We start from the raw sequence: 144179 nt of genomic DNA, 5'->3' as shown, positions 1-144179 counted from the left end.
AAGAAATATTGATCAATAATATTGTAACTCCTCTGGAGAAAAAATAAGTTAAAAGAAAGGTAGCCATCTGCATGATGCCTAAAAAGGGGGAGACAGAGAAGAATTTTGTCTTCTGCAGCATTGTGCAGGAGAGAAAGTCATGTTCACTTTGCGTATAGATTTTGTCCATTTGAGATGTGTGTACTTTTAAACAATATACTACCCTTGTTTGATATTGCTTGCCACTGAAAATATTCAAAATATTTTTCCATGGATGAATTTCCTGATCACTGATGGTTTGTGTGATGGAGAAAATATCTTAGCTTCAATATTTATTTGGAGACAATGTAACCAAGTGTTTCAGAGCACAAGTTTTAGAATCAGACAAAGCAAGTTCAAATTGTTGTCCTGACACTTGCCCAAGTTACTCAATCTAAAACTTTTCCTCGTCTTTGTGGAGATACAAATGTAACACATAGGTTTGCTTCTGAGGATTAACTGAGACAATGAATATAAGTGCTGATGAGCCCAATTTCTGGCACATGGTAGATATACCACAAATGGCAGATAGTGATACCGATGACCAATTATTTCATTGAAGTTTTATTAGTTTTGATTTGTTTTTTATTTGTTTGTTTGAGATGGAGTCTCACTATGTCAGCCAGACGGAGTGCAGTGGCATGATCTGGGCTCACTGCAATCTCTGCCTCCTGGGTTCAAGTGATTCTCCTGCCTCAGCCTCCTGAGTAGCTGGGACTACAGGCATGCACCACCACACCCAGCTAATTTTTGTACTTTTAGTAGAGAGAAGTTTTCACCATATTGTCCAGGCTGGTCTCGAACTCCTGACCTCGTTCATAATCCACCCACCTCAGCCTCCCAAAGTGCTGAGATTACAGGCGTGAGCCACTGCACCCAGAATTTAATGGATATTTTTAATTGATTTCATTGGGTGTTTCAGACAATACCACCATGTACTAATAAAAATCACTTCACTCTGCTTTTATTAGTTAGTAATGTTTCAGTTCTTTTCCTTGTCTTACTGTATTGGCTAGAACTTCTAGAACAAACAAGGAGAAATAATAGTGATCAGAGAAGTCTTTGTCTTAGCTTTACTTTAATGAATGTGCTGCATTGAAACAAATAGTACAACAGGAAAGACATCACAAATGACCCAAAGTCTCACTTCTCACCTATCCCATCCCCCTGCATCACATCAAAAGAAAACACTATCCTGAATTTGGTGTTTATATCTTACTTTTTAAAAATTTATTTTTATGAGGGTTTTTTAGCACTGCTTCAAAAGAGCTTGTGCATATATGTTCAGTTTTGCTTGTCTTTGAGCTAGTATCATACTCCATGTAGTTTTTCCCAGTTACTCAGGACTCTCCATATTAAATTGTTAAAATTAATCCATGTCATGGCTTCCAGCATTTGCTTATTAATTTTTACTGCTATATTATATTGCTTTGTACAAACACACTGCAAAGTATTCATTCTGTTTTCAAGAGACTTTTGGATTGCTTATACATTTTACCATTAACAATGTGGCTATGAACATTTTTGTATCTTGTCTCCTGGTGCAAGAGTTATTCTAATGATTTCTAGCAACATGAAATTGAGCATGTTTCCCTACTTTTTCTTTATATGTTTGTCATATTATTGTGTTTCCCCTGTGTAACGCCTCTTTTTCCCATTTTTCTACTGGGTTTTCTGCCTTTTTCTTATTTATTTATGAAAGTTTTTCATAAAAACTGGGCACTACACCAACCCTTTGGCATTTATGTAAGTTACAAATACATTCTTCCAGCTTGTGTCTTGTCTTTTCACTTTATCTAAGGCAAAGTTGTTTTTTTTTTTTCATGGATTGAGGATACTAATGTTGTATAATGTAACTGCTTTATGATTGATGCTTTTTGTATCTTATATAAGAAATATTTCCCAATCATGAGAACATATTTTTTCATATTTTCTTTAAAAAGTTTTAGATTGTCTGGGCACTGTGGCTCACGCCTGTAATCCTGACACTTTGGGAGGCCAAGATGGGTGGATCACTTGAGTTCAGGAGTTCGAGACTAGCCTGACCAACATGGAGAAACCCTGTCTGTCTCTACGAAAAATACAAAATTAGCTGGATGTGGTGGAGCATGCCTGTAATCCCAGCTACTTGGGAGGTTAAGGCAGGAGAATCACTTGAACCTGGGAGGTGGAGGTTGCAGTGAACGAAGATCACACCATTGCACTCCAGCCTGGGCATCAAGAGCGAAACTCTATCTCAAAAAAAAAAAAAAAGTTTTAATTTTTTTCCCTTCTTAAGTCTTTAATTCACCTGAAATTAATTTTTCTATATGGTGTGAAGTAAGTGTCCTATTTTACTTTCTGTATAGTTAACCAATTTTTCTAGTACTGTTTATGGAATAATCTATCCTTTTCCCACTGGAATCACAGTATAACCTCTAACGTACATCAAGTTTCCATATATAAGTGAGTCTGATTTTTGGCTCTCGATTCTGTTTTGCTGTCAGTTTATTTAATCCTACACCAGTGGCTCACCCTGCAGTCATATAGCTTTTAATGAATTCTGCTCATTAAAAGGGCAAGTCTCACCCTTTCTTCCCAACCTTGATCTTCAGGAGTGTTTATCAAGTTCCTATAAAAATCTTGTTGGGATCTACACTGCAATTTGTACTGAATGTATAGATCAATTTGAGAAGAAATTATTTTTTTAAAAATATTGAATTTTCCTTTAATGTAACATCATTATTTTATTACATGTATTCCTTAGCACTTTGTTTTGTGGATTCTGTCAATATCATATATTTTTGTATTATATTCTCTCAACCATTTGTTACTAGTTGACGCGGACGTAGTTAACTGACCCTCAGTTTTTATTACCACCCTTTTCTAGAGTCACCACTGCCATTCCCAGAAGAGGATGAACAGCTGAAATCTACATTTTGCACATTCTCCTGAAGTTAGTTTTATCGTTATGAATTAGTCTCCACTGATTCTATGCATTTATGGGAGATTCGTAAGGCAAAAGTAAGGAGAAATCAGCTGGGCATGGTGGCTTACCCTGTAATCCCGCACTTTGGGAGGCAGAGGTGGGCAGATCACTTGAGGCCAGGAGATCAGCCTGCCCAACATAGTGAACCCCTAGCTCTACTAAAAATAGAAAAAAATTAGCTGGGCATAATGGTGCATACCTGTAGTCCCAACTATTCTGGAGGCTGAGGCATGAGAATTGCTTGAACCCAGGAGGTGGAGGTTGCAGTGAGCTGAGATTGCTACTGCACTCCAGCCTGGGTGACAGAGTGAGACTCTGTTTTAAAAAAGAAAAAAGTAAGGCAGAAATCACTTTTCTGTTGCTTCAGTGGTTTTCAGCAAATAGTCAAGGTCACTGAGGTATGAAATTTGCCTGAAGCCCTGTTCTAGGATCCAGTCATATTTCACAGGTGCTGAGTTTGAGAGGCAACCGAAGAAGTGGTTTTCTGACTACACAGTTCTGAACTGCAGCTTTAGTGATTGCTAGGGTCTCTATGTTTGTGTCCTCCCTACATTAGTAAGTTGAAACCTAATCAGCAATGTGGTGGTGTTAGGAGATGAGGTCTTTAGGAGATGATTAGTTCATGAGAGTGGAGCCCTCACAAATTGGATTAAGGTCATTATAAAGGAGCCTCCAGAGCACTTCCCTGCCTTCTCCACCATGTGAGGATGCAGGGCCCTCCCCAGGCACCAGATCTGCTGGAGCCTTGATCTTGGACTTCCCAGCCTGTGAGACAGACATTTCTGTTGTTATATGCAGTTTGTCATATTTTTTATGGCAACCTGAACAGACTAAGACAGTGCTATATTCCTAAACGACAGTATCAGTTACCTGATTCTCTAAGTTACATATTGTAGTCTTTTTGGAGGGTCATTTCTGTTTTTCTGAGATTCACACTGAAAAGCCCAGATCTCCTAGTGATTTCATAAGCATCTGATCTCATCTATTAAATCTCTATTTAAATAACTTAGAGTGGTTTCTATTTTATATTTCCTGGTTATTAACTAATATATAGGAATACAACTAATTTGTGTGTGTGTGTGTGTGTATTTTTTTTTTCTTTTGAGACAAGGTCTTACTGTGTCACCTAGGCTGAAGTCCAGTGGCATGATCATGACTCACTGCAGCCTCGACTTCCCTTGGCTCAGGTGATCATCCCACATCAGGTTTCTGAGTAGCTGCCATTACAGGCTCTCACCATTACACCCGGCTAGTTTTTTTGTTTGTTTGTTTGTTTGTTTTGTTTTTTTTTTGGTAGAGATGGGTTTTTGCTATATTGTCCAGGCTGGTCTCCATCCCCTAGGCTCATGTGATCTGCCTGCCTTGGCTTCCCAAAGTGCTAGGATTACAGGCATGAGTCACTGCATCCAGTCTTTTTTTTAAAATTTTACTTGTTTATCTATAAATTCTTTTGACTTTTCTATGTACATGACCACAGCATTTGCTACCATTGACTATTCTACTTTTTAAAAATCTTTGTATTTTTTTTTTCTTTATTTTTTTCTTTTTCAGTTAGAAGAGTTGGGTTCACGAGTAGAAAAAATCTTTGTATCTTTAATCTATTTTTCTTGCTATTCTGAACTGGCTAGTACTCCAGTAAAGAGCTGGTTGAAATAAAATAAAAGTTTATTTGCAAGTGTCTGTTTTAATCCCATTCTTAAAAGGAAAGCTTTTGGTATTTCACCATTAAGTGTGATATTTGCAGTAAAGTTATTATTTGTGAATAATCTTTATCAGTTTATGAAAGTTTGGTTTTATTTCTGACTCTATAAGAGTTATGTTTTAAATTATAGACGCATATTAAAATTCATTAAATGCTTTCTGTGTATTTATTGAAATATTCGTCTGATTTTCTTCCTTATTCATTTAATAGATTACAATTATTTACTTTCTCATGTGAAAGCAACCTTACATTCCTGGGATAAACTCACTTGGTCATGGTGTTATTAACCTGTTTATATATTGGCTAATATGTTAGAAGCTTTTCTGAGGTAAAATTAACATAATAAATTGCACATTTATCATTTAAATGTGCAATTCAATAAATTTTCATGGGTGTATACACTCATGAAACCATCAACCCAAACAAGATAATGAACATATTCATCACTCCAAAAAGTTTCTTTATGCCCCTTTACAATCTCTTTCTCCCACCCTTCTCTTTTATCCCTAGGGAAGCACTAATCTGCTTTCTGTCACTATATATGGGTTTGAATTTCCTGGAGTTTCATATAAATGAAATGATAAAATATGTGCTCAGTTTTGCCTGACTTCTTTCACTCAGCATAATGATAATTATTTCCAGATTCATCTATGTTTTTATTGCCTGTATCAATAGTACATTCCTTCTTATTTTTTAGTAGTATTCCATTTTACGGTGATACCATCGTTTGTTTGACCATTGGCCTGTTGATGGATATTTGGATTGTCTCTTCATTTTGGCTGTTACAAATAAAGCTTCTTGAACATTTGTATACAAGTCTTGTTTTTTCTGTTTCATGGAATACCCAGATAAACATATGTATTCATTTCTAGAAGTAGAATGACTGACTCATATGGTAGGTTTAGATTTAACTATTTAACATACAGTCAAACTGATTCCTAAAGTGAATTTCCTATTACATATTCCCACCATCATTGTATAAGAGATCCAGTTCTTTCTCATATTTGCCAACACTTGATATGATCAGTTTTAAAAATATATATATCTATTTGAATAGCTATGTCGTAGTATCTCATTGTGGTTGTATTTGCATTTCTCTAATGACTAATGACTGAATATCTTTTCAAGTGCTTATTGGCTTTCTGTATTTGGCAAAATGTCTATTAAAATATTTTGCTCATTGTTTTATTGAGTTTTTTCTTACCTTTGAGTTTTTAGAATTCTTTGTAAGACATATGATTTACAAGTATTTTATCACAGTCTATGACTTATCTTTTCATTTTCTTCACAATGTCTTCTGAAGAGTAGAAAATTTTAACTTTGAGTAAGCTCTATCTAATACTAATAAGTGTATTAGTCTATTCTTTAATGGATAGTCTTTTTTTTTTGAGGCAGAGTTTCGCTGTTGTTACCCAAGCTGGAGTGCAATGGCGTGATCTTGGCTCACCGCAACCTCCGCCTCCTGGGTTCAGGCAATTCTCCTGCCTCAGCCTCCTGAGTAGCTGGGATTACAGGCACGCACCACCGTGTCCAGCAGATTTTTTGTATTTTTAGTAGAGACGGGGTTTCACCTTGTTGACTAGGATGGTCTCGATCTCTTGGCCTCATGATCCACCTGCCTCGGCCTCCCAAAGTGCTGGGATTACAGGCGTGAGCCACCGCGCCCGGCCTGGATATTCTTTTGATGTCATAAGTAAGAAACAGTTGTCTAACCAGAGGCCATGAAGGTTTTTCCCTATGCTTTATTCTAGAAATTTCGTAGTTTTAGAATTAATTTTATCTACGGTATAAGGTATGGATTGGATTGAAGTTGTGTTTGTTTTTTTTTAATGTGGCTACCAAATGCTTCCAGTGCTATTGTTGAGAAGATTATCATTTTTCCACTGTTTTATTCAAGAATTTTGCATTATGATTAAAACTGGTTGGCAACTTTTATATCTCACACTCCCTTTGTCATGTTTTAGTGGCAAGTTGTTCTAGTTTCATAAAATGAATATGGGAATATTTCCTATTTTTCTATTCTTTAGAACACTTTATGTAAGATTGGAACTACTTTTCTTCCTTGAATGTTTGATAGAGCTATCCACAAAAGCCATCTGCAGCCGGTTTTCTTTGTGGGAAAATTTTTTCACTATTGATTTGAGTTCTTAATTGTGGAAAAATAGGTTTTCCTAGAAATTTGTCCTTGTCTGCTATACTTTCAAATCCATTGGTATGCAGGATGTTTATAATATCCCTTTTTTTGTTTGTTTGTTTTTTGTTTTTGTTTTTGTTTTGAGACAGATTTCAATCTTATCGCCCAGGCTGGAGTGCAGTGGCGCAATCTCAGCTCACTGCAACCTCTGCCTCCCAGGTTCAAGTGATTCTCATGCCTTGGCCTCCTGAGTAGCTGTGATTACAGGCATGCACCACCATGCCTGGCCAATTTTTGTATTTTTAGTAGAGATGGGGTTTCACCATGTTGGCCAGGCTGGTCTCAAACCTCTGACTTCAGGTGGTCCACTGTCTCGGCCTCCAAAAGTCCCTTATTGTTTATTTTTATGACTATAGCATCTATAACGATATTTCTTTTTGTATTTCTGTAGTAATTATTTTTACCTGCTCTATCTTTTTCTCAGTTAAACAGATACTTATGATTTGTATTAGTTATTTCAGAAAACTAACTTTTGGCCCTATTAGTTATCCCTATTTATAATCATTTATATTTTATTGACTTATGCTCCAATAGTTAATATTCTTTCTCTTCAAATTATATGAGCTTATTTTAACTTCTTGTTGATGATTAATTAATTTCAGGCTTACTTCTTTACTAATATATATGCATGTAAGACTAAATTTTCTTTTAAGTACTACTGCTTGAGCTGGATCACAAAAGTTTACCAATAACATACTTAATGACATTCAGTTTAAAATATTTTCAAACTTCTGTTATAATTCCCTTATTGCTCTATGAATTATTTCAAGGGAAATTTTTAATTTTCCAACTATATAAAAATTTTCATATTTATGTTACTGGGTTACAACTTAATTGGATTGTGTTCAGGGAACATGTTTGTATGGTTTCAATACGTTCATATTTCTTGAGATTGGCTTCATGGCCCAATGTTTTTGTGTATGTTCTATATGTGTTCCAAAAATATTAAATGGCTTACTTCCAAATATGTGTGAGTGTGTTTGTGTGTGTGTGTGTGTGTGGTTGAAATTTTATTTGCACTATGTGAATCTTTCATTTATTGATTTGTTTTAAATGCTTGTTTAATCAAGCTCCAAGAGAGGTTAGTAAACATCCCCATTAGTATTATGGGTTGTAACTTTCTCACTTTTGCTTTATACTTTTTGAGGCTATATTGATAGGTACATACAAATCTAAAATTGTTAAATGTTTTTGGTGAACTGATCATTTACCATTATGAAGTGATCTTCATTATTTTCGGTAATGTTTTTGCTTTTAAAAACTATCTTGTCTAGGTACATTAACTTCTCTTTTGGTTAGTATTTGCATGTCATATTGTTTACTTTTGCTTCAATCATTTTATGTCTTTATATTTTAGATGTGCCTCTTTTTTATATTTTTACTTTTTTTTCCATAAGTCATTAGGGTACAGGCGGCATTTGGTTACATGAGTAAGTTCTTTAGTGGTGATTTGTGAGATTTTGGTGCACCCATCACCCAAGCAGTATACACTCACCATATTTGTAGTCTTTTATCCCTCATTCCCCTCTCACTCTTCCCCTCAAGTCCCCAAAGTCCCTTGTATCATTCTTTTGCCTTTGCATCCTCATAACTTAGCTCCCACATATCAATGAGAGCATATGATGTTTGGTTTTCCATTCCTGAGTTACTTCACCTAGAATAATAGTCTCCAGTTTCAGCCAAGTCACTGCAAATACTGTTAATTCATTCTTTTTTATGGCTAAGTAGTATTCCATCATATATATATCTCACAGTTTCTGATGGGCATTTGGGTTGGTTTCACAATTTTGCAATTGTGAATTGTGCTGCTATAAACATGCTTGGGCAAGTATCTATTTTGAATAATGACTTCTTTTCCTCTGGGTATATACCCAGTATATATACCTCCTCTGGGTATATACCTAGATCACATGGAAGTTCTACTTTTAGTTATTTAAGAATCTCCACATTGTTTTCCATAGCAGCTGTACTAGTTTACATTCTCATCAGCAGTGTAGAAGTGTTCCCTGATTACTGTATCCACCCCAACATCTACCGTTTTTTGATTTTTGGATTATAGCCATTCTTGCAGGAGTAAAGTGGTATTACATTACGGTTTTGATTTGCACTTCCCTGATTAGTGATGTTGAGCATTTTTTCATATGTTTGTTGACTATTTGTATATCTTCTTTTGAGAATTGTCTATTCATGTCCTTAGCCCACTTTTTGATGAAATTGTTTTTTTCTTGTTGATTTGTTTGAGTTTGTTGTAGTCGCTAGATATTAGTCCTTTGTCAGATATATATACTGTGAAGACTTTCTCCCATTCTATGGGTTGTCTGTTTACTCTGCTGACTGTCCCTTTTGCTGTACTAAAGCTCTTTAGTTTAATTAGTTCCCAGCTATTTATCTTTGTTTTTATTGCATTTGCTTTTGGGTTCTTGTTCATGAAATCTTTGCCTAAGCCAATATCCAAAAGAGATTTTCCAATTTTATCTTCTAGAATTTTTATAGTTTCACGTCTTAGGTTTAAGTCCTTAATCCATCTTGAGTTGATTTTTGTATAAGGTGAGAGATGAGGATCCAGTTTCATTCTCCTACATGTGACTTGCCAATTATCCCAGCACCATTTGTTAAAAAGAGTGTCTTTTCCCCACTTTATGTTTTTGTTTGCTTTGTTGAAGATCATTTGGCTGTAAGTATTTGGGTTTATTTCTGTGTTCTCTATTCCGTTCCATTGGTCTATGTGCTATTTTCATACCAGTCCCATGCTGTTTTGGTGACTATTGCCTTATACTATAGTTTAAAATCAGGTAGTGTGATGCCTCCAGATTTGTTCTTTTTGCTTAGTCTTGCTTTGACTATGCAGGCTCTTTTTTGGCTCCATATGAATTTTAGAATTGTTTTTTTCTAACTTTGTGAAGAATGATGGTGGTATTTTGATGGGGATTGCGTTGAATTGGTAGATTGCTTTTGGCAGTATGGTCACGTTCACAACATTGATTTTACTCATTCATGAGCATGAGATGTGATTCCATTTGTTTGTGTCATCTGTGATTTCTTTCAGCAGTGTTTTGTAGTTTTCCTTGTAGAGGTCTTTCGACTCCTTTGTTAGGTATATTCCTAAGTGTTTTTTTGTTTGTTTTTTTGTGTGTCTTTTTTTTTTTTTGCAGCTATTGTAAAAGGGGTTGAGTTCTTGATTTGATTCTCTGCTTAGTCGCTATCAGTGTATAAAAGAGCAACTGGTTTGTGTACATTAATCTTGTATCTGGAAACTTTGCTGATTCTTTTATCAGTTCTAGGAGCTTTCTGGAGGAGTCTTTAGGGTTTTCAAGGAGAACAATCATATCATCAGCAAACAGGAACAGTTTGACTTCCTCTTGACCGATTTGGATACCCTTTGTTTCTTTCTCTCTTTTTTTTTTTTTTTTTTTTGAGACGGAGTTTCGCTCTTGTTACCCAGGCTGGAGTGCAATGGCACGATCTCGGCTCACCGCAACCTCCGCCTCCTGGGTTCAAGCAATTCTCCCGCCTCAGCCTCCCGAGTAGCTGGGACTACAGGCGTGCACCACCATGCCCAGCTAATTTTTGTATTTTTAGTAGAGACGGGGTTTCACCATGTTGACCAGGATGGTCTCAATCTCTTGACCTCATGATCCACCCGCCTGAGCCTCCCAAAGTGCTGGGATTATAGGCATGAGCCACCGCGCCTGGCCTATTTCTTTCTCTTGCCTAATTGCTCTGGCTAGGACTTCCAGTACTATGTTGAAGAGGAGTGGTGAGAGTGAGCATCCTTGTCTTGTTCCTTTTCTGAGAGGGAATGCTTTCAACTTTTGCCCATTCAGTATTATGTTGGCTGTGGGTTTGTCATAGATGGCTTTTATTTCATTAAGGTATGTCTCTTGTATGCCAATTTTGCTGAGGTTTTAATCATAAAGGAATACTAAATTTTGTCAAATGTTTTTTCTGCATCTATTGAAATAATCATGTGATTTTTTAATTTTAATTCTATTTACGTGGTACATCACATCTATTGACTTGCGTATGTTAAACCATCCCTGCATCCTTGGTATGAAACCCACTTGGTCATGGTGGATTATCTTTTTGATATGTTGTTGGATTCTGTTAGCTAGTATTTTGCTAAGGATTTTAGCATCTATATTCATAAAGGATGTTGGTCTGTAGTTTTCTTTCCTGGCTTTGGTATTAGGGTGATGCTGGCTTTGGTATTAGGGTGATGCTGGCTTCATAGAATGAATTAAGGAGGGTTCCTTCTTTCTCTATCTTGTGGAATAGTGTCAAAAGGATTGATATGAATTCTTCTTTGAATGTCTGGCAGGATTCTGCTGTAAATCCATCTGGTTCTGGACTTTTTTTGTTGGTAATTTTTAAATTACCATTTCAATCTTGCTGCTTGTTATTGGTCTGTTCAGGGTATCGAATCCTTCCTGAGTTATCCTAGGAGGGTTGTATTTTTCCAGGAATTTATTCATCTCTTCTAGGTTTTCTAGTTTATGTGTGTAAAGGTGTTCAAGGTAGCCTTGAATAATATTTTGTATTTCAGTGGGTGTCAGTTATATCTCCTGTTTCATTTCTTAGTGAGGTTATTTGGATTTTCTCTCCTTTTCTTCGTTAATCTTGCTAATGGTCTATCAATTTTATTTATATTTTCAAAGAATCAGCTTTTTGTTTCATTTATCTTCTGTATTATTATTATTTTTTTTTGGTTGTTGTTGTTGTTTCAATTTCATTTATTTCTGCTCTGATCTTGGTGATTTCTTCTGCTGGGTTTGGATTTGGTTTGTTCTTATTTCTCTAGTTCCTTGAGGTGTGACCTTAGATTGCCTGTTTGTGTTCTTTCAGACTTTTGATTTAGGGATTTAGGGCTAAGAACTTTCCTCTTAGCAATGCCTTAGCTGTATCCTAGAGCTTTTCATATGTTGTGTCATTATTGTCATTCAGGTCCAAGAATTTTTTAAATTGCCATCTTGATTTCATTTTTGACCCAATGCTCATTCAGGAGCACATTATTTAGTTTCCATGTATTTGCATGGTTTTGAAGGTTCCTTTTGGAGTTGATTCACAGTTTTATTCCACTGGTCTGAGAGAGCGCTTGATATAATTTAAATTTTCTTAAATTTATTGAGGCTTGTTTTATGGCCTATCACATGGTCTATCTTGGAGAAAGTTCCATACACCTTTGAATACAATCTATATTCTGTGATTGTTGGATGAAATGTTCTGTATATATCTGTTAAGTCCATTTGTTGCAAGCTATAGTTTAAATCCATTGTTTCTTTCTTTTTTGTTTGTTTTTGAGATGGAGTCTTGCTCTGTCAGCAGGCTGGAGTGCAGTGGCGTGATCTTGGCTCACTGCAACCTCTGCCTCCTGAGTTAAAGTGATTCTCCTGCCCCAGCCTCCTGAGTAGCTGGCACTACAGGCATGTGCCACCATGCCCAGCTAATTTTTTGTTTTTCTAGTAAAGATGGGGTTTCACTGTGTTAGCCAGGATGGTCTCGATCTCCTGACCTCATGATTTGCCCACCTCGGCTTCCCAAAGTTCTGGGTTTACAGGCATGAGCCACTGCACCCAGCCTAAACCCATTGTTTCTTTGTTGACTTTCTGTCTTGACGGCCTGTCCAGTGCTGTCAGTGGAGTATTAAAGTCCCCCACTATTATTGTGTTGCTATCTCATTTCTTAGGTCTATTAGTAATTGTTTTATAAATTTGGGAGCTCCAGTGTTAGGTGCATATATGTTTAGGATTGTGACATTTTCCTGCTGGCCAAGGCCTTTTACTATTATATAATGTCCCTCTTTGTCTCTTTTAACTGCTGTTGCTTTAAAGTTTGTTTTGTCTGATATAAGAATAGCTATCCCTGCTCACTTTTGGTGTCCATTTGCATGAAATTCTCTTTTCCACTCCTTTACTTTAAGTTTTTTTGAGTCCTTATCAGTTAGGTGAGTCTCCTGAAAGCAGCAGATAGTTAGTTGGTAAGCTCTTACCCATTCTGTGGTTCCACATCTTTTAAGTAGAGCATTTAGGCCATTTACAGTCAATGTTGGTATTGAAATGTGAGGTACTGTTGCATTCATCATTCTCTTTGTTGTCTGTGTACTTTGGGTTTTTTGTGTGTTTTGCTTTTTTTTTTTTTTTTTAGACAGAGTCTTGCTCTGTAGCCCAGGCTGGAGTGCAATCTCTGTTCACTGTAACCTCTGCCTCCCAGATTCAAGTGATTTTCCTACCTCATCCTTCCAAATAGCTGGGACTACAGGCACTTAGCACCACGCCCGGCCAATTTTTTGTATTTTTAGTAGAGATGGGGTTTCACTGTGTTAGCCAGGATGGTCTCAATTTCCTGGCCTTGTAATCCGCCCCCCTCAGCCTCCCAAAATACTGGAATTACAGGCATGAGCCACCGTGCCCAGCCTGTTTTTGCTTTTTTTTTTTTTTTTTTTTTTTAGAAATTCTATAGCTGTATATTTCGGTTTTTTTGTTTTTTTTTTTTTAATTGCATTTTAGGTTTTGGGGTACATGTGAATAACATGCAAGGTTGTTGCATAGGTGCATACGTGGCAGTATGATTTGCTGCCTCCCTCCCCTTCACCTATATCTGGCATTTCTCCCCATGCTATCCCTCCCCAACTCCCCACCCCCCCCACTATCCCCCCTCCCCCCAACAGACCCCCGTGTATAGTGCTCCCCTCCCTGTGTCCATGTGTTCTCCTTGTTCAACACCCGCCTATGAGTGAGAACATGTGGTGTTTGATTTTGTGTCCTTGTGTCAGTTTGCTGAGAATGATGGTTTCCAGGTTCATCCATGTCCCTACAAAGGATGTGAACTCCTCCTTTTTAATGGCTGCATAATATTCCATGGTGTATATGTGCCACATTTTTCCTGTCCAGTCTATCATCGATGGGCATTTGGGCTGGTTCCAGGTCTTTGCTATTGTAAACTGTGCTGCAATGAACATTCGTGTGCATGTGTCCTTATAGTAGAACGATTTATAATCCTTTGGATATATGCCCAGTAATGGGATTGCTGGGTCAAATGGAATTTCTATTTCTAGGTCCTTGAGGAATCGCCACACTGTTTTCCACAGTGGTTGAACTAATTTACACTCCCACAAACAGTGTAAAAGTGTTCCTATTTCTCCACATCCTCTCCAGCATCTGTTGTCTCCAGATTTTTTAATGATTGCCATTCTAACTGGTGTGAGATGGTATCTCAATGTAGTTTTGATTTGCATTTCTCTAATGACCAGTGATGATGAGCATTTTTTCATATGTTTGTTGGCCTCATGTATGTCTTCTTTTGTAAAGCATCTGTTCATATCCTTTGCCCATTTTTGAATGGGCTTGTTTGCTTTTTTCTTGTAAATCTGTTTTAGTTCGTTGTAAATTCTGGATATCAGCCCTTTGTCAGATGGGTAGGCTGCAAAAATTTTTTCCCATTCTGTTGGTTGCCGATTCACTCTATTGACTGTTTCTTTTGCCGTGCAAAAGCTGTGGAGTTTGATTAGGTCCCATTTGTCTATTTTGGCTTTTGTTGCCAATGCTTTTGGTGTTTTGGTCATAAAGTCCTTGCCTACGCCTATGTCCTGAATGGTTTTGCCTAGGTTTCCTTCTAGTGTTTTTATGGTGTTACGTCTTATGTTTAAGTCTTTAATCCATCTGGAGTCAATTTTAGTGTAAGGTGTCAGGAAGGGGTCCAGTTTCTGCTTTCTGCATATGGCTAGCCAGTTTTCCCAACACCACTTATTGAACAGGGAATCCTTTCCCCATTGATTGTTTTTTTCAGGTTTGTCAAAGATCAGGTGGTTGTAGATATGTTGTGTCGCCTCCGACGCCTCTGTTCTGTTCCATTGGTCTATATCTCTGTTTTGGTACCAGTACCATGCTGTTTTGATTACTGTAGCCTTGTAGTAGAGTTTGATGTCCGGTAGTGTGATGCCTCCCGCTTTGTTGTTTTTGCTTAGAATTGACTTGGCTATGCGGACTCTCTTTTGGTTCCATATGAAGTTTAAGGTGGTTTTTTCCAGTTCTGTGAGGAAGGTCATTGGTAGCTTGATGGGGGTAGCGTTGAATCTGTAAATTACTTTGGGCAGTATGGCCATTTTCACGATATTAATTCTTCCTAACCATGAACATGGAATGTTTCTCCATCTGTTTGTGTCCTCTCTTATTTCGTTGAGCAGTGATTTGTAGTTCTCCTTGAAGAGGTCCTTTACGTTCCTTGTTAGTTGTATTCCTAGGTATTTTATTCTCTTTGTAGCAATTGTGAATGGCAGTTCGTTCTTGATTTGGCTCTCTTTAAGTCTGTTATTGGTGTATAGGAATGCTTGTGATTTTTGCACATTGATTTTGTATCCTGAGACTTTGCTGAAGTTGCTTATCAGTTTCAGGAGATTTTGGGCTGAGGTGATAGGGTCTTCTAGATATACAATCATGTCGTCTGCAAATAGAGACAATTTGACTTCCTCCTTTCCTAATCGAATACCTTTTATTTCTTTTTCTTGCCTGATTGCTCTGGCTAGAACTTCCAGTACTATATTGAATAGGAGTGGTGAGAGAGGGCATCCTTGTCTAGTGCCAGATTTCAAAGGGAATGCTTCCAGTTTTTGCCCATTCAGTATGATATTGGCTGTCGGTTTGTCATAAATAGCTTTTATTATTTTGAGATACGTTCCGTCGATACCTAGTTTATTGAGAGTTTTTAGCATAAAGGGCTGTTGAATTTTGTCGAAGGCCTTCTCTGCATCAATTGAGATAATCATGTGGTTTTTGTCTTTGGTTCTGTTTATGTGGTGAATTACATTTATAGACTTGCGTATATTGAACCAGCCTTGCATCCCCGGGATGAATCCTACTTGATCATGGTGGATAAGCTTTTTGATGTGCTGTTGTAGTCGGCTTGCCAGTATTTTATTGAAGATTTTTGCATCTATGTTCATCATGGATATTGGCCTGTAGTTTTCTTTTCTTGTTGAGTCTCTGCCGGGTTTTGATATTAGGATGATGTTGGTCTCATAAAATGATTTGGGAAGGATTCCCTCTTTTTGGATTATTTGGAATAGTTTCAGTAGGAATGGTACCAGTTCCTCTTTGTATGTCTGGTAGAATTCGGCTGTGAAACCATCTGGGCCTGGGCTTTTTTTGGGTGGTAGGCGCTTAATTGCTGCCTCGACTTCAGACCTTGTTATTGGTCTATTCAGGGTTTCGACTTCTTCCTGGTTTAGGCATGGGAGGAGGCTACTGTCCAGGAATTTATCCATTTCTTCCAGGTTTTCTAATTTATGTGCATAGAGTTGTTTGTAATAATCTCTGATGATGGTTTGAATTTCTGTGGCATCTGTGGTGATATCCCCTTTGTCATTTTTTATTGCATCTATTTGGTTATTCTCTCTTTTCTTTTTTATTAGTTTGGCTAGTGGTCTGTCTATTTTGTTGATCTTTTCAAAAAACCAGCTCCTGGATTTATTGATTTTTTGTAGGGTTTTTCGTGTCTCTATCTCCTTCATTTCTGCTTTGATCTTAGTTATTTCTTGTCTTCTGCTAGGTTTTGAGTTTTTTTGATCTTGCTCCTCTAGCTCTTTCAATTTTGATGATAGGGTGTCAATTTTAGTTCTCTCCTTTCTTCTCATGTGGGCACTTATTGCTATATATTTTCCTCTAGAGACTGCTTTAAATGTGTCCCAGAGATTCTGGTATGTGGTGTCTTCGTTCTCGTTGGTTTCGAAGAACATCTTTATTTCTGCCTTCATTTCAGTGTTTATCCAGTCAACATTCAGGAGAAAGTTGTTCAATTTCCATGAGGATGTGCGGTTCTGGGTTGGCTTCTGAATTCTGAGTTCTAACTTGATTGCACTGTGGTCTGAGAGACTGTTTGTTATGGTTTCCATTCTTTTGCATTTGTTGAGGAGTGATTTACTTCCAATTATATGGTCAATTTTAGAGTAGGTGTGATGTGGTGCTGAGAAGAATGTATATTCTGTGGATTTGGGCTGGAGAGTTCTGTAAATGTCTATTAGGTTTGCTTGTTCCAGGTCTGAGTTCAAGTCCTGGATATCCTTATTAATTTTCTGTCTCGTTGATCTAATATTGACAATGGTGTGTTGAAGTCTCCCACTATTAATGTGTGGGAGTCTATGTCTCTTTGTAAGTCTTTAAGAACTTGCCTTATGTATCTGGGTGCTCCTGTATTAGGTGCATATATATTTAGGATCACTAGCTCTTCTTGTTGTATTGATCCTTTTACCATTATGTAATGTCCTTCTTTGTCTCTTTTGATCTTTGTTGCTTTAAAGTCTATTTTATCAGAGATGAGAATTGCAACTCCTGCTTTTTTTTGCTCTCCATTTGCTTGGTAAATCTTCCTCCATCCCTTTATTTTGAGCCTTTGTGTATCCTTGCATGTGAGGTGGGTTTCCTGGATACAGCACACTGATGGGTTTTGGCTTTTTATCCAATTTGCCAGTCTGTGTCTTTTGATTGGGGCATTTAGTCCATTTACATTTAGGGTTAATATTGTTATGTGTGAGTTTGGTCCTGTCATTTTGATGCTAGCTGGCTGTTCTGCCCATTGGTTGATGCAGATTCTTCATTGTGTTGCTGCTCTTTACCATTTCGTGCGTTTTTGGAGTGGCTGGTGCTGGTTGTTTTTTTCTATGTGTAGTGTCTCCTTCAGTAGCTCTTGTAAAGCTGGTCTGGTGGTGATGAAATCTGTGAGTACTTGCTTGTTCACAGAGGATTTTATTTTTCCTTCACTTATGAAGCCTAGTTTGGCTGGATATGAAATTCTGGGTTGAAAGTTCTTTTCTTTAAGGATGTTGAATATCAGCCCCCACTCTCTTCTGGCCTGTAGGGTTTCTGCTGAGAGATCTGCTGTGAGTCTGATGGGTTTCCCTTTGTGGGTAACCCGACCTTTCTCTCTGGCTGCCCTTAGTATTTTCTCCTTCATTTCAACCCTGGTGAATCTGACGATTATGTGCCTTGGGGTTGCTCTTCTAGAGGAATATCTTTGTGGTGTTCTCTGTATTTCCTGGACTTGAATATTGGCCTGCCTTGCTAGGTTGGGGAAGTTTTCCTGGATAATATCCTGAAGAGTATTTTCCAACTTGGATGCATTCTCTTCGTCACATTCAGGTACACCTATCAAACGTAGATTAGGTCTTTTCACATAGTCCCATATTTCTTGTTGACTCTGTTCATTCCTTTTCACCTTGTTTTCTCTAATCTTCCCTTCTCGTTTTATTTCATTGAGTTGATCTTCGACTTCTGATATCCTTTCTTCTGCTTGGTCAATTCTGCTGTTGAAACTTGTACATGCTTCGCGAAGTTCTCATGTTGTGTTTTTCAGCTCCATCAATTCACTCATATTCCTCTCTAAGTTGTCCATTCTCGTTAGCATTTCATCAAGTCTTTTTTCAAGGTTCTTAGTTTCTTTGCATTGGGTTAGAACATGTTCTTTTAGCTCACAGAAGTTTCTTATTATCCATTTTCTGAAAGCTGATTCTGTCATTTCATCACACTCATTCTCTGTCCAGTCTTGTTCCCGTGCTGGTGAGGAGTTATGCTGCCTTGTAGGGGGAGAGGTGTTCTGGTTTTGGGTGTTTTCATCCTTTTTGCACTGGTTTCTTCCCATCTTTGTGGATTTATCCGCCTATTGACTTTGTAGTTGCTGTCTTTCTGATTTTGGTAATTTTAAGTCTGCAGCAGCTGAACTCATAAACCCCCTTTTCTTCTCCCCAGGTGTTCTGGCCCAGGGGGTTAGCGCTTTATGCTTTTTGGCTGTGTTGCTACCGTTTTCCCTGCCCACAAGGTGGCAGTCTAGTCACACTCAGCCTGCAGAGGCTTCGCTGAGCTGCTGTGGGCTCCGCCCAGCTTCCGTGTGAGCTTCCCTGCAGTCCTGTGGGTGTAGTTAGAACTGCTTCCGCTATGCTGGCCCGCCCCTGTAGTGATGGAGTCTCTGTAGTGGTGGGTTGTCTTGGTTACGGAAAATTGCCCTGGGAACTGCAGGGTGTTTCCCGATGGAGGACGCCCCTCCCCCACAGAGCTGGACCATCCCGGGTTCAGCCGTGTTTCCAGAGGGGCCCTCTTTGTCCGGTAATCTCTTGGCTTGCCTCCTTGCCACAGCTCCCCTTGCTGGCCCAGAGGGGACACAGTCTCGTTCACTTTGTTCAAGGAGCCGCTGCTCCCCGCCCCCGGTGCAGGCTGAGCGGCTGCTCCAGTCCAACCAGCGGCGCTGGGAACCCGTGGAGCTTCTCCACCTGTGAATCTCCTGGTCTGTGGGCAGTTAAAATCCGCTGCCCTGTGTGCCGCTGCATCAGCCGAAGCAGCGGCTCTGAGATTCGTGGAGCTCCCTTGCCCGGGGGTCTCCTGGCTTGGCTCACTGCTTCAGCTCCCCTTTCTGGCTCAGAGGGAACTCTGTCTCTCTCGCTCTGCATAAGAAGCCACTGCCCCCCGTCCCAGGGCGTAGGCTGAGCGGCCACTCCGCTCAAACCAGTGGTGCTGGCGACCCGTGGGGCTTTTCCTCCTGTGTATCTCCTGGTCTGTGGGCAGTAAAAGTCCATCTGGAAATGCGGCGTCCACTCACCCTCTGCGCCTTCTCTCGGAGCTGCAATCCCGACTTCCTCCTAAGCGGCCATCTTGGATCACCCTCTGTTTTTGCTTTTTAAATTGTATTTTTGTTTTATAGAACCTATGTGATTTATGCTTTAAAGAGGTTCTGTTTTGATGTGTTTCCAGGATTTGTTTCAAGATTTAGAGCTCCTTTTAGCAGTTCTTGTAGTGGTGGCTTGGTAATGGCGGATTCTCTCAGTATCTGTTTGTCAAAAACAACTGTATCTTTCCTTTATATATGATGCTTAGTTTCACTGGATACAAAATTCTTGGCTGATAATTGTTTCATGTGAGGAGGCTGAAGATAGGGCCCCAATCCATTCTAGCTTGTAGGGAATCTTCTGAGAAATCTGCTGTTAAACTGATAGGTTTTCCTTTATAGGTTACCTGGTGCTTCTGTCTCATAGCTCTTAAGATTCTTTTCTTCTTAACTTTGGATAACCTGATGACAATGTGCCTAGGCAATGATCTTTTTGTGATGAATTTTCCAGGTGTTCTTTGTACTTCTTGTATTTGCATGTCGAGGTCTCTAGCAAGGCTGGGGGATTTTTCCTCAATTATTCCCCCAAATATATTTTCCAAGCTTTTAGAATTGTCTTCTTCCTCAGGAACATGGATTATTCTTAGGTTCAATCATTTAACATAATCCCAGACTTCTTGGAGGCTTTGTTCATATTTTCTTATTCTTTTTTCTTTGCCTTTGTTGGATTGGGTTAATTCAAAGACCTTGTATTTGAGCTCTGAATTTCTTTCTTCTACTTGTTCAATTCTATTGCTGAGACTTTCCAGAGCATTTCACATTTCTAAAAGTGTGTCCAAAGTTTGCCAAATTTTTGATGGTTTTTCTTTTAGCTATCTATTTCTTTGAATATATCCCCCTTTTTTTTGTATCATATTGTAGATTTCCTTGCATTAGGTTTTGCCTTTCTCTGGTCCCTCTCTGATTAGCTTAATAACTAACTTGCTGAATTCTTTTTCAGGTAAATCAGGCATTTCTTCTTGGTTTGGATCCACTGCTGTGAACTAGTGTGATTTTTGGGTGCTGCTGACAAGCCTGGTTTTGTCATATTACCAGGGTTGGTTTTCTGGTTCCTTCTCATTTGGGTAGGCTCTGTCAGAGGGGAAAGTCTAGGGCTGAAGGTTGTTGTTTAGATTTTTTGTCCCACAGAGTGTTCCGTTAATGTAGTACTCTCCCCCTATTCCTGTGGATGTGGCTTTCTGTGAGCCGAAGTGCAGTGATTGCTGTCTCTCATCTGGGTCTAACTACCCAATGAGTCTACCCGGTTCCAGGTTGGTACTGGGGGTTGTCTGCACAGAGTCCTGTGATGTGAGCCATCTATGGGTCTCTCAGTCATGGATACCAGTGCCTGTTCCAGTGGAGGTAGTGGAAGGTACAATGGACTCTGTGAGGGTTCTTAGCTTTGGTGATTTAATGCTCTATTTTTGTGCTGGTTGGCCTCTTCCCAGGAGGTGGCACTTTCCAGAGAGCATCAGTTGTAGTAATGTGGAGAGGAACCGGTGGTGGATGGGGCCCTAGAACTCCCAAGATTATATGCCCTTTGTCTTCCATTACCAGGCTGGGTAGGGAAGGACCATCAGGAAGGGGTGGGACTAGGCATGTCTGAGCTCAGACTCTCCTTGGGCAGGTCTTGCTGTGGCTGCTGTGGGGGTTGAGGGTGAGATTCCCATGTCAATGGAGTTGTGTACCTAGGAGGATTATGGCTGCCTCTGCTGAGTCATGCAGGTTGTCAGGGAAGTGGAAGAAAGCTGGCAGTCACAGGCCTTATCCAGCTCCCAAGCAAATCAAAGGGCTGGTCTCACTCCCACTGTGCCCCCTGCAAAAAAGCCTGCAAAAAAGACTGTTTTCAGGTGGAGGGCAAGATGGGCTTGAAAACTTGCCCAAGGCTTTCTGCCTCCCAGCTGCAAAAGAAAAGTGCTTTAATTCTTCCCCCACCTGTGAAGTCTGAAAGCTGGATTCGTGCCCTCCCCTGGGCTCTGACCAGGAGGCTTCTCACCCTGTATTGTTACAAAAGTTCAGCTAGAGAATTCCTTTTCCCTCTGGAGTTTTACCCCCTGCTCCTCTGCCACCCTCCTGATGGATCCCTGTGGTGCCAGGCAGAAATGGGCTGCTTGGTGACCCAGCGAGCTCCGAGTGCCTTTCTGCTGCTTCCTCTACCACTGTATTTCACTTGGCTCAGCTCTATAACTTGACTCAGCTCCAGGTAAAGTTGGAAACTTCTCCTGAAAACAGACCTTCAGCTTCTTCAGTGGGTGTGTGTGTTCAGGAGAAGAGGGTCTCCTTTTCTCACTTCTGCAGTTGAAGCACTCACAGTATTTGGGGTGTCTCCTGAGTCCTGTAAGAGCAGTCTTCTTCCTTCAGAGGGTCTGTGGGTCCACTCAGGATTGCTAGTTTGTTCTTGCAGTTGATCCGGAGCTAAAATTCATAATTCAAGCCTCTGCATGCTGCTCTGACCAGAGCTGCAATCTAGTCCTGCCTCCCATCCACCGTGATCCCAAAATGCCCTGGATGTGTCTCTCTTGCAAGCTGCGTATAGATTTTGTTTTTCTTTTTTGAAATGGAATCTCACTCTGTCACCCAAGCTGGAGTGCTGTGGCATGATCTGGGCTCACTGCAACCTCTACCTCCCAGGTTCAACTCCTGCCTCAGCCTCCCAAGTAGCTGGGATTACAAACATGTGCCATCATGCCATCTAATTTTTGTATTTCTAGTAGATATGGGGTTTCACCATGTTGGCCAAGCTGGTCTTCAACTCCTGACCTCAAGTGATCCACCTACGTCAGCCTCCCAAAGTGCTGGGATTACAGGCATGAACCACTGCACCTAGGCTGTTTTGTTTTTCTTAATTAGATTTGATAAGCTTGACTTTAAACTGGAGTGTTTAGTCCACATATATTTAATGCAATTGTCTACATATTTGGGTTTCAATTTACCATCCTATGGTGTGCTATCTGTTCTACCTATTCAGTATGTACTTTTCTCTCTTTTCCCGCTTCTTTCAACAAATTGTTCCTTATCAATTTTTTTCCCTTTACTGCTGGAACATTGTGTAACTTGTTTCCATTCTTTTAGCAATTCTTTTAGAAATTACAACATGCGTATTTAACTTTTACCCTTCATACAAGCTGTTTAGGATATCTGATTCTATTTGACCCTCTTCAACATATATGACCCTTTTAAATACATTTTTTTCTATTTTTAGATGCTATATTACTGTTTGCTCTTTTGCTCTTTCAGTGTATATTAAACTTACTTACTTATTCACCACTTTCTTTGCTTTTTATTCCTTTTTATATCTTACTTTTTTATAATCTGCCTAAAGCACTTTTTTTTATAACTTTCTTTAGTATGATTCTGCTTAGGAAAAACTCCTCAGTCTTCACTTTTGAAATATTTTTCACTAGACATAGGACTAGATAATAATTTTCTCTCAGTAAGTGGAAGATCTCCTTCCATTGTCTTCTGATGTCCCTTGCTGCTGCTGAGCAACATGTGTCAGTTTCACATTTACTCCTTTGAAAGCAATCCGTCACTTTTCTCTGATTGCTTTCACTATTTTCTTTTCTTTTTCTTTTTAGCTTTGTTCTTCCACTATTTTGTTTTGGCAATTTGAGATATAGGTTTCTTCTTATTTTGCTCAAGATTCATTGGGTTGTCTTAGTCTGTACATTAGTGTCTTTCATCACCTCTGGAAAATTTTCAGTTGTTATCTCTTCAGATATTACCTCTGCCCCATTTCTCTCTCCTCTCCTTCCTAGATTCTGATGAAATGTGTATTAATCCATTCTCCTCTGTTGTTTATTTCTCTTCTTATTCTGTATTTTCTTTTTGTCTCTCTGTTTCACTTGAAAATTATTGTCTTTCTGACCTAACTCCTAGTTCACCAATTCTCTTTTCAGCTGTATTTAATCTGTTATTAAAGTCATCAACTGGCTTTCAAGGTGACCTAAAAATGCAAATTTACCTCCTTGCCCTTCCAAAATGCAATTAAATTGAAGAAATGTAAAAATAAAAATTATGTAAAAATATAAACATAAAAATTAATTCAGGCCAGTCAAGGTGGCTTACACCTATAATCCCCAGCACTCTGGGAAGCTGAGATGGGTAGATAACCTGAGGTCAGGAATTCAAGGTCAGCCTGGCCAATATGGTGAAACCCCGTCTCTACTAAAAGTACCAAAAAAAAAAAAAAAAAAAAATTTAGCCAGGTGTGGTAATCCCAGCTACTCAGAAAGCTGAGGCAGGAGAATCACTTGAACCCAGGAGGCAGAGGTTGCAGTGAGCTGAGACTGTGCCATTGCACTCCAGCCTGGGTGACACAGTAAGGCTCCATCTCAAAGAAAAGAAAATTAATTCAAAGCAGCACTAAAAACCAGTATGGAGTGCCACCAGGAGACTAAAACAGTGAAGAATTTCTGAACCATATAAACTTATTTTATTCTTTGGGATTTTTAAAAATACCTGCAATATAATTTTTTGTGAAGATATTTCAAATTTGTCTTATTTCATTAAACAATAACCATAGTTATTTTATAACCTGCTAAATCCAAATATTAAGTATTTGTGGTTCTATGACCTTTGTTATTTCTGTTTGTTCTTGCTTATGTTGTCTTCTTTCCTCGTGTGCCTGTTTAAACTTGACTACACATGTTCCGATAATAGTACTTTAAGATGTATTTGTGAGAATGATCCTAGCCTAACAGGAATCTACCTTCCTATAGAGAGATCTCTCTGTTTCTGCTAGGCACCTAAGGATACCATCAGTCTAAGATCACCTTAGTCTAAGTTCAAAGCTTTAAAGTGCTTGGACCACCACCATGATGGAAATAACCACAAGAGGATTTGTTTATTTCAGCTATATTCTTGCCCTCAGGACACAGCTCTTTCATTTCTCACCTCACTGTCAGGAGGACCTTCTTCCTGTTCAACTTCCCACTTTGTGCAATCCCTGGGAAACTGCCATACCTTTCACTAAGTGGGGACATCAAAATGAAAGTTCAAGTTGTCATAACCCCCACAAAGCATAAACACCTTCTACTGCTCATTTAGCTCTCTTGATTCTTCTTTGTTCTTAATTTTGGTCTTGTATTCCTTATTCTCTGTTCAGTAGTTGCTTTTTAAAAAGGCTTTTAGATTCTTTCCCCCAAGCATTTTCAATAGTTTTCTTCAGGATGTTTGGTCAGTTACCAAAATCCAGATGTTTATTTCTTTCTTCCTGAGTTACTTTTGCTAAGCTTTTTTTTCCTAAAGAAGTTATCCATTTCTTTAAAATGTTCAAATTTACTGGCACAAAGTTGTTCACAGTGTTCTCCCTTTTATCATTTTAGGCTTCACTATATCTGAAGTTAGGACTCCCTTTTTCATTCTTAATTGTTTTTATTTGGGATTTATCTCATTTTTCTTGGTCAGACTCACCCAATGGTTATTTTATGTTTTTTTTTTTTCTTAAATCAATAGACTCCTCTCTGTTTTCTGTCTTTCTATGTCATGAGTTTCTGTCTTTATCTTCATCAATACTTTTTTCTACTTTCTTACAGTTTCTTCTGCTTTTTACAGGCATGAACCACTGCACCCAGCTGGAATGCATTTTCTTTCCTTTTCGAGACAGAATTTCGCCTTTGTTGCCCAGGCTGGAGTACAGTGGCATGATCTTGGCTCACTACAAACTCCACCTCCAGGATTCAAGTGATTCTCCTGCCTCAGCCTCCCAAATAGTTGGGATTACAGGCGCATGCCACCACACCCAGCTAATTTTTTGTATTTTTAGAATAGACAGGACTATTTTAGTTTTATATGAGCTGTAAAATGAGTAATTTTTGAAATGACCAGCTGATCTTTTGTTTCAACGTTACTTACATGAGAAATGATAGTTTTGCTAAGTGTCCTGATTTAATTACTATACATTATGTGTATCAAAAAATCACCAAGTACTCCATGAGATGTACATTTATTATTTGCCAATTTAAAAAGTACATATTTATCTCCATATTCTTTCAAAACTCCATATTTACTTTCAAAACTAAAAACATATTTATTTCCATACTCTTTCAAAACTTAATTAAATTAACAGAAGAAATAGAAACATAAAAATTAATTCATAGCAGCACTAAAAACCAGAAGACCGGCACAATGGATAATTTCTGAATTACTTAAAGTAGATGTCATATCAAGTGTTAATTCTGAGGAGGAGAGTGGAATGGCAGGAGTAAGATTAAAGGAGACTGTGTGTGTGTGTGTGTGTGTGTGTGTGTGTGTGTGTACTGAATTTCTATAAAAAATGTATTTGTGTATAATCATTTATAAATAAACTATATGGATACTGGATCCAGATTTGACAATAAAACCTAACAGAACTGAGGATCTTTGAAACTTATACATTTGACAAATCTCATTAGAAACACCTCCAAAAGAGGCCTAAGAGCAGAGACAGTGGGAAACCATGTGGAATTTATTTTTATTATGAAATAAAGATCTGATCATATATTTTTTAAAAACAGCCAATTGACATAATAACATTTACTAATAGTTTATCCTTTTCCAACAGAGCTGAAATGCCACCTTTATTATTTACTAGATTCTTTAAATACATGGATCGATATTTTCTATTTTCCACCACATTTTTGTCCATCCCTGTCCCAATACTATACTATATTAATTATTACTGCTTTTCAGTGTTTTTGTATCTAGCAGGTTTTTTCTTTACTTTTTTTTTTTTTTTTTTTGAGACAAGGTTTCATGCAGGCTGGAGTGCAGTGGCACCATCATGGCTCACTGTAGCCTCAACCTCCCGGGTTCAATCGCTCTTCCCACCTCAGCTTCCCCAGTAGCTAGGATTACAGATGCATACCACCACGCCCAGCTAATTTTTGTAGTTTTTGTAGAGATGGGGTTTTTCCATGTTTCCCAGGATGGTCTCAAACTTCTGGGCTCAAGTAATCAGTCCACTTCAACCTCCCAAAGTGCTGGGATTATAGGGATGAACCACCACACCTGGCTAGCAAGTTTAAAAAAAAAATTTTTTTTTTTGAGACAAGGTCTTACTCTGTCACCCAGGCTGCAGTGCAGTGGCATAAACAGAGTTAACTACTGCCTTGAATTCCTGGGCTCAAGGAATCTTCCATCCTCAGTCTCCCAAGTAGCTAGGACTACTCATATTTTATAGAGATGAGGTCTTGCTATGTTGCCCAGGCTGGTCTCAAACACCTGGCCTCAAGTGATTCTACCATCCTGACCTCCCAAACTGCTGGGATTAGAAGCATGAGCCACTGTGCCTGGTCCCTGGCAGTCTTAATGTATTTTTTTTTTTGCAAAATTTTCTGTTGTGCTCTTGCATTTTCTTTTCCAGATGAAATTTAGAATCTGATTAATTTTATAAAAATTATCATTGGCTATGGATTGGGATAACACTAGATTTGTAGCTACATTTGAGGAGAATTGGTATCTTTATACTACTGAGCTTTTCATGTAAGTCAGGAGGTGTTCAATCTTTTGGCTTCCCTGGGCCACATTGGAAGAACTGTTTCGGTAATCCACTGGCTGGTAATACACTACCACTAATGATAGCTGATGAGCTTTAAAAAAAAAAATCACAAAAAAGTCTCACAGTGTTTTAAGAAAGTTTACAAATTATGGTTGGGCCACATTCAAAGCTGTCCTGGGCCACATCTGAACTACAGGCCTAGAGCTGGACAAGCTTGGTGCAAGTAATATTACACTTATTTTTCTTTTCTCTCCACCTTTTGTCTCTGCTCCTCTCTGCATGTCAGCTTTGTTATCTGCTAGTGCATATCATCCTCATATTCACAGAAGATATCTCAGCCTGTTACTTTCAGTTCACATCCTGCCAGTTTTACTACCAGAAAAGGAAGTTGCTTTTTTTCCTGGCTGCACTTCAACAAATCCTAGTAGGATACTCTTTGGTCTGGCTTGGTCATATACCTTCTTCCCACCAATCACAGTGGCCAGGAAGGTGGGACAATGAGTCCAGTCAGGGGAGATAAACCATACAGTAATTTGAATAGAGACAATAATATAAAGAATTTAAACTATAGCAAGGGATTGGAGTATTGAGCAAATATCTAGGAAGAAGGCAAGAAAATTCTAAATGTATAAATAGTATGTATAAGGTGCAGGCACTACTCCTAGGGCTGAGATGGGGCACCATCGCTGGGAAGAAGAGCTTCCCTTTGTGTCATCCCCACCCTGCCACCCCCATGCCTGAGCTCTAGCCCTTATTGGAGAGGGCATGGCCAGGGCTCACTGAATGAATGCCTTGGAATCTATGATGCTTCACAAACTAGAAATCCATCTTCTAGGTGGATTTCTAGGGAAAGCAGTTCACTGGAGGCACCTGACAGGGCAGAGGTGGGGGTATTGCTGCGGGAGTTGAGCATTGGAGGAGCTGCATGTGTTGCAAGAGTCAGACACCAGAGAAGCTGCTCACATTGCAGCATGCACTTTAGAAACCCGCCCGACTATTCAGCTTCCACATGCACCTTTCTGCAATAAACAATGCTATCTTTCTATATAATAAGGTACAGCTATCTTCTTACAAGCGAAGTTTATGCTTTCCCCAAAATGAGAAGAGAGAGTCCTGCGAGTAATTGTATCCATCACTGGCTATATGAATTAATCCTCATACTCAGTTCCACCAAATATTGTTACCTAAAGACAAACTGTGAAGTTAACTTCTGTAGAAAGTTGCATTGTGGCCTCAAAAAGATCCAAGTCCTAAACCCCAATACCTGTGACTACAACTTTATTTGGAAACAGTCTTGGCAGATGCTATTAAATCTTGAGATCAGCTAGGTACAGTGGCTCATGCCTGTAATCCCAGAACTTTGGGAGGCTGAGGCGGCAGGTGGATCACTTGACCTCACTAGTTCGAGACCAGCCTGGGCAATATAGTGAGACTTCCATTTCTACAAAGAATACAAAAATTAGCCAGGCATGGTGGTATGCACCTGTGGTCCCGGCTACTCTGGAGGCTGAGGTGGGAAGGTAGCTTGAGCACTGGAGGCAGAGGTTGCAGTGAGATGAGACTGCACCACTGCACTCCAGCCTGAGTGATAGAGCCAGACTTTGTCTAAAAAAAAAAAAAAAACTCTTAAGATCATCCTGGATTTAGGGTGGGTTCTGAATCCGAAGACTGGGGTCTTTATTAAATAAAGAAGAGAGGACTATGAAACACAGAGACATTCAAGTGAAAACGGAGGCAGAGATCAGAGTAATGCATGATAATGTCAAGAAGGATACCAAAGGTTGCCAGGCAGCCACCAGGAACTAGGAAAAAGGCCCTCAGAGCTTCCAAAAGAAACGAACCCTGCTAACATCTTGATCTCAGATGTCTAGCCTCTAGAACTGTAAGAAAATATATTTCTGTTTTAAGCTACCAAGTTTGTGGTAACCCTATTGTAGCAGCCCTAGGAAAACAGCACAAGTGCCAAGAGTTTGAATAAAAAATTCAAATGGGGAAGGAGTGAAAAGAAAATGGTGAGTAAATACAAATCAACACACACATATGACAAGCCAAAAAAATATGCAAAGTTACTGCAGTCCTCATTTCTATAATTGTTTGCAAGCTATAATTGATATCTATAGCTTTCCCCCCACCTCTACCCATTCTGTATTTCCTCTGCCCTCAGCCAGAAACTCAGCTGGTCAGGATTCTTGGTGGAGTGATCCAAACCTTCATTTCCAAAAGGTCTAAGTCCTCCAACACCCTACCTTTTATTTTCAGTTGCTGTTGTTTTTCATTTACCTTAACATTGAAGTACTGAGAGGATCCTTAGAGGATCCCCTGGATTCTAGAGCATACTCCTTGCCCCCATTGTCTAGAAACAAACCAATATCCTCTCAGTCATCAGGATCCATCACTCCAGCCAGTGGATTACCTCGTGTTTTTGCCTTTTGCCTCAGTGGTGTAAGGAAATGGCCAAGTGGTAATCCCATCGCGTAACATGGCAAAACCATTTTGTTGCATCTCCTGATGGAAGCACCTCTCCTTGGAGGCTGAGGTCTCTAAACCAGCAGAAGATGGAGTTTCAAAATAAGGAAGGAAAAATTCTGAGAGTAGAGGGTATTATGAGAAGAGCTACTCTCACTGCCACAACTAGATTCAAACGTATCTTGGCTATGGGAAAAACAGCAAAATATAATGGTCTCTGACTCAAAACATGTAAGACAGAATCCCATTTTCCAGGGTATTGTCTTCCAGCTGAGATCATAATTGAGTCTTCAGTGAGCCATTTCATCATTCAGTTATGCCAGCTGCTTCCAAGTGATGGTATATGTGGTAACCCTCGTTAATACTATTGGCATGGTCCATTGCTGCACCTCCTTTGCTATGAAATGAGTTCCCTGATCAAATGCAATGTTGAGTAGAATGCACTGATGGTAGACAGGGCATTTTGTGAGTTCACAGATAGTGGCGCTGGCAGAAGAATTATAAGCAGTAAAGGCAAATCCATTTCCAAAATAGGTAATTATTCCAATTAAGATGAATCTTTGCTCCATGATGGAACAAGTCCAATGTAATCAACCTGCCACCAGATGGCTGGTTCATTACCCCTGGGAATGGTGCCATTATCAGGTACTCAGTGTTGTTCTCTCCTCTTGAAATATTAACTAGTTGGCAGTAGCGCTGGCAGGGTAAACTTTGGAAAGGGGAATTCCAGGTTGTTGAGCACATGCATAGTGTCCATCCCTGCCACTATGGCCACTTTGCTTATAAGACTGCTGAGCAAGCACTGGCTTGCCGGCAAAGATGCTGACTGATAACCACAGAGTGTGCCATTTTGTCCACCTGATTATTAGGAGTCTCCTTAGCAATGGATATATTTAATGTAGCCGATACACTTCATAGTTTGTATACATTCAGATAAGTCCTTCCATATATCTCTTTCCCACACTTCCTTGTCGCCTATTTTTCAATCTCATTCTTTCCAAGTCACTAACTATCTATATACAAGTCAATAGCAACTGCCCATTCTGGTCATCTCTCTCTCCAAACATGCTGGGTAAACAAATGTACTGTTTGAATGATGCCCACCTGGAGGAGTTTCCTTCCCCATTGCCCTTCTGGCCTCTGAGTAGAGCTAGGATAGCCACCTGTGCTGCAGAAGATGGATTCTAGAGAGGCCTTCCATGCTGCAGGAGCCTGTCAGGGAAACACACCAGAACCAGAAAGTAAACGCTTTTCTATTTCAGTGCCTCTCTAGCATTCTCTATGGACAGAACTTACCACTGTGGTAGGTACACACGCAGTGATAAGTTCCGTCCATAGAGAATGCTGAGAGAAGTAGTAGAAGACTATTTTAAGGGGTCAGATCCATCTATACAGAGAAAGCATGAAAAGTGAATTTGAAAGTGAGAGGTAATAAATCAATTACAGCACAGGTACTGTATAGCTGGCTAGCTTAGGCCAAAAACTACCTCTGTCAATCACCGTGGCTATTGCAGCTCCCATTTGGTCTCTCATTAGACTAGGGATAGGCAGAGAGGAAAAGTAGTTCTCCCAAAATAAAAGCCTATGGCCTTTGGTTAGAGGAATGGGTCTATGGGATAATGTGACAGACCTATTATTATTATTTTGTATAAATTTACAAGTACAAGTGCAGTTTTGATGCACGGATATATTGCATAGTGGTTGAAATCCGGGCTTTTAGTGTTAACCATCACCAGAATAGTATAATAGGTCTATAATTAATAGAGAATAGTGCTTGCAGCAAAACCAAATCCAATTCCAGAATGAGGAACTATTGTAGGGAAGTAAACTATTGGCTGATCCATGACTAAAGGGAGTCTAAAGTAATTGACATTCCTGCTTCTATGTATTTGGCTGGTCCCCTTGAAGGAGAATACCTAAGGACCTTAGAACTGGTCGCCATTGCTGTAACGTTGACTTTTCAGCAGTGGCAGTAGCCACTGGAATAGAGAGTTTCCCCTGCCATTTCCTTGGTAAATCATGTTACTTTCCAGCTTAAAACTCCAATTTCCCTACCACTTGGAAGAAAGTCCAAACTCCTTCTATGGTCTGCAAGGCACTGAGAGTTCAAGACCTTAATTACCCTCCAGTTTCAACGGCTGTCGTTCTTCCTTTGCTCTGTTTCCTGATGCGCTAGCCACACTAATACCCCAGCACAGCAAGCACTCAGCATATCTGGTTCCCTCTGCCTGGAACACTCTACATACATCCTTCCCACTCCCCCATTTTAGAAATCGGCTGAGATGTTTCCTCCTAAAAGTCCTCTCCCCACCACCACACAGACATTACTTTCTAACCCAGCTTCTTGTTCATTTTCTTCATTAAACCTGACCCAACATACAATTACTATCCCTTGAAAAATAAATTAGTACAGAAATGAAAACAAACTCCATCATTCTACAGAGCTTTCAAATGCTGATATGTTTCTGAACACTCAGAGGGAAAAGCAAAAAATCAAAAAGCATCCTTGGATATCTCGTAAATAATAAAAAACCCAAATGGTTGCCTACTGCCAAAACCCCAAGAATTCAGCCCACGTCTTCTCTTTTAAAAAGGCAGTGATATTTTCATTTTTCATCGGATTCCCACCAATCAGAGACCAGGTACCCATGAACCCGGCTCGACGTGGTCTTTTAATAATTAAATCAAGGTTGCCATTGACCTCAACTAGCGCCAGAGGCTTCTGACTGCAGCCAAGCTCTGGAGGAGAGGCTGAAGCCGGCCTGGGAGTGGGAAGCGTGGGGCCAGCGGCCGGGAGCTTCCGCGCGGCGTGGCGTGGCAGGGCGCTCCCAGGGCCGTTAGGCAATTCTCGCTTCCGAGGGCAGCGCCTCTCAGGCCATCCCCGAGGGGTCCCGAGAACACACTCGGGCCCCAGCGCGGCGGTTCAAACGGGTGACTGTGCACCCCCGAGGTCCCCCAGGCCCCTGCAGGGCTACCTGGGCGCAGAGCTGCGGAGGGGTCTCTGTCCCCAGGCGCCCTCCTACTCCGGGCTGCCTGAGTCCTCGCCAGCAGCCGCCCTCTCCCACGTCCCATCCTTCCTGCATCTGCCTCTCCGTTCCCGAGGGACTGTCCCGACCGCAAACCCACATCGAGTAAGAAATGTGGAAGGGACAGGTGACAGAGGTGGCCTACACTCCTGCGTTATCCCTCCGTCTCTCCACACCTTGTGTCTCCATCTCTCCCCCTTCCTTCCCTCTGTCCGTCATCTGTCATGCCCTGTCGCTCTAAGACCAGGATTCCAATTCCCCTAGTGAGGAATCTCACTAGGGGAACTTATCGCGACATCATAAATTAACGCGTTCATTTTGACTGAAAAAGCGAAGGACTTTTTTCAGGCAGAAAATAAATCTCGTCTGGTCGGTAAGGGCTAGCTTTACCAATTATATAATGGGGGGTGGAGAGGACCTTTTGTATAAATTTAATGAGCTAAAGAGAAAATTCTAAGGTTTTGACCAAAAAACAAGTCCACTTAAATATGCGGCTGTATGCCAGGAATTACTACACGTTTAGATATCAACTAAAAATATACAAGGGATACACGGTGTTTTCAGAACCCTTTCAAGCGGTTCGTTAAAAAGTCTAGCCCGATGCCCACTAGCACCGCCCCCACTCCACCACTCACCGTCCGCCAACCCACCTCCCCTGCCCCCACCGCTCCCAGAGAGAGAGCAGGAGGGACCTGACTTGGGGACCAGGAAAGAGGAAGGAAGCGTGGGGGAGGGGTGGGTAGGGAAAGTGACGGGAGCAGTGAGAGCCGGAAATGAGTGGCTAGCGAAGCACCCAGGAGCGCCTTGTCCGGCGACGCTCTAGCCTCCGCGCGCTGTCTCTATACTCCTCCGCGTCTGGTCTATTTATTGTCGCAGGGAGGCAGCGGCCGCCTCGCACCCGGAACAACAAAGCCGGGAAGACGGAGTCCGAGCCTCGGGGGCTCCTAGCAACGGGCCGGGGCGGGAGTTCCATGGAGACTGGGGAGCGCGCCCGTCTCATCCTCATTCTTGTCCTCCAGCTTCTTCTTCGTATCCGACGCAACCGGCAGCAGCGCTGCCGCCGCGTCCTCTGCCGCCGGTCCCTCTTCCCACGGTAACCCCCTAGGCGACCCTGGGCGCAGGGAGCGCGGGAGGCTGAGCGGCCGGAACGTCGGGTGCAGGGCATCTGGGCGCGGGGTGGGCATGTGCGGAGCCCGGGTCAGACTTGGGGTGGGGTGTGCGGGGGCGGGCGACCTGGAGGGCAGCCTCTGAGGTGGGGGAAACCGATCTGGTGGCCGAGGGAGGGCTCAGTTCTGAAGAGGACTGAGCGGTATTTGGGGATCTCGTTAGGGATAACGGGTTGGGGGTGGGGCGTCCGTACCTGGAAGCGTTATCGAGCTTGGTGTAGGGTAAGAAAAGGGATTATTTTTCCTTTTAGCCACCGCTAGGAAAGACAGGGAAAAAAGATTCCTCATCTGTCTCTGGAGCCATCTCCCAGGGGAGGAGGTACCGTGCAAAGATGCTAGGGGTCCGTTGCTTCTCAGAAAACTTACAGCGGCCTCTCTAGTAGCTCCCAAAAAGCGGCTTCATCGATTTCTGGTTCTGGTAATGCCGGCAGCCCCGCTTTATCTTATTATTATTATTTTTGACCAAATTTAGGATTGATAGAGAAGGATCTAGAACTGAAGAAGAGAAAATGAATTGTGGGTAGGGCTAAGCAGGGATGAGAGCCAGAATAAGTCATAAAAATAGCCCATAAAAGCCCTAAAAGTAAATCTAACAGGATATAAGGACTTAAAAAAAAAAAAAATCTCTTCTACTACCGAGATGTGCATCTGCAGGCTCTGTCAATGTGCTCATTTCAATAAGACTCAAACTGCAGTCAGTCCACATCTGTGAGCTCTCTGACTGCATCTGTCACCTGCAGTTCCAAAGCGACCCTTGCAGTAAGTAGCATGAGCTTCTGTATTTAGGGTTCAGAACAGTGCCTTAAAACTGTGACTCAAGAAAAGGGAGCATACTTGGTAGGGTGTGTGTGTGTGTTTGAGCAATGTGGAGTATGGGAAAATTTAAAAAGAGATACATAAGAAGGTTCAGCCATCCTGGCATAATATCGTAGTCTCTTTGAGAAAATGGCAGTTCATTCCAATTGAGAAGTGACTTTTAGCACTATCTGGTTGAAAAAATTATTCAGTTTGGTATGCCCAGTGAAGTACCAGTTTATGCTATCTTGTTAGCCTTACATCACAAGCTGCTTAATGGTTTTATACTTTCCAAAATCATTTTAGGTGAGTAATTGAGGTTTTCCTGTAGCACAATGAAAAGGCCACATATACAAACAAAGTTCTTTATGTAAAGTTGAAGATTAAAGATGAAAATAAAATTGACAAATCATAGGGGCAATTAGGTCAACCACAGCTTCTGTTTGTCCCCCACTCCTTTTGTTAAACCTGGCTTCTCTTAAGCAAAAAAAGGTGTCATCCTTTCCCCAGGCTCCTCTTTACATACCCTCTGCCTTCAAAGTCAGTATTGGAAACTGTAGTGACCTACTGCTGTGTGCCCTTGATTGGCTGGCTTATTCCTGAATGAGGGCCAACCAGAATATAGTTTTAGCATCTTAAGCTTTTAATATGGAATTGAGGTCCAATGTCTGTTAAAGGAATTTCATTCATGTGCAAAGAAGTGGACAAAATGTAAAGTGTGAACATTGGGAAACCTAAGTTGCATTTTAAGACTCTTAAGAAGGAAAAAGACAGTATTAACGTCTTTAGATTAATGCATCAAAGACTGTTGCTTAATCTTTGTAGCAGTTCTGTGAAGGGTTTGCTGGGATAGCCACAGTTGAGGCTGTGGATGTTGAATCCTGGGATTATGTTTGTGCATATGAGACTTGACGAAGTGTCCCTCAACCTCAGGGCTGCTATCAGACTCACTTGACCTAGACCTTATTTGCTGTTGTCTCTCTCTCTGTCTCTTCATTGTTTGAGTGAGGGTCAAGCCGTAGCTTCCACCTTTGTTAACAATCCAGTGTCTGCTTTCCCTGCTCTCCTCTGCCCCAATACTCCCAACTTTGGTGGTGGTTTAATTCCTCTCTTTTCTTAATCATGTCCCAACCAAAAATGATTTTTTTAAATGCTGTATCATGTCTGTTTCTTGTGGCATTTTCAATATGTGTCCTTGGCCTGCATATGCGTTTCATTAATGTGATTTTTGTCCATTGCATTTTCCTTTTGTACCCCTCCTCTTTATTTGGAAAATTAGAGTGGTTATGTTAGATGTTCTGTATTCATTCTGAATAATTGCTTGTTGTGAATACAGCAGGTTAAGAACCTTCTGCTGAGAATCAAGAGCTTATATTAAAATAAAGTATGTTAAAATTTTTGAACTTAGCAGAATGGAAGACGTTAGGAGTCCAAATGGTAATACTGCAATTGTAGACAGTCACTTTTTTTTGAAGACTATTGTAGAGCTTGTTTTGTTTTTTAAATTGAACCTTAGATTTTCATGATTCTTATTCTAAAAAAATTATTCTTAAAATCAATCTTGACTGAAATTACATTCTGCCAAATTTGAGGGAACTACTTATAGTGATTTCCCCAAGTTATTCTTAACATAGAAAATTGTCACGTTAACATTTTTGTGGATGAACACTTACAGAATGCAGAATTTGCTGTAAAGTAGAACAAATACTTAAGAAACATATAGCTGAATGTTTTTGGAGAAAGTTATTTCTTCTCATGGTCGTGGCACATTATTTAAAAATCAGCAAATATTGTATAATCTAGTTGAGTGAAGATAAGGACTGTTTTTAGATGGAGACCAATAATAACCTAGGTATTGATTTCCTTCTGTTTCATCATAGACCATGTGATGAAATTATTGCTATAAGATACAAGCGTTTAAGTTGATTTTAAAAGAATTTATAGTAGAATGTTTCCTCATTGTCTCTGAGTCAAAATCTCTGTTTTCAAATGTTAACTGTATTGTGACATTTGAACTAATAAAGATTCCCTGAAACTTACGTCCATTTTGTTGCACCTTCTGTATGCCTGGTGCCGTGTCAGGTGTGTAAAGCTGGATGAAAGAGGTGTTTCCCTTCAGGTTCTTTTCGTGTACTTGTAGATGCAGAGAAATGACATATGCGGGTAACAAAACATGACAGACACAATTTGAATTTTAAATTCTTTATTACATACTGCCTGGTACTGTCATTATTGGTGAATGGACTTCATCACCTCTACTAAATTAGAAGTTTCTTGAGGATTAGGAGTATGAGTTGCTATCATATTGGATGTTCCTGCCCTGTGTGTGTATTTTGAAGATTACCTTGTTAATAGAAGAAGATACATGTTTATTTTATTTCACTTCAAGGGCTTAGCTAGTGAATGAAAAGAACCTTTTTGAAATCTAATTCTTGATGCCTAAAATTTCAACTTTGTATTCCGACTGTGGGCCTGCAAGTTATAAGCAGTGACTCATGAGTAGGGCTTTCTTCTGACCGATTCAAACAATAAGGATAATGATGGACTACCTTCACTTGCGTAGATACGGTATTTGCTCTTGTCACATGACTACCACTTTGGGAAATTTCAAAAGGATGAGAAACTATACATACCTGAGGATTTTCCAGGCTACATAGACAGATTTGATTTTTGTATTATTAACCAGTCTTTTCTTTAAAAGGCAGATGGGGTTTGTATGTTTGTATAGTTGTGAAAAAGCAGAATTCCAGAAGTATGTCCTTAGTGGAAAGGAATCAGGTCATGTCAGAAATTCTACTCATCTGTGACAAAAGGGTGATGAAGTTGAGAATTGTGTTTAAAAGGCTGGTTTTGTGGGTGGAAGCATGCTGCTATGGATCCCATTAAATGTTAAAAAAAGTAAGAGGATGATTTCTGGCAGTTCAGATGTGCCTTCATTTGGGAGGCAATAATGAAACTGTTTTAAATTTCACCAAAAAATACAGCACAGAAGTTTGTCTGTTGGTTACTTTCACCATCCATTAATGAAAAATACTGAAAACCAGATGGTGTGTTAAGGACAGAGTTTTCTTAGGACATATGTGGATGACTTTAGCATTGAATTGTGCTAAGCACAAGATAGACATCTGTCTGTAGACATTGGCCCATGGTATGTTTTTGTTTTTTAACTCACTAGGTGAGGACTTAAGTTTTACTTAAAAGAAGCAAAAAAAAAAAAAAAAAAAAAAAGTATTTCCATTAATAAAGTGGGTCCAAAGAGTCAGGTGTTAATTTTCCCACTCCTGATAAATTACAAGTATTTCCGTTGTGAGACAGAAGAGTTTTCATCAGAATCAGTTACGTTTTCTTGATATTAGGGTTGGTACAACACTTAAAGGAGTATGAACTCTGGATACAGGCTGCCTGTGTTCAGCATCATGGCTGTGCTTTTAATTAATGGAATGACCTTAAGTATTAAATAGCTTTCTCTCTGCCCTGAGCCCCAGTTTTCTCATCTGTACTACAGGGTTAATATTACTACTACCTTTCAGGGTTGCTGTGAGAATTAAGTATAAAGCACTTAGAACTTTATTTAAAGCTGAAAAAAGTATTAGCAGGTGCTAGTAGCAGTAGCACTGGATAGTATATTAAAGGTGAACTGTTAGACCCCTTGGATGCTTTGTTTCTTTTGTTGAGAGGCTTTCTACTAGAGCATTGAAATTCTTTCTTTCTTTCTGGTCACTGACTATTGGACTCATCTCTGCTGTTAGGTTTTAGAAGGGGGAAGCACTTTTTTTAAGTTTTGAATTGTCACACAGGCATCTGGTTATCACTGATGGCAGATGGACTAAGTAAAGAGAGACATCTCTGTTTCTTGGAAAAGGAAGGCCAACAAAGCCTGGGCTGGCACCGCGCTGCAGCTATTGAAATGCTGTTTCCCTGTGGACTTGACTTGTTTAGCTGTATGATACTTCTGAATAAAAGGAATAGACCCTAATGGTTTCATTTAACAGAATTAAGCTTTCTTTAGAAGGCACTATTTTTTGCTTGTATAATCTTAGTTGATGGTAAACTTGAAAGTTGTTGGTATCAGTGTGAAGCCATTTATTGTGAGTTTTGTGTGCCACTATAAATGTTCTAATAGTCGCTTTTTTTGTAATTTTAGAAGTAGCTAAAATTGCTGCTCTGCTCCAGTAATTCAAGTGGCTCAAGAATGACTTCATAGGATTGCAGAATTATTTGTTTATGGTAAGACTAAAAACAAATACTGAAGCTACCTAATCAGGAAAATAAATTGATAATTATATTTTTGTTTAGGCTGCTGTTGAAATAGCTAACTTTAAAAAGTTAAGTCCAAATGTTATAGTTTAGTTGCGTGGACATTGGAAATTGCTGACTAAAAATAACTGTTTCTGCCTAAACAAAGTGAATTGCAAACTACTATTCTTTCCTATTTTGGCTAATCTCCAGGTCTTGCTTTTTAGTTGAAATCCATTTTTATAATATAGGTACTATAAAGGTTTATATAAAATATACTATTAAAAGCTTATTTTGCTTTAAATATTCAGGGTAAAATGTAATAATTCCTTCTTGTTGTGCTGGTTTTGTTTATTTGTTTTAGCTGGTTTTTATAAGCTTCCATATACTAAGGAGGTTGGCAAATATGCGTGTATGTAGAGGTGTGACTTTTGTTTTCCTGTTTAAGAGAGGAAATGATGACAGTTGCACCAAATAGATAGAGATATATATTTCCTTTAGTTTTAGATAGTCTGAGGACTGTGCAGGGAATTTTTTTTTTTTTTTTTTTTTTTGAGACAGAGTCTTGCTCTGTGGCCCAGACTGGAGTGCAGTGGTGCCATCTTGTCTCATTGCAACTTTTGCCTCCCAGGTTCAAGTGATTCTTGTGCCTCAGCCAGCCAAGTAGCTGGGATTACAGGCGTGCACCACCACGCTTGACTAATTTTTATATTTTTAGTAGAGGTGGGTTTCCCTATGTTGGCCACGCTGGTCTCCACCTCCTGGCCTCAAGTGATCTGCCCATCTCAGCTTCCCAAAGTGCTGGGATTATGGGAATGAGCCATCATGGATGGCCTGTGTTAGGAAATTTTTAAGAAAACAAGTCATCAAGGTATCAGTACTATTGTCCACAATAAAATTTGCCTGTTTTGAAAAAAAGTTCTGTCTAACACATTGTTAATGTTTCCCTAGTGTTCTTGTTTTTGTTTGGTTGGTTGGTTGGTTTTTGGAGACAGGGTCTAGTTCTGTCACCCAGGCTGGAGTGCAGTGGCGGGATCTTGGCTCACTGCAGCCTCCATTTTCCGGGTTCAAGCAATTCTCCTGCCTCAGCCTCCTGAGAAGCTAGGATTACAGGCGCCTGCCGCCATGCCTATTTTTTTTTTTTTTTTTGTATTTTTAGTAAAGACAAGGTTTTATCACATTGACCAGACTGATCTTGAACTTCTGACTTCTTGACTTCTGACCCTCCGCCTCAGTGCTGAGATTACAGGCATGAGCCACCACGCCTAACCCCCTAGTGTTGTTTCTACCACACTCTTTTTCAGGGACAGATGTTGCTGTCTTTCAGATATGAACATAATAAAGTCAATGTGTAACCCAAAAGTGCAAATATGAAGATGGGAATTTGATTTATGACTGTGGTCAGCATTTATAGAGTGCATTACTGTTTGAAACTCAGTTAATGAACTTGAAGCTTTTGTGGAACAAGAACCACTCCATCCTTTTTAATTTGTCAGAGACTTCTGGTGAGCCGCAAGCATTTTTTTCTCTTACCTATGTATGGCTGCAGTGTGTTCCTTGGGCATTTCCAGTGACTTGTGTGCATGTACAACCTAGGAAAATTGTAATGAGCATCCCTTAATTGCTTGTGGGTTGACCACATTCCAGGATCTTTGCTAGTTACAGATTAGGGTGGTTGCAGGAATCACAGACAACCACATTGAAGGCACCATGACTAATTCATTAGACCTTCCTCAACAGAAATAAGTGTGCTAATCCTAAAGGTACTCTGTTCTTTATGCTTCTTTTGTAGGGAGATGGGGGGAGCCTTCAGTAAGGGATGCTGAGTGGCTCAACAGATTAAAAAGCTATATTAATAATGGAAATCTCTAGGTCTCAGTATACCAGAGAAAGCCTTTGGCTGACCAGCCGTCTCTTTTTTTTTTTTTAATTTTTAGAAATTTCAACACTACTCCTTGTCTGTAGCCAGTAATCTTGAAACTTCCATTTCAGTGCGCAGTACAAAACAACTTGGGTATTTAATTTATCTGTACATTTAGAATGTGTGCCTCTTGATTTACTCTTTCTAGGCTTTTGGTTTTGGCCTGTTCGAATTAGAAGAGTTTCAATGCCTGAAACCCATATTCTGAATTTGTCTTGGTTATATAGTTTTGTTCTCTCTTTTTAAATAAAGGAAAAATGGCTTTATCATCAAACCTTGTTTGGTTGATATCCTGGAAGTAAATAACAGGGTTGCCCTTCTCTGATGACCAGCTATCATGGAATTAGCTGTAGGCTGTAGAACATGGGTGAAGTAGAACCCTTGGGGATGAAGTAAAGGAGAGTAACTTTCAGAGGATGAGAAAAGGTAATATAAAAAGTGCTGAAGGTCAGTAGGTATGTTTTAATTAAAATAATTCTTTTCTTACATCAGAAACTTATTTTTGCATCTGTAAAAGCTCCTGGAACACAGTTGTCCTTCAGGATTTGGGAGTCTGACCTAAAACCATTAGTAACCTGTTAGGTGTAGCAGCACTTAATATAACATACCAGAAAGTGAAATAAGGGAATAATAGGATACTGTCAGAGAACTTGAGTGGGTTGAGGCTACTCAGATTCTTATTTCCCTAGTGAAAGATGTCTATGCTTTACACTTACCTGCCCCCAACCCCACAAACCATTTTCTCAGTTGTTCTTAAGGTATTCATTTAATTCATCAACTTTTTATTGTGTTTAGGACCAAATGCCAGCAACTGAGAGCCAAGTTCTAAAGACGCACATTTAAATTAAACAGTTATCTTCAAAGGAGCTTGATGCCTGCAGTTCAGTAGACACTTACAACACAAGCAGTACCGTTCATTTGCTGTGCCCTCTGCCAGGTTGCTCTTCTCTCTGTATTTCATATGACTGGCTACTTCTTATCCTTTAAGATCTCGTTTTAAGAATTATTTCTTATCCCTTAAGAAAGTTGAAAGGCCTTCTGAAGTTTCTCCTTTGTTATCTCATTTCCTTTATAACATAGATCATATTCTCTTGATTATTTTGCCAGCCTATTTGTTGTCTTTTTCTTCCACCGAAATACAACTGCCATGAGGGTTCCTTGCCTGACCATTTTGTTCTGAACTGTATTCCCAGTGTCTACCCGCAGGGCTTGGTTCACATCAGTTGCATACTAAATATGCAATTATGCGTAAAAGTTTCCAAGTTGAATGAGTGGGGAAAGGACAATTTAGACAGCTATAAAACCAGGAAACAGTCTTTTATTGGAAGAGGAGTGGTATAAAACTGAAAATGTTAGGTGTGTTGGAAGTGGAAGGTTAGGTGATATAAGGAAGATGGGAGGTGGGAAGTCCACTGCATTCCAAGGCAAGCAGATGAGATTGTGTTTTTCATTCTAAGAGAGCCAAGAGATGTTTCTTCAGATAGTAATGTAGCACAATTAGGAAGATAATCCTGGTAGCTGTTTGGTAGATGGATTAGATCATGGAGACTGCAAGCAGAGAGTTCCATTAGAACGCCTGTAGCTATAATGACATGTGAGTGGGCCTGAAATAAAACATGGATGCTTTGAATGCAGAAAAGAAGTTATTAAAAGTTAGCAGAGGAGAAAAATGAGAGATGAAGGATAATTCTGAAATTTCTGGTTCAGATGAGTGAATGTTAATTGTGACTCACTCCATTCACAAAATTACAAAGAGATAGAGCAAGATTTTTTGAGGGGCCTAATGAGTTTTGTTTGGATGTGTTGATTTTAACAGATATGCCTAATAGATGATTGGGAATACGCATTCAGATCTCTGATAGATCAGGATTGATGTAAGAGCCAGCCATAAGCTCATAGATAGCAACTGAGGCCTGGAAAATGAAGAGGAAAAGGATTTAAGACAGTGGTTTATAACCTTTAAGGGATCTTAAACCCATTGATAATATGAAGAAAACAATGGCCTTCTCAAGTACACATACAGGTTAGTGTGTATACAATCTCAGGGGGTTCCTAACCTCTGAAACCTGTTGTTGAGCTTTTCAGGGTCTGGCATGGATTTCAGTTAAGAACTTCTGATTTAAGGAACAGACAGAGAAGTATTTGAGATGGGGAAAGAACTCAAGAAAGGTGCCTCAGAAGCCAGGGATAGGGCATGGCAAGGGAGCAGTTGGAGAATCAGAGGTTCCCAGTGCTTTATGCTCTAGAGTAGGAGGGAGTTTCAAGTGTGCCATTGGATTCAGCAGTGAGCCATTCATTTGTAACATTTTGTACTATGTAGAGGCAGAAGGCAGATTATGCTAGTTTGGAGAGTGAAGTGGGAGTTTGGGAAACAAGGCAAGATAAACAGAGTAGAGTCTTGATGTTCTCTGATAAACAGTACTGATAGAAGAATAGAGCCCTTTTTAAGGACTTACTGAAAGGGAAATTCCATTATTTTGATTACCTATGATGATATTTCAACCCAGTGGTTCTCAGCTGACTACCCATTAGAAACATCTTGGAAATGTTTTCAAAATTAGGGCCTTACCAAAGTAAACTAAATCTGTATCTTTGGGGTTTGAGCATCTTCATAGTTGTTATCTTGTTTCTGTTGTTTTGTCTTTCTCTTTGTCTTTTTATTTATTTATTTAAGGCACAGTCTCACTCTGTAACCCAGACTGCAGTGCAGTGGTATGATCATAACTCACTGCAGCCTCAACTTCCCAGGCTCAATCCTCTTGTCTCAGCCTCCTGAGTAGCTGGGCCTATAGGCACACACCCCCACACCTGGCTAATTTTTGTATTTTTCGTAGAGACAGAGTCTCACCATGTTGCCTACTAGGCTGGTCTCTAACTCCTTGGCTCAAGCAGCCTGCCCACCTTGGCCTCCCAAAGTGCTGGGATTATAGGCATGAGTCTACCATGCCTGGCCTTGTCTTTTTCTTAATAGCTAAGAACCAATGTTACGATCAGAAAACTTCCTTATCACTTTTGTGTGTTCTGTGTAAGAACCCTTTCTTTTACTTGTATATTATCATTAAATTACTCACCCTACTATTGTGCTAGTGTTCTTGACTTTCTCATAGACTGTAATTTCAGGTTTTAAAAATGTGTAGCTTTCTTCTGATCTCTAGCCAAGTTTTCCATATTTATCCTTTTTGAGTGATGCAGCCTTCAATCAGTTACTCAGATCTGACAAGTTCTGAGTAAAATAAGAAATTCTTAGTGGTACTTATATGTGGGAAGAGTATTCATTATGTAATCGTGTTTGTTTTGTTTAAGTATATTTTTTACTGTTTTTTAAAGCAGAAATGTTTGTGCTGTGTTTTATTTTCCCAAGTAGCTAATTTCATAATCTGACCTTCCTTTTCTTAAAATGGCACTTGTGCATGACATAGACCCTAAACAGGTTGCCTGTGCTAGAGCATTTTATGTAAACTGTAAAAGCAGTTTAAAGGAAGCTATCAAAATCGGAAATTTCACCTATTGTATTTTCCCCATGCAATACTTTCTCTTGATTAAATTCTTGATGAGTTATCAGTGCTTCAAGTTTGAGCGCTGCATTCACACCCTTGAAATAAATCAGAATATAGAGAAGCTTGATCTTGATGCATGCCAATTTTGACACCAGCTTATGAGAGGATTTATTCAGTCTTTTAGCTACCTAGTGAATTAACATTTCCACTTGTAAATGAAAATAATAATCTTTCAAAAATTATGCCGTTCTGTTAGCATTAGTTTAGTGGCTAAATTGGTCTTACAAATTATAGTCACTTATGGGTAGCTTAGGACAAATATCAAAGTTCTCTGTAAAGAAATAAAACTTTCCAGCTTTTAAAATTATAGTCTGTAGTATGGGAAGTAGGGACACATATAAAACTTGCTCAAGAAAACAGATACCTTACATTTCAATGAAATGACCATCATAAACTTACATTACAATTTAATATCCAAACCTGTTATGCTTCTAATTTTCCTGCTTTTTGCAGGTACCTAATGAAGTAAAATTTAGCATAATACCTATTTTGTAATATGTAGTAGATTTGGTCAGTCTTTTCTTGTTTCCTTCGCCACCTTCCCTGTCCCCACTCCCCTCACCACCACCAAAAAAGAACCCTATGATCAACAACTGTTTGCTTTGATTTGGAATGGTTTTGTTATTGTTGGAGTTCTGTGAGTTTTTTTTTTAATTCGTTGTTAAATTTAGTGCTTTTTTCAGTACTCATTCCACTTAACAGATACATCAAAGTTGTATTCTTTATTTTGGCTCCTTGCTTTTAACCTTGAAGGAATATGGTTTGTTTTTGTGTTCCAAAGCTTGAGGACTGCAGTTAATAACTAGAAATCCTTTCCATTTTTGAACATTTCTCCATCCATAGAAGTTGAAGAAAGGAGATACAATGATAGTAATAATGATCATAGCTAAATCTGAATGCTTATCATGTGCAAGTACTGTGCCAAGCGCTTCATATGAAATTTAACCTTCACAACACTGTGGAGGGTTCTGTTTATCGGCCTTATTTCACAGAGGAGGATATTGAGGCATAAAGGTGTTAACTTATCCCCAGTCTTACGGCTAACAAGTGCTGGAGTCTAGATTTAACCCAAGCATTCTGCTGAGCTCTTCAACTTGAGAGAGAGAGTGTATGTATGTATAAGTAACATTGCTTTTTAATAACCTCAAGCTAACAGTTAAGCTCTGCAGACATTTTATTGAATGTGTATGGTGCATTGGGAACTATGCCAAGGCTGGAGTACAGAAATAAAGATTTGATTATGCTTCTGAGGAACTTATGGTCTACCGAGGAGACATATAAATAGGAAGGATTCTACCATAATTTGACTATAGTTTGGAAAACTGTGGTAGACGTATGCTTAGTAACGTGGTAATGGGACTCAGAATAGGGACACTCTGGCTTAGTATTGAGGATCAGATTTCTGAGTTCCTTTGATTTTTAAATTTCACCCATAATGATTTTAATTACCTTCTGTACTAGGATTTCCAAATTTTCATTTCCAGTCTCGACCTAGACCTGTCCTGAGTGATGGACTTTTAGCTGATTAACTGCTCCATGTCTCCTCTTGGATGTCTTACAAGTTCCTTCAGCTCAAAATGTCCAAAACCGATTGTTAACCCCCTCCTACTTTTCTTACCTGTCCTGGAAACCTGCCCTCTCTCCAGTGTTTCCTATCTTAGTAAATAGTATCTTAGGCCACAAACTGGCAGTCATTCTCCATCTCCCTTGTTTCTATCCCCATATCAATCACAAAGTTCTGTTCACTCTGTCTCCTAAAACTGTTGCTTTTCTGTCTACTACTTTCCATTTTCAAACAGCACTACCACTGTGATCCGTGCTGTCATCTTGCCTGGACTGCTGTGCTAGACCCCCCTTACCCGTTCTTCTCCTTCAGTCCATTCTCCCATTGCAGAGTGGTGGTGATACATTTTTATAATGCAAATACCTGATGTCAGGTCTTGCGTTTCTTTTAACTAACCGTTACTTTTGAGATAAATATGAAAATTCTTAACGTGGCATAGAAGGCATGATTTGACCCCTCCCTGCATCTCTAGCCTCGTCTTATGCCACTTTCCCTTTCGCTTTTCCCACTGTAGCCATGCTGCTGATTCTTCCTTCAGGTCTAAGCAGTTCCTACTCTTAACTCAGCTGAGAACATCTGCCATTTCCTGAACCAAGTCTGTTCACTGCCAGGTCCCTATCCCCTAGTATAGGGCTTAATGCTTAGATTTCCAGTTCATTATTACAGAAGTGATTGAATGAAGGTGATGCTGAGCTTTAGAACAAGTGGGAGTGGATCACATGTAGACGTGGAGATAAATCATTTTCAGCAGAATGAATTAGATTAAGCGGACGAAAGGTTAATATTCTTTACATATTAGAGCTTCCATAAATCAATAAGAAATCTTAGAAGGAAAATGAACAGAAGACAGGAGACAGCTAACTTTAAAGAAATACAAATGGTTAGGAATAGAGTCAGGCATTGCTTAATGACAAGGATGTGTTCTGTGAAGTGAGTTTATGGTTGTATGAACATCATAGAGTATGCTTACATAAGCCCAGATGGTAGAATCTACTACACACCTAGGCTGTATGGTATAGCCTATTGCTTGTAGGCTGTAACCCTGTACAGCATGTTTCTTTACTGAGTACTGTAGGCAGTTGTAACATAGTGATAAGTATTTGGGTATTAAATATAGAAAAGGTATAGTAGAAATACAGTATTTTATGGGGTCTGTTATCGACCGAAACATTGTTAGGCAGCACATGACTGTATTTGACAAGTTCACCCTTATTAGTATTCAGGGAAAATCATTTAATTCATTATTGTCGCTTTTCATATCTCAGGTTGTTAAAGATTTTTATAAAATCCTTTGGTGACTAGGTAAGACAGCATGTGCGTATGATCCCAATCTTGTTTCATATGCACAGATAAATATACAGATTTAGAGCCTAGAACCATGTGCTTATATAAGCATAGAAAAAACCAGTTATCACTGGTAGGGTTATAGGTGACTGTTTGATTCAAGTATTATGTAATCAGAAAATGATGTGCTATCTTCTTTAAATCTTGTATATTTAGACAATTTATCTGAAATATTAAGAAATCTATCCAAAATAAAAGTTGCTTTTATATAATAAGGAATCGTATGCCAAATGGCTCATCTTTGAGTTTGAATTTCAAAATTTAAAGTTGTAGTCAGTAAAATACACTTTTTTCCTTTATCCACAATAGTATATTAGTTAAAATTATTGTTAGCATTGACTAATACATTACTTTAAATGAGCATATCATAATTTGTGAGGTTTTTATTCTTCAAAACAATCATGGGAAGTAAGTGATACTGTGTTTTACAAGTGAGAACAGGAGCAGTACAGAACTAGTGCACTGTCATGTAACCCATTACCATTCATGTCTACTCTCTTAGCATCCACATTTTTTTTTTTTTTTTTTTTTTGAGATGAAGTCTCGCTATGTCACCCAGGCTGGAGTGCAGTGGCACAATCTCTGCTCACTGCAACCTCTGCCTCCCAGGTTCAAGTTATTCTCTTGCCTCACTAGCCTCCCAAGTAGCTGGGACTACAGGTGCCCACCACCACACCTGGCTAATTTTTGTATTTTTAGTAGAGGCAGGGTTTCACCATATTGGCCAGGCTGGTCTCAAACTCCTGACTTCAAATGATCCACCCACCTTGGGCTCCCAAAGTGTTGAGATTACAGGCATGAGCCAGCTGCGCCTAGCCAGCATCCAAGTATTCTTACTTTACAGATATATTTTAATATTCGTTGAAACAGTGAAAATCTTAAATAGACTATTGTTTCAACATTATTAACGAGACAGGTTTTCAATTATATCTTCCTAATATTCCAAAATATTTCATTTTTTCAACTGGAACTTTTGCATGAGAGTGTAAACCATTGAACTTATCTTTTCTTAAACAGTCATTCAGAAAATCAGTATCATTTAAATCTTTCCCCATCACCTTTTAGACACTATTACAAATAATGTCATTGACTGGAGCATAAAGTACACTCCTTTATATTTTTAATAAATAGATGCTGGCAACCTCAGAGTTGTTGACTAATTTCCATTAAAAACAGTACCTTGTAGCTTTCTTAATATAGATTTTTGTAATCATAATTCACTTTGATACATAATTATTCACATGAATGCTACCTGCTTATCAGTCTTCAGACTGAATATCCAGATTGAGTCTCATAGCTAGTAGGTGGAGACATATGTAATGAAGGTAGTTTAACTTCTGTTTAACTTAATGTAATGATGTTTTTTGTACATCAAATACTTTTGCTTTCACTTAAGCATTTGTTAAATGTTTTATGGGTGGTATAGTATACAATCTTTTTCTTTGAAAGATACAAGGTTTTTTATGGCCAGGCAAACTGTTGGTAAAATTTTCTTCATGTGGCTAGACTACAAAAATGTCCTCATGATAGAATGTCACCCTGCCAAGCAAGTTCAAGGTTTTCAACTATTACACCTTAGTGCATCTAACTTGTCTCCCATTACTGCCCCTTTGAACACAAATGCATGCTGAAGGGAAAGTGGGGAGTTCAGAATTGATGATAATTTATCTAAACTAACAGAATAATTGTAGAATTAAAATGGAAATTTATGGTATAATTTCTACATTTGTCTAGAATATATCTTCATCTAATATGTTAGACTCCTGGGATTTTAGAATTAGATGGGAATCTTACAAACCATCAGTCTAGTCGCATCTTTCATCTAATAGAAGACTTGCTTTATGCCACTCTTAACTGTTAATTATCTAGCCCTACCTTCTTTTTTTGGACACATATCTTCTGGGGAGCCCACTACTTTGCAGTATAAGCATGTGGGTGGTTTTTTTTTGTGGTTTCATGAGATCTTTCATGTGACTTCAATTGACTCTCAGTTTTCTTTTTTATTCAGTTATTTGAGAACAACTACTCTTTTTCCATTCTTATATTAAACGTCCTAAGATTTTCTTCACACAGCTCACTGTTTTTATATCTCACACCATTGTACTTTCCTTTGGCTATTTGGAAATAATAATATCTTTAAATAATAATTTATTTGACAAATTCAGGATATTCTAGATGTTTCAATAACAAACGGTATCACTTTCTTTGATCTGGACACTCCTATGTAACCTAGGTTTGTGTGTGTATGTGTTTGTTTAAGTAATACAGTACAGTATATTTTGAACCCCATGTTGTCTTAATATAACCTATTATTAAATAAAGTCTTAATCTTAAACAGCTTTTAGATATTATTTTGGAAACTTTTAGGGAGAAATGTGGGGAGAGTAGTATAATGAACACTCATATATCTGTCACCAAGGGTTTTTTTTTTCCCTTAATGTTTTGCTTTATTTTTTTGAGACAGAGTCTCATTCTGTCAACCAGGCTGGAGTGCAGTGGTGCCATCATGGCTCATTGCAACCTCAGCCTCCCAGGTTCAGTCCACCTCAGCCTCTCAAGTAGATGGCACCACCGGGGTGCACCACCATACCTGGCTTATTTTAAAATTTGTTGTAGAAATGCAGTATCTCTGTGTTGCCCAGGCTGTTTTTTTTATTTTTTAATTGGCACATTATTGTACATATTTATGAGGTATAAATAGGTTGTATAATCATCAAACCAGGGTAGTGTGTCTATCATCTCATGCATTTATCATTTCTTTGTGGCAAGAGTAGTCAAAAGCCTCTCATCTAGCTATTTTATGATACATGATACTTTACTGTTCACCATTGTCACCTACTGTACTTATTTCTCCTATCTAATTGTAATTTTATATCCATTGACCAACCTCCCTTCATCCTCATCATCTTCACCCTAGTTTCTGGTTGGTGTTTTTTTTTTTTTTAAGACGGAGTCTCACTCTGTTGCAGAGTGAGTCTCTGTTGAGACTCACTCGGCAGGCTGGCCTGCCGTCTCAGCTCACTGCAACCTCTGCCTCCTGGGTTCAAGCGATTCTCCTGCCTCAGCCTCCTGAGTAGCTGGGATTACAGGTGCCCGCCACCACACCCGGCCTATTTTTTGTATTTTTAATAGAGATGGGGTTTCACCATGTTGGCCAGGCTGATCTTGAACTCCTGACCTCGTGATTCACATGCCTCAGCCTCCCAAAGCACTGGGATTACAGGCCCGGCCCTCCCCAGTCTCTGTTAACCACCCTTCTACTCTCTGCTTCTATTATAACACTTTTTTTTTAAGATTCCACATATGAGTGAGATCATGAGGAATTTGTCTTTCTGTGTCTGGCTTGGTTTATTTACCATGATATCCTCTAGGTTCATTAATGTGGTCACAAATGACAAGATTTCATTCTTTCTTACAGCTGAATAATATTCACATTTTCTTTGTCTATTCTTTGACTGTTGGACACTTCGATTGATTCCATATCTTGGCTATTACAAATAGTGCTGCAGTAAATATCAGAGTGCAGAAATCAACATCCTGATTTCATTTTCTTTGCATATATATTCAGTAGTAAGATTGCTGGGTCATGGGGTAGTTCTATTTTTAATTTTTTGAGGAACCTCTATACTGTTTTCTATAATGGCTGTATTAGTTTACTATCCTACCAACAGTGTGTAAAGTATTCCCTTTTCTCCACATCCTTACTAGTACTTAGGTGTTTTTGTTGTTGTTTGTTTGCTTTTGTATAACAGTCATTCTACCTGGAGTGAGGTGGTATCTCATTATGGTTTTGATTTGCATTTTCCTCATGATAAGTGACGTTGAACATTTTTTCATATACTTGTCAGCCATTGGTATGTCTTCTTTTGGTATGTCTGTTAAGGTGTTATGCTTATTTTAAATCAGATTATTTGTTTCTTTTGCTGAGTTGTTTGAATTTTATATATATATTCTGGATATTAGTCTCTCGTCAGATGTATAATTTGCATATATTTTCTCCTGTTTTGTAGGTTGGCTTTTCACCCTGTTAATAGTTTCCTTTGCTGTGCAAAAGCGTTTTAGTTTGATGTGATCCCTGTCATCTAGATCTAATAATCATTAAGAGATGAAGCAGTAACACAGCATTTTTTGGTCCTAAAATGCTATGATAACTACTATCCAAGTCTGTGCTGTATCCCAGAATAGATTATCCAAATTTGTTTAGTGGCAAGATTCCAGACATCAAGAGAGTCATCTGAAATGGTATCTCAATGTATTTGTTACTGAGTTCAAACAGTGAAAGATTTTAAAGTTAAATTACAGACATGACATTCCCCCAAGTATTTGAGTGTACATCTCTTAAAAAAAAAAAAGTCTGTCTACATAACCACTCTATTTTTCCTTCTAACAAAATTAACAGTAATTTCATAATATCATATCACTTAGATCTATTCAGATCCACTCAAATCACTCAGATTTCTCTCAAGTATCTTTTATACTGGTTATTAAAACCAGGATTCATTCAAGGACCATGTTATACAGACATTTTGTCATTTTAATTAAAAATATGGGTTTTACATTTATCAGTGATAAATTTTATTTTCTTGGTAGTACCTCTTTGGGCTTGCCCAGTAATCAGCAAACTTTTTCTTAAAGGGCCAGGGAGTAAATATTTTAGACTTGTGGTTTATTTGGTCCTTGTCACAACTACTCAGTTGTACTGCATAGTCATTATGGAAACACACAGGCATGGCTGTGTTCCAATAAAACTTTTGCAAAACAGGGCAAAACCAGCATTGGCCTATTGGCTGCAGTGTGCTGACCCTTGCCTAACCTATTATGATCTTGGTTTTGTTTTGTTTTTTTCTCATCTGTAACTGTTCTCAAGTTTTGCAATTAATTAAATAATACAATAAATATTCAACTATTGGTGAATCCATCTGTCAGTAATAGCCACAATTTAATGAACACATACTGTATGCTATGTACTTGGCATAGATAACAATATTTAATCCTTAAAAGCACCCTGGAAGGTACAGGTGATATTATCACTGATTTATAGACGAGAAAATGAAGATTTAGAGAGGGGTTAGGTAACTGGCCCAGTGTCACATAGCTAAATGGTAACACTAGGTCAGAGCCCCCTATATGTAAAGCTTATTTTATACTGTCAAACAGATATGAAAGAACATCAACATTCTAAAAGGCAAATGTTAGCTTTTCTCCATCTTGATGATGGGCATGTGTTGAGAGACTGTCAAGTAATGTGTTGGAATTGGGACACAAAATGTCTATTTCCTAATCTGCTATTTTGGGAGCTTTTTAAATAATACGAGGTTAGTTTGTATGGCATGTCTGACTTTTAGAAAAGAGCTATCTCTAGGACACGATGTGGGTTCATGTTGTGTTTGCAGATTGGTCTATTAGTCCTCTCCTGCTTCTGCCATTTCTCAAATCATAGATGGTAATTTTGTGGTTAGAGCCTTGAGGTGTCAATTCCTCTGTATCCTCAGCTGCAACTTGAGTGCACTTAAAGTAGCTAAATTCTTCTTTTCTGCATTCTCAGGTTTATTTAATCTCTTGGATTTCAATTAGAATTTAGATTTATTTTTGCTCTGTTTTTATGACAGGGCTTATTGTGGCCTTTCAGTTTAAATATCTTTCCTGGTGTGGAAAATTTTAAATGTAGTAGTCTTTGATGCAATATGTCTTAAAAGCCAGAAGGTGGCGATGTTTTCCAGTTAAGATTTCAATTCCTTGTAGTTGCTGGAGCAATGTTTTTGAATACCACTAGAAAGAGGACCAAAAATACAGATAATGTGCTCTTGTCCACAAAATCATTGAGGGTGGAAGAATGTGTTTTAACTTCTATGATGCATTTTAATAGAAAGCTAGAAATATGCCACTTTCTGAAGAGAAGACAGCTACAGTTTTGATGTTTGCTTTTTTTATAAGAAAATATTTGACAAGTCAAACTAATCCATTTCCTTGAGAAACAGGACAAAACACCTGATCAGTTTATGTCTTAATATTAGCCCTTGGGCAGTGGGCAAATAATTGGTATTTCTATTTACATCAAAATGGGAACAACTATTTTTCTTATACTAACCCTTATATATATGTATATATATATTCCCTTACATATATATATATTTGTTTTTTAAAAAAGATCCAGACTTTACCAAAAAAAGAAATCAAAAAGAAAAGGCACCCTGTTGTGCCAGGTCTCTGAATAGAACAATTGTTAACATTTTGGCTGATATAACTACATAAGTGCATATGTAGATATATAAACCAAAATAAACTCATAATTAGACATACAATTTTTTCTTCTCTAAGAAACATGAACCTCTGTCTATATCTGTGTAGCTTTATAATTTATAAGCTCTATTTAGTAGTCTGTTATATAAGACTGTACTGTACTTTATTTAACTAGTCCATTTTCATTGGATGTGCAGGTCGTTTCTGTTATAAATAAAATTGCAGTATATCATCTTATTTATATTTTGCTCAGTTCAGTTATTTCTTATTGTTACCAGTTGACTGCAGTTCCGCATATATGCACATTTTAAATTATCTGAATACACACACTGCCAGAGTATGTCCTATAGAAGGTTTTTGTACCAAACTATAAAAGAACACTGATTTACTCACACCTTCAACATTGTTTAATATTTGCGAATATAAGTCAGTGGCATCTTACTTTTTTAAGTTAGCATTTCCTCAATTACTAGTAAATGCAAAGAACTGCTAAATAAATAACTGATTAGTCTAAGAAAAAATTGAATTTTAATATCATTAGCATCAAGGGATAATGAAAACACATGTCCAACTTCAGTCACATCTAAGGAACTGGGTTGTAATTGTCTTAAATGTTCATACAAGACAAGACAGTTAAAAACTAAAGTATTCAACTTAATTACTTTCATGTAAGAAATTAGAAAAATAATATATTTAATCTGTGGAAGGAGGAAACAATGGACATGGGCAAAAACTTCAGTAGAGAGGATCAGCTACTGATAGTTCGTTCTGTGAAGAAACCAAAGTAGAAAAGCCTTCCAGTAAGATTAATGAGAGCAATAAAAAGCAGGAATAAATGACACTAGAATGAAAAAAGGATAAGTAGGCAATAATAGACTTTAAAAGATTATTAAGACAGCCATGAAGAATTGTATGCCCAGTAAATCTTAAAATTTAGAAGAAATGGAAAATTTAATTTAGCAAGACAGATTCAAGACGAAAACAGAGACATGAATTATTTAAAAACTCTTAGAAATTGAATTAGTCTTTAAAAATTTATCAAGCAAGAAACAGTTCCAGATAATTTTCAGGTAACGTCTTCTAACTTGTCTTCCAGAGAATTAAAAAAGAAAGAAAGAGAAAGAAATAAACTACCTTACATTGTCTAATGAGTCTAGTATAACCTTGATTCTCAAACCAGAAAAGGACAATACAAGAAAGGAATGTTACAGGCTAATTCTACTTAATAACATAGATGTATCAATCCTAAATGAAGTATTAGCAAACCAGATCCATCAATAATCTTTAAAAATCTTGAATTAATTGGATTTAGGGACATAACACTGTGTATGTGTAATAAGTTTAAGAGAAATATATGAGAATGATAAAACCTCAATTGAAAGTAGAGGTTTTCTCTGGAGGGAACATTGAGGAAGATGTGATTTGGAGAACTGCATGGAGAGGCATCAATTGTATTATAATGTTTATTTTTTAAGCTGAATAGTAGGTACATAGATGTTCATTGTGTTCTTTTTGCCTTTTTGTATATCTTAAATATTTTATATTATAGTGCCATGGTTAGCAGGCTTAATAGCTTTGTAGGTTTAAATGTCACTTTCAAATGCTATATTTTTGGTGGAGTTGCTTAAACATGTTCCCTTTGGAAGCTATACAAACCAGTTTAAAAAAAAATCATGTAATAAACCACCATGAAATATAATGAAGTATACTGTATATGCGTTTTCATGAATGTTGTGTTAAAGGGCTTGTAGGAAAAAAGATTGTTAACTCTTTTGCATTCAGTGAAAATAAGTGGCTTTGAAAATAAAGTTTCAGCCTTGCTAATAGGTTTTTTTTTCATGCTGAGAATTAAAAGAAATAGTTTGGAATTCTAGGTAGAGGAGAAATTTAATACAGTTCGGAGGTTGAAATGTTGGATTTCATAACATTCATACACCAAATAATTGAACATTTACAATGTGTCAGATACAGTGTTGAGCCATGGGAATGTATAGACCTATAAAACAGTCTTTCATCTCAAGAAGCTTAATTTAGTAGGAGAAATAGGTGATTCTGATGTTTAAAGGTAGGTATATCATAGTCATAAACAATTTGGAATATATATTCCCTTTTGGGAATTAGCTTCCATCTTTCATTTAGCTGTTTTGTTGTTTTTCTTGTTTTAATTTAAACAAAGTGGTGTGTATGTATGTTTTCAAGAATAACCTAAGCCTTTGAACTACTAATATTTAGTCAGGTAGACCACTTTAACCCATCAATAAATTACATCACTACACTTAAAAATACAAGTGATGTGGTAGGCAATCAGATGCTTTGTAGAAATTGAGATTTGTCTGTCTCATTGGACTGTCATTCTAATTACATTATTGAAAAGGGATATAATGTATTTAACTTTAAAAAGTAAATCTTTGGTAATATCCAGTTCTGTTCTCTTGTTCTACAAGACAGATGAACTGATTGCAAGTGGGCCTTTTTTCATGCTTCAAAAAATGTACTCTTTCATGTAGGTTGCCTCTTTTTAAAAAGTAGTGACTTTTTATATCGCATCTTTAATTGGAAACTTCTTATTAAAGCAGTATTTTCTGAGCCTGCTTGTCAGATTACTCATATGATAAAATGTGAATACTTAGTAACTTATGATGAACTATTCTCATGACCTTATTTTTAAAATTTAAGTTGCTGAAATGTTGAAAATTAGCAATTTTGAACTAATTTCAAGGCTTCTTTTTTGCATTCACACAGATTTGCTTTACACTTTTTTCTTGACTCAGTTTTAGGAATATTGTCCTTAGTTTTGTCCTCTCAGGCAGAACTCAAAATAGTAAATTCAGAATAGAGTAGAACACAAAACTAGTAAATCTGAGTCAATTTGTTTTCACCTGTTTGATATAAAAACAAGTCTGTCATGAAATAGTAAATTTGGTAGTTTATTTGCATGAAGTTTCCTGTTACGTAGTTGCTTTGTGGTAGCTTATCCTCAAGGGATATGCAACAGTTAGGATTATGTTTGGCGGTATATCACAGAAATTCAACATGAGGGAAATTGAGTTTTCTCTCACTCCCATGAGGTCTAGAATTAAGAAGTTGGGGGATAATAAGGAGATTCACAGTGTAAGGGGCCCAGGCTGCTTCTATCTTGTTGTTCTACCATCTTCATCCTCATTGTCTCATGCTCCAAAATTGGCTACTTGAGCTCTAGCTCTCACATCCAACCTCTAGACAGCAAGAATGAAAAAGGGCAGAAAGGCAAAGGAGCCCTTGCTGGCTTAGTTGGTTTCTCTAAGTAGACTTCCCGGAAGATACATAAGCATTTCATTTTATGTGTCATTGACCAGAACATATTCAGGTGGCCAGTTGGCTATACCAGTTGTTGCTAGGGAAGCTGAAATCTGTAGTATTTTATTTCTGCCACATTGTACCCAGCTAAGTCTGGCAAACTCTTGGCAAGTAAAAGTTACTTTTTAAGGAATGAAAGGCCTGGATTTTGAAGTATATTGGATGTCATGGTAGCTTTTTTAAAAATAGCATTTTTAGTGGGGAGAAGAAGGGACATGATTTGTTTTGTTTGTTTGTTTGTTTGTTTTGCTGGAGTCTCGCTCTGTCACCCAGGCTGGAATGCAGTGGTGCAGTCTCAGCTCACTGCAACCTCCACCTCCCAGACTCAAACGATTCTCCTGCCTCAGCCTCCCGAGTAGCTGGGATTACAGACACGCACCACCATACATGGCTAATTTTTGTATTTTTAGTAGAAACTGGGTTTTGCTATGCTGGCCGGACTGATCTCAAACTCCTAACCTCAGATGATCCACCCACCTTGGCCTCCCAAAGTCCTGGGATTACAGATGTGAGCCACCGTGCCTGGCCAGGGACATGATGTGATTCTAGTAATATTTGAAAAATAAATATAGATTCATTTTTAACATTTCAAGATTGTTTGTGAAAAGCGAATTAAGAGAACATTTAAGTTTAATGACTTTATTTGTTTTACTTCTCAGGATGTGATCTTCGTGGTGAAAAGCTAAATTTTTAAGCCACCCCAATGGATGCAGACAGTGACGTTGCATTGGACATTCTAATTACAAATGTAGTCTGTGTTTTTAGAACAAGATGCCATTTGAACTTAAGGAAGATTGCTTTGGAGGGAGCAAATGTAATTTATAAACGTGATGTTGGAGTAAGTATTTGAGTTTTGGTATTTGTACTACATAGCCTAATTTTATAGTTCTATGAGTGAGAGTAAAATGTATTCATTCTACAGGTAGTTTATGAGCACTTTACCATGTGCTAGTTGTCCTGGATACAAAAGTGAGCCCTGTAAAAGCAGTCCCTCATCTCATGGCAGTGCAAGCTTTTGTACATAGAGTGCCTGTACCTGAATCAGCAAAGAACTCATTGGTTACAGAGACATTTTATTGTTCTTTCAGTTTATATTAACCAAAGAAAGGAACCCTTATATTCTCACATATACCCATTCAAATATTATTATATTTGAACGATGCCTTAATATATAATTGTTATATTATCATATTCTTTTTTAATTAACCAATGTAGATGGTTTTCTTTCATAACAAACTGCTGAAAATAATGATTATAAAATATTATTAAACTGGACAGCTTGAATTTTAGTTTTTGTTAAACCTGTAATATTTTAAAGCCTGAATATTAATAACTAACAAAACCTTACTGTTTTGAGATTAACATTATAAAAGGTATTGAATGTCATTATAAACCAAAGATTGATGAGATGGATATGCATTTTATACGTTCATGATGAAAATTAAGAATGTATCTCAAGGCTCTATTTAGCTCAAAAAATTAGATGCCAGGATACCTACGTAAATTGTCATTAATTCTTAATACTAGAAACTAAGTAAAGATGTGAGTCTGCCCAGATTAATAGCTTTCTAGTTTGATAATATGGCATATGACAGAGAACGAAGAACTCAAAATGTAACAAAAATTTTAAGCAGAAACATCTGATTCATTTATATGTTAGTCAGTAAACATTTATCTCTTTCTTACATAGAATGGGCTTTAACAAATATTTCCATTAATGAAAAGTTGCAATGAAAATTTAAATTTGCAGGTTATCTTGGAGCTTAGTCCTTGAACTATGTATACTCACTTTGTAGTTATTTCATTGTAACCCATAGCTTTAAATGCCTTCCAAAGCTAATGAATTTCTTCTCCAGCTCCAACATTTCTCCATTACTCAAGATGCCTGTGTTGAACTTGAGTATGAAATAAGCATCCCAACTCTAGGATGCAATATAAAGTAGTGATGGGTACCACAAAGCAGAATAAAGCAGGGTTAGGAATTAGAAGGTGATGAAGGGGTGGGTGTTTCGGGGAAGTGGTAAGGGAGGGCCTCTCTTCAGGAGGGGACATCTGGTAAGAGACCTGAATGAAGTGAGAATATTGAGGGGAGAGTATTCCAAATGAAAGCAACAGCTACTGCAAAACTTCTGAGGCATGAAGAGATTTGGTGTGTGTGAGGGGCCATGTAAGTTCCAGTTATGTGACTGGTGGAATGAGAATTGAAACGTTTATGTACTTGGAGTACATTGATTTCAAGTATATAGAGTGCAAGATTTCTATACACATTGTATTTTTAATTAATCAAATGTCTTTTTGGATTAATATGTTCTTTGTGTTCAGCATTGTACTTGATTTCAGAATGGGTGATTTGGAGAGCAGTTATTGCAGTCTTGGATAAGCTTGGAGTAGTATTTGGACATTAATAAGACTGTATACAACAGAACCATATGTGAAAAGTAATGCTTATGAGGTAATCAGATTTTTTTTCCCCCCCAGAAAGTATTAATGAAGCTTAGAAAACCTAGAATTACAGCTACAATTTGGTCCTCAGGAAAAATTATTTGCACTGGAGCAACAAGGTAAATGCTACTTGAATTTTTTATTTTTATTTTTTACTTTTTTCCTCATGGAAAGGACATTTTCCTAGATTTAACAGCAAAATTATATGTAAAGTGTGCCGTGTTCTTCAGGGTAAAATTTATTTCCTGTGTAACTGATCTTTTTCTTTCCTTAAAACCATAGTGAAGAAGAAGCTAAATTTGGTGCCAGACGTTTAGCCCGCAGTCTGCAGAAACTAGGTTTTCAGGTAACATTTTCAAACACTATCTAAAATACAAATATTGAAGGATTTATTTTTGTAGAATTAAAAATTGTAATAGACTCAAGAAATCACTATACATACTACTCTTATGATTGAACTTTTTCTAGGTTTTTAATACTGCCCTTCAGCATGAAAATTAGTAGCAAAATTGGCCATGTGGGTATTTGTAAAGGATCCTAGCTTTTTCCCTAATTCCTTTCCCATAAAGAGACTTGTTTCCTCACAGGTTAATTTCCTTTTCAAATCTTTTTAAGTTTTTTTACTTCTGACATACACATACAAAATCATTTTTGGTCATCTCAAGAATGCCAGGTCAGGATGGTGAATAGAGAACTGCAGAGGCCTGTTGACATGGACACACCAGCTGGCAGGCTCTCACACTTGTAACGTGACTGTCACCGGCATGTCAGCCTTATCAATATAATTTGATAGAGGTATGCCTTTGAATAAAATAATTATGTATTATGGACTTGCTAGGTCACTTGCAAATGATAGATAAGTGAAAGATAAAGATGAGATATGGTCCCTCAAGGTGAAGGCAAGGCTGTTTGGGATTGAGACAAGTTTGTACAAGTGGGGATGGAAATTTGCATTTCCCTCTGATGACTCAGTCTACTCAGTCCTTCTGAAGTAGAGGGTGATAGAAAGAGACTGAATGGCTGGTGGGAGCAGGAGTTGGTGCCTGAGGAGGGAGGCAGGAGAGAGTCTTGAGTTGTACTGTGATTTGAGAGTGCTGCTACTTTGTGGTTTCCTGGCTTTCTGCAACTGCTGTGTGCAAGACTGAGCTGGAGGATAGTTAGCTCATCTAAAATTGTGAGTTTAGGAGGAATGTTTGAAAAATAACGAGATGAAACAGTTGAAGATGCTGGTAGGAGTGGCCGAAATTATTACTGTTAAGACAGCATTATTTTCGGCCTTGGAACTTCTTTTCTTAGCATGACATTAGAAGTGTAGAGAGAAATCCCAATTAGTTAAAAACAATTTTAACACTCTATCCCCAAAAAGAAAATAAACCTCTAACTAATCTTACAGAAATGCCATTTTACCTAATTGTATATGAGAAAAACATCTGACTTTTGGAACCCAGCGTACAGTCTGTATTTACTGACATTCTAAAGTGACATCTTTTCCATTGTTACTCTAGCAGGATGGCCTGACCTTAAATTTTTTCCCTCACTATTCCCTCTTTTCGTAGTAGTTTTAAGTGTTTCACTTAAAGTATTAAAAAAAAAATTAAGCATATGATTAGAAAGACCCATACTGTTTTAATCATGCAAATACCTCAGGTTTTAATTTTTTTAATGACGTTTTTGAGCTATATAAAAAATTGAATTAAAGCTTTCAATGCTACGCAACTTACAGTACTAAATATACACTTAAAATGTTTTTATCTTGTTTGCTCTTGTTTTTAAGGATTGACAATTATTAAGGATTGCCATGATGAGCAGATTTTTTTTGTTTCAAAATAAATTTATTGAGTTTTACTTCTCTCCTAAAGGTAATATTTACAGATTTTAAGGTTGTTAACGTTTTGGCAGTGTGTAACATGCCATTTGAAATCCGTTTGCCAGAATTCACAAAGAATAATAGACCTCATGCCAGGTAAGTCTTTGAAGCAATTTATCTTGATAAATTACCAAATTTGAAATTACTAGTCAGGCTATAAACACTTGTATTAATTGTGGCTTTTTTTGTATAGTTACGAACCTGAACTTCATCCTGCTGTGTGCTATCGGATAAAGTCTCTAAGAGCTACATTACAGATTTTTTCAACAGGAAGTATCACAGTAACAGGTATTCTATGATATCGATACCAAACTTGTCAGTTATGGATCGAATGATACAAGATGCTCATACCAAGATAGAAATAATGTCTGATTTGTTCCTATCCGTCACTTCTGCCCTTTAGGAGGAACCAGTCTCCTGACTTTTAACACTGTAGATGTGTTTTACCTACTTTTTGTACTATTTATAAATGTTATACATATTATTTTGTGTCTGTCTTCTTTCACTCAGCATTATCTTAGTAAGATTCATCTGTATTATGTTCTGTGTAGTTGTATGTAGATCATTCATTCTTATGTATGGACATTTGAATAGTTTCCAGTGTGGAGCTTTAAAAATATTCTGGTATGTGTATCCATAGTATGATTTTTTTTTTTCAATTTATGATATCTTACATTTAAAATACGAGAAACTCATTTTAGAAATTTCACAGAGGTTTTACATAAGCAAAATATTAAATATAATTGGTACCTGTTTGTTATGTTTATCTTGCTATATCTTTTGAATCTTTATTTGGAGAAGGGGTGGTTTCAGAAGACTAGGCATTCATGTCAAAGGGTAGCATTAGCATGCTGTGTGACTTTTTAATGCTACTATGATTATTATAAAGTGTACAGAGGCATTGCTTGAGAGTCAGGCCCAACCTTAGGCAAAAATGAATTAAGATTTCTTTACTGTCCTTGAGCTTTGTTTTTTCTTTCTTCAGTCCTTAGAGGAAAATAACAGTTTAGTCTCTCAACAAATAAACTTTAGTTTTAACTCATCCCATGGGTTTTTCCATCTTCCTTGGGAACTTTCAAAGTGGATTCCAAGATCCCACCTGAATCTTAAATATGCGACGGCAGGGGACACGTCTGTTTCTTCCATTCTTTCTGCTCTCTGTTTCTGTACTTTGGAGCCTGGACATCTGAGAAGCTCCAAAGTCTATTAGTAAATCTCTACTAAGTATACAATAAAACAGTGCATATGCAAAACTCTGTATTTACTGAGTTACTAGATATTAAAACGATAACAAACTGAAGACAATTGACCTGGTTAAGTAGTATGTATTATTTACTTACACCAGGAATATCCTCTGAAATGTTAGTAATCCTGAATGGGTTCCCATGAGCAAAGCATAGCAGTGTGGGGATAAAATGAGTCAGGAAGGACCTGACCAAGACAGGATGTGGTTAGGACCTTTAGAGAGTTTACAGTGGGTGAATTTGTTAGTTTCCTGGGTCTTTCAAAAGCAGTGTGTATTAATGAAGCCATTTTTATTCAAATAAATTTCATGAAAATAGTTTTCATTGTCCTTTTTATGTTTCTTTTTAGCTTTTTAAATAAAAGATTACATTTTTATAAAGCTGTTTGAGAATTAACATACACATGGTCACCTCGTAGCCTTGTGCTTTTTTTGTTTTCTATTGACTCGTATAAGCTCTAAGGCTTATGACCAGATTGATAACAAACATGTGGATACCCAGTGGTGGTGAATCTGTGGGGATTTTTAAACCATAGTAGTCCATGATAGTTTGTACACAGTTTTTTGTATACTTTTTATTCACTCTGGTGCCCTAAAACAAAGTGAATAACCTCATTTTGTGTTTCACATGTCCTTTAATTGCCCAGAAAAATCTATATTATTTTTGCCCTTATTATGACTATGTGTGTAATTATATGTATAGTTTTTTTAAAAAACAATTAACTTGATATTCTGTACTACTTGAATATTTTTAATTCTGGGAAGTCAGTTTTTCCTAGTGCTCTGCTTTCCAACTCTTCTCACTCCTTTCTCCGTTGTGTTTATTACAGGGCCCAACGTAAAGGCTGTTGCTACTGCTGTGGAACAGATTTACCCGTTTGTGTTTGAAAGCAGGAAAGAAATTTTATAAGTCACCACTTAATTGGTTAGAATCTCTAACTGAGCACCTTTTAAAACCTGCTGCACATTGGACTCAAAAGGAAAACTGGACCAACAGTAATTGAGGAAATAGACTCTTTTATTCATTCACGGCTACAGTGTAAGCTCCAGTCCCTTTGGATTTTATTCCAAACTTTGCTGTAATATAAAAGGAAGTTTACAAGACATGACATTGCTGCTTTTACAAAAGGACATTCTATTTATTTTCGCAGTAATTCTCATGTCCCCATAAGCAGAGCTGTCACAGTGTGCACTACCATAGATTGTTTTATTGTTGTCATTGTTATTTTTTTCCATTTTGAGCTAATGTGTTTTATTTGTGAATAGTCTTTTACATTTTTGTATGCTGAATATGGGCACCAAAGAACCTGTAAAAGTTATCTTTTTCAATTGAATGTGCACAAATAAAAGTTTGGAAAAATCTCTCTTCATATCCATTCTATAACTTTTATTCCCCATTTTCTATTTTAACAAAAATTGTATTCATACTTCTTTTTTTAAAAATCTATGCAAGCTTAAGACTTTGGCTAAAGTGTGTTGGCTTCTTTTTGAAGTGTATTGTGTGTGTGTGTGTGTGTGTGTGTGTGTATGTATGTACCACATGTGTGTAGTATCTTTTAATGCTCTGTTACCAAATAACAAATAGAAATTTTTTTTTCTTGAAGATTAGAAATAAAAACGTGTATATAAACTCTAGGGAACCGGACTAGAAGTTTGTAGATAAAGGATAATGTTTTATGTTGCTAATTTAATATGATAAAAAATGTTAAACAACTTGTAAAAGTTAAGAAATTGTAGTTTTAAAAAGAGAAACCTCTTACCCACTAGATGGACATGAGAAAGAATCTGTGATGAATGGTGCCTCATTTGGACCTTTGTTTTTCCAGAAAGACTCAACACCTGTAGTTGTAGAGAAGTGATTGAGGTTCTTTAATCTTGGGTTGGTGCTCAAGGCTATCCTAAGAGTCTTGTCAGAAGCTGGTATAACATTGAGCTGTTTTAACAAGAAGTGCCCACAAGCCAAGCTGCCTCTGTGCCACAATGTAATGATCAAATAGTCCCACTTGAATTCGAAAGCCATTTTGTGTGATATTGTCCTTCCCCTTGCTGTATCTTATTTAATGGAGTTAAAGAGTGACTATTCAGTATATGGGATTGCTACTCTTAAAGTGATAATAAATGCGCATTTATGAAACAGTGTGTCTGGCTCACCCAGGAGCCCTGAAGTGGTAATACAGGATCAAGCTGTATAGTTGTGTCCTGTCACTTAGATTTAGGAGTTTAGTGTAACCAACAGTAATTATACCGAGAAATAAAGCTAAGTGGAGAGTCCAATTAACTTCTCAGGAGAAACTTAATGGAAGCAATATTCCAACACAATGTTCCACAAAAACTTGTATTTCCAAAATATTTTAAAACCTTTGTGGAAAAATTGCAACATCCTAACCTCCATGTATAGTATATTTTCCTTACCATATCGTAAAATCTTAAAAACCTAGCTTAGGCACTGCACTGACAATACATACTATTTTTATCTTTTTTCTTCTCAGTGCCTTCCCTAACCTGCTTCTCACTCACTCCAAAGTGGAAGGCAAAGCCTAACTTACATTTTTCTTTCTTATGAAAGATTTCATTGGGATTTTTAGACTTTCATTTTTCCTTTTTTTTTTTTTAAATAAGTGTTTATTTCCTTCATTTTAAGATTCGGTAGGCTAGCCAAACTCATAAATATAGAGAATAAAATTACATGAAAGAGTTACAAGCTCACTGTTTTAAAGATTTTACATTTTTCATTTAGTTTTAATTAACAGTAGTAAGGCACCTCCTGTTTTGCAATGTTCACCAAAAAAAGAAATACAGAATGGGGGAAAACACGTTTATATAGCCAAGGTACAGATCCAGATGATGGAACCTTTTTAGTATTCACATGACTTGAAAACGGGGCAGATCAATAGCTAATTGAAGTGCTTTATCTGAAGGGAGAGGGTAAAGACAGCGTGACCAGGTCTGGTTTCAGGGCTGCCGAGTGAGCTTCGCCTAGCAGTGTCCATGGGTAATTTTCTAACCTTAACAAAGACGGGAAGAAGTGAGTGCTCTGATGTCTTCTGCTGGCTCTCCATAAGTACTGTAAATTTTTTTTATAAATAAAAACTGTGAATGTATATGTATAAATTGTATTTCCCCCTTTTTATTTTTGAAAATCACAAAGCTTGATTTGGTGCGGGGCAGTGGATATTGGATAAAAATTAATTTGAAGACAAAATTGTTTAGTTACAGACTCAGGATAATAAAAGAAAAATAGAATGCTCAAGATACTGAAGTCGAGGTCACTAGTAATAAACCAAGCTAGGTTGATAAACAGTTTCCTGCCCATTTACAATGAATGGCTAAACCAAAAAATACCTGAAATATATATAGTGTTTGAACTATAAAACACGGAAGGAAACATGGGGCAGAACACACTTTACCTTCTCTTTCCAAAAACAAAAGACAATGCATGCTCTAACTTGCATTTGAAATATACCATGATAGAACTGAGATCTCAAATCTTTTACTTTTAGCTTCCCCCTGCCAATTTTAATGAAGATAATACACTGCAGATCCAGGCCTTTTAGTCATTCTCCTGAGTCTCTGATACAGTTTTACTATCTTACATAGATTTATAGTCTCTCTGCATTGTTACAAGGGAATGTAGTAGATCATGTTCCCTTATATGACATTGAGACAGTTTGTTAGGAACCAGTAGGAAAATTCCAGGCTAAATAAAAAGGAGCTTTGGCTCTTACTATTCTCTTTTCTTCAGGTAAATCATGTTTTAAAATTCTTTTCCAAGTTAGGTTGTTCATGCTTTTAAGTTTTTTGTGTGTCATCCATCACTTACAATACTAGTAATTTAATATGTTACTACTTAAGTGGTTCAAGATTTGATTGTGGATTTTCTATCATCATACCCAAATTTTATCAGTAAGACATCTTACCAAGTCTTTAAAATCAACTGGAGAAGTAGAGAACAGTTCATCATTGTGTGGGTGAAACCCACGTTGCTGGTACAGGTGGCCGTCATAGAGAAGCACATAGTGAGGGAATTGTCCTGATGTCTGAATGTCATTTATTATGTCTGCGGTCCTCTGAAAGTCATCGATTATAGCCTGTGTGCCGTAACCTGAGGTAGTGATATTCCTGAGGATTGTGAAGAATTGCAGGACACTGTGGATGACTATACATTGTCATGAAAGCCTTACAAGGACGCCACTTTTATAGGCTTGACTTAATAAACTTAAACCTAATTGCTTAGAGATTTGGATAAATAACCTAATGGCCTGACTCCTTTTCTAATATTTTACTAACAGCTACTTCTAAATAAATGTGGTCCCAGGATTTTAAAATTGTCTTTTCTATGTATTTTTTAAAAATGGAAAAAATGCTCATTTTTCTCAACTATTGCAGAATTCTTTTAATATTTTACAATATTAACATGAAATTCATAAAAGGATATTTTGCATTCAATTGTAGTTTATAATTCGTAAAATAAACTGTATAATCTTCATAATTTTTGAACCGTAACTAGGAATTACTACTGAAATCCTTGCCGGGACCCTCCCCTAATCCAGATAGAATATACGGGCAGTTGTCCACACTGTGTGTCCTGGTTCTTTCTTACGTGAGACCCAGTGCAAGTAGTGTCTTGGTAGGCAAAAACTGTACCCTCGTGTCCAGGCCACTTGTGTGTCTGAATAATAAAGCTGCAACTGGCCTCCATTCATATATAGCTTAAGGCAGAGGTTAATGTCTTCGCTAGGATGTAGTCTTTTCAAAGGCTCTGTGAAGAGGGTAGATTAAACCACCCAGTAGCTTTTTTATAACCTGATACCCTGCTCAGAATAAGAAAGAGATCACTTAGGACCTTGTACCTCATCTAACTTTTGAGGTTCCTTTTGGGGAAGAGGGGATTAAAGGTTGTCTTTATCATTTCAGAGTATCTCTTCAAAACTAGTTCCATGACACTGAAAAGCACAAGAGTCGCAACTATGCATTGGTCCAAAGACCCCCTCTTAAGTGTTCTGGCACTTTCCACGTTCAGAAGGTGCTGAGGCCATTAGGTCTCTGGAGAAAGCTGCCTGGATTGGCCCCTACCACACAGCTTGTTACACTCCAAGAGCTGCTCCTGCGGTTTTCTTTTTTGAGGCTGCCTTGGCATTAATTCTTCTTGGTGATGACTCATAAAACAAATGTTGTTTTTCACATAGTTCCTGAAAGAGAAAGAGGCACTAATGAAAATGTCGTTCTTAGTTTACAGTACATGAAAAAAAATGTGTAGGCTATTATTTTTTCAACCACCCTGGGGCTTTAATGTTTTAGCTGTGCAAAATAAATACATATTTTTGTTAGGAAGCCTGCTGCATCATGAAATTCAGTATACCACAGACTTTGGTCAATCTCATGTAAGAAGTAACCGGGTGTCTTCTCAGAACACAATCCCAGCAGTCACTCTGTGGGGAAGGATTCCAAGGATAGTATCACATACAGAGACCAGTGGAGGTTTCATCCCAGACCTTATTTGTTTCCATTTCTCAAAGTCCAGCAATGTGCCTATATTTATATCTCTTCTACCTTCTACATTATCCCTTACTCCTATATTAACACATTTTTCTACAGGATTCTTCCCATCCATAAAAATAATGCTATAGTATTTTACCTTTACTAAAAATAGAGGGCTGCCTTTGAACCTCCCGTTTCAAATACCTTTTTCTGTAATATAACCAATGATTTGAGTGGCCATGATGTGTAGGTGGTATGGGTTGAGTAGATAAAGACTTCTGTTTTCAAGGAGCTTACTTACATTTTAAAGGGGAGACAAGCATATAATTTGGAGTAGTAAAAGTGCTAATGAGAAAAGTAAACAGGGAAGGAGAAAAAATGACTTAGTTGGGTGGGAGAGGGCAGACTGTATTATAGAGGTGGCATCTCTCTAAAGCAGTGACAATGATCAGAAACTGGAATGAAGTTAGGGAGGGAACCCCCTGCAAAGAATTCTAGAGACCTGAGAAGCGGGGGCAGGGAGATGGATTGGTATCTGGAGGGAACTTGAGGAAGGTATTTTTTCAGGATGGGAAATACTGCAGCTCTGTGTGTGTGTGCATGATGATAATCCCATAGAAGGGGGAAATTGGTGATGCAGTCAGTGCACAAATGGAAGCATTGGCCTTTGCAACAAGGCAGAGTGTGAGGGCATAGATGTAGGTAGGATAGGAGATTTTGTGACAAGAGGACAAGGTGGTCTCAATTTATTTTCTCAATGAACTAAAAAGCAAAATAATTAGAGTGAAGAAGTGGGAGGGGATGCTGGAGGCTTGAGAAGAGTATTAGTGTGAAGTAATCATCTTCGAAAGTAGGAACGTCAGCTTACCAGGGTAATTATATTATTGCAGGGTATTCTTCAAGATCAACTTGAGATTTATGTTCCTAAGTGTAAAACAAGGCTGATAAGCATAGTTGTGTGTTTGATTCAACCATGTTTAGCTCCTTGAATGCAGGGATAAAATAAGAGTTGACTTGATCAGAGTTAAGGTTTGCCTGAGTGATGCAAGGAGAGAGAAGAGGGTAAAGGGAGAAGGGGAAATGCAAAGAAGTGGCCTTGGTGGTGGGCCATGGAAAGTAGGTACCAGGGTAAGGAGGGAAGAGAAAATGTGGACTTCCAGGTCCTGGTGGGGCTGAAGACTTGGAGTGCCGGTACTTGAGGAGTGGGCTGGAGAGATGAGTGGTTAGAGGGTGAGTGGAATTCTTGTGAATGAAGCAGTGATTGGAAATGAGGCTAGGGCGTGACCAACCTGTTTTTCTGCTCCCCTTCATAGCAAAACTGATGCAAGGAATGGACTATAGCTTCTTCACTTGACTTGCATTTTGTCCTCCAACCTCATCAGTCGGCTTCTGTTCTCTCATTCCACTGAGCCTGAGTCTGTCAAGCCTATGGTTACCTGTGTCTTTGTGTTGGCCTCTCCAGTCCCACCTTCCTACAATACTCTGGCTTTCCTCCAACCTCACTTTTGGCTTCTTTTCAGTCCCTTTTAACACTCTCTCCTTTGCTCAGTCTCTAAGGTTGGCACCAAATTGGGCCTACCCTGGACCTGATTCCCCCTTCTGACCAGATAAGCTTATCTGACTCCATGACTTGAATACCACTTACGAGCTGATGACCACCCACGTTTGACTGTCTTATTCCTAGAGTCTCCAAATTTCAGACTTACATAGCTAACTGCCTACTACTAATGTGTCTATTTGATGTCCAATGAATATCTCACAATATCTACAAATCAGAGCTCTATTCTCTAGCGAGCCCTGAAACCTAGTCTTCTTTCAGGCTTCCCCAACTCACCGTCCATCCAGTTTCTCAAGCTAAAACTTGCGGCATCATCCTGACTACTTCATTGCCTTACTCTTGTATCCATCTCATTCATTCTTTTCATCTATTCAATGCTCAGCTTCGATTATATGCCAAGGAATTGTTCCAGATGTTGGGAAGCAACAGTGAACACAATATACAAAATTCCCTGCCTTTGTGGAATTTAAATATAGCAGGAAGGGAACTGAGAGTAGACCAAGTAAAACATAGTGTTTCTGCTTTGGTTAAAGCTGAAGGATTGGAAAGTGGGTGCAGAGTTGGATACACAATTGGGATTTGAAATACAGTGACAGGAAAAGTCTGGTGGAGGTGAAGCAGCAAGACGGGTGGATGTCTAGTAGAAGAGAAAACAAGAGCCAAGATCCGGAGCCTCAAGCATGCCTGATGTGTCTGGGACACAGCTTTTGGCCTGTGTGGCTGTAAGAGAGAAGGGGAGATTAGTAGGGTGTGCAGGGCTGTAAGGGCATTGGAAGGCTTCTGCTCTTGTTGGAGAGCCACTGGAGGATTGGAGCAAAAGAATACCTTGATTGCATTTAAAGGGGTCATTCTGGCCACTGTGTAGAAGATTGATTGAAGGGGACAAAGGTGGAATTGGGGACCAGTAAGGGGGTATTGTAGTAATTCAGGATGGGGATCATGGTGACTCAGACCAGGGCAGCCGTGGAGGGGTTCAGGCTCTGGATACATTTTGAAGTCAGAGCCAACACAACTTCCTGATAGGCTGAATGTGGAGAATGAAAGAAAGAGTCAGGGAAGAGGAAAGACTCCAAGATTTGCGGCCAGAGCAAGTAGTAGTATAACATTGACATCCACTGAGGTGGGTATGGCTGTGAGTAGAATAGGTCTGAGGACATCACAGGTGCAATTTAGGATGTGCAAGGTATTAGGTATCTGTCAGACATTTGGAAAGACGTGTAGAGTAAGCAGTTGAATAAACAAGACTTGAATTCTGGAGAGATTGCTAGAGACTTACATTTCAGACCCTGGTATATCGATGAGATAAAAACTGTAATAACTAGCCGGTGAAGGTGACAGAGAAGTGGTCAGGGGACTAAGCCCCAGGGCACACCAACTTTAAGAGGGGAAGCAGAGGAAGAGAGACCCATAGGTCAGAGACAACCAGGGGAGGGGTCCCTAAAGGTTGTGAGGCAAGCATTTCAGGAAGGAGGATTATCCCCAGCCAAACGCACTATCTCTAGTCAAATGCTGGAGATAGTCTAAGATGAGGAGTGAGAATTGACCACAGAGTTTACCAACATGGAAGTAATTGGGACATTAAAAAGTAATTTCAGGAGGGGAGGTGGCCGTAAAAGTCTCATTGGAGAAGGTTCATGAGAATGGGAAGAGCAGAAGCACAAGTGATGACAGTGAATATGGACAATGCTTTAGAAAAATTTGGCTATAAATAGTAGCAAAGAAATAGGGCAAAAGCTGTAGAGAAAAATGGCACCAAAAGACCTTTAAAAAAAAAAAGATGGAGAAAGAATCAGCAGGTTTCTTTGCTGATGAGGAGTAGGTAAAGATGCAGATGACGCAGCAGTGAGCTGGGAGAATTGCTGGAGAATGTGCTGGAGAAGGGATAAAGGAGAGAGGGGATGAAGAGGCCTCTCATAGGAAGGACTGCATTTCTACATAGGCCCTGGAAGAATGGTCGTGTCTTTGGAAGGCAGTGGAAGTTTCCCCCGATGATGTCCATTTTCTCAGTGAAGTCAGAAGCAAGGCCATCAGTGGGGAATGAGGATGTGAGGAGGTTTCCAGAGAGAACGTGATCTGGAGCATTTGTCTAGGAGAGAAGCAGTTAATAGACGAGGGACATGTGTGATTGCCACATGTGATTGAAGGCCACTTAAGGTCCATGGTCGTGATGGGAAAAGAAGCCCAGCACTCCTATTGCATGCTTTCCCAGCCTCCTTCAGCGGGATGGCTGCAGACAGTCACTGCAGCACACTTCAAAGTGCAAGTCACATCATGTCACTGCCCTGCTTAAAACCCTTCAGTAGCTTCCACTGCAATTAGAATGAAACCCAACTCTCCACTCAGCCTGCAAAGCCCTGCACACAAGTCTCTACCTACTTCATAACTCATTGTCAAAGATTACAGCCTTCTTTCCATTTCTGGAACAACTCAAGTGTGTTTCTGACTTAGCCTTTGCACTAGCTGTTTTTTCTGCTTGGATTCTCTCCCCTGTCTTCCAGAGTTGGCTCTTTATTACCCAGATTGTATCTTAAATGTTTTCTCTCTGAATCACCTTCTTAGACCCGCCCAGTTGTTGCAAGTAGCCCTCCAGTCACTTACTACCTAATCAGCATGTTTGAAATCTTGTGATTGTACTTGCTGATAATGTTGTTGTAGAACCTAGATCAGTGCCGGGTACATAGTAGATGCTCCGTAAATATTTATTAAATAAATGAATTGGATGGATGAATGAATGAAGACATGGCCACATAAAATTAACTGCTAAAAGTGAAAAATAAGTCCACATCAGAATTGAAATATTTACAAAACATTAACTTGTTTGCTTTCTCCATTTGTGCCTACTTAAGCTGGGGGAACAGTAAATAAAATCACAGCTGAAACAGCGACATGACAAACACCACATCTGACTTTGAGTTTGTAGCTTGCAAGGCAGAAGTTCAAAATAAAGTCTTTTCAAATTGCATTATTGCAGAAATCTTTTCTGACCTCTCAGCTGAGTCACTGTTTATTTTACAAGAAACTTAACATCCTTGGAAGAATATTTGTTTTCTCAGCTTTTTAGAAATAGGGGTAGAAGAACCCAACTCCAAATAGAAAGCAGAATGCTAAGCAATGTGTAGTATCATGTTTGAAGTTAATTTGATATTGTAGTTTCCTTTCTTAGAAATAGACATTGAGATTTATACATCAGGACGGTTACCTTGGCGACTAAGGTTGATTCATCGTTTTATAAACTTCTAAATTCATGAAGACTCTCTTAACTCAGCAGTGTCCTTCCTCATTCTTCAAGTTCACCTCACCTTCTGTGTACAAGCAAGTTCCATGGGCTTTCACCGCCTCACATTTTCTTAACTAATCTGATGACTTACTGTATTTTGTGTGTGTGTGTCACTGACATTTCTGTCTTGGAAACCTTATTTAACATATATCCTTCATAGATGCTTTGGTCAATTTACATAAGCTAGGCTGCTCACATTATCATTTTAAAAGCTTTTGCCAACCTGTTGCTTCGGCTCAGAAAAGCCTCTGGCTCACTAGTATTGCATGAATAGAAGTCAGCCTACCATTTGGCGTAGCAATCTCATTACTGAGTATAAACCCAAAGGAAAATAAATCGTTTTACCAAAAAACCACATGAACGCGTATGTTCATCACATCACTATTCACAACAGCAAACAGGCGGAATCAACCCAGGTGCCCATGAGCAGTGGATTGGATAAAGAAAATGTGGTACATACACACTACGGATTACTACACAGCTATCAAAAAGAATGAAATCATTTGCAACAACAGGGATGGAGCTGGAGGCCATTTTCTTAAGTGAACTAATGCAGAAACAGAAAAGCAAGTACTGTGTGTTCTCACTTATGAGCGGGAGCTAAACGTTGGGCATAAAGAGGAAAAAATAGATACTGAGGACAACTGGAGAGGAGAGAGATGGAGGGGGGCAGAAAACTACCTATTAGGTACTATGCTCACTACCTGGGTAAAGATTCATTCATACTCCGAACCTCAGCATCATCCAGTAAACCTTTGTAACAAACCTGCACATGTACCCCGTTTCTAAAATAAAATGTTGAAAAATAAAAGCAAAATTTCTAAAAGCCTTTTCCTTTCTGTCCTCAGTACTGGGCTTCCTCATGGTATATGGCTAGTAGGTGTTAGGACTGCTGTAATGGCTTTAACGTGTAAAATTGTTTTGCCATCTCATCTTTCATAATTGCCTTTATCTATGTTTGTTATTCCTTACAAACCTTGCAGTTCTATAGTCTGTTTAGAGGTCAGTAGTACCTTTGGATTTTGGTCCTCTCCTAATTTGCAATTTATAACTTTCTTGGAGAGGGTCTGGATTTAAGTTTGAGTAATTGCATGACTCAAAAGTAACAGAAATGTGATTCTTTCAAAAACATTTCGTAAGTCAGAATTTTAGTAATTCAGACAGATTCTTTCCCCACCCCAAATTCTGAATTCATGAGTTCTGTTGGGTTTTAGATACCCATATCATATGTTTTTAAGGATTATCTTATTTTGGAAGCCTACTAGATAGAAAGAATAGATTTTCTTAAGTTCTGTCTTTAAATTTTCATTTTGGTTTGCAATTTGATACATTCTGACAGCCCTATATAAAAAAAAGGATTTGAAAGTTGTTAATCTTATACAGAACATTCTGCTTTCAAGTTAGACTTTTTTAAGAGAGTACAACGGGTTGTGATAGTAAGGGAGGCCTTCACAGTTTCATTCAATTAATTAATTGCTACTTTCTCCCTGCCTCAATTTTTTAGTTATTTTTGTTCACAAGAATTCTAACCAAATTTTACTTTTTTTGTGTGTGTTCTTTTGAGACAGAGTCTCACTCTATCACTCAGGCTAGAGTGCAGTGGCACAATCACAGCTCACTGCAGCCTCGACTTTCCAGGCTCAGATGATCCTCCTACCTCAACTTCCCGAGTAGCTCAGACTACAGGCACAAGCCACCACGCCCAGCTGGTATTTTGTATTGTGGGTTGAGATGGGGTTTTGCCATGTTGTTAGGCTGCTCTCAAACTCCTAGGCTCAAGCGATCTGCCTGCCTCAGCCTCCCAGAGTGCTGGGATTGCAGGGGTGAGCCATTATACCTGGCCACAAAACTATGTTTAAAGGAATTTTGCTCCCTGAGTTAGTAAATGAGTAGTTCAAAGGTGCCTATACACAAAGTGGATTTACCATGAAGCCAACAAAACAAGTTATAAAATTGAACAATGGATACTTTTTAATCATCTACCAGGAATCAATATTAAACTAGGTAGGCATTGTAGGAGTTACATTAAGAAATATAATGGACAGAGCGTTCCTGGAAACTAAAACTTTGTTAGTTAACAAGGTGAAGCCACTAGAGTTCTAGCCAACACAGTGTAGAAGAAAAGAGGACTAGAAGATATTGAAAATCCAGGACAAAGGATTACTCTCCAGGGCTAGAGCTACTCAGGGCTCCAAGGATGAGGATTTGAGTTGAGTCTAAAAGCATAAGGACATAGAGCTGAATCTTCAAAGTTAGCTATAATGTAGGAAGAGAGGAGAAATAAGGAGATTAGAGTCATGAGCTAGGAGGTCATCCAGGAAAGAAGATTGTTTCACATGAGCTAAAAGAATTTCAAGAAAGAGTAGGTGTGATAGATTAAATATGGTCAGAAACACTTTGCCCTTCATCTCATCAAGAGGGTAAGTCTCTTTCTTCACCCTGTATATCTGGGCTGGTCTCAGGACTTTTGCTGACGATAGAAAGTGGTTGAAGTGATGTGTGTATTCCAGATGTAAACCTCAGAGGGACTTGCAGTTTCTTTCTGCCTTCACTACCTTGGAAAGCTGCCCCAGGTTTGACATGTGAGGAAGCTACTTCGCCTCCTCTAGGATGAGAAGAAGCCACTGGGGAGGACTGAAGCTCCCCACTGACAGCGTCACCTACTGCCACCTATGTGATCAAGTCCTGTGTGATCGTGGGCTCTCCTGCCCAGGTAGACACATGAGTGAGCCCAGGTAAAACAAGCAGAGGGCACCACCCAGCCAAACCAAAGAATCATGGGAAACAGTATATCGTTTTCAGCTGCTACATTTGGGATGCTTTGTTATGCAGCAGTGGATAATTGATGTGAAACAGGCATAAGGAAGGATGAGAAATGTAGGAAGACAAACAGATTTGGAAGTCATCAGTGTCCTGGCATCTCAGTTTCGGAAAAGACAAATCCATGAAGCATGTTGCCAGTTTACAGGTGGATACATTGAGTTATCGAAGTCTGAGGCCGTTGATGATTTAAATCGTTTGTAATTGATAGTCTTATTCAGAGTCTAATGCTCACCAGTCATTGTGACCTCCACTTGGATAGGGCCAATTCATCCAATTGAAGCAGGGAGAAAGTGTGTTTGTTAGTTCAAGGATATAGCCAGCCTTCCCCACAATTTTATTTCCCATTGTAATTGAATCATTTTCATTTTATTTTGTTAGAAACAGGGCCTCATCTGTAAAAATTAGCCTTATAATTTGATATTTTCTTTAAACTTAAGGTAAGCTTAAATTCAGAGAATTTTTTTTTTTTTTGCTTTTTCTTTTCTTTTTTGAGACAGAGTCTCACTCTGTTGCCCAGGCTAGAGTGCAGTGGCATGATCTCAGCTCACCACAGCCTCTGCCTCCTGGGTTCAAGTGATTCTCCCACCTCAGCCTCCCAAGTAGCTGGGACTACAGGTATGCACCACCATACCTGGCTAATTTTTGTATTTTTAGTAGAGACAGAGTTTCACCATGTTGGCTAGGCTGGTCTTGAACTCCCAACCTCAGGTGATCCTCCCACCTCGGCCTCCCAAAGTGCTGGGATTACAGGCATGAACCACCATGCCCAGCCCTTTTTCTGCTTTTTCTATAGTAAAACATTTTTAAAATTTAGGCTATCTAAAAGTGTGAAAATTTTTCACAATCCTACTTTCTATTCCCCCAATAAGCCAAGATTCATAGTTGGTTCAATATAAACACATATGCACACATATACCTACTATCAAGTCACCTATCAGGTTGATTCTTCCTTCAAGTAAAAGCTGAAGAATTGCTATGTTCATAATATCTATAATCATCCATTTCTCTCTACTGTTTTCTAAGTATTTTTAAAAGAAAATCACACATTGTGCAAATGTAGTTTCCTCCCATTATATTAAAACTCAAGAACAAGTATCCCTGCATTTCTAAGTGGAATGATGTAATCCTAGCAAGAGTAACAAGTTCTTCCTCATTGCTAGCCCCTGCATCTCACCTCTTCTCCTAGGACATGGTTGTGGTCATCAGAGCTACTAAAAAAGGAAAGGGAATTTTCTGCCGCCCACTTCTAAGTTAAATGTTTCACTTCTAAGTTAAGTTGTTTAAACCATCTCTCCATGTGAAATTTAACCAGTTTTCTAAATGCCTATTCATATAAGAAACTTATCTTTCTTAAAATTACCTTAAATATGCAATATTTAGAACAACTATAGATGGTTAAGCCTGAGAGTTTTTCTGCTAATCTTAGCCTCAGCAAGTGTTCAGGGCACAGAGGGGGAGCTCTAAGTCTGATAAAGATGGAAGGGCTGAGGCCCAAGGTCCTAGCCCAGGGTGAGCATGGTATATCTGCATGTCCAGTGGCCTCCCAAAAGCCCAAACAAAGAAAACCTGTTGGGGGGAACTAGAGAGATGGAAGAAGTTCTGTATAGTTACTGAATAGAGCTTTAAAAGGTTCACTCGTTGGTTGGGGACTGGGTGTGGGAAGCATGGGGGTCGGTGAGGGATAGAAGACTACAAATTGAGTTCAGTGCATACTGCTCGGGTGGTGGGTGCACCAAAATCTCACACATTACCACTAAAGAACTTACTCTGTAATCAAATAGCACCTGTTCCCCAAAAACCTATGGAAATAATTTATTTATTTTTTTAAATGAGATAGTTTTAATCAGTAGCACTGCAGATTCCCATCCTCTATACAACAAAATTTCAGAAAAAAACATAAAATAAAACAACAATAATGACAGTTTCTTTCTCTTTCAGAAAAGAAATGCAACCAGTAAAAATATTAAACTGTGTGTGAGTAAAAATTATTACAAAAAAGGAAAATATCGTTTAATGCTTTTTAATTACAATGTTGTATTTTTGTTTTTGTTTCATAGAAAAGAAAAAAGGTGTAACCTTGTACCTACATATTGGTTGGTCACAGTAATGAATAATAGCATTACAGTTTGACGATAATTATAAAAGACTAACATGTTAAAAACATTCCAGTTGTAAAGATTTTATTCAAATTCAGTATATTCATGTATAAATGAAAATTTGCACTAGCCAATCAAATACATTCACTTTGTATTTGGGAAAAAAAAAAAGGTTCACTTGTTGGGAAGAAATGGTTACTCTTCCTTAGCTGAATCTCCCAAGTTAAAGACAAGGCATGGAAATTGGAATTATGCACTGAAACACAGTCTTATGCTAAAGGGAATATACTAAAATAATTCCAGATATTATTCCTTTGTTGTATATAAAAGCTGCACTTTTGACCAAAGAGTCTTTCTCAGAAACCGATGTGTGTAATACTTACACTTTTGCTAGTTCCATCGATATTTGTTCCAAAGAGCAGCCCTTTGTCTCAGGTATAAACATAACAACAAAAAGTAGGGATGCGAGACTCATGATTGTATATATAAAGCACACCCATGGCAGGCCAATAAGATCTATAAAGGACAAAAGAAACGGATTAGAAATGTGTTTTGTGGAGCTTTGATCCCATTTGTGAACAGCCACTTAGGGCATCCATAATGCAATATGTATTTTCAAACATGCCAGCAGTATCCAGGAAAATAGAAATCACAAATTTAAGATGTAGCCAGCTCTGCAAGTCTTACTTTTACAGACTACCTTAGCTTTCTCTGATGAAGTAAATAGCAATCTTGTAACTATCATGATGTGTACCCAATGCCATCTTCTTGGTGGGCATGTCTTTCTGTTTCAAAATGGCAATGTATCTTCATTAATATAAAAAAGCACATGCAAAAAAGGAACCTCAAATAACATAAAAACATATGATGTAGAAGGTGAAATATCTCTTCTCCCCCTCCACAGTTCCCCTCTTGGGATTCACCGTGGTAGCAGTTTAGTTTCTGTTTGGTGGACAATTTGTCCCCCTCTTACTTCATTTTCGATGGTGGACATTTCTAATGACATATTTATACAGATGGATTTTTTGGAATGAGCTCACTCTTTGCTCTGATCTGAATAAATCATTTCATGCTGGCAATATTTTATCATTTCTTAATAGCTTGCAGTGTATTCGTAATGCTTCTTCCTGGGTTCAGAGAAAAAAGTGATCATTGATCCAGTAAAAGACATGAACTTGCCAAGATGCATCACAAGAAGCAGGATCCTCTAGATTCTGATGGCTCTCATCTGCAAACCTAGTTTTTCCTCTGACCACTTCCAGCCAAAGATACAGTCCCGCTGTAGTCATGGACCAAGTCAAGGTGCATTCAATGGTGAACGCGGCCCCCAGTGCATTTGAGTCTACCATTTGCATTGTGCTGGCCCCTGACTCAGCAGCAGAAGGTCTAGTGTGGCAAGGAGTAGTCAGAAAGAAGATGGCTCTTGAGATCGCGCCATTGCACTCCAGCCTGGGCAACAAGAGTGAAACTCCGTCTCAAAAAAAAAAAACAAGATGGCTCTTTCTGAACATAGTCTCAAACCAACTAGGAACAACAAGATTTTGCGAATAGCCCTTAACAGCTGCAGCCACAAACCACAGTTGGTCAGGCAGGAAAACTGACTGAGCAGTTGTGTACGGAGGCAGTGTTTGTTAATGCAGCGTGGAAGAACTGAAGCATAGTAACCACTTGTCAGTGAGTTGCGCTGAGATTGAGAGAAGCAAGAAGGAGCGAAGGCACTGCAGTTCTTTTGGCAATTTTAATTAAACTCCTGTCTCGCTGTGCTTTTCTTGCTGGCGCAGAGTACTGCCCAACTGATTGCTTAATAAAGTCCTTGTAGAATTGTGTCTCCTTCCTTCTCTGGAGCATAAAACCAGAATACAGAAATTGTAAAAACCCCAAAGCTTGTCTCATCAAATTGTCCCTAGTTTTGTTTGAGATCTTTGAGTAACAGGGAGCTTACCATTTCACGAAGCCTCTCATTGCCATTTAGCAGCTGCATCTGCTAAAAAGTTGTTCCTTGCTTAGATCCTAAATCTGCCTTTCAGAGGCTGTGTTTTGTCCTCTGGAAGGACACACATTGAATCAGCTCTCCCCACCCCTTCTCCATGACAGCCATTCAAATATTTGAATGCACCTCGGCCCTCCTCTGAGAAACCCCTTGTCCAAGTCAAACATCCTGAACTCTTCCAGCCATTCTTCCCACAGCATAGGTTACTGCCCTTGCCATTCAGGTTGCCCTCCTTCAGTGGACACACTGCCATTTTTAAACGGCCCTCTCAAGATATTTTTCTCAGAGCTGAATGCAATACTACAATTGTGTCATGACCACTGCAGAGTACATTTGTCTATCCGGAACAGTCTGTCTTTATTGATACAGCTGAAATTGCATAAAAATGTTGGTATTTAAGGGCTTGCTGCCAAGTAGAACCTCACATCTTGTAGATCCCTCTATCCCACACTTGGAAAATTGATTTTGAAAATAAGTAGGAAATGTCAAGCATTCCAATTAAATGTCATCTAAAAGTTTTAGATCATTCCAGGCTTTTTTTTTAAGTGGATCTGTTTTCCTAACATTCGTTCTAAAAGCCCGTACAGGAGAACTTCTAAAGCTTCACTAGCTCACATCCAGTATATTAGCTAGTCCTCCCAGAGATGTGCATCATCTTTTTCCATCCCTCATCAATTCCATTTTTTCTTTTATATTTCTCTGTCTCCACATCAAATAGCAGATGGAGGTATGTGTGTGTTGTGTACGTGTGCGCGTGTGAAAGTGGATGGCATGTGTTTATGTGTGTGATCTGAGTAGGACCAGTTTCTTTGTTTCCTTCAATCTTGAGCCATTTCTCAAAAGGTAGGATAGAAACATTAGAAAATTTTATATAAAAACCCAAACCATGCTTAAATAGTAACTCCAAAGGTTAATTTCCAAAAGTGGATATACTAAATAAATACATATGTATGTATGTGTGTATATATGTTTGTATATATATACACACACACACATTTTGAGCAAATGTCACTTTTGAAAATTATCTATATAAGGACTATATCTATGAAATGAAGAAATATTTGTTTCATAGAATTTTCCAGTCTGGATTTTCTTGATTGCAGTCACGTTGCATGTTCATGATCCCTATATGAAATGAAGACAAACCGACTCATTGGTCAGTTTTGGTGGATAACAACTGCCACATTATTTTGAAAACTAGAAAATAAAAAGAAAGTTTCAAGCACATATTTTACCTTTCTTATATGAGCCACACTTCAGGGTAGCCAAATAGCTAATGAGAGGAAATTTCTCTTTAGAGAGGTATTTCAGATGAAAATGGAGAAGGAATGATATAATAGATAGGTCTGGGAAATGATCATTAAAGGAGCCCTATGTGACAAGTGAGACAACCAGACCTGATGTGCCTCCTGTTGGCAGGTCACATGGTGGCAGCTGCCAGGGAGCTCACCAACAAACAATATCCAAATCTCCTCAAGCTGCTAGCTTAAAAAAAAAATTAGGCTTTATTTATTCATTTTAGCTCTATCATTCTTTGTAATCCCCAAAGGGTTTCCCTTCTTACTCTGCCCATGTTTACTAGCTTCTGAGTTGGAGCTAGGAAACAAGACGAATGCAAGTTGGAGCTAAGAAACATAAAAGACAGAGAGGAGGGCCAGGCGTGATGGCTCATGCCTGTAATCCCAGCACTTCGAGAGGCTGAGATGGATGGTTCACTTGGGGTCAGGAGTTTGAGACCAGCATGTCCAACATGGTGAAACCTCTGTCTCTACTAAAAATACAAAAATTAACTGGGCATGGTGGCATGCGCCTGTAATCCCAGCTGCTCCAGAGGCTGAGGCAAGAGAATCACTTGAACCCGGGAGGCAGAGGTGGCAGTGAGGCGAGATCATGACACTGCACTCCCACCTGGGTAACAGAGCAAGACTGTCTTAAAAAAAAAACAGAGAGGGACATGCTACATGACTATAATCAACAAAATTCAGACTGGAAAATTCTATGAAACAAATGATTTTTTAATTTCATTAAAAATATAAGGTACAGTGGGGATGAGGAGATGGAGACAAAACCTACAAATTTTGAGCCATGCCAGTCACTTGTATGTTATGTATTTGGGTCATGATTCAAATCACGTATAAAAAACAATTATAAGACAATTAGAATGTGAACACAGACTGGATATTTGACACTAAGGGATGATTTTAATATTTTTAAGTGTGATAATGATACTGTAGTTATATTTTTTTGAATGTCTTTTAGAGGTCTATGCTGAAATACAGTCAAAACAACATTCATTACCTATGGGACTGACTCAAAATAATTTGGTAGGGGGAAAAGCAGGTGGGGTTATAAATAGATTTAGATTGAAAACTGTGCAAATTGGGTCATGGGTACTTCAGGGTCCTGGCCATTCTAAGAGTGTTTGAAAATTTCCACAAAAAAAAAAAAAAATTGTTTTTAGGTGGGTGTGATTCCCAAACATTTGTCCTATGAGGACAAAGACATTAGAGGAAAACAAAGACTTCTTACCGGTTACAGTCAAAAATGTCAGCGAGATGAGGAGATTGATGCCCCAGTTCATGCTAGAAGTTAAAGCCATGGCTCGTCCTCTGATCCCACCAGGAAAGATCTCGCTGAGCACCAGCCAGGGCACTAGAAGAAAGGGAAGAGTGCGTGGTGGACAGCATTTTAGCAAAAACCCATTGAATCCGAGTGTCAGTGCCCTGATCTCTCTCTGCCCTCGTCCTGCCGGGATTTGTGGTTGGGAAGCAGGGCCATTTCCTACCTTAGCAGGACAGGATGGAAAAGGGACGTGCTGCCTCCTCACCTCCAGCCGAGGAAGAAAGGATTCACAGAAACACTAGGAGAGCTGGATCAGGGTCTCCACGTGTAGGGTGAGGGGCATGAGGCGCTGGTATCTGACACAGGCCTAAGAAATGCAAACCGCACAGGCAGAGGCGGGGGCCACCCGCCTGGCAGCAACAAGAGAGCCAGCTCTGGACATCTGCCAAGCACAGGAGCCTGGGTGCCAGAGCCCAGGTGTGCCTGCTGGAGGACTGGGCTGTTTCCTCGACTCTCTCCCCCTGACCTTGGAGGCATTGGAAATCACAGCTAATGGCTGGGTAGGAAATAGAGCCACCAGGGCGTGAGGAAGCCGGCTACTCTCCCTTCTCCGACTTGGGCGTCCTGGCCTGAAGCAAGCTGGGTGCAGAGAAGTTCTAAATTAAATAGAGCTCCAAGATTTGATTATTGTACCAGACTAGACATTTGAGTTTCTAGAAGGAGAGTCTTATTGGCACCAAAATTCATCAGAGGACTTTTTATTATCTGAGAGTGACAGGGAACATTATGGGGGTTGCCTGATGGGATCAGATGGGGCAATCGAGGAGCAAATTAACTTGTCTTCTGCTCACAGCCTATCAAACCCAGTTTGCCTAACAAAAAACAGCCAGGAGTTCTTACTGTGGGCGTTTACAAACAATTTTAAAATCTCATCTCATTGGATCCTCACAAAACCCTACAAGGTAGGAACTATTGCAATGCCTCTTTCATCGAAGAGGAAACTGAGGCTTAGAAGAGTTAACTTGCCAAGGTCACGGAGCACATAAGTACCAAAAGTGGCATTATCCCTGGTAGTCTCTGGAACCCATGCTTTTTTATCACTGTGCTCTCTTGATAGTGGTTCAATAAATATTTGTTAATTAATAAATAAATGTGGAGTGTAAGCATCTTTGATTCACTGGAAAGAAGGCCTCCAGCCCTGTCCCAGCTCAGGCTGCCTGTGGGCTGATTTGCTATAATTTAAGAAAACCAGCATTGTTATATCAACCAACTACCCAATTTTATCCTAGGAGAGGGGATGGGAAGAAGAGACTAGAAGCCAGGGAGAGGCCACTCTGGCCAGCAACCATCTGGGCTGCCTATGCCAGAATCAAGCAGTCAACCGTGCCTCTAACTTAAAATTTGCCTCTCCTCACAAGATTACGCTCTGTAGAGAAAACATCTGCTGGGTATAAATTTGCTGCTTTAAAGGAAGAGAAAATGAAGTTGGATTACAGAAGACTGGAAAAATCTATTTTTTCTCCATTATCTTCTCCAAGTGAATCTATACAGGGTTACCTTTCACGCATGGAATATAATTGTAATAAAAAGTAGTATAATTATTATTGTTCTTATTAATGGGGAATTCAAAACTAGGAAATCCCATGTCTGCCACCCCCTCACCTCACCTCTCTTCCCCTGCCCCTCTCCATGCCAAAAGACCTTCACTAGATTCTTGTAGATTATATCCTTGGTGGAATCGCTTTACTTTTAATGAGATCAGTTTAGTGCTCAGGCAGCCCTGTCTTGAGCATTGCAAGACTGAAGATCCAGCTCTGAGTAGGACGATATTTGCATAATTCTGGTGAAGGCTTTGTAATGAAGACCTGTCCTTGGACAAATGCAATATAAAATTATATAAATCTGATTTTTAAACTAAATAATATATGCCATGGACCAACCCCCCTATACCCCTTTCTGCCATGGGTATTCGATGCTGACCAGGTGAATCTGAGGATTCCTACAACCAATTGCTTTAACAGCCATGAGGAGGTGGTAGGGTAAAGGGCACTCTCACTTTTTTTTTTTTTTTTTTTTTTTTTTTTTTTTTTAGTAAAGATAGCTCAGGGTTTCTTGTTTCAACTTCCATCCCCACCTCATCACCTTTCAGACCTCCTTCTTTCCCTCCCCATCTTTCATCATGGTGACCTTTTGGAATTATTTGGTGAGATTTGGGGAGAATCATTGCTGGGCTCATCAGAACCACTTTGGCCTCAAATGAAAACGAGTTGATCCTGCTATGATCAAAAGTGGACCTTGCCAACAAGAAGACGGGACAGTTGCACAAAACACGAATCATATGTGCTCAGAACTGCCAGGGATTTGTCTAGAAAAACTCGAGATCCACATTGCAAGCCTGTCCTAGACAGCTGAGCCAAGTCCTCGGGCAGTTTAGTCAGCAATTAGTGAGTTGATTATTGGAAAAAAGACTTCCCTCAGTCTCTATTCCAAAGGAAACTTATCAAGCAAGCCCTACACCTGATGCTTCCAAAAATAACTGTACCATTGCTAAAAGAGTATACTTCTTTATTGATTGAATAGAAGGAATTAAAGAATTGATGGCTTGGTTTATCTAATATTAACAAACTGGATGTTGCAGCAATTGACAAGTGTTTTGACAAGGATGGTTCAACCTCCCAATGTGGAGCCTGTCAAGTTAAAAATAAGAATATTGAGCCAGGCATGGTGGCTCACACTTGTAATCCCAGCACTTTGGGAGGCTGAGGTGAGAGGATTGCTTGAGCTTAGGAGTTTGAGATCAGTCTGCACAACATAGTGAGACGTAAGACCTTGTCTCTCCTTAAAATAATAAAATAAAATAAGCCAGGCCTGATGGCACTTGCCCATAGTCCCAACTACTTGGAGGCCGAGGCAGGAGGATTGCATGAGCCCAGAAGATCAAGGCTACCCTGAGCTATGATCACACCACTATACTCCAGCCTGAGCAACAGAGTGAGACTTTGTCCCTCACCCCTAAAAAGAGAGAATATTATTTTAACAATGATTTCAGAGGTGTAAAATCACAGGTTTTCACTCCAGAGAGAGGAAAAACAAATCTGAAAGCAGCATGTGCAGCAAGATAGAATCACTGAAAGGATCAGAGTCTTTTCATGGCAGACCTAGAAGCAAGACAGTGCCTAAATCTCACCAGCCTTGATGTTCTCTGGAAAGATTCTGTCAATACCTAAAGCAGAAGCAGTGGAGAAACTCAGTTTCAGTTCTTATGAACTGAAACTCTTGTTCATTCATAAGAGATATGAATCACACATGAGATTTAATGTGTTTATGTTTATAATAACAGGTGGGAGTTTTCTTAATCATGAATTCCTTTTCCCAATGAGATGGCCCAATTCCTTCCCGAGGAAAATCAAGTTATTGCCACAGGGGAGGGCTCCCTTTCACTACCACAGCAAAGAAGCAGTGGCTGTCTCTGGCCATCCTCTTTATTTCCTACCCTGATGACAGGCCAAAAGGGGATACACACTGTCCTATTTGCTTATCAGGAATCCACAGAGCACTCATAACAGAGATGCAGTGAACTCTTCTTGAGCGCAGCCACTGCAGTTCAGCAGGCACTAAAACGATTCTCCTCAACTCCTATTACTCCACTTTCAATCCCATCGTTTCAGGACTGCCTCAGCAATTCATACCCTTATAAATGTCAGGGTCTGCACCAATCTTTAAGGTCTTCTCTATGTTGCAATGATAGAAGAAATTTTGGACTTGTTGGGGGCAGAGGAGTGGTAATTGTTTATAGATAAGGAACTCATATTTCACATGGTATTAAATCATCAGGGCTGCCCATCAGAACTTGCCTGATCCAGATGAAATCCACAGACAGAGTGTTTATGGCTACACAGAGTGTCATAAAAAGATCATGAAGGGCAAGTGTGTTGAAGTCTGTCTGTGTTCAGTTGAGGACATGGACTTGGATTAATAGGGATATTCAATGGAAATGGCAGCCCCCCAATATGTGTATTTCCCCGTCCTACCTATTTCAGGCTACTGCCCCAGTTATTCCCACAGAAACTGTCATTTAACCTTCTATGCCTTCAGATTTAAATTCTGCAGCTCTCCAGGCACACTTTCTGTTTGGCTTGAGTCCTTCCTAAACCACCTGGCATGCTAGCCCAGGGTTTGAAAGGCTCACAGAGGTCTTGAAAGTCTTGCCAGAGACTCCTAACAATTTGGAGGAAGCTCTACACTCAGGCTGCAGAGTTTTCAACAACTTGATTTGCAAAGGAGCCATGCCCTATGCCTTGTAGGACTTAAAAATCCTTGGTTTTTATCGCCTTTGTAAGCAGCATGCAGCACACCTACCTCTCTGACTGTAAAGGAGTAATTAAAATGTGAATTTGAGAGGGACTGTGCCCTTCCCTTCCAAGCAGATGTTTAAATTCTGGCCTCAAAAGTTGTCTAACTGGAAAAATTGGGTTCTTTAAAAACAAGTATACGACCGGGTGTGGTGGCTCACTCCTGTAATACTAGCACTTTGGGAGGTCGAGGCAGGTGGATCTCTCGAGCCCAGCAGTTCAAGACCAGCCTAGGCAACATGGTGAAACCCCATCTCTACAAAAAATACAAAAATTAGCCAGGTGTGATGATGCGTGCCTGTAGTCTCAGCTACCCAGGAGGCTGAGGCAGGAAGATTGAGGCTGCAGTGAGTGATCTTTTCATTTTAAGATCAAATTAAAACTATGATCTTAAATTGAAATTTATTTTTATTTACTCTAAGAGTGTCTAAGAGTTTTTCTGAATTATTAACAGGAGATTGAGGCTGCAGCGAGCCCTGATCATGCCACTGCGCTCCAGTCCAGGCGTCAAAGCAAGACCCTGTCTCAAAAAAAAAAGGCCAGGTGTGGTGGCTCACACCTGTAATTCTAACACTTTGGGAGGCTGAGATGGGTGGATCATCTAAGCTCAGGAGTTTGAGACCAGCCTGGCCAGCATTGTGAAACCCCATCTCTACTAAAAATACAAAAAATTAGACAGGCGTAGTGGGTCGGGGGGCAGGTGCCTGTATTCCCAGCTACTTGGGAAGCTAATGCAGGAGAATCTCTTGAGCCTGGGAGGCAGAGGCTGCAGTGAGCTGAGATCACACCACTGCACTCCAGCATGGGAGACAGAGTGAGACTCTGTCTCCAAAAATAAATAAATAATAAATAAGTAAATGAACCCCACTATAGGTTACCATCCCCAACAGTGGCAGTGATGTGGTTGCTTAATTACTTTTTCTTTTTTGTTTTCTCAGTCTTCCTGAGTCATATCCACTCATGGCCTTTTGTAAAAGAAATACTTTTTCAAGAATATTATCGTGAATTACTTAAATTACGAGCTAAAAACGGCAATGAAATAAAGGCTCAGTGTTCTCTCATCTTTCTGTCCTAATGATTTCTAGTCAAAACCAGCTGAAATGATTTCTCAAAAAAATATACTGGCGGAATTGGACTAAATGGAATACCCCTCAAAAATGAATGCTAGAGTTAAAAATGGAACTCTTTTGTGAGCAGACACCAACTGGGGATAAGAGAGAACTATGGCAATGGTCTTCAAACTCTCTGGCTTGTGTCACCTGGAATTTTAAAAACTAAGTATTTTCTTTAATTTATAAGCCAACAGCTAACACTTTGTTCACCATAAATTAAATAATAGCAAAGGGTGCAACTTGTATTTAAACTCTAACATTTAAAGTAGAATGGTTTATTACTCTTTTAAATGTTTCCTGTGGGATTCAAATAACATAACTATTGGATAGCCATGGTCATCTATTTAGAAAATTTAGAAACAGTCCAGCGCAGTGGCTCACTCCTATAATTTCAGTGCTTTGGGAAGCTGAGGCAGGAGGATCCCTTGAGGCCAGGAGTTTGGGACAAGCCTGGGCAATATAACTAGACTCTGTCTCTACAAAAAATTTAAAAAATATACTCAGGAATGGTGGTGCATGCCTGTGGTCCTAGCTACTCAGGAGGTATAGGTGGGAGGATGGCTTGAACCCAGAAGTTTGAGGTTTCAGTAAGCTGTGATCAATCATACCGCAGCACTCCAGCCTAGGCAACAGAGCAAGACCCTGTTTCTTAGAATGTAAATAAATAAATAAATAAATAGTATAGGAACAAAGTGCTTAGTAGAAAGTTTACATTGTTTCCTTTTCACTTAGTATTTTACTCTGCTGTACTGCATTTTTAAACTGGAAAGTCTTTTATTGATCACCCCGTCATACATGTCTCAAAAAAAATATGACCTTAGGCCAGGCGTGGTGGCTCACACTTGTAATCCCAGCTACTTGGGAGGCTGAGGCACGAGAATTGCTTGAACTCAGGAGGTGGAGGTTGTAGTGAGCCAAGACTGCATCATTGCACTCCAGCCTGGGTGACAAGAGTAAAACTCTGTCTCAAAAAGTAATATTCATAATAATTTTTTAAAATATGACCTTAAATTGAAATTTATTTTTATTTACTCTAAGCACTTCTAAGAATTTGTCTGAATTGTTATTAACATAATAATTACTATAAATGGACCAAAATTAGAGAAATATCTTACATATTTTAGAAATGATTATTAAACAGGAAAAAAGAAAATGTATTGGAAATACCTCTCAATAAGATGGATGGGAAATTTTTTCCTTTATTTTGTATCTGTGGGTGAATGTCACTTATTTCTAGATTAACATGATACATTTATACTTTTTTAATAGATGAAAATTATTGTTCTCAAGAATTATTAAAATATGGGGAGTTGAAAAAAATTTGTAATAGCAAAGTCACCTAATTCTTTGAATAACAAAAGCTATTTGTAATAATATATTGCTGATCCCTTGATTAGATGATCATCTATTCTTTGTTGAAAGCAAATTATTGGAAATATCTTGACTTATAAAAGGATGATTGTCTAGGCTTTAGAGTCATTTTTGAACACCTACACCAACATTTCCAATTGTCTTTTTGATTAGTGTTCTTAGGTTTTTACAATTTTGGACATGTATCAAAATAATATTTCTGATAGTAATAAGTGTGCTTTCTTTTAAGTGGGAGAACACTTATAACTGGGGAGATGGGGAAGGAGAAATTTCAAGAAACAGATTTTTTTGAACCTGAATCTCTGGAAATTGATTTGCTTTGAATTATCATGGAAGGAGTACTCTTCAGAAAGTCAACTCCCTAGAGCAGTGGTCCCCAACCTTTGTGGCACCAGGGACTGATTTCGTGGAAGACAATTTTTCCACAGACAGTGGGTAAGGGGGATGGTTTCGGGATGATTCAAGCCCATTACATTTATCATTAGCTTCTTACAAGGAGCGTGCAACCTACATCCCTCGCATGGGCAGTTCACACTAGGATTTGCCCTCCTATGAGACTAATGCCGCAGTTGATTTGACAGGAGGTGGAGCTCAGCTTCACTTGTTCACCCACAGCTCACCTCCTGCTGTGCATCCGGGTTCTTAACATGCCACAGATCAGTACCGATCCGATCCATGGTCCAGGGATTGGGGACCCCTACGCTGGATCATGCATACCCCAATTTGCAGACCACTGAACTAAACATTCAAAATGCCAAGCCAGGCCAGGTGTGGTGTCTCATGCCTGTAATCCAAGCTCTTTCGGAGGCCGAGGCAGGCGGATCACCTGAGGTCAGGAGTTCGAGACCAGCCTAACTAACATGGAGAAAACCCATCTCTCCTAAAAATACAAAAAAAAGTAGCCGGGCATTGTGGTGGTCTCCTGTAATCTCAGCTACTCAGGAGGCTGAGGCAGAAGAATCACTTAAACCCAGGAGTTGAAGCTTGCAGTGAGCCGAGAGTGTCACTGCACTCCAGTTTAGGTGACAGAGTTGGACTCTATCTCAAATAAAAAAAAAAAAAGAAAACCAAAACCAAAAAATGCCAAGTCAAAAAGGAAGGAGCTACAAGAAACTGGTCTTTTCTAGTTTGAACTATAACTTAAATGTCATGGCTTCAGAGATAATATTTTCTGTTGTACATTTTTCATGATTGATACTTTAATTAGGAAAGTATTATGTTTTAAATATCACAAATTTTCCTTGAAAAATTCTTAACATTGTGTCCTAGAAAACAGTAAAGTAACACATGAATACTTATATTTATTTAGATAGTATTAAAACATTAGCCTGTCACTTTAATGTCTTTTACAGTCCAATATTTATCATTTTCAAGGTCATAGAACTATAATGGGAGTATTAGACTGAGAGGTAAGTTAAACACTGATGTATTATGTGAGCAGTTGCCCATGGTGACAGGATTGATGGTGTCATTTTGTTATGCGTTTAGCTGTGCTTATGCTACAAAAATGTAGTTTTGAACTCTTTGGTCCTATTAGGTACTACTACTGCAACATCTAACTCCAAAGAGGAAAGCAGGATTTAATTAGCTAAGTGCACATATTTCTTTATGTTTTTCCTGTGTTGTTTGGATGCAAAGTTAGCACAGAACCACATGGGTGCTCTTTTTCATATATTTTGCATTATTTTCATGACTGATGCCAGACGACCAAATAATTCACCATTCCCATCATTCTAAATGAACTTTGACTTAATTAGTTGAGAAAAGGGAGCAGTGTTTGTGTAAATATTGGTGATAACTGAAACTTAAGATTTAAAGGGAAAAACAAGATTTGAAAGATCTTAAAAGTAGACACAACAACATAAACCTGTTATGTGACTATTATTGTATAATGGCTACATTAAATAATAAAACTCTTCTGTTAACACTTTTGCACTGTTGGTGGCAGTGGAAATTAGTTCAGCCTTTGTGGAAGGCAGTGTGGCGATTCCTCAAAAACCTAGAGGCAGAAATACTATTCGACCCAGCAATCCCATTACTGAGTATATACCCAAAGGAATATAAACCATTCTATTGTAAAGATAAATGCACATTCACACATATGTTCATTGCAGCACCATTCACAATAGCAAAGACATGGAATCAACCTAAATGCCCATCAATAAGAGACTGGATTAAAAAAACATGGTACATATACACCATGGAATACTATGTAACCATTAAAAGGAACCAGACCACGTCCTTTTCACGGGCACGGATGAAGGTGGAAGCCATTATTTTTAGCAAACTAATGTAGGAACAGAAAACTAAATACTGTGTATTCTTACTTATAAGTGGAAGCTGAATGATGAGAACACATAGGCACATGGAGGGGGACCAACACACACTTGGGTCCGTTGAAGGAGTGTGTGGGGGGAGGGAGAGCATCAGGAAGAATAGCTAATGGATGCTGGGCTTAATACCTAGGTGATGGGATGATCTGTGCAGCAAACCACCATGGCACACGTTTACCTATGTAACAAACCTGCACATCCTGTACATGTACCCCTGAACTTCAAGCAAAAGTTGGAAATAAATATATATTTAAAAAATAAATAACCCTCTCCTGTTCAAAAAATAATAATGTCTGAAATATGCCTTTTCTCTAAAGGTATGTGATTATCCCACAAGAATGGTGGAAGAGGAAGATGAGCACTGAAAAAGCCTTTGACTGTGATGGTTCTGCATGTTAGGGACCTGTAGGCTTGGAGGAAATCTGAAGAACAGCAGAATCTTTTTTGAAACACCTGATGTGCTTCTGCAATGTCAGCCTCTTTGTCTTAAACCCAGTAGGTCTTGAAATGAAGCCACTAAGTAAACTTCCAAATTAGAACCTGCTGCTCCACATCCCCGGAACTGTCATAATCTGGAGCTGTGCACACATCATATGAACAATTTTTTTTTGAAGAGCCAGAGTTATTTGTTTAAATCTAAGTTTAAATTTTATGGCAGATGACTCTTACGCTTCCAACATTGATGCCCATCCTCCAGTAGGCTGGTTCAGCTCCATAAAATGAAAGAGAACAAAAAGCTAGGCTCTAGGGACTTTGAGTTTTTCGAAATTCTAGTGTGTTGTTTAGAACAGAAAGAAAGACATTTGAGTTAGAATATTTGGGTTGGGAGCCAGTTTTCCGTGGGTCTCTCACATTTCTTCATGTCTTGTGGGCAAAGGCACTGACTGTCTTTTCTCCAGGCTGTCTTTTCCAAGGCTGCTTGTATAATAGCCTTGTTGTAGGCTGCATAATAAATAGCCTTGGAGATAAAGATAGTGCTACCTGCTGGAGCAAAGGGCAGATTTGTTGCCTGTTCACTAAAGATAATGTCTCCTAGAAAAAATAACAGAAGAATAAAAATAGATAAATAAATACATAAAGATCACGTCTCCCTCCAGGGAAGACATCAGAGTGGCTTTACCTCTATTATTAAAAAAAAAAAAAAGTGGTTTTGTGAAGCTGGGGTTCCCTCATTTAAAAAAAAAATTATGGGAGGGTGTCATCTGGCCCCCTTCGTGATGACCTGTGAGTACTGGGGCTCGGAGAACCGGGGCAAGTGCTGATGTTCTGGCTACTATTTTGCTATGGTTAGTAAAAGGCCCTCTGTCTCTGACCAAGGAGACTTGTGTTTTTTGTCAATATCCATTTGTGGATATTGACAGGCTAACTTGTTAGCTTGTGGAAATAGTGACAGGCTAACTTGTTAGCTTGCAAGTGGGATAACATCTCAGCCCCTTATAGCTATTGATAGTTTGATTACTTGTGGCTATGGTATGATTTTTCTACGATGATGTTTTATTGCTATTATCAACTAGATTGCTCATTCACATCTGAGAGATTTAATGTGATTCTTAAGCCTGAGATAATCCATTAAAATATTTCTATAAACTCTAATGTTTAATTAGGTCAGCAAAAACACCTCCCTCCCAAATTCCAGGTTTAGATTGTCACATATTTCTCTTAGGAAAACCATCGAAGGAATTTCCTCCAATCTTTTTGGTAAAGAGTCAAGTTTAAGTACATTCAATTACATGAAACCAAGGTAGGAATAATTATCCTACCTTGGATTAGCTATTCTCAATCTTTTTGTCAGAGGAAGCTGGGTCTTATATTTAGAGAAAAACATGGAAAAACTTAGAAATGAATTTTGTCTAACACTGTAAATTTTTTTAAATGGCCTTAATTTTAGTGAATTTAAAACACAAACATGCTTTATTCACCAAATATCAGAGATGGCCTTGAATCCTGGATTTAGTAGCTTTACTCAGAAATAATTTTTGGTCAAATGTACATGAGGTTCCGCACAAGCCACAGTCACCTCTCAGTCCCTGGATATTGGGTCAGAGTCATACTAGAGGAGATCAGGATATCCAGCCCCAGACGATAGAGCTCCCCCTTAATCATGGGAGCTGATAGAGTTCTAGAAAGAATTTTTTGATTCATCCAACAAATGTTTATTGAGACCCAATTATGGGCCAGGTGCCATGTGAGTCTTGGAGGAGCCAATGTGAACAGGGAAGAGTTTATGTTTGCACAGGACATATAGTCTAAATTAGCTGCACCAACTTAGAAGAGTGGACATTTGCATGTTTCTCAGCCTATATCTCACCCTTCATCTTTCACCAAAGCTTCATGATTTTCTGTAAAACCTGTCTGGTTTCCTAGGAAGCCCTCTAGACTGCAGGTGACCTAGGATTGAACTATACTTCTCAAAGCCACAAATCTGGTCTTTGTGGTCCTGACTCAGCTGGATTTATGTGTAGAGGGAGGGAAAGATGACCACAGCATCATAAATCAATAAAGGGCTTGAAGCACTTTCTGTGTGTCTCAGAGTGACTTCAGCAAAATGCCTGTTGAAGTCAGTGCTGGCATTATCAGAACTGTTCACCTCATGTCTAGACCACAGCCAGACATTTAGTAACACTAATGACTAAGTGTATTAAGTCCATGCCACACACCATGCATTGAACTAGGGGGACTTTATACAGACACATTTAGGCCACAGGTGGATATGACTGCCCTGTTTTCTAGATAAGAAAACTGAAAGCTAGAGAGATCAACGGACTTGCCCAAAGTCCTACACAGTGGTGCTGGGATTCAAGGCCAGGCATTCCAGTGCCAAAGACAGGTCCAAATTCAAACACAATGGCTTTCTTGCAGTTCTCCTCACTCTTCAAGCTCATGTTCCCAAAGCCATCTGACCTGTCATTAGCTCTGCTTCAAGACCTCCTCCTCCGAGATCGTCACACTGCTGTCTTCATACACACCTGGGCCCAAATGTTACAACCCCAGAAACGTCTCAGTCATCATCATATCTGAAATAACCCTCCTTCAAGCATGCCCTTTCACTTACCCTCCTTTATTTTTCTTTATTACTCTTACTTCCACCTAAATTTTAACACTTCTGTCTCCTGAAACTGTATCATAGGTGTTTTTTTTTTTTCTTTTTGCCTGTCTCCATCACTAGCTCCATGAAGTTAAGATGTGGATCTCCAGCACCTGGTACTGTGCCCACCATGTTGTGGGTGAGCAAGACACACTTGCTGGATGTGTGAGTGAATCAATGAGTCCCTACCACTTCTCTATCTTCTCTTCGTGCTCACTCCAAGATGTTTTCCTGCTGGAATTCCTGCCTATTTGAGTCCTCAGAGTTGGTAGAAGAGATCAGGGGAGGTTATTTGGTGTCACCAGTCACTTGAATATGTGAATACAAAGGTAGCTGAAGTCACAGCTTCAGTACCTAATTTCATATGTGACCTTGGGGAAAATGTCTTCCATCTGCTCACAGTGAAAAGTTATTCATCATGAGATGAAAGAAGAGGATAATTAATTAGTTTATGGACATATAAATTTTTCAATTAAAAAAGCCCTAATAATTGTTATGAAGAAAAGCCAGTCACACATGTTTTTCTGAATTACAGTGGCTATTTTAAGGAGGGCTGGGTTTCTACACAAGTATCACCTCAGATGAACTCATGAAATAATAATATTATGCCTTGGGTTTTGGCTCATCTTGACTTTACTTGTGAAGCATGAATACAAAAATCTGCACATGATTCTATGTCTTCACAATGTCAAGAATCTGTGATTCTATGTTGTGAAACTTGAACCATGTTAGAAAAACTCTGTTATTAAAAGGAGCTAAAGTGATGATCAAGAACACCCCAGAAACAGTGGAGAGTCGAGGTAAGATTTTGAACATATTTAAAATGAAAGATAAGATATGGAAAACAGAGTGATTAAAAGTATATATTCTGATTTTATTTGATCAAAGAGTTTTAATGTTAGCTACAGAAAAATGGAAGGGAGGGGCTTTTCGCCTCTCTAGTAGGCTGATGGAGCCTATGGACCCCTTCTTAGCATATTTTAAATGTATTTTAAAAGTACATAAGATGTCAGGCACAGTGGCTCATGCCTGTAATCCCAGCACTTTGGAAGGCCAAGGAGGGTGGATCACTTAAAGTCAGGTGTTCAAGACCAGTCTGGCCATGGTGAAACCCCGTCTCTACTAAAACTACATAAATTAGCCGGGCGTAGTGGTGGTGCACAACTATAATCCCAGCTACCTGGGAGGCCGAGGCAGGAGAATCACTTGAACCTGGGAAGTGGAGGTTGCAGTGAGCCAAGATCACGCCACTGCACTCCAGCCTGGATGACAGAGCGAGACTCCCTCTCGAGGAAAAAAAAAAAAAAAAGATTAAAAAAAAAAAAAACGTAAGATTCCATATGTACCCCCTTCTGAATTCCAAATTCTAGGGCAACCCAATTATTTTACAGTTAGGGAAACAGAGAATCAGAAAGTAAAATGATGTGGGGATCTACTTTAATCTAAGAATAAAAATGCTTTCCTGGCAGAAGAAAACCATGCTGTGATCTAGCACAATTAAGAACGTTGTTCTAAGCCAATCCATATTTAAGAAGATCTAATAAGAATGGTTTAATCTTGCTTTCAGTTTTACTTTAGAACAGCAAGTACTTTTCCCTTCATACTTCTGTTCAACTTCTGTTCACACAGAGAATTTGTTTGTATTACAAGCAATAAGTTCTCTAAATGAAATACCTGAGCACTAATCACATCAGGTTAATAAGTTTTGTAATGCATTCAAGATCTGGTATGAAAAGCTTGTTCCTAATAAAAATCTTCTTTGAACTCCAACTAGTTTATATAGTTTACACCAATGCCCTAGAATACAGTTTTGGGGATTGAAATGGAATTACTATGGTATATTTTCTTTAGAAAAGAGAAATAACAACGTGAATATGGAGATAAAAGATTGACTCTGAGCAAGAAAAAAAAAAATAATTATTCAGATCTCTTTTAAAAACATGAGAGGAATTCATAGCCCCAAGAAAAGAATGTGAAATGACTGTTCTCTTTAGAAGGTGTGACTTGGATTCCTGCCTCTGACAGTGTGACTCCAAGCCTCAAGTGTGAATACCCAGGCCAGTCCTTGCACCTGCAGTTGTAAATTGGACAGTTCATGAGACGTAAGAAGCATTTGCTTTTCCTAGACCCCAACTTCCTTCAACCCTGAGACTCTCCATCTCATTGGCATTGCTTTTGGTCTAAGAAGTTCTCCAAAGCCCCACTTCTCCAAGTTGTAGCAAAAAGCAGAGGATCCAAAAACGCCTAGAACAACTTTAAGATACGGTGTCCAAAATTCCCGAATAACTATTTATGCCTTAACAAAGAAATGCCTAAATACCTGCCACTAATTGTTTCTTAACACTACTAAATCTCCTGCATCTTTTCTTACAGCCAAAATCAGAAAGAGATTTTTTTTTTTTAAATCATGTCCAAGTGATGTATTGTTCTGCAAAAATCTCGTGATAGTGTCTGGCAGAAACAGGATAGTATTTCTAGCTTACTTGGTCCCTAGCCTGCCCACTAGCCAGGTCTTTACACAAGTAAAGAAACTCAATTTGAAATCTTCCCTATGTCTGCATCACATTTTTAAGTCCTTTTCCTCTTCCCCACTTAAAAACACAAAGGTAAGTAAACCAGCCTGATTTTTAAAGACTCATGCATCGCTCACTTAAAGAGTCAGAAAGAAAAAATGTGAGATGTTTCCTCCTTGAAAATGCTTCCAGTTTGTATCTACATTCTGGTTAATAAATCAAATAAACACACAGCAGTAATACACCATTGCTAAGGACTAAGATGTGTTGTCACATTGTCACTCACGTTACATCATACTCTCATACTTTATAGCATCTAAAGCACTCTCACATATATTAGGTCATCTGATGTGTACCTGTACTCTAGGAGATAGGACAGCTATTACTACGCCCATTTCATAGATTAGAAACAGCTCAGAGAAGAAAAATCACTTAGAGGTCACAGGGCCAGTAAGTAGAAGGGCTGGGATTAGAACAGAGGTTTTCTGATTTTAGATTTACACTCTTGGTAGCCCAGAACTGAATTACTCTAGAAACACACTAGTAGCTCATACAAATAAAGACCTCTAAAAAATGGAGTGGATTCAAAGTGGAGATAAAACTTTCATTAAGCTTCAAAAAGAGGGGCCGGGTGCAGTGGCTCATGCCTGTAACCCTAGCACTTTGGGAGGCCGAGATGGGTGAATCATCTGAGGTCAGGAATTCGAGACCAGCCTGGCCAACATGACAAAACACCATCTTTACTAAAAATACACAAATTAACTGGGTGAATTAGCTGGGCGTGGTGACGCATGTCTGTAATCCCAGCTACTTGGGAGGCTGAGGAAGGAGAATCGCTTGAACCTGGAAGGTGGAGGTTGCAGTGAGCCAAGATCTCACCACTCCATTCCAGCCTGCCTCCAGCTTGTGCGATGGGAACAAGACTCCATCTCAAAAAAAGAAAAAAAAAAAAAAAAGAAGAAGAAGGATCTGGATATAGTAGAGGGGGAAGGAAGAGGCCACAAAAATGCTTTGTGTTTATTGAGCTGGGTGTGGAGCAGTGGGGAATAAACCCACATTGGTAACGTATCGCCTCATTGCACAATCCCGGGGGCATCAATCTCCTTGTCTGTTACGTGGAGTGTATGGTGACCCTAAAGCACAAGTAAGTCGTGACCCTATGGTCGTGCAGATGCCCTAACAGAGCTGGGTGAGATAATGGAGGGCCCTGAAAAACCACAAAGTTTTTACCTTAACCATAGGTGATATAGAAGGAGAAAGAACATGGATTAGCCTACAAGTACTTAGGATTCTAGTTCCAAATATGTGTGTCCTCAATCTCCCAGAATTTCTTTTATTTATTTTCTATTAAATGGCTCATGCCTGTAATCCCAGCACTTTGGGAGGCTGAGGTGGGTGGATCACTTAAGGTCAGGAATTTGAGACCAGCCTGGCTAACATGGTGAAACCCTGTCTCTACTAAAAATACAAAAATTAGCCAGGTGTGGCGGTGGGTGCCTGTAATCCCAGCTACTTGGGAGGCTAAAGCAGGAGAAACTCTTGAACCCTGGAGGCGGAGGTTGCAGTGAGCCAAGATCGCACCATTGCACTCTAACCTGGGTGACAAGAGTGAAATTCCATCTCAAAAAAAAGAAAAAGAAAAATGTTGCACCAGATGATTTCTAATCTCCCTTTCATCTTGAAAGGCATTTGACTTGTTTGTCGTGGGAGAAAGGAGGCCATCTTTGAAGATTTGTAAACATTGATGACATGAGAAAAATGGTATTTAAGGAATATTGGTATGAAAGTTGCCAATACCAAAATGGAGTCACTTATGTCAAAACACAAAATGGAGTCAGGAGGACAGGAAAGAAGGAGCTCTTATTACAAGAGATTTCTGTATGTACTACATGGTTTTCCTGTAATAGGACTTATTGCAAGAAAATCCCTCAAGACTGTAGTATTCCAAATATTCTGTTTACACAAGGACACTTGCCTAGCAAGTCTGTCTCTACCAACCAATAAGCTAATGCCAGCTTCTGTAACAAACCCCTGTTACCTTTGCTCTTTGTAACCTTTGGTTACAGTCTGCATGGACTTCTTTTTGTCTTTAAAAGCTTCCCTTTTACCCCAACCCCCAGATAGGTCTATGATCCATCACAGCATGCATACCACAGGTTTGCAACCCCCCTGCTATTCCCTACTGAACTCTTTGCTTTGGAGAGTTGGTCACTCATTTTTGGTTGACAGTGGTCTGGAGGATGGATGGATGTGAGAAGGACCTCGAATAGACAAAGACTTCTGGAAAGGTATCCCAGTAATCTGACAATGAGATGATAAGAGGTAGCACTGGCAGGCAGAAATAGGAAGGAAACCATAATACAAGAGCCATTGAGATCACTGACCGAACTGAGAAAAAGCCCCAGAGCATCGCTCGGAGTAGCAGGAAGAGTGACTGCCCTCTGGAAAGGGAATGGAAGTGGTAAAGAACTCTGGTATAAGGCAAAAGAATTCAGCTTTGAGGTTGTTGTGTTTGGCTGACAGTGAAGCGTCGAGGGGGAAGAGTTTAATACTCATTGGGAAAGAAAGAAGCAGAAATCATGTGAGAGATGGAGCTGGAGATAAGTGAGAGTCATCAGCTCAAGGGAGATAATTAACGTTCCTGAGAAAACAAGCAGGAAAGCCTTTATAATGCATTAGCAAATGTGTTTTTCAGTTTTATAGCTAAAGAAACAGAAGGCCAGGAGACCTTAATGAAATGACCTCACCTCTTGTTTTAGATGGAATGGAAGCTAGTCATATATTTGAATAATTAACATTTTGATTTTTAAAGTCTATCGCAGCAATGAACTGAATTCGGAGCCCTTGACCTTTTGAAATTTTTCTCCCCTAGAGTCACATGTATTCTCCCTTAAGCCAGAGTGTGTTACGGTGGTGATTTTGTGCTGTGTTACTTAACTAAGCTGGAAGGACATTTCCCAGAGTTCCCTTCCCTGGGTAGCTCCCGGTGAGGGTTAGAAAGAAGAGAAATTTGCATGATTTGGAAGGCCAAAGTGACCCCACAGTGCTGTGCTTGAGGCGTTGGTGCCAGGCCCAGCTACCCCCGCAGCTCGTGCACCCTGCTGCCCATACTGGTTCCCCTCGTTGGGGTGGGGGGCAGCGAGTTTGGTCAGATCTCCTCCTGCAGCTTCTCCAAGCACTGGAGCAGGCTCTGGGAGAAGACAGCAGGTTTTCTGCAGGTCGCCTGCCTCACTGGAGTGAAGTGGTGAGAGAAGAGACATGCGTGCTGCAGTGCCCGCTCATGGATTCCAGTTTGTCTACCGGATTCAGTGGGTCGTCTCTGCTTCCCTCTGCTTTGAGTCCAGCTTTTCCTCCTGCCTGCTCTGCTGCCAAGCAGAAGCTTCAGGCCACCACCAGATGCCAAGGCCGCAGCCTTCCACGGGCTTCTTCACCAGCTTCCCTCCGTGCCTTGATTAATAAATTTTTCCTTTTTCCCCAACTCTCCCCTTCCAGACCTTTGTGTTCTCAGCTTCTCCTACAATTGTGCGATGCCGAATCCCTGTAAGAAATTCCTTACCGTATCACTCACAGCCGTTCTAACTCCCTGCTGCAATTGCTCAGGCTGTCTAGAGATTACTCAGGCCTTTCTCTACCCAACCTCCCTTTCGTTGACTGCACTCGTGCATTTTTACTTATTCCCAAGGGACCATTAGCTATGAATAAATGATGATGAGATTTTTAAATGCATTTTAATATGCATGAGATTTTTAAATGCATCTTATAAAAATGGTCATCATGATAGACTAGAAACCAGTATTAAAGTAGTGGCTGAAATAAGGAATAGAAAAACTGTAGACTTCAGGTGTCTGACCCTGGGTACCTCCACAACACCCAGAACTACCCAACTCCACCTGTTAAGTAAGAGAGAAAGAAACGTCTAACTTTGTTTAAGTCATTGTTAATTTGGTCCTTGTTATATCTGCTGAGCTTGAATTCTGCATTCAACATTTTAATACATTCAGTTATGCAAGTAAATGTGCAGGAACAACTCTCAGTCTTATAAAAAGTACATGTTCACTTACTTAGCAGAGCTTCAGAAAAAGACTATGTCTCTATTTTGCAAAAATGCGGAATGGTCCATGAGTATCCTGATGGAAGGACAATGATACACTATTTTTATTCATTCTTCCTTCTAGTGGACTTTCAAGGAGAGGACTGAACTAAAAATAATTAACATTTACTTTCAAGACCAACACAGGATTGCCTATTCTTGTCTTAGGCTTGAGATTAATGTTGAATTTCAGAAGACAAAACATGTTTTCATTTATTTCAGCAAGTCACTTAATTTCTTTGAGACTCAGTATCTTCATTTGTAAAATGCAGTGAATATCCTTTCTTCTCAGGCTTGTTTTGAAGTTAAAATGAAGTACTCCAAAGTATGTAAAAACTGCCTAGCACAGTATTTGACATACTAGGTGTCAATAAATATTAGTGGAATCTAAAGCTTAAACTATATTTTTAAAGAATTAGCATAGAATGTTATTGAAAGACAAACAGCCACCAATAATGTTTTCCTTTTTTTTTTTTCTGTTTTGGAGACAGAGTCTCACTCTGTTGCCTAGGCTGGAATGCAATGTTCTCTGCAACCTCTGCCTCCTGGGTTCAAGAGATTTTCCTGCCTCAGCCTCCTGGGTAGCTGGGATTACAGTTGTGCACCACCACACTCAGCTAATTTTTGTATTTTTAGTAGAGGCGGGGTTTCACCATGTTGGCCAGGCTGGTCTTGAATTCCTGACTTCAAGTAATCCACCAGTCTCAGCCTCCCAACATGCTGGGATTACAGGCATAAGCCACCACGCCCAGTATCCAGTAATTTTTTCTAAAATCAAATTTGGTTTTCTGAAAAGGAGAACTCTTGCTCTAATACAATAAGGTATCAAATGATATGTTCGACTAGAAGGTTTGCTGCATTTTTCAAAATTACCCCAAAACTAAAGAGAGATGGATAGCATGAGATTGAAAGGACTCTAACTACGAGTAGGTTGGTTCAAGAGGCCTAAAATCAATGTCTCTCACATTATGCTGTGTGCCATGATGTATACCCTTTCAACCTGAGAGGTTTACTGAATTAGAATGAGGAGGGTATCCCTTTCTTTTTTGTGATTTTTTCTTACACTCTCAGTTGATTCTTGACATTTCGAAAAATTGGACCAAGAAAGTTGATGTACAAAGGAAATACTTTTAATTTTATGATGAATATACAAGAAAAAGAGATGCTAGCAGAAGCAACCAATGGAACTACCACCTGAAGTTTATCAAATGCGCAAAACTTACTGTGCTTGTTAACATAGAGAAGTTTCATACCCAAATCTAAGTTGTTTCTTAGTATAAGAGTGCACCCATATCTTGTCCTTCTGCTTTGAAGAGTTTCTTGAAATAAGAATGTAAATAAATAAAATAAAAATGTAATAAAAATAAAATAAATAAAAATACAAGTAAGTTGTTAGCTCAAATTTCTTTAGTTTAAAGTATCATAGTAGCCACATAAGTATCTCATAGGTATACATTCAAGATAATTGAATCCCAAAATAATGGTAGAAATCTGTTCCCAGGAAACTGTTCATTAATGGTAATTATCATTGTTAAGTCTTAAAAAGCAGGTTTAAGGTTCAGGAAGAAGTCTGAGTCATCAGAGGCTGGTGGTACTGTAATGTTTATTCTATCTGCCCAAGCCGTCTTAACAGGAGGAAATATGTCTACTCAAAGTACAGAGAAAGGGCCAACTTTCAGTCTTCCACGCCTTGGACCATGACCCAATCTTGCCACAGGTGATTAAGCCTGAACTTCCATCTCTGACTTGGCACAGCAAAGAGCAATGTCAATCAGATTTCACCCAAGAATTTGAACAAATCAGAATCTAGAAACTAAGTGCACTTAGAAGTGGGAGTAGAAGCTGAAAAATGAGGAGGCAGAGCTAGAGCAGGAGAGGCCATATCAGCCATGTGCAGGTCTAGTTATTAATTGAGATTAAGCAGGCCAAAACTGCTGGTTGCTGACCAGAAGGAGGCAGATACAGAGAGTGTAGCTCAGTCCACTCATCTACAATCTCACTGAAGATAGGGACAGTGTCTATCTTGTTCATTACCCTTTCCCCATCATTTAGCACAGTTCTTGGTTATGAAAAAGTTCATCAGTCAATACATATCACTTAAATGAATAGTTAATGAGTTAACAGTGGATGACTAGAGCAAGCCCCTACCTGACCTTCTTCCCAGAAACCCTGTCCAGTACCTGGAACCAGAGCCCTACCTCTCTCCAGAAAATTCCTTCTTCTTCAGCACAACCTATGTCTTCTTATTGCCCAAAACCTCCAATGCTTTCCATTATTTGAGCCAATTTGATTGCCTCCTTGATCCTTGTCAACAAGTTTCAAAACCAACTTTGTGATAGAGAGGGAAGGACTGAGAAGGAAAGAAAAAGGAAGGAGAGGACTAAAAAAGAAAGGGAGAGAGAAAGGAATGGAGTAGGAGGTGAAGTAATAGAGGCTACCCTTCACAACCTCCCCACAGAGACATTCAGGCTTTAGATATGAGGCTAATAGACGAGAGAACTGCCACAAACAATCTATTCTAATAAATCCATCTCTAAAAGCGTTTGCCGAAGAGAGGTGTTCATACTTTGTCATTAGAGCAGACTAGTTCTATAAAATAAAACAACCTCATAGCTATGTCCCTGTCAGTTGTTAGTATTATGTTGAATGACAGCAACTAGACTTTTATGCTTCTGTTTAATGGAAAAGAGTAAAGCGCCCCGGGAGGCTACTCTAGTGAATAAGATGTACTCAAAAAAATAATTCATCCTCCTTCTCAACTCATAATGTCCTCCTTCTTTACTATCACAAGAATGCATCCACTATTGTGTCTTTAAGAAAATCTAAACATTTGAACTTTTTTCTTCTACATAGGAAGAAACTCAGAGATGATATGGAGGAAAATGTTACTGCAGCAAATTTTGCTTTCACAAAGCAATGTAATTCCCTTGGGCAGTAAATATCTTTACAGGTCTGGTTCATCCTCAATCAATGGGAGTTAGTATCCTCACGTGACAGATAGTGGGAAACATATCTTTCAATTGAACACTAGCCCTGTACTTCTCAGAAGCAGATATAAGCGATAAAAGCCTTCTGCATTAGAAGGAGCATCAAATGACCAATGTTATCCTTGTCTTGCTTCTAGCACTTATATGTATGAGGTACTATAGCAGTACCATGCTCTGACTGGTCAAAAGCAATACATTAATATTAACAGGGGGAAAGAGGGAAGGAATAAAGAATAAAGTACTTACTTGGTCCCAGACCAATTGAAAAAGCAGCAACATAAACAAGCAGGCTGGCTAAGGACAGCCATTTCAAAAAAGCTGGGACGTCCGCAGGGTCTGCGACTATCTGGTACTCAGTGTGGCTTAATCCAGCATTTAGCAAGGACGCTGAGGTCGTCTCCGCTCTCTTATCCACATCATTTCTCAGGGGCATGAGTGAACTTCTGCTGTGGGAAGCCATCCCTTTGAAGTGGTCTCTGAGAGTAGTATTGCTGGCTGACAGGTTTCCTGGTACATAAATCGCAGACTCATCCAAGGACTCGTTGATAGAAGTGTGACTTCTGCAGATATTGGTGAAGTTCATGTGGATGTTGAGATTTACGACGCCCATGGTCACCAACGAAGCTGCCATCACAGAGGAGCCGATGCAGAGGAATGTCTTGCTGCCGACATGGTCTACAAGAAGAGTGGCGGGGATGGTGCTAATGACCTTGACGACTCCAACCCCAGTGGAGGCGAGGCTAGCTGCCTCATTGCTTTGAAAGCCAACTGACTTCAAAACAGTTGATGCATAGAACAATATGTTTGGCTGGCCAGTGATTTGTACAAAAAATACCAGTGTTAGTCCTATCATGATTCGGGTCCGCATGTTGTCTTTTGAACGAAACAGATCCCAGAAACTATACTGGTACTCATCTTTCAGGGAGGATTTGATCACCATGAGTTCCTCAGTTGTATCTGAGAGTGCTCTTAACCTTCCAAGAACCTTGCTAGCAGCTTCCTCTTGTCCTTTCATCACCAGAAACCGAGGGCTTGGAGGAAGAAAATACATTGCAATTGCTTGCAAAACTCCCAAGGGAATAACAAGACCAAACATGTACTTCCAGCCGTGGAAAACATTGGCAAATGCATAATTCGATATATAGGCAAAAAGAATGCCGATGACAATCATCAGCTCATTCAGTGACACAAGAAGGCCTCTTCTGTGTTGAGGAGCAATCTCTGCAATGTAAACACAAGTGGCAATGGAAGACAGAGAGATGGAGACCCCTATGGCAATACGTCCCGCTATAAGAACCGTGTAGGATAAATTGAGAATCAAGACTAAGCTTCCGAGTCCAAGCAGGCAGGAAGACAAGATGATTGCTGTCCTTCTTCCATACCTGTCTATCAGGACCCCGCCGGTGAGTGAGGCCAGGAGGGCTCCAATGAGGAGGGAGCTCACAACCATTTCCTGCTCATGGCAGCTCAGAGCTAATAAGGTTTTGATCTGAAGAAGAGCCCCAGAGATGAGCCCAAGTTCATAACCCACCAGGAGGCCACTGACAGCAGCAGTGACAGACGACAGGAAGGTAAACATGCCACAACCTACAAGCAGAGAGAAGAGACAGGGAGGTCAGTTCTCAATTGAGATTTTAAACATTTTGTATTGCAGCGGAGATTTAACCTTGTAGAAGTCTTTCATAGCACTGAGTTTAAACACACATACAACTATGATAAAATAGCGCACTAACCAAAAAATGATTCGATATAGCAGGAGAAATCATTTTTCTTTCTTTTTTTGGGAGGAGAGGCATGGAGACACGTAGGAAGTCCAGTTTCCTTCTATTTGTGATGTTGATGTTTTTGGTTTAGATCAGACAGTGATGTTGAGATAAGCGATGACACATGGTAAGGACTGAACAAACAAGAGTGTCATATGGTTCAGTCCTCGGCAGTGGATCAGCAATTCAAAGAGCCTGACTCTCGTGGTCCCATCCCAGTTCTCTGAGGGCAAACCTTTGAGGGCAGGAGAGAGAGGATAGGAGCCTCTAGATGTGCTACAAGCTCCCTGCTGGATAGCCTGGGTCAAAATGAAACACAGCCCCCGGAAAACTTGCCCTTTTATCTCCTGGGCCACAATCGTGCTGCAAACGGCCTCTGCTGAACACATGAGGGTGCTGGGGCAGAGGGTGGAGGTGGGAATGGGCAGTGCATGAATGTCTTAACAAGCCAAGGTTTTGCTAAACAGAAGGAAGAAAGAAATGAATGTAGCGTAAAAAACCAGCAATATCCCTTACTCGTTCTGAGTATGGAGAAAGGAGGATGGAACACAGGCAGAACTAGGAGACTTTACCTTTATATTGTTCTTTTGTTAATGTTCAAATCCAAGGAAAAATGTCAAAAAGTTAACAACTCTTAATTTTTGGTGGTAGAACACAGATGTTTGTTATATGTTTGCAACTCGTCAAAACAGAAACAAAACAAAACAAAAAGGTAGTAGAGGGAAGAGTCTTTCAGTCCCAGGAGAAAGTAATTTCCAAGGCCTTAGGGCAGGAAAGTTCTCATTTCATTTTAGGAGCTGTCAGATGACCAGCATGTAACGTGTCACACGTCGGGAGCCTGGAGAGGTAGGAGAGAAAGGGCTTACAGTGAATTTAGATAAGTACAGAGGGGGCACTTCGAGTAGAGCGTTGTTGGTCACCGTGATAACTTTTCATTGTGTTCCAAGTATAATAGGGCCAACACACATTGAGAGGTGTGGAGGGCATTGACGCTATAGGTTTTCTATTTATAAAGGTCACCTTTGCTGCTATGTAGAGAGATTAGTTCTTTAAAAGTCAAGACTGGCAAGACTGGTAGCAGGGAAGAGGTTGTTGCCTTGGTTTGGACAAGAGATAACAGTAGCTTAGACTCGGGTGTTAAGAGTGGAACGAGATAAATAGGCAGATTCAAGACTTATTTTGGAGCCAAAAACCACTACACTTGTTCAAGGCCGGATACAGTGGCTCATGACTGTAATCCCAGCACTTTGGGAGGCCAAGGTGGGTGGATCACCTGAGGTCAGGAGTTTGAGACCAGCCTGGCCAACATGGCAAAACCCCGTCTCTACTAAAAGTACAAAAATTAGCTGGGCATGATGGTGCACGTCTGTAGTCCCAGCTATTCAGGAGGCTGAGGCAGGAGAATTGCTTAAACCCAGGAGGCAGAGGTTGCGGTGAGCCAAGATTGTGCCACTGCATCCAGCCTGGCAACAGAGCAAGACCCCATCCATCTCACACACAAAAAAACGAAAAACAAACAAACAAACATTACACTTGTTAAATAATTGAAGATGGAGGGTAAGTGGGTCAGAACCCAGGATGACTCTGTGGCTTGAGCGGTTGGGTGGGTGATTTTATAATATTCAATATACTCGATACAGTACTATATGCTGCCAACACCCATTGAGAAGTGTAGAGAGCATTGTACTATATACTGTGCAGTGCAAGGTACCGACATAGGGAAGGTTAGGAATAGAACCAGTTGTGGGTGGTGGGTCATTAAGAGGAGGGTAAAAATCAAAAGTTTATTTTGGACTTAGTAAAATGGTTTATTTGTTTTACCTGTAAGACATTCAGTTAAAAATGTTACGTAGCGGATTGGGTATACAGATTTGGAGCTTAAAGGTAGGTAAAGCCTGGACATATGCATTTGGAAGCCAGCAGCATGCATTGGGTATTTAAAGCCACAGGAATGGGTGAGATCACTTAGGAAGATAAAACAGGAGAAAAAGAGAAGCAGGATCAAGACTGGGACCTAGGCAATGCCCACATTTAGAAGAGTAGTGCCAGCAAAGGAGACAGAGAAGAATCAGATCTGAGATGTAAGTCAAATGGGTTAGAAATGTACTCGGGCACACATTTTCATAGGCTGAGCTAAGGCTATTTACCCCTGCCTTTTCGGGGTTGGGGGAGGGCATAGTTAAAAATGCTGTTCAGCTGTAGTGGAATAAGCAGGTCACATAAAGGTGATCTAAATCTCTTTCTATCGCAAATGCTCAAGGTATTTTCTAACTCCAGGATCCTGGTAGGATATGGGAATTGGGACCCCCAAAAATAAGGAGAAGAAAACACTGAATATTTAGATGGAGGAGCAAATAAAGTACCATAACCCACAAAAAATAAAGCAAATGTATGAGCATTTTGAACAAAACCCAATAAATTAAAATTAAATCAGCAATTTATCTAGCTAATCAGAAAACAAATATTTAGCACGGTTACATGGCAGGCACTTACCTAGGTACTGGGGAAATATATATATACATAGCAGTGAAACAGAACAAATTTGGTCTTTACACCCAAAATACTTAATATTCTGGTGATATCTCTATTACCTGTTATTTATTGATTTTATGTGCTGTTTTACTTTTTTTGCATGCAAAATGACTAAAGTACTCTCTTATAGGTTTATTCATGTCCATGGTTTCCATATTCTTTTTCCCATATGATCTTAAAGTTCTCAACAATGAATTCCTCTACAACAAGAATTAGGTCATACCTTCACATTTGGATAAGAATATTGTATTATTATTCTTATCTCTACTTGTCATTGTTCATTTTATCTATGTTTGCTGTGTTGATTAGTGTATGTGTTTTGGCAGTTGATGATTGGTCTCTGATATTCTGATTGGAGAAACAAGTGAAGTTGGAGACTGGACCACCTTGGAGGCCTGACTGAGTGAGCCACCTGGGAAGGGCATGCAGTGGGACAGGCGGCACCTGGGGCTGCCGAGTTAAGGACACAGGGAAAGCAATGGCAGAACTGCTTTGACAGCAGAAGATTGCCCTTGCTACCCTGTGCTTCTCCTTCCCCTTTCTTGTTTTCCTCTTTCATTAGATGGAAAATACTATGTCCCTACAAAGAGAAAAATGCCTTGAGATGCAAGAGTTCCTTCCTTTGGTGCTCCATTATCCTACCTTAGAGAGCCCGAGGTGGTTTGTTAAGTGCTGACTTCTTCTGTCTGGAGGAAAGAGCTTCTGACAGAATAGGGACCCAACCTCTTCTGCTGCCTTCTGGACTTAGATCATTTGCCTGGTTCTTCCGGCCAGGACTCACAGCACACTGACAAATGGGGATATGTGCAAAGGGTCTGGAAGCCATCCCAGTTTCTCAATCTTCTCCTTGAAACCCATGGAGTATAATTCTTCAGAGACATTAAAGAATTATTTTTATATGAATCGTAAAGCCTTTTACAATTTTCTATATTAAAGCATATATCCCTTTCTTGCTATCCGTCTTTCTATTCTATCTCCTTATCTCTGGGCAATTTGTCTTTAAGAGGTTAAAACCTTGCACAAGATCATTCTAGGACCCTAGTCTCACATGGAGGGCTTACCAATATGGAGTTATATGTTACAGAATTAAGCTATGGTCTCAGTTGTCTGAATTTTAACATCTTCCCTATGATATGCTTTAAGGGATACTGCCCCAAACCAGCTTTCCCACTTCCCTTACTACTGATGCTGAAGACTGCTGAAAATTCCACTTTGATCCTCAGCCTGCCCATTCAGGGTTTTGAATTCTAATTCACTGCATAAAGCTAAACCTTAGCGCTTCTGAGATTGTGGCTCTGATACCTCAAGACTTCCATCATAGGAAGTTTTCCTGGCTACTTAACCATGGCATAACAATGAAGAGAGGCATAAGTAGTGGTTTTTTTTCTGTGTTCTGGTTATCGATGACAACAAGATCAAGATGCTATCCTATGGATGCTGGAAAGTAGAAACACCTGTTTCTAAGAAATCTGGCAGTGAACAGGAAGCAAGAGATCAGAATGTGGTTTGAAGCCCTTGCAGGAAGGTGGGGTTTGTGTTTGTGTACACACAGATGTGAGAATTTGGGCAGCCACGTGGCCTGAGGAGAAGTTGCCAGTGTGGAAGGACAGAGTAAGATGAGGATTCATAATGAGTGCTTTTCCAAGAAATACCCAGTCCCGAAGTCAGTCTGCCCTTAATAATGATGAAGTAGAGCATTCCTAGCCATTTTGCTCATGGCTGTGCTTCACGGGGGCCCTTACTTTATATCCCAGTTCTCTCAAAAAGGGCCATAGGGAATTCTTGGCTTTCTGTGGACATCACAGAATTAGAAACTACCTGGAGACTTGTATGTGGTACCCACAGGCAGTTTGGTTATGCCTATCCTATCTTCTTCCTGCTGTTGGGGCTCTGAACAAGATACCCCAAAGTATGGCACATTGGTGTGCTGAGTACTTTGAATTGAACATAGGAAAGGCCTCTGGCTGCCTGCCAAAAAAAACAAAAAACAAAAAAAACCTGTGTGTGCATGAATGCTTTTCAGCTGGCTGTAGGAATTCAGCCAGAAACAAGGTCTTTCTGACCCTCTCCCATTTTCCCCTGAAGCAAGTTATGGAAAACAGAATTCCTTTCCCCAAGGTGGGTCACAGAAACCAAAACCACTCTGGCCGAAAGCAAACCATGAAACCTAGAAACGCCGCTCTCTCCCTTTTCCCTTGAAAACCCTATTTCATGGGAGTCCTGCCCTCTACAGTGAATTCCTCTACAGAAGGAATGCCACACAGTGAGGCCCAGAAGAATCTGAACACACAGGCCTTGCTGGGCTTCTGTTTCAGTTTATTACTATTCACTCATACCCTTTTGTTCAATTACATTTCTACACGCCTATCCTTTCTTCATCAAACCTAAGCATAAAAAACAGACATTTTTCCCTGAGTCTTCAGATCTTCATTTTGAAAGCCTCCCGCGTCACATACAACTTCGCGTAACTAAATATGCTGTGCTTTTCTCTTGTCACTCTGTCTTCTGTGATAGGAGTGTTAGCGGTGACCCTTGAGATGGGTGAGGAAAGGTATCAAACCTTTCTGTCCCCACACTGCTTTGCTGGAAGTGCAGTAGCAGCAGTAGGAGGAAGATTTCCAGTTTGCCTTTTGATGCAATGACAATTCTTTATTAAGGTGGTAAAGTAAAACTGTTCCTATCAAAGCTGCGATACAATCAAGCAGCTTTATGGAAATGGGAGCTGAGACCCGCAGCGTAAGAGCACCAAGGGCGCCATGAGACTGCAGTGCCAGCCACCACAATAGCTGCATTGTCTGCTGGTCACGGTGAGTCAGATGAAACCACAATTGTAACTGGCACTCAACACGAAACACTCCATTTTTCACAATATTTGAGTTTCTGCATGCTTTCTTCTTCTCTTTCTTCCCCATATGCCTTTTATTGCATATGGACATAATGGACACGCAATAAACACATGCCAGCTGACTAAATCCTATAGCCAGCTGAAACGCATGCACACACAGGTGTGTCTTTTTTTTTTTTTTTTTTTTTTGGCAGGCAGCCAGGTAATTATATAGCTTGACCAACTGTGAATGCTTCACAAATTTAAAAGATCCCCCTACCCCCACTTCATGTTTTGTTCAAGAACTTGCAGTTGTCCAAAAATGGCCTTGTGGCTATGGCCTGCTCTTCCTCTGCTCTTTCTCCCTGAAAGCCTTTGATCCCAACTCATCTTTCAACAGTCGTCTCTACTACCACCTCACCTCTGAAGCCCACTCCTCAGCCCATGTGTGCCCACTGCACACATGGTGTGTGTTCAGAGTCCATCTCCTTTTAAGGCACTCTTTGATTGACTTGTCTTCACTATTAGACTGGAAGTTCCTTGAAGGCAAGAATCTTGCCTTGCTGAGACCTGTCTTCTCACCTCTAGCCTTGTGGCACCCGGTAAATAATCAGTTTGTTGAGTGAATAAATGAATGAATGAAAGCAACACCCTACAATGCTGATCCTTGCACCTCTACTCCGCGCAGTTTTATCAACAGACCATGGTTAATATGTAGTGTTATATAATGGTTAGCATTCAGAACTTTGTCTTCGCATAAATATTTAGCAATTGAATAGCAATCCATTAGCGTTTCTATGAAGGTTTTAGCAGTATTCTTAGCTAGCTCATATAGCACCATTTCGGGGATCGTAAAATGTTTTATTGTCACACCTATATTTATATTTTATTAAATTCAGTCCTGTGCATGGAATTGTGCTCTAGTTGTTAAGACAGAGTGTTTGGCAGCCCCGTTTCAGTGAACCAGGTCTTCAGGTTCCATAACATTCTCCAGGCTCCAACTCTGCAGCCCGTCTGTACCACTAGCTGTTTCCAGAATCTTCTGTGCTCTTTCCCAGGTTTGTGCTGAGACTCAGGCTATTCCCCTGGCCGCAGGGTCCTTCGCTTTTCTTCACGGCCCAGAGAAACCCAATTCATTTTCTTTCCTTTTCTTTTTTTGAGACAGAATCTTGCTCTGTCGCCTAGGCTGGAGTGAAGTGGAGCGATCTCAGCTCACTGCAGCCTACGCCTCCCAGGTTCAAGCAATTCTCCTGCCTCAGCCTCCTGAGTAGCTGGGACTACAGGTGTGCACCACCACACCCAGCTAACTTTAGTATTTTTAGTAGAGACAGGGTTTCACCACGTTGGCCAGGATGGTCTCCTGATCATAATCCACCTGCCTCGGCATCCCAAAGTGCTGGGAATACAGGGGTGAGCCACCACGCCGGGCCGGATTAGTTTTACTCTCCGTTCTCTCTCTTGCCTTTACATCCAAAGTCTTATAGCACCCTGAATTACATTTCATTAGGGTTGTATCCTGCCTTAGACTGGGAGCATGTTGGGAGCAGGAGTGTCTGTATCATGGGCGCTGGTGCTCAGTAGAGTTACAGGATGCCCCAGGAATAAGATGCAGGGGCTTAGCAGAAGGCTCACCTCCTGAAACCCCCCAGAGGGCACGTCCCAGGGAGAGTTCTGGTGTGGTGTTTCCAGCCAACCAAATGTCCAACATGCTGCTTCTTGGCCTTGGACCCTGCGTGGCCACCCCTGTGGTGACAAATACTGGGTAGCAGCCTTATCTAGCCACAATCTCCCACCCCTCTCCTGCACCCTGATCTCCTCAGCGCACAGTGAGACTCGGACCCGCAGAAACTTTGGCCTCTCTCAGCATCTGTTATCATTTGAACTTTCTACAGAAAAAATATAGAAATGTTTCTTTCTTTCTTTGTTAGTTTTCTAACCCTGGGTTTGATTTAGTGGCACCTTCACAGACATCTTTTCCTGAAACTAACATTCTCCCACTCCTATTGGCTGAGGAGGTATTAAGAGGGGACACTGTTCACATTTGCATATTAGTACTTTCCTGTGCTTTGCTTTGTGGTTCACTTTTTCTGCCTGACTATGTGTATGACTTCCATTCTTTTTCTTTCTGCATTTTTTTTTTTTTTTTTAGAGTCTCTCTCTGGTGCCCAGGCTGGAGTGCAGTGGTGGGATCCTGGCTCACCGTAACCTCTGCCTCTCAGGTTCAAGCGATTCTCCTGTGTCAGCCACCCGAATAGCTGGAATTGCAGGTGTGGGCCACTAAGCCCCCTATTTTTGTATTTTTAGTAGAGACAGGGCTTCACCATGTTGGCAAGACTGGTCCTGAATGCCTGGCCTCAAGTGATCCACCTGCCTCGCCCTCCCAAAGTGTGGGGATTACAGGCGTGAGCCACTGCGCCCAGCCTCTTTCTGCTCTTTCTTTTATCCTTTCTTCCTTTTTTGAGATGGAGTCTCGCTCCTTCACCCAGGAAGAAGTGAAGTGGCGTGATATCACCTCACTGCAACCTCCAACCTTGGGTTCAAGCTATTCTCCTGCCTCAGCCTCCCTAGTAGCTGGGATTACAGGCACCTGTCACCACGCCCAGCTACTTTTTGTACTTTTAGTAGAGACGGGGTTTCGCCATGTTGCCCAGGCTGGTCTCGAACTCCTAACCTTAGGTGATTCGCCTGCCTCGGCCTCCCAAAGTGCTGGGATTACAGGTGTGAGCTACCATGCCTGCCTCCTTTCTTCCTTTATTCAATTCAAAACTTTCACCAGGATAAGTCTGGTGCGTTTTCTTCTAAATTTTTCTGCTACTTCTTATTTTTCCATTTAAAAAAGATTTCCTCTAGTATTTTTGTCCTATTTGTTTAGGCATAATTATGTGTATGTTAGTTTAATATATTCATTTCCTCTTTCATCTCTATCCTCTTGTTCTTTTTATCTGCATCCTAGAAGAACTTCTCATATTCATCCTCTACATCACAGATTTCAGACGGTAATTCTGATGTTGCCATTTCATTCTCTTCCACTCTACATGTCATTGATCTATTTGCATCTCAGTTCTCAGCAAGCTCTATCAGCACCTCAGTTTATTCTTATCATCAGATGTGGTTTCATCTTTTGCCATTGTCTGTCTCAAAAAATTATATTGAGAACAGAAATCAGATGCTTTCCATAATTAATTTATGTTTCCTGCAAACAGAAGTCTTAGAATACATCCTTTTCCTCTGTGTTTGAAACATACTTGCCCATAATCAGATTTGTTCATTCTCTTCACGTAGTCCCCAAATCAGTTATGATATTTTTGACTATGATATAGTTTTGTTTTCGTCACAATTGATGTCCCATTCCAAGACTATGATATTGTTTTAATGTGTATTCCCACCAAATTTCATGTTGATTTCTAGTCCCTGATGTTGGAGGTAGGGCCTGGTGGGAGGTGTTTGGATCATGAGGGCCCTTATGAATGGCTTGGGCCATCTGCTTGATGATAAGTGAGTTCTGACTCTGAATTCAGATGAGATCTGGTGGTTTAAAAGTGTGTGGTTCCTCTCCTCCCCTCCACTCTCTCTCTCTCACTCCTGCTTTCACCATGTGGTGTGCCTGCTCCCCCTTTGCCTTCTGCCATGACTGGAGGCTTCTTGAGGCCTCCCCAGAAGCAGATGCTGCTATGCTTCCTGTATAACCTGCAGAGCAGTAAGCCAGTAAAGCCTCTTTTTTTTAAATAGATTACCCGATCTCAGGTTTTTTTTTTTTTGAGACAGGGTCTCAGTCACCCAGGCTGGAATGCAGTGGTGTGATCTCAGCTCACTGCAACCTCCACACCTCCCAGGCTCAAGTGATCCTCCCACCTCAGCCTCCCGAGTAGCTGGAACTATAGGTGCATGCCATGACACCCAGCTAATTTTTGTGTTTTTGATAGAGATGGAGTTTCGCCATGTGGCCCAGGCTGGTCTCAAATTCCTGAGCTCAAGTGATCCTCCCACCTCAGCCTCCCAAAGTGCTGGGATTACAGGTGTGAGCCACTACACCAGTCCTCAGGTATTTCTTTATAGCAATGCAAGAACAGTCTAACATAGATTGCAAAGACCCCAAGCCCTGAAAAACAGGAGCTTATATCATAGCATGTATATTTATTATATATATTTACATTATATATATAATATATAAATTATTTAAATTATATAATATAAATATATAATATATATTTATATTATAGCATTTATTGATTAATTAACCAAAAGAACAAGTTGGGTTTGCTGTCTCCAAGGACTCATACTGTACCCATCCTTCTGTTCCCACTTCCTCAAAGGATTGTCTGCTGTCCCCTGGCTTGTCACCAGATGTGCAAGGCAGCTGCTGCAACTCCAGGAATTACGTTCCCTCACAACCAGATCTATAGGCAGGAGACAATAGAAGGAAGCCTGGGACAAGGGTTTGCCCTCCTGTGCCTCTCTCCTTTTATTAGGGAGAAAACTTTCAAGAAGCACCCTGGAAGACTTACTTAGTATCTCATTGACCAGAACCAGCGGATGACTGGTCAAACTTGGCTATGAGAGAGATTGACAAGTGCGTATCTGAATCTTTTAATTACTCATATAGGAAAAGTAGAAAATCAGAGGAGAATTGGAATGGCTGTTGTATATTCAGTGTCTGACACACCTTATTCTAGCTATGTGGTTGCAGTTAGAAACTCCTCTCAGGTCTTTTAAACTGGAGGTGCAATTGATGTGCACAGCTGCTAGCCAACTTTCTGATGTTCGCATGTTATTTTTCTGGTGTGGTTTCATTGAACTGAGAAAGGAACTTATTTATTTTTTTTACTTCTACTTTTTGGTACCCTGATTATAAATGAGAGGGATCATTCCAGGATTATTTAAAGCAGTCTGTAGTTCTTTACTTGTCAAAAACTGTGGGTGCAAAACAAACTTCTAGAATGCATTGCTCCAGTGGCTCTGATCGGCTTTGTCTCTTCTTAACACTAGTTTCATGTTTCAAAATGCAGTGAGTCACTGTCTTGTGTATCCAGCCCAGAGTTGTTGAAATCATGGAAACTGGAGCCCCCGTAGAGATACTGAAACAGAAGTGACCAGGCATGGTGGCTCACCCCTGTAATCCCAGGGCTTTGGGAGGTAAGGCAGGAGGATGGCTTGTGGCCAGGATTTCAAGACTGCGAAAAGCTATAATCGTACCTCTGCACGTCAGCCTGGGCAACAAAGCAAGCTGTCTCAAAAAAAAAAAAAAAAAAAAAGAGAGAGAGAAAAAGAAAGAAAGGGAAGTGATAATGACAGGATGGGGGATGGGGTTGGAAGAATCCGGTGTTAGGGCAAGAACTTCCGACCCTCAGAGAAAGCAGCTCTGCGGGTCTGTGGCGCTCTTCTTCTTCGCTTGGTGAAGGTTCCATCTCTGTCAAATGAGGATGCACAGTGGAAGTCTATGGGAATCCAACATTTTACACCCAATCTTATACATTAGGATCCCTGTTTTATTTACTGTTAAATCCTAACTCATTGACAAATATTCGGGCTTTCAATGCTGTGGCGATTTTGCACTTCTGTCTGTGGATATTTTTGATGATAGATAGTAAAGAGAGAGGGAATCTGGAGAACAAACCCACAGCTGTCTTTCCTAGAGTCCCCGGGCATCTCCAGGAAAAGGATGCTCAATGTGTGTGAGCCGCGGTGAGCCATGGACATTTGAAAACCAACATCTCAGAAAGGACCCCCAGTCCACTGTAGATTATTTAATGTTGAAAAAATAGTAAAAGACTTATCCGTACTGAACGATTTCAAATGTATATAAATGGGATGGAAAGTTGTTTTTAAAATTTCAATGTGCTAGTGAGTACGTAGCAGATTTCTGTTACTCTATATTTTCTAATCAATAAATATAAAACTGTGAAGACAATTATGTGAGAATTTGAAGTTGGTTTTATATTTTAAAATGAGTTCCTGTACTCAATAATGGTTGAGAATCATCAGTAGTGCTTTTAAAATTATTTAATTAAGGAAATGAAATGGGAAGACATAAATAATATTGTGAGGCCTCTCACACCTGTAATCCCTGCACTTTGCAGGCCAAGGCAGGCAGATCACGAGGTCAAGAGATCGAGACCATCCTGGCCAACATGGTGAAACCCTGTCTCTACTTAAAATACAAAAAAAAAAATTAGCTGGCAGTGGTGGCACATTCCTGTAATCCCAGCTACTCGGGAGGCTGAGTCAGGAGAATCACTTGAACCTGGAAGGCAGAGGTTGCACTGAGCTGAGATCATGCCACTGCACTCCACCCTGGTGACAGAGCAAGACTCTGTCTCAACAAAAAAAATATTGTGAAGCCTGTGGATGAAATTTCCTTTAGGAAGAACAATTTACTAAAATTAATACCTGAATGGCCACCTGAATGTTAAGGGTTAAGCTCATCATTATCATGGTGATAATGGACAGACGGCCTATGGGAGAGAGGGAGAGGAAGGGAGAAAATGCTGAAGTGCTCTATGTAATATAAAGATGGGATTCTGATGAGAGAGAGTGAGACAGAGAAAGAGAAAGACAGAATGAAAGGCTAAGAGAACCCAGAAGTAGAAAAAATAGAAGAAAGGGTCAGGACAAGCTGTTCAGTAACTGCTTCTTCACTCATTGGCTCCCTGAACAATTAAGCACGTACTGTGTGCCAGCACTGTCCAGCAGGCAAGGTTCATCTGACGGCTACTGCAATCAGCCTTTGTGGATACTGACAGCATCGTGTTGAGATGTTTCCTAGGTTACATCTGGATTTGATCGCACTAGAAGGTAGCACTTGTGCCACATGGATGTGATCCCTGATATGTAGGCTGGAAATAACAGAGAAAAAGACATAATTCCTACCTATTGTAAATTGCACAGAACTTTCCAAGCACTGTCAGTCAGCTCAGAGCTCTGATAGGTGCATGAAATATATATCTTACCCAGAAAATTATAATCTTGTAGAAAAATGTGTTACATAAAAAATTAGAGAAGTAGCTAAAACAGAATGCAAACAAGTCCTGAAATGAGTGTAACTGGAACTCACATTCACAGATCAAAAAGTAGAAACGTCATTCTTACAACTCTACGGTAAGATAGACAATAATATTGACTGGTAATATTGGTCAAGAGAGCAACCCTGGACTGGACTGGACTGAAGAAAGTGAGGTTCAGATCACTGTGCTGTCATCTAATTTCTGTGCTACCTCGGATAAGTCCCTTTGCTTCTTTCCAGGAGGAACCTGGGCTTAAAGGTGAAGGACAGTCTGGAATCAGAGTCCTAATTCCTTACCGACTAGACTTTGACAAGTCCCTTAAGGTTTGTGTCTCTCTGTGTCCTCATTCATAAGATAAAGATAACAATGTTAGAGAAATGCAAATCAAAACCACATTGAGATACCATCTCACATCAGTTAGAATGGCAATCATTAAAAAGTCTGGAGACGACAGATGCTGGAGAGGATGTGGAGAAATAGGAACACTTTTACACTGTTGGTGGGAGTGTAAATTAGTTCAACCATTGTGGAAGACAGTGTGGCAATTCCTCAAGGATCTAGAAATAGAAATTCCATTTGACCCAGCAATCTCATTACTGGGTATATATCCAAAGGATTATAAATCGTTCTGTTATAAAGACACATGCACACATATGTTCATTGCAGCACTGTTTACAATAGCAAAGACCTGGAACCAACCTAAATGCCCATCGATGATAGCCTGGACAAGGAGAATGTGGCACATATACACCATGGAATATTATGCAGCCATAAAAATGATGAGTTTGTGTCCTTTGTAGGGACATGGATGAATCTGGAAACCATCATTCTCAGCAAACTGACATAGAACAGAAAATCAAACACTGCATCTTCTCACTCATAGGCAGGTGTTGAACAGTGAGAACATATGGACACAGGGAGGGAAGCATCACACACTAGGGGAGGGATAGTGGGGGGTGGGGAATTTGGGAGGGATAACATGGGGAGAAACGCCAGATAAAGGTGATGGGGATGGAGACAGCAAACCACATTGCTATGTATGTACCTATGCAACAATCCTGCATGTTCTTCACATGTACCCCAGAACCTAAAGTGCAATAAAATATATATTTTTAAAATAAATAAAAATAAAATATTTTTTAAAAAAGATAATAATGTTGCCTCCTTCGTAGAGTTGTAAGAATGAATGAGACAGAAGAGTGCCTGGTACCTGGTAGTAAGTGATTGGTAAATTTTGGCTGTTGTTCTTAGCCTCAGTTTCCTTATCTGTTAAATGGGTGCCTCATTAGGTTGTTGTAAAAATCTGAGGGGATAACAGTAATAGAAGCACTTGGCCTACAAGAATCATTCAACAAAAGTTCGTTTAATCTGTATCTAGAAGGTAAAATCTTCATAATACGGAGGTAAAACTTTGAAACAGTCTTTTATTGATTGCAACAGAAATAAAATAATACCTTTTTTCCACATAACAATTGTGTCTTTCATAAATTCTTGAATTCCTTTGCTTTCAAAATTGGCAGTACCTACATAATTGGGCTTGCAGCGTAAAAAATTCCTCCTGTCATTCTGTCTGAAGGTTTCTGCAACTTAGTTTCCCAATATAAATAAAACATTTCATTAGTGTGAGGATGCCCTCTTACCACACAAATTGACCCTAATTACAACTTCCTTTTACCCTATTCTTCAAAAACTTTGCACACGTGAAGCTGAGATGTCGTGATTTTTTAATTAGCATTGCACATAACTCCCAACTCCAACTTCCATCAAGTGTGGACATGTGTGTGGGAGCAAGACATTTTGTATAAAATAATAATGGGCACCCGCTAACCGCTCCAGAGCCCAGTGAGGCCAGGCAAACCTGAGTCATGAGTTGTCTGAGAAACAGCTACTTCCAAGGCAATCACAATGTAACAGTTTAAAATTAAATTACACTAGTTTTACTTAAAAAAGTATATTCCTGAAAGTCAAAGGAAGAATTACATTTTTCTTCCTGAAACTTTGACAAAACAGTATAAAATGAATCATTGTTCAAAAATAGTAAAATCTCCTAAAACTAGAATGATGTAATAAATTATTTTAGTCTTATTATTTCTACTAAGTTGTTTAGAATAATTAAGCTGGGGGGGCAATGACTCACACCTGTAATCCCAGCACTTTGGGAGTCTGACACGGGTGGATTACTCGAGGCCAGGAGTTCGAGACCAGTCTGGGCAACATGGTGAAATCCTGTCTCTACTAAAAAAGAGAAATACAAAAATTAGCCGGGTATGGTGGTGCATGCCTGTAATCCCAGCTACTCAGGTGGCTGAGGCACAAGAACTGCCGAAACCCCGGAGGCAGAGGTTGCAGTGAGCTGAGAGCGCTACCACACTCCAGCCTGGGTAACAGAGTGAAACTCGTCTTAAATTTTAAAAAAGAATGATGGAGGCTGATCCAACACGGCTGAATAGGAACAGCTCTGGAGTGCAGTTCCCAGAGAGAATAATGCAGAGGGTGAGTGATCACCACATTTCCAAACGAATTATTACTGCCCACAGACCAGGAGATTCCCATTTCAACTGGCGCCTGGAACGCCCGGGAGACAGAGCCACCCATTCAGCTGAAAAAAAGGGGACTGAAACAGGGAGCAAGGTGATCTGGCTCGGTGGGTCCCACCCCCACAAAGACCAGCAATCTGAAACGCTCTGGATTAAGAGTTTCCCAGCAAGCACAGCTGGAGCTGGGATGGTCCAGCTCTGTTGGGGTAAGGGGTCCACAATTACCGAGGCAATCCACAACTACTGAGGCAGTCCACCATTACTGAGGCTGAATGCCATTACCGAGGCAGTTCTAATTAAACCTCTATAAACAAAACTGCAAGGAAGTTCACAGAGAAGCTGGCTGGGGAGAGCCCAGGGAAGCTCAGCAATGCATCTGCTGGCAGACTGTGACTAAGCTACCTCCTTGCTGGGCAGGGCAGCTCTGTAAAAAGGCAGCAGCACGTCAGGAACTTATAAATAAAGGCTCACCTTCCCAGGACAGAGCACCTGAGAATAAAGGAGGTTATGAGTTCTGCTGCAGGAGACGCAAATGTACCTGCCCAGCAGCTCTGATCAGAACAATGGAGCTCACAGCTCAGCACTTGAGTTCCTATAAGGGATACACTGTCTCCTCAAGCAGCTTTCTGACCCCCATATATCCAAAGAGTCACCTCGTAAGGGAGAGCTCAGGCTGACATCTGGCAGGTATCCTTCTGGGACAAAGATAACAGAAGAAACTGGCAGCAACCTTTACTGTTCTGCAGCCCCCGCGGGTGATCCCCAGGCAAGCAGGGTCTGGAGTGAACCTCCAGCAGTCCTACAGCAGAGGGGCTTAACTGTTAGAAGGAAAACTAAAAAACAGAAAGAAATAACTTCATCATCAACAAAAAGGGCATCCACTCAGAGACGCCATCCAAAAGTCACCTACTACAAAGACCACAGGTAGATAAATCCACAAAGATGGGAAGAAACCAGCGCAAAAAGGATGAAAACACCCAAAACCAGGATGCCTCTCCTCCTCCAAGGGATCACAACTCATCACCAGCAAAGGAATGAAGCTGGATGGAGAATGAGTCTGATGAATTGACAGAAACAGGCTTCAGAAGGTGGGTAATGACAAACTTCTCTGAGCTAAAAGAACATGTTCTAGCCCCATGCAAAGAAACTAAGAACCTTGAAAAAAGGTTTGACGAAATGCTAATGAGAATAAACAGCTTTAAGAAGAATATAAATGACTTAATGGAGCTGAAAAACACAGCACGAGAACTTCACGAAGCATATGCAAGTTTCAGTAGTCAAATCGATCAAGCAGAAGAAAGGATATCAGAGATTGAAGATCAACTCAATGGCATAAAATGAGAAGGCAAAATTAGAGAAAAAAGAGTGAAAAGAAATGAATAAAGCATCCAAGAAATATGGGATTATGGGAAAAGACCTAATCTATGTTTGATAGGTGTACCTGAATATGATGGAGAGAATGAATACAAGCTGGAAAACACTCTTCAGGATATTATCCAGGAGAACTTCCCCAACCTAGCAAGGCAGGCCAATATTCAAGTCCAGGAAATACAGAGAACACCACAAAGATATTCCTCAAGAAGAACAACTCCAAGGCACATAATCGTCAGATTCACCAGGGTTGAAATGAAGAAAAAAATCCTAAGGGCAACCAGAGAGAAAGGTCGGGTTACCCACAAAGGGAAGCCTATCAGACTCACAGCAGATCTCTCCACAGACACCCTACAAGCCAGAGGAGAGTAGGGGCCAATATTCAACATCCTTAAAGAAGAGAACGTTCAACCTAGAATTTCATATCCAGCCAAACTAAGCTTCATAAGCAAAGGAGAAATAAAATCCTTTATGAACAAGCAATTGCTTAGAGATTTCATCACCACCAGGCCTGCCTTACAAGAGCTCCTGAAAGAAGCACTAAATATAGAAAGGAACAACCAGTACCAGCCACTCCAAAAACGTACCAAATGGTAAAGAGCATCAACACAATGAAGAAACTGCATCAACTAACAGGCAAAACAACCAGCTAGCATCAAAATGGCAGGATCAAATTCACACATAACAATATTAACCTTAAATGTAAATGGGCTAAATGCCCTAATCAAAAGACATAGACTGGCAAATTGGATAAAAAGTCAAAACCCATCCATGTGCTGTATCCAGGAAACCCAACTCACATGCAAGGACACACACAGGTTTGAAATAAAGGGATGGAGAAAGATTTACCAAGCAAATGGAGAGCAAAAAAAAAAGCAGGAGTTGCAATCCTAGTCTCTGATAAAATAGACTTTAAACTAACAAAGATCAAAAGAGACAAAGAAGGGCAGTACATAATGGTAAAAGGATCAATGCAACAAGAAATGCTAACTATCCTAAATATATACTGAATACAGAAGCACCCAGATATATAAAGCAAGTTCTTAATCACCTACAAAGAGACTTAGATTCCCACACAATAATAATGGGAGACTTCAACACTCCACTGTCAATATTAGACAGATCAATGAGACAGAAAATTAACAAGGATATCCAGGACTTGAACTCAGACCTGGACCAAGCAAACCTAATAGACATTTACAGAACTCTCTATCCTAAATCAACAGAATATACATTCTTCTCAGCACACATCACACCTCTAAAATTGACCACATAATTGGAAGTAAATCACTCCTCAGCAAATGCAAAAGAACGGAAATCATAACAAACAGTCTCTCAGACCACAGTGCAATCAAATTAGAACTCAGGATTAAGAAACTCACTCAAAACTGCACAACTTCATGGAAACTGAACAATTGGCTCTTGAATGCTGACTAGATAAACAACGAAATGAAGGCAGAAATAAAGATGTTCTTCGAAACCCACAAGAATGAAGACATAATGTACCAGAATCTCTGGGGCACATTTAAAGCAGTGTCTAGAGGAACATTTATAGCAATAAATGCCCACATGAGAAGCAAGGAAAGATCTAAAATCGACACCCTATCATCAAAATTAAAAAAGCTAGAGGAGCAAGATAAAAAAAAAACTCAAAAGCTAGCAGAAGATAAGAAATAACTAAGATCAGAGCAGAACTGAAGGAGAAAGAGAGAGACGCAAAAAACCCTTCAAAAACTTAGTAAATCCAGGAGCTGGTTTTTTCAAAAGATCAATAAAATAGACAGACCACTAGCCATATTAATAAAAAAGAAAAGAGAATAATCAAATAGATGCAATAAAAAATGATAAAGGGGATATCACCACCGATTCCACAGAAATACAAACTACCATCAGAGATTACTACAAGCAACTCTATGCACACAAATCAGTAAACCTGGAAGAAATGGATAAATTCCTGGACACTTGCACCCTCCCCAGCCTAAACCAGGAAGAAGTTGAAACCCTGAATAGACCAATAACAAGAGCTGAAGTTGAGGCAGCAATTAATAGCCTACCAACCAAAAAAAGCCCAGGTCCAGATGGGTTCACCACCTAATTCTACCAGACAGACAAAGAGGAGCTGGTACCACACCTTCTGAAACTATTCCAAACATCCTAAAAGATGTTTATAAGACCAACATCATCCTGATACCAAAACCTAGCAGAGACTCAACAAAAAAAGAAAACTTCAGCCCAGTATCCATGATGAACACAGATGCAAAAATGTTCAATAAAATACTGGCAAACCATTTGCAACAGCACATCAAAAAGCGTATCCATCGCTATCAAGTAGGCTTCATCCCAGGGATGAAGCAAGCCTATAAACGTAATTCACCGCATAAACAGAACCAAAGGCAAAAACCACATGATTATATCAATAGATGCAGAGAAGGCCTTTGACAAAATTCAACAGCTCTTTATGCTAAAAACTCTCAAGAAACTAGGTATCAACGGAACATATCTCAAAATAATAAAAGCTATTTACTACAAACCCACAGCCAATATCATACTGAATGGGCAAACACTGGAAGCATTCCCTTTGAAATCTCGCACTAGACAAGGATGCCCTCTCTCACCACTCCTATTCAATATAGTATTGAAAGTTCCAGCCAGAGCAATCAGGCAAGAAAAAGAAATAAAGCGTATTCAATTAGGAAAGGAGGATGTCAAATTGTCTCTATTTGCAGATGACATGATTGTATATTTAGAAGATCCCATCATCTCAGCCCAAAATCTCCTGATACTGATAAGCAACTTCAGCAAAGTCTCAGGATACAAAATCAATGTGCAGAAATCATAAGCATTCCTGTACACCAATAATAGACTTAAAGACAGCCAAATCAAGAACAAACTGCCATTCACAATTGCTACAAAGAGAATAAAATACCTAGGAATGCAACTAACAAAGGATATAAAGGACCTCTTCAAGGAGAACTACAAACCACTGCTCAAGGAAATAAGAGTAGACACAAACATGATGGAAAAACATTCCATGCTCATGGTTAGGAAGAATCAATATTGTGAAAATGGCCATACTGCCCAAAGTAATTTATAGATTCAACACTATCCCCATCAAGCTACCTATGACCATCTTCGAAGAACTGGAAAAAACCACCTTAAACTTCATATGGAACCAAAAGAGAGTCCGCATAGCCAAGACAATTGTAAGCAAAAAGAACAAAGTTGGAGGCATCACGCTACCGGACTTCAAACTATACTACAAGGCTACAGTAATCAAAACAGCATGGTACTGATATCAAAACAGAGATATAGACCAATGGAACAGAACAGAGGTCTCAGAGGCAGCGCCACACATCTACAATCATCTGATCTTTGACAAACCTCACAAAAACAAGCAATGGGGAAAGGATTCCCTGTTTAATAAACGGTGTTGGGAAAACTGGCTAGCCATGTGCAGAAAGCTGAAACTGGACCCCTTCCTGACACCTAACACTAAAATTAACTCCAGATGGATTAAAGACTTAAATGTAAGACCTAACACCATAAAAACCCTAGAAGAAAACCTAGGCAATACCATTCAGGACATAGGCATAGGCAAGGACTTCATGACTAAAACACCAAAAGCATTGGCAATAAAAGCCAAAATAGACAAACGGTATCTAATTAAACTCCAGAGCTTCTGTACAGGAAAAGAAATAATAATTAGAGTGAACCAGCAACTAGCAGAATGGGAAAAAATTTTTACAATCTACCCATCTGACAAAGGGCTAATATCCAGAATCTACAAAGAAATAAAACAGATTTACAAGAAAAAAAACAAACAAATCTATTCAAAAGTGGGCAAAGGACATGAACAGACACTTTTCAAAAGACATTTATGAGGCCAACAAACATGAATAAATGCTCATCATCACTGGTCATTAGAGAAATGCAAATCAAATACATTGAGATACCATCTCATGCCAATTAGAATGGCAATCATTAAAAAGTCTGGAGACAACAGATGCTGGAGAGGATGTGGAGAAATAGGAACACTTTTACACTGTTGGTGGGAGTGTAAATTAGTTCAACCATTGTGGAAGACAGTGTGGCAATTCCTCAAGGATCTAGAAATAGAGGTTCCATTTGACCCAGCAATCCCATTAATGAGTATATATCCAAAGGATTATAAATCATTCTATTATAAAGACACATGCACATATATGTTCATTGCTGTAGTGTTTACAAGAGCAAAGACCTGGAACCAACCCAAATGCCCATCAATGATAGACTGGACAAGGAGAATGTGGCACATATACACCATGGAATACTATGCAGCCATAAAAAATGATGAGTTTGTGTCCATTGTAAGGACATAGATGAATCTGGAAACCATCATTCTCAGCAAACTGACACAGAACAGAAAAATCAAACACCACATCTTCTCACTCATAGCAGGGTATTGAACAATGAGAACACATGGACACAGGGAGGGGAGCATCACACACTGGGGTCTGTTGCAGGGGAACAGGGGAGGGACAGTGGAGGGTAGGGAGGTTGGGGAGGGATAACATGGGGAGAAATGCCAGATATAGGTGACGGGGGGATGGAGGCAGCAAACCACATTGCCATGTATATACCTATGCAACAATCCTGCATGATCTGCACATGTACCCCAGAACTTAAAGTGCAATAAAATACATATATTTAAAAAAAGACATGGGAAGGAAAATGATGCCAATGTGCAAAAACAAAACAAAATAATACAGAAAAAAACATTTGAATTTATGATTTACTCTAAATGTTTGACTCAGTTTCAGCTGGGAAGTATTTTGGGGTACTTCACATTCAGTAACTTTAACTGAGATTGCATGCTTTTTAAGGGAAGAAGGGATGAGAAATCATCCACATTTGGTATTTGATCAAATAACCCCTTGGGAAGGAGCAAATTCCAACTTTTCCTTTCTCATTATCCTAACTTGGTGTCTTTTAAGTGACTTCCATTGCATTACTTTTTCAATAACTCACCCTCTGGGGAAGACTGTTCATGAGAAAACTGAACGAAGGAGCTCTGACTGCTCACTTTCAAAATCTTATAAAACCAGTTCTTTCTCATACGCTCTGAGTAAATAACTGTTTAAACTGTTGCACAGTAATGGAGCCTTTTAGAGCTCTCAGAACTTTTTTAATCTGAAGGGTAGATAATAGTACCGAGAAAAAGCTACCCATGAAATCATGATTCAAAAACGAACTATTCTTGAATGAATAATAAAATTCTCACACCTACAGCAATTAAAAATTGCATTTTAAAATTGGCAGATTCATCTTTTATATACAGATGCAAATCTCAGCTTTCTTCAGCTGCTCCAAGTGTATTTTGAGTTCTGTCTCTAACAACTAATGCAAGCTCTAGACCACTAAAGATGACCCTCTTGAGAATTTACACGGAAGATACCCTGTGTGCTCATATTCAGGTCCTACCAGCTACCACCAGGCCTATTCCTGGGCTTTCAGCTGCCTCAGCAACTGTTGGTAATCTGGCAGAGAGAACAGTGATGTTGAAAATATTTAACAACTAGAACAGAGGCACCGACCTATCAGAATGGCTGTAAAAACTGGTTCAGGCATGCTGGTGTGTGCCAGATAATATGCATGCTGGTGTGTGCCAGCTAATCTCAGCCTGCCCAGGTGGGCCCCACTGCTTGGCTGACTGCTCTCAGGCTGGCTTGATCTGGGTCTGCCAGGCCCTGGCAGGACAGGCTTCCTGCAGTCTGTGTCTGCTGCTGCTTCAGAGCCCGGGAGGGGGTCTGTGGCAGCCTCTCTACTGTCTCTGGGTGACAGTTCCTTAGAGAGGAGCAAGACCACTGCTGCATGTGATGCATGGCACCCAGAGTTTGTGGTGAAACAGCTCCCACCATGTCAACAGCCTTCCCCCTTCCCAGGAGATCCCAGAGGAGCCATTTGCCCAACGCTCACAGTGGTGAAAAGCCTCAAATCTAGACTTTCGATGCGATTTCCAAGTGAGGGTAAATGTACAGCCACAGAGATACGCTGTCTGGACTGAAAGGGGAGATGTATATCTTTAAATCTGTTCTCATGACCACACAGAAGAGCAAGTTGTCCTCCATAAATGAACACATCTAAAAATCTTGTCATTTCCAGCCAGGCACAGTGGCTCACACCTGTAATCCCAGCACTTTGGGAGGTCGAGGTAGGCGGATCACCTGAGGGTGGGAATTGGAGCCCAGCCTGATCGGCATGGTAAAACCCATCTCCACTAAAAATACAAAAATTAGCCAGCTACTTAGGATGCTGAGGCACAAGAATCACTTGAACCCGGAGGTGGAGGTTGCAGTGAGTGGAGGTTGCAGTGAGTTGAGACTGCACCACCTTACTCCAGCCTGGGTGACAGAGCAAGTGTTAAGTCTCAAAAAAAAAAAAAAAAAAAAAAAAATCCTGTTATTCCCTTGGGAATGTGTATCACAGTAGACATAATCATTGTTATCAGATATTGACTTGTTAAATACATATATTTTTAAAGCACTGTAATTTTTGTCACGGGTTTCGAGGCTTTTTTTTGTTTTGTTTTTTTTAATATATAGGAAGTGTGGAAAAATGGGAATGGTCCAGCATCTCAAAAACTCTGAGATGCCAAGGTCTGCCCAAGGTAACTGGCCTCTTACTAGAATCTGTCTTCTCACAACCAAAGCACTGACATCAGGTCAAGCTGGTTGGCTTGACTTTCTCTTCCCTGGGGATGAGTTTGTTTCCAAAAGTCTCCTCCATCTCTCTTACAAGTTGACTTCCCCTAGAGTCGACTGATCAAGCCTGAGAAAGCCAGGCCTGATGAAATTCCAGGAGGCCCAGTTTAAGCTAAACCTGGAGAACAGCACTCAGTAGGAACATAGTTACAGTTACATCTTACATACTCACCACCTGCCCAGCTTTTATTTAGGAAAATGGAGTTCACAGCTTTAAAAGTGTTTGGGAACAACTGCCTTAGAATGTTCATCTGCTGAGCCGAAGTGTGTATTTCCTAAATTCCAGACTGTGGCATCTTCAGAGGGGATGAAGGACCGTCCTTTCAGCTGGGTCCATGAGTCCCGTTCTTCATGATCGGGGTCCCAGGGCCAGAGAGTTCTGCAGTGCTGACCACCTGCGCTCATACAGTAAATACTGTTCTTGGTTTCTGAACCTTTGGGCACATGGGGGTTAAAGGAGACTAAAGAGGCCTCTCTCCCCAGCCAACTGTTTGGATCACGAAATAAAGGAAGACTGGGAGCTAAAGAAGAAGAATTTGGTATTGAATCTCCTGGGCCAGAGCCCGCCAGGGTCAATTCTGGACCATCCTCTGTGTGACCTTGGGCCAATCACACATCTTCTGACCTCAGATTTCCCTTGTGTGAGGTGCTCTAGCCGTCTAATATCTCACATCACCTATATCTGTTGTCAATTCTAGGCACCAGAATTTCAAACTGAGCTTACTCCTGCCCTATAATAAGATGGATTGGACCATGTCCATGAAAGCTGAAAAAATTTACTAAAAATGCCACCAGTTTGAGTCAAAGCTTATTGAAAATAATTTAAGTTCATTAGATTCTAGTCATTGGAACAAAGCATTCTTTTCAGTTAAAGAGGGTTAGTCAAGAAAGACCTGCCAAAATTTTTCATTGTGCACAGTAGCATCAAGGGAGTTCAACTGCAGAGCTTAGGGGGTTGTTTTTTGGTTGTTGTTTTTCAGTATCTCACATGATTTAGTTACCTTGTCCCGAGTTATATAACTCATTCCTCCTTAAGCTTTGATTTTTCCACCTAAGAATATAGAAAGCTTGCTACCTTCAAATGCAGAAATATTATGATAATAGTTGAGCATAATTTAAATACTCTGAATTTCTTAGATGAAAGCAGCTACAGAAGTTTAAAATATAAAGAAGACAAAGGAGTATTTGACAAATATTATCTCATTAAATCTCAACATCTTCATAAGATAGATGAAGATACAATCCCAGTATTAATGAATGGAGACTTTAGGTAACTTGTGAAAACCACACAGCAAGTCTGCACTATGAATTCATTTATACATATGTATGTATAATTGCTTTTGGTTGCCAAAAGACGTTTAAGACAAGTTAAGAAAATTTACAAAAGTAGAAAATAAAAGGTTTGCATTCATCTAAATGCATATTATATATAGCACAAATCAAAATTGTATTCATCTGACATTTTAAGGAAACATTTAGGCTTTCTCTTCTATATAATAAAAGTTCATTTAAAATTAAATTTGAAAGATCATTTATGGTACTTATTCATTAATTGTTTCTTTACAACAACATAAATAGTTGCACTTTAAGTTGAATTTTGTGCACGTATCCAACTTTTGTAAATGTAAATACACATGATCTTTCTTCTGGACAATTGTGAACTTATACAATAAAAGCTATTAAGAGCACATTGTACCTTCAAAGCCATATCAAAATAAACAGTCCATTTTTAATGGTTACTACAAAGGCCCTTCCTAGGCAGAGTTTCTTTTCATCTTCTTTGTGACATTATCACTGACTCTATTTAGCCGGCCCTTTTGTTAACATCACCACCTCAGCTTACTCTGCAGTCTACACTGCAGCTCATATTCCCAGGAATTTGGAAAACAGAACTTTGCAACTCTTTCTCTTTATCTCCAAATATAAATTTTCCTTGCCTGCTCTTAGGGAACTTGGGGGCCAATGAGTAGTGAGTGGCAAGCACTCAGAGAAAAGGGTGCCTTTGCATAAGAGAGGGCAGACCATACTGAAAGATGATCCCAGATATTCATTTTTTTTTTAGACAGAGTTTTGCTCTGTCACCCAGGCTGGAGTGCAGTGTCGCGATCTTAGCTCACTGTAACCTCCAAGCGATTCTTGTGCCTCAGCCTCCTGAGTAGCTGAGATTACAGGCGTGTGCCAATATGCCCAGCTATTTTTTTTTTCTGTATTTTTAGTAGAGATGGGGTTTCGACTCTGTTGGCCAGGCTTGTCTTGAACTCCTGGCCTCAAGTGATCTGCCCACCTCGGCCTCCCAAAGTGCTGGGATTACAGGCATGACCCATCACGCCCGGCCTTATTCTTGATGGGAAGTGAGAAAACAAGAGAAACCTGAGCGCAGGATGTGGAAGATGGAGGGCTTCTCCACTCCTGAAATGGGCCGCTTCCTGCCTCGATGCGAGGGATCACAGGTTCAATTCCGCAAGATCAGACAAACCCACAAGGCAAACATCAGTGTTAGGACCATTCCCAAGAGAAAGGCAAATGTCTTTTGTATCATTTAGTGTATTGGATTTTGCATGAAATTCCTATATACTGCTTGGGAATGTAACATCTGATTCAGAAGACATAGCTGAGGAAAGTAGTAGGAAAGAGAAGATTATTTGTGTGTGTTGTCATTTCATATTTCAAGTACTTTCAATTCCTTTCACCACATACTAAATGAACAGGAAGAGGCAGCAGAAAGTGTACAATGTGTTTGTGGAAACAGTAAATATGGAAGTGAAGGCCAGCCTCTGATTTAGCAAAGATCACTGAAATGAATTAAAACTTTTCCAAATTTCACCTCCAGAAGGACAACACAGCAAACAAACCTTAGTTTGCAAGGCCAGTTTCAAAGAAGGCAGAACCCAGCAAAGCAAGCGTTTCAGGCTCTGAAAAACGCTCAAATCCATCACGAACGTGCTGGGAATTTAAAAAGGAAGTTTGTGTTCTCATTGATTACATAACTAATAATTTTATGAAGCCTGTTTAAAATACTGATTTTTAAAACAGTGGTTTTAATGTCAACTGGTGACACAGCGTCCATTTGTGACAAGAAATGAAAAAGTGTGGGCATGCGTGTGCCTGTGTGTGTTTACAAATGAGACTATCTTTGCAGGAGGACCTTTCCAATATGAAAAAGATCCATACATTGTATTATGTAAACACAATCAAGGGGACCCATCATACCAGTGGTGGATGTGTAACCTGCATTTTCTTGGGACGCACCAAGACTTCGATCCTCACAACATTACAGCTCCGAGCTATCCCACGTCCCACTAGACCCTGTCCCCTTCCCTCCACGCATGCAGCGTGCCCATATGCGCGGCGCGGCGTACACACACACACACACACACACACACACACACACACACACACACACGACTTGGGAGGCGAGTTCAGCTTGCTCCTCTGCGGGTCACCCGAGCCCTGCAGGCTCACTTTACCTCTCGCCCAGGGAGGATGCCGGCTGCCGCTGGCTCGGTAGCTGCCCTCGGACTCCACCGCTGTCCCCTTCTGGTTCAGCAGATTGGGGCCCTCCGTGTTTTCAACAGGTACCATGGTCACGTAGAAGTTACAGCCGCTCCCCCGCCACCAAACCGCCCCGACCACCCCCGCTGCCAGAAGTGGTCACTTTCCCCATAATAGCACGCTAAAGAAGAGTGTGGGGAAAAACTTCGGGCAAAGCTAATGTGATTTGTGACCAACTTTGTTTCTATTTCCGAAGGCTTTGCCCTTTTCGGTGACACAGGCTGTTGCTATTCCAAGCAGCCTATCACAGGCAGGGGGAGGGCCGCGGGTCAGAGGATTGTTTTTGCCTTTAGATGCAGAGTGGGAAGCAAGGGGTTAAAAGAAAGGGAGCTCAGGCGCAGTGTTTGGCCATTAGCTAAGGGTAGCTCTTGTATTCTAGCACCTTTGAAAAGAGGCAGAGAAAAGAAACATGCAGATTTAAATGCAAGCTGAGAGTGGGGATAGAATACTCACAGATGGTATCAGTTAATCTTGCAGAAAGAAGAACAATTTATGCAAAGACATACCAGAAGGAAAAGTGTGTCAATTTTTCAGCAAGACTGTTATTCCAAAAGTCATAGTATTTACCAGCTTACACAAAGCATAAAATACCTTTATCGTTTCAACCTGATTTTGATCTAGGTAAATACCTATATCTTTCTCTCCAAGGCCTGTCAGATTAATCAAAGCCTGAGACCAAGAATACACAAACTCAGAATACAAAGATTCTTTAGACTTTTTAATATCCTGAGGTTATAGCAAAGTAATCCATTTTTTTAATGCAGAATTATCTTTAAGAGAGAAATTAACACTGAATCTTCTGTTAGGTTTCGTGTTTGCCTAGGTAGGAGGAGGATACTCCCTACTCAGAGAGGCCAGACTAAGTGACCCATTGTGTGGGTGTGGTGATCTTGTAATCTGAAGCACAATCAAGGCATGAGAGAGAGGATCTTTTCCTGATTTGTAAATATATTTACAAAAAATCTTACAGGTTTATGACATCCTATCTTCAGTTATTTATTCAGCAAATCATATTTATTAAAAAACCTTTTAGAGGAAATTGAGATCATCTTAAAAATCATTTGGAATAAAACCCAACATGTATGGAGCGCTTGTGTGCCAGAAATTGTGCTAAGCGCAATAACTCAAATGATACCTTTGAGGCAGGACCATCATTACAGAAGAGGAAATGGAGGTTGGGTAACTTGCCTATAATCTCACAGCTAAACAGTGGTAGAGCTGAGATTACGAATCCAGGAGGTCTAAAACTGTACTCTCCTATATTCTAACTTCCCAGCCTTGTCCTTCTCTGATTTTCTTGGCTTCGTACACTTTCAGATCTACTTGACTTTAAGAAGATGCCATGAAATATGGCTTTTAGTCCTAAGCATTTCTCTGGACAGGAAAACAAATTTGTGCTTGTTTAAGCAGAAGTTAATTTTTTGTTACTTCCTTTCAACGTTTTAACTGAATCACAGCAAAGCTCTAAATTCACTTATTTGTACATTTCCTTTGCTCATCACTAGATAGTCCTATATTTTTCTTATCTTTCAGAGAATCAGGTAGCAAATGGAAACAAACCTATAGTAATTCAACTAGTATTTATTATGCACCCGCTGTATGTCTGCTGGTAGTGCTGGAAAATGGAAGTCCTCCAAGCATAATCCAGGCCTCTTCTGATTAAGAGGGTGAGAAGTTCAGAATCCCACACATCAGTTGTCCCCACTAAAGAATGTGTAATGCAACGATGGTTTTAAGCAACTCATTTGTTTGTTCCCAGGGTGCATTACGATTATATAGGAGCTCCAGTTTCTATCTGTGAGACACATATATTTCCTATAAGTTCTCTATATTCTCTTGGCTTCTATCTTCTTTCTGCTCAGAACCAATGACCTCAGTGGAGGGAAAACGTTCTTGAAATGGGTTAGTTGTGTCATTGCTTTGTTTTGTGATCCCACGACCTGTGTCTCTAGCAGCTTCTTGGCCGCATGGGAGTGTTAGAGTGTTTGCTATAGTGCTTGACCAGGCAGAAGACAAATCTAATTCCAGAATACTTCATATGGTTAAAAGCCATTGAACAGTTCTCACTCGTTTTGTGTAGCCAAACTATACAGGAGCTCCACAGGCATAGTAAGTCCACCAGGTGTCAAAAGGAATATTCAGCAATGGAACTGACATCATCACCTCCTGGTGCTCCTAATCTGTTCTTTATTCCGCTGGTGACCTGACCTGGGCCACTGGCTATCTCAAGCTCTGTTTGTATTTGTCTCATTCTCTTAACTCAGAGAAAAGTTTTGGGGAGAAAATTTTTTTCAACCAGACTAGAGCGGGAAATTCTGCCTCAATTCTCTTAAGAACTCCGGACTTCTCCTTCCCAGTCTTTTGCACACTGTAGTGTATTCAATATAGTTACATGCAGTGATTCAATTAAACCTGCTTTTTTTTTTTTTTTTTTTTTTTGAGACGGAGTCTTGCTCTGTCGCCCAGGCTGGATTGCAGTGGCGCGATCTCAGCTCACTGCAATCTCCGCTTCCAGGTTCAAGTGATTCTTGGGCCTCAGCCTCCTGAGTAGCTGAGATTACAGGGGTGTGCCACCACACCAGGCTAATTCTTGGAGAATTTTTAGGAGAGACGGGGTTTCACTATATTGGTCAGGTTGATCTTGAACCCCCGATCTTGTGATCCTTCCACCTCGGCCTCCCAAAGTGCTGGGATTACAGATGTGAGCCACCGCTCCCGGCCATAAATCTGCCTTTTCTGTTAGATTGCAAACTCCGTGAGAGTACTGACTATGTTTGCTTGGTTTATTGTAGTATTCTGCATGCCTGGCACTCAGCAAATACTCAGTAAGTATTTGCTGGCTAACAGACTGATCCCTGTAAATCCAATCAACTTTAGCAATACTAGAATGTATGCTCCAAGAGGGCAGGCACCTATTTCTATCTTGCACATTTGTCCAGCTCCCAGCACAATGCCAGGCATGCAGTAGACACTTAATAAATATTTGTTAGATAAATGAATGCTCACAAATAGAGCTTTTAGTGAGCTAAATAACAACTTAGTTTTTAAATGTTAAAATCAATATGATAATTGCCTATAACATTTTGGCCTTCCTCTCTGCTTTCTGCCAATCCCTTTAGACCAAGTATAACCACAGGCTATCCCTCTTCTCTGGAGTTTGAGCCACTTCCGTTATTGAAATCTGTTTCTCCACTCAAGGAATATATAATGAGCAGACAGCAGACAGTTCATTCTTTGTAACCCAAATAATTTTGCTACATACCACTTTAGACCACTGTTCATAGGCAATGCTACCAAATTCAAAAACATCTATCCTGGCTTACAAACTGACACAGCGGGGAAGAGGGAATGAAAGAGAAGACAAGCAGCTTTGCAGACCACATGAACATCTACCACAGAACATGCCTATTTTCATGGCAATTTTTTAAAAGCTTCACAACAACCTTGCGAAGTAAATACCATTACTTCCATTTTGCAGAAACTGAAACCAATAAGTTTATGAAACATTCCCAAGATCAAAAAATTTTCCAATGTTGAATTACAAAATTTTGAATGCCACAGGAAAAGCCACACTCAACATCTTACTATTCTTGCTCATTCACCTCTCTCTAGATATACCAATTCTTCCATCCATCTGTCGATCCATATTAGTTTTTATATATATCAAAGTAAGTTGAAATACTTCAGAATGCATATTTTCAATCGAGTTCAATACTTGTTTAGTTTTTTTTTTTAAAAAGCTCTAGATGCAACCGCTTTTCTTATATTTTTCCACATAGGTTACCTTTGCTTGTTCTAAACCCTCATTCACATAATGGAACCACAGGGAATGCAGTTTTGTGTAAGACTTCTTTCACTGAGCATAATTTTCATACCCATCCATGTTTTTATATATATTAGTAGTCTATTTTGTTTATGGGTGAATAGTGTTATATGGATGAACATACCACAGTTTATCCATTTTCTTATTGATGGACATCTGGATTGTTTCCAATTTTTTGCTGTTACAAATAAAACTGTTATGAGCATTCTTGCACAAGTCTTTTTTTGCAGAACATAACATTTCAGAGCACAGCAGTTCAAGTCCATTTGATTCCAAAACCCACATGTTTTTCACTACACCCTATTGCTTCTCTGCAGTGCACCCTGTTGCAGTACATTGATGTGGAATGAACCTTCTATGATGGCTCATTACAGCATAAACACAAATGGAGAAATATAATCTTTATGCAAACAAAAAAATTCCAAATACAAATTCACTTCTTGTTTAGCCTTATTCCAATAAAATATTCATCTTGGTATGATTGTTAGGAAGGATATTTATTATTTCACCTGTTTACACTATCTAAATAACTCCTCTATCTGAAAGTTTTCATTATAACTTTTTCCTTGGGTGTAGAATATTATCAATCATAACATGTTGATTAAAGTTCCTCAAATTACAAAGTAAGTATGGCTAAATTCATTACGGCATTCACTTGATATAATATGTGATAAATCATTAAAAGAAAGACAATGTAGCAATGCAAGAAATTGTTTTTTCAATGATTTTAAGTGGGAGAATCAAAGTGACATACAGAAAGTTGCATACTCATTACTGTTACAATAATTTTTAAAACTGTATGTGCCTATTGGTAGAGACTGGAAGGAAACTTGGAACAACTGAAAATTACTAATAGGTTGGGCTGGTAAATCATGTGTAAAAAGTACTGTCTTAAAAGTTGTTTGCTTAATGCTTCTATCATATTTTATATATAATAGATATCAATCTGAAGAAAAGTTCTTCATACTTAGGGCTGCCATTTACCATTGTGCAATTTGGACACTGTACAGCTCTAAGTGAGTCATTCTCATTTGCAGACTGAAGTTTGCTTATTTATAAAGCAAACTTTCCAGAATATGACAATACTAATGTCTCGAAGAAAAGACAGCTTTTGCTCATTTGCTCAAAGGTACATTTGGCCAACTGATGGGGCTGTTCAAATTATCATCTCCCTTTAAATCATACCAACGTCATATCTGTTAGTTTGGCCTATGTCCTGTCTTTGTAGCCCAACTACATAGAATGAGTACTGTTCTTCCTTTGATTAGCTATTTTTCCAAATAAATTATTTTTAATTAAAAAATCTCCCCCAGTTCAACTGCCAGGCTCCTTGGATAGAGGGCTTTAACAAAAAAGCTGTTCAATGATTAACACTCTCCTTGAGATTAACCTGCCTTTGATACCATGAAGTCAGAAAAAGTTGCTTGATCATACATGACTACAAGCAGTAGTTGCTGGGTTGGGGGTTCTGGTCCGCTTTCATTACATGTCCCTTGTTTACTAGACAATGAGGAGGGCATTGCGCAGAAAATGTCTACTTTCCAAGCTTAAATAATCTGAATAACTCAGGGAAATTTCGGAGCAGAAAGCTTATTGAAATGTGAAACCTCGTGCTCAGCTTCTTAAGATGAACTCACTACATTTCAGCGTGGGTGGACATGTTAGAGCTTGTCGTGGGCTTTTATTTTCTTCTAGGCTGCCGAGGATCTGAAGACCCTTTCTGTGTTGGGAGTTCCCCTCTGCATGGAAGAACCTATCTCCTAAACAGAAGCTGGAAAGGCCAGATACTTCCTTTTCTCACTTAGGACCAGGCTCTGCCAAGCAGTTCATACACCCTGGATTTTGCATCAGAAGCTGTGGCACAAAGTAGGAGGATCTACAGGACCCACCTTCCACCGAGAATGGTGGCAGTGGCTCTGGCCAAAATATTTAATGTCAGAGTTGCTAGATATATGCTGTTAGGTATGTGCTCAGGGGTGGCTAGATTAGCTCAAAGCAGGATTTGGGGAGTTATTCTTGACTGCAGTTTGCAAGTTGGAGTTGGTTTCTTTTGCTTTAAACCAAGAACTAGGAATGATACTGGACTCAACTAGATACATCCTTTCTCGTGTGTGCAGAGGCAGATTAATCAGGAAGTTAATGAAGTGTAAGCAGCGGGGCCCCTCATTCACACCAGCCTTTCCAAGGCCCTGGGAGGCACCAGCAAAGCATTTATATAATTACATGTTTTTGTAAAAATTGCAAAAATTAAATAACTGCAATCAGTTAAGACCACTAATGCTTTGCACCTGGCCAGCAACATCTAGTTTCCTTTGTGTCATGTGACATAAGGGTGGTCATGGAATATTTGAGATCTGACTTAAGATCGGTTAAGTTATAAATATATATATATTTATTTATTTAGACAGAGTCTCACTTTGTCAATCAGGCTGGAGTGCAGTGGCACAATCTCAGCTCACTGCAACTTCTGCCTCCCGGGTTCAGTTCAAGCAATTCTCCTGCCTCAGCCTCCCAAGTAGCTGGGATTGCAGGTGTGCATCACCATGCCCAGCTAATTTTTTTGTATTTTTAGTAGAGATGTGGCTTCACCATGCTGGCCAGGCTGTTCTCAAACTCCTGATCTCAAGTGATGCACCACCTGCCTTGGCCTCCCAAAGTGCTAGAATTACAAGTGTGAGCCACTGTACTGGGCCTGGTTTTGGTTTCTTATGGATGGCTCACAAGCACTTAACCATGTACAGTTAAGCTCTCACTAGCTGTCTTAGTACAGAAAGGACTTCCAGGAATTCTCTTGCTACTCACTATGCCATCTCACATTGCACATATCCCACATCGTCACTCACGTGGCACGAAGATAGAAAAGCACAGGGCTAGAGGTTATCTCTCACTGTGACCCTGTCCTACAGCTCTTAGGGCCATGGCAGAGGGCCATGCTAGAGAACAGACTGGATTCTTTTATTTTCTCTATATAGAAAGTAATGTCACGAAAAAAATTGTGTTATGAAAAAAAGACCAAAAAGTATGCAATCAAAAAATGAAGGGAAAAAAGTATTATGGAAGTGTATCAAGCAATTCCTGGATTACACAATTTTTGTAATGCTTGGCAGCTTGTTATCATTTGTAATTTATTGCCAGGCATGGTAGCTCATGCATGTAATTCCAGCACTTTGGGAGGCCAAGATAGACAGATGGCTAGAGCCCAGGAGTTTGAAACTGGTGTGGACAATATGGCGAAACTCTGTCTCTACGAAAAATAGAAAAGGTAGCTGGGCATGGTGGCATGTGTCTGTAGTCGCAGCTGCTTGGGAGGTTGAAACAGGAGGATTGCCTGAGCCTGGGAGGCCAAGGTTTCAGTGAGCCGAGATCATGCCACTGAGCTGAGATCACGCCACTGTGCCCCAGCCTGAGTGGGAGAACTAGATACCCTGTCTCAGGTTTTTTTTTTTTTTTTTTTTTGAGATGGAGTTTTCCTCTTGTTGCCCAGGCTGGTGTGCAATGTCATGATTTCAGCTCACGCAACCTCTGCCTCCCAGGTTAAGTGATTCTCCTGCCTCAGTCTCCCGAGTAGCTGGGATTGCAGGCAAGCATCACCATGCCAGACTAATTTTTTGTATTTTTTCGTTAGAGACAGGGTTTCTCCATGTTGGTCAGGCTGATCTCGAATGCCCAACCTCAGGTGATCTGCCCACCTCAGCCTCTCAAAGTGCTGGGATTACAGGTGTGAGCCACCATGCCAGGCTTCAATTTTTTAAAAATTGTAGTTTATCAAAATAAATACTTTCATGTTTTTGTATTATTATTTTTTAAAACAGTGGTCCCTAAATTTTATAAATCTCAGGCCCCACAAAACCTGGATCTGCCCCTATGTTGGAGAAATATAGTCCTTTCCAGATGACCATTTCTACTAAAAACCTCGTACCTCCATTCAGTCTTCCCCACCCCACCACCACTCTTTAAATCCAGGCCACCTTATAATCTCCTATGCGGAGAGCTGCAGTAGCCTCTAACAGGTCTTTCTGTGGGCATTCTTGCCTTCCCAAGCCCATTTTCCATAGTGATTCCAAGAGTTTTTTTCTAAAATCTAGACACTTAAATGGTTTCCATTTGTTTTAACCTTTTCTCCAACTTCTAGTTGTTCTTAGGATTGGTCTAAATTTCTTCACAAGACTTAAAATACCCCACAGGGTCCTGCATGGGCTGATCCCCCCAGATCCATCTCTCACCACTTCCTGACTTGAACTCTGCAATCTGGTCCCCTCATGAACTATATGTAGTGAAGGCAATCATTGCCTCCTTGACCTGATATTCTTTTAGACACTCTTGTCTCCCACCTTATTGTGGTTCCCATCTCCCCACCTGCTCCTGCCCCTGCCAGCCTCCAGCAAAACCAAATTAACCAGGGGTAGATGTTTTATGCTCAGAGAGCCAATAGGACAGGCTAGGATCCTCTGTTTCACATCCTTTTCCTTGCTGATTAAGTTAGGGATGGTTATATCAATCAGAGTTCAGTGCAGGAACTTTAAGTAGGAAGAAATTTAGCACAGAGAATTGGGTGCTTATATTTTCATTGGAAAGCCTGAAAGATTCCAAGCATTCAGGAATGACTCCCAGAATAATACAGAGCTGACTCATCAGCCGGGCTCCTACATCTGAGCTGCCAATGGAGCAATGAGTTCAGGAATGCATTGTTTAAACCCAGAGATCAGACCATTTCTGCTCCCATACCTGCATTCTCTAGGAAGCTATAGATAGTGGAATGCCAACTCAGGAAAATCTCATATCTGCCTGATTCCCTAGGATAGCAGAAACTCCCCAAAGAGGAAAACAAAAAACAGAAAACAAAACACTCCCATCATATTCATCTTCGTGCAGGTGCATCTAACTGATATCTACAGCCCTATTGCAAGGAAACCTGGGAAATGTAGCTGTCTAGTCTCTCCAGTGGGAAAGAAGGCAGGATGGATGCTGAGAGGGCCACTCTGCTGTATCCAGCATCATAGTGAATGTTTGGATTAATAGATCATATGAGCTGGGGCTTCAGGTCAGGGCCCTAGCAGACCAAAGCTCGTGTAAGCCGAAGTTATAATAGCAGGATCAAAAGAGACATGCATGATAAAAGAAGGGTGAGTGCTGGAGAATGGAAACTCACAGAGTGAAGCAGAGGCAGGACTCTGTGGCCCTATAACAATGGTCTTGGCTTCGGGTTTTCTATGAGGCCTGGCTGTGTTTGTTTGTTTGTTTGTTTTTCTTTTCTGAGATGGAGTTTCATCCAGGCTGGAGTGCAATGGCTCGATCTTAGCTGACTACAACCTCCACCTCCCGGGTTCAAGCGATTCTTCTGCCTCAGCCTCCCAAATAGCTGGGATTACAAGTGCCCGCCACCACACCCATGCCCGGCTAAGTTTTTGTATTTTTAGTAGAGATGAGGTTTCACCATGTTGACCAGGCTGGTCTCGAACTCCTGACCTCAGCTGATACACCTGCCTCGGCCTCCCAAAGTGCTGAAATTACAGGTATGAGCCACTGTGCCTGGCCCTGGCTGTGTTTTATACTTGCCCTTCTATGCTGAGGGACTGACTGATATACTCTTTTCTATCCCCCCTCACTCCCTACCCATCCACATTTGCAAGGTACTTCGGTCTTCTCTGACCTTCCTCCCCTGGACTGGGCCAAGTGATCTCCTCTGTGCTCCCAGGGCACATATTGCTCTCACGGATGGAGCATTAAACAGAGTGCTGTGATAATTTACTAATCTGTTTTCCCTATTAGTCTTTCAACATTGTGAGCACAAGGTCATGACCACCTTGTTCACACTCCTTCAGAGTTTGGCACGGTGTCTGAGACCTTGAGTTGCTCACTAAATATGTATTTAAAGAAATCCAGGAGAAAAGGAGGAAGGAGAAAAGGATATACACAATCAAACTTCCCATCAATCTTATGTGGTTTCATTGCAGCATCATTTTGAAAGTAGATTCTAGGACTAGTTTTGGTTCTGCTTCTGGCTGTACCACTTACAAGCTCTAGAACCTCTTTAATGACTCAGTTTCCTTTTTTCTAAAAGATAAGGACAACAATAGCAGCCATCTCATAGAGTTTTTGTGAGGATTAAATGAATTAACATATAGAAAGTATTTAGAACAGTATCTGACCACAGTCATCTGCAATAAATGATAGCTGTTGCGGCATCCAAGGGAATCCACAGAGGTATAAAGTAATAACAGAAAAAATATTGGGGCAGGGCACAGTGGCTCACACCTGTAATCCTAGCATTTTGGGAGGTTGAAGTAAGTGGATCACTTGAGCCCAAGAGTTCAAGATCAGCCTGGGCAACATGGTGAAACCCCATCTCTACAAAAAATACAAAAATTAGCCAGTTGTGGTTGTACATGCCTGTAGTTTCAGCTTCTCTGGAGGCTGAGGTGGGAGGATCACCTGAGCCTGGGAGGCAGAGGTTGCAGTGAGCTGAGATCGCACCACTGCACTGCAGCCTGGACGACAGAGTGAAAGCCTGTGTCCAAAAAAAAAAAAAAACGAAAAATAAAAGGAAGAAAAAAAAGAGAAAAAATATTGGTTCAGAAGTAAAAGAATATAAACTCTAATGTAGGAACTTTATTATCCATGACTTTGGGCAAGTCTAATAATCGCTTTAGGTTCAGTTTCATCATCTCTAAGACAGGGAGACATATACTTGCCTCATATAAAGCTGTCAATTGCTCTCCCAGAGGCCAAGCTCTCTCCCTTTGTCAATATTCCTGTAAGTTTTTTTCATGATGGGGGAAGGGGGAATTGCACATTGCCTGCCAATTAATGTTCACCACCATCTACCTACAATGACAATTAAATATTCTATCCCTCTTGAAAGGTAGCATTAGACTACATCTGGCTAGAACAGTCTCAAAAAAGACCATCAGTTTCTATGACCAGTTTCTCCTGAGCTATTCTGCTTTTTTCCAAGACCTTGTTCTTATTTTTCCCTTCAGTTCTATAAACCACTCAAAGGCCAAGCAACAAATTCATTTTTGGCTAGTGTTACCCAGAGTACAAAGATTCCCTAACATAAACTCTCTCAAAGGATTTTAGTTAAGATAAAATCAGTTAAGTATTTGAAAACATCTTAAAAACTATTAAGGTGCTATATAAATATGAACTGTTCACAAGGCAACAGCAATAGCAACTGTAGAAGAGAATCGAGGTAATGCTTAGTCCATTTGTTTATCCATTCAAATCATGCTCTCACTTTCTAAATAAGGCTGGAAGCAGCATATGACAGGAGACTGGCAACTGAAACAGTGGTGAAAAACCAGAAAGGTCCAGGCATCTCCAGTCTTTACAGTAGCATGGCCTGACTCAGCACTTCATAGAGGTCCACACACAACTGGAGGCCCCTGGTGAGATCTTTTAACTCCCAGGTGAAAACCTGGGGGCTGCCCTTACCCCCCAGGAGTGATGAGATAGCTACCAGGAGGAGAAAGGGCATGTGTAAAGGATCGGGGTATATTTCCATGCTTCAGGCTGCATCTTCAGAGAAGTCTACTCCATGAAATGGCACTGGTCAAAGTCGAGATCCTTCTCTCCCTGTTGGCAAAGAGAGCCGATACCTGAAAGCCGAGAGAATCAGCTTCAGCTTGAAAATAGGACGAGACTTGCTAGGACAGAGCTTCCAAACTCATCTTCTGCAGAGCTTGTATGACCATTGAGATGTTAATAGATAGTCTGTGGAATTAAAAAAGGAGGAGGCTGTTTCATGGTTCAGAAAATTTGAGAAATTCTTCATATTGTATGCTCTTTGTTCTCACGACATAAAAAAATGTTTCATATCTGAGAAATGTTGCAGTATACATGTGGAAACAGTTTTAGTGTAGATTTCCTCACACTTCTAAATTTTGGATTCATAATTTCCCTGCAAAAAAAAAAAAAATCTCCACTAACTTTTAAAAGAACACAGTTTGGGAAATCTGCATTACATCATTCATGGGAGTGGAGTAGCTTTGCTCACAGCAGGTCAGGAACCTGAATTTTCTCTTGTCTGCTGCCCCCTTTTGAGAGAGGGAGGGAAGAGCAGGCTTCCAACGCAAAGGACAGAGGAGGGAGACTGAGTTGGTAACAGAGTCTACTGGGGAAAGAGACAAGCCACTTGAATCCTCAGAGTTGCTCTTGTCAACTGCTCTGTGCAGTTTTTGTGACCTGTTAGCTGCTTGTTTGTACCCTGTCTACACCTGCCCA

The 144179-nt window shown here is 39.7% G+C and overlaps 2 protein-coding genes across 5 annotated transcripts; one reads left to right on the top strand and one right to left on the bottom strand.

Annotated features, from left to right (window-relative positions):
- Positions 1-32285: 32285 nt before the first annotated feature.
- On the top strand, positions 32286-63821 carry TBPL1 (TATA-box binding protein like 1). 4 transcript variants are annotated; one of them, XM_012474477.2, is made up of 7 exons: positions 32286-32848; positions 57294-57472; positions 59113-59195; positions 59359-59422; positions 60936-61039; positions 61137-61231; positions 63017-63821. In XM_012474477.2, the coding sequence occupies exons 2-7, from the start codon at positions 57338-57340 to the stop codon at positions 63094-63096; spliced, it is 561 nt and encodes a 186-aa protein (XP_012329900.1). In that variant the 5' UTR covers positions 32286-32848; positions 57294-57337; the 3' UTR covers positions 63097-63821. The 4 variants fall into 4 exon arrangements, with proteins under 4 accessions (XP_012329900.1, XP_012329897.1, XP_012329898.1 ...); XM_012474474.2 differs by lacking the exon at positions 32286-32848 and adding an exon at positions 33366-33568; XM_012474475.2 differs by lacking the exon at positions 32286-32848 and adding an exon at positions 38581-38663.
- Positions 62935-132311, bottom strand: SLC2A12 (solute carrier family 2 member 12). The gene is made up of 5 exons (XM_012474473.2): positions 132049-132311; positions 104060-105400; positions 81938-82060; positions 77802-77934; positions 62935-67375 (listed from the first exon to the last, which is right to left on the bottom strand). The coding sequence occupies exons 1-5, from the start codon at positions 132161-132163 to the stop codon at positions 67222-67224; spliced, it is 1866 nt and encodes a 621-aa protein (XP_012329896.1). The 5' UTR covers positions 132164-132311; the 3' UTR covers positions 62935-67221.
- Positions 132312-144179: the final 11868 nt, after the last annotated feature.

Source organism: Aotus nancymaae, unplaced genomic scaffold, assembly GCF_030222135.1.
Source record: "Aotus nancymaae isolate 86718 unplaced genomic scaffold, 86718_ANA_hifiasm-v0.15.2.pri h1tg000040l, whole genome shotgun sequence".
In the NCBI taxonomy this organism is placed as follows: domain Eukaryota; kingdom Metazoa; phylum Chordata; class Mammalia; order Primates; family Aotidae; genus Aotus; species Aotus nancymaae.
The sequence above is the reverse complement of the archived record's forward strand: the minus strand, read 5'-3'. Positions and strand labels throughout refer to the sequence as shown.

Excerpts from the sequence above, each read along its gene's own strand:
- TBPL1 (XM_012474477.2), top strand. The coding sequence starts at position 57,338 with ATGGATGCAGACAGTGACGTTGCATTGGACATTCTAATTACAAATGTA. Across the intron at positions 59,196-59,358 it reads ATTTGCACTGGAGCAACAAG|TGAAGAAGAAGCTAAATTTG; the intron begins GTAAATGCTACT and ends TTAAAACCATAG. Across the intron at positions 61,040-61,136 it reads AATAATAGACCTCATGCCAG|TTACGAACCTGAACTTCATC; the intron begins GTAAGTCTTTGA and ends TTTTTTGTATAG.
- SLC2A12 (XM_012474473.2), bottom strand. The coding sequence starts at position 132,163 with ATGGTACCTGTTGAAAACACGGAGGGCCCCAATCTGCTGAACCAGAAG. Across the intron at positions 77,935-81,937 it reads GACATTTTTGACTGTAACCG|ATCTTATTGGCCTGCCATGG; the intron begins GTAAGAAGTCTT and ends TGTCCTTTATAG. Across the intron at positions 67,376-77,801 it reads TCGATGGAACTAGCAAAAGT|GAACTATGTGAAAAACAACA; the intron begins GTAAGTATTACA and ends TTTCTCTTTCAG.